Source organism: Carassius carassius, chromosome 32, assembly GCF_963082965.1.
Source record: "Carassius carassius chromosome 32, fCarCar2.1, whole genome shotgun sequence".
NCBI lineage: Eukaryota > Metazoa > Chordata > Actinopteri > Cypriniformes > Cyprinidae > Carassius > Carassius carassius.
The window spans coordinates 19,693,490-19,837,668 of record NC_081786.1 but is presented as its reverse complement, the minus strand read 5'-3'; the positions used below and the strand labels follow the sequence as shown (position 1 = coordinate 19,837,668).

The window sequence follows — 144,179 nt, the reverse complement described above, 5'->3', positions numbered from 1 at the left end:
TTTTAATAAAATGAAAACTAAAAGACTTTCAAATCACATGAGCCAATATTTTATTCACAATAGAACATAGATAACATAGCAAATGTTTAAACTGAGAAAGTTTACAATTTTATGCACAAAATGAGCTCATTTCAATTTTGATTTCTGCTACAGGTCTCAAAATAGTTGGGACGGGGCATGTTTACCATGGTGTAGCATCTCCTTTTCTTTTCAAAACAGTTTGAAGACGTCTGGGCATTGAGGCTATGAGTTGCTGGAGTTTTGCTGTTGGAATTTGGTCCCATTCTTGCCTTATATAGATTTCCAGCTGCTGAAGAGTTCGTGGTCGTCTTTGACGTATTTTTCGTTTAATGATGCGCCAAATGTTCTCTATAGGTGAAAGATCTGGACTGCAGGCAGGCCAGGTTAGCACCCGGACTCTTCTACGACGAAGCCATGCTGTTGTTATAGCTGCAGTCTGTGGTTTTGCATTGTCCTGCTGAAATAAACAAGGCCTTCCCTGAAATAGACGTTGTTTGGAGGGAAGCATATGTTGCTCTAAAACCTTTATATACCTTTCAGCATTCACAGAGCCTTCCAAAACATGCAAGCTGCCCATACCGTATGCACTTATGCACCCCATACCATCAGAGATGCTGGCTTTTGAACTGAACGCTGATAACATGCTGGAAGGTCTCCCTCCTCTTTAGCCCGGAGGACACGGCGTCAGTGATTTCCAACAAGAATGTCAAATTTGGACTCGTCTGACCATAAAACACTATTCCACTTTGAAATAGTCCATTTTAAATGAGCCTTGGCCCACAGGACACGACGGCGCTTCTGGACCATGTTCACATATGGCTTCCTTTTTGCATGATAGAGCTTTAGTTGGCATCTGCTGATGGCACGGCGGATTGTGTTTACCGACAGTGGTTTCTGAAAGTATTCCTGGGCCCATTTAGTAATGTCATTGACACAATCATGCCGATGAGTGATGCAGTGTCGTCTGAGAGCCCGAAGACCACGGGCATCCAATAAAGGTCTCCGGCCTTGTCCCTTACGCACAGAGATTTCTCCAGTTTCTCTGAATCTTTTGATGATGTTATGCACTGTAGATGATGAGATTTGCAAAGCCTTTGCAATTTGACGTTGAGGAACATTGTTTTTAAAGTTTTCCACAATTTTTTTACGCAGTCTTTCACAGATTGGAGAGCCTCTGCCCATCTTTACTTCTGAGAGACTCTGCTTCTCTAAGACAAAGCTTTTATAGCTAATCATGTTACAGACCTGATATCAATTAACTTAATTAATCACTAGATGTTCTCCCAGCTGAATCTTTTCAAAACTGCTTGCTTTTTTTGCCATTTGTTGCCCCCGTGCCAACTTTTTTGAGACCTGTAGCAGGCATTAAATTTTAAATGAGCTAATTAAGTGGATAAAAGTGTAAAATTTCTCAGTTTAAACATTTGCTATGTTATCTATGTTCTATTGTGAATAAAATATTGGCTCATGTGATTTGAAATTCCTTTAGTTTTCATTTTATTAAAATTTAAAAAACGTCCCAACTTTTCCGGAATTCGGGTTGTAAAGAGACACTATCAAGAAACAATTTACAGGCCATCAAACTATTTAGGCAGTTTTGTTAGCATGTTTATGTGTGGCTACCTCATGGTTAAAGCTAATGCTAACATCCCTATTAATATTCCTGCTGTTAGCGTGTTACTATTTGTTAAGATGTTCTGTGTGGTTACTTACTGGCCCAAGTCAAAAGAGCATAACGTTTTTGTCTTTAAATATGTCGGTCTAGATCAATATGTCAATCATTTTGTCTCTCTTTTTCCATCTGACATGCTGTTACATTTGCAAGTGACACAATTTTCAATGCTTACATTTTCCCTTGAGGTTAACACGCAAAAAGTAGCAATGCTCTTAAAAGTACTCATAAAAATCTCACCTGGCAGTAATTTGAAATTGATCCTGGTTCTAATGACTAAAGAGTGGGAGATGGCATTTAACAGAGTAAATTAGAGGGATTAACAGGAGAAGAAAGTGCACCGCCCCTGACAGAGTCAGTGTGTCTTTCAGGAAGCATCCTGCTTTGACCCTGTGATCCCAGCTACACATTACTCACAGGTCACCAGCACAAAACAGGCGATTTAACGGCTAACTTGGCATCGGAGAACAGAGAATTTCCCAGAACAAACTTTTTTTTTTTTTTTTTTTTTTTTTTTTACATCAAACCTCCTGCTGTGTTGCAGTGTGGCCTCAGAGCCGCTCAGCCTCATTACTATGCATTTTCTCTGCCTGTTTACAAAGCCCATATACATACTGTACAACAATAAAACACACACAGAAATATTTAATCCCAGACAACTCGGGAAGGCGCATCTTGCTAATAAGAATGCTAAACTTTTAAACAACAGCTAAATAGTGTTAAGGATTTTTTTGAAGTTCTATAAAAAAATATCCTAAACTGGATTGAAGATCTTTGAAGGATTGAAGGTCTAACTGATCTCCGAGCCGGCTCAAGCTGGTTTCCCAGCCCAACATAAGATCTAAACATGTTTAAAACCAACAAACAGGCCAGCTTGACCAGGCAGGAAGACCAGCTAGGACCAGTACGCTAGGCTGGTTTAAGCTATGTTCCTATAAGAAAACTCTGTTGTTGTGGTTTACTTGAGTTGCAGTATGGGAAATAAAAGGAGCTTCACTTAAGTCAAGGTAGCAATGCTAGTGCTGTGTATTGACTTCCAGGGAACACAATGTATAGGCCTACCTTAACTGCACTGTAAGTCACTTTATCTGCCTCATGCATAAATATGGATTTAAATATGATGCCTCAGATTATGCAATATTTTAAAATATTTATAATGTTAAAGATTATATGAACATGTTAATCAAATTCTCATTTACATTGATAAAAGAAAGAAAGAAAAACATACAAACTCTTTAGAGAATGTAAAGTATGCTGATTGTGTTGTTTCGGTCTATTTGCATTCGACACTGGAGGAATCAAAGTGTGAAAGTCTAAAATGACACAAATCAACACAGGGCAAACCAAGGCACACTTTTATGAAAAGCCAACACACATTTACAAGAACACACCCACTCATACGGACAAGAGAATCTTATAATGTGTCAGAAAAAAAATTACAATTCTGTTTAGGAGGAAAAGAACATACATGAACATGTTTTAATTAGATTTTAATGAAGAATCATGACATTGTGTGTGTGTATATATATATATATATATATATATATATATATATATATATATATATATATATATATATATATATATATATATATATATATATATATACAGGTTGTTTGCAAAGCCATATGGAGGGGAACATATATATATTGTTTTTCTATATCATCTTTACACCTCTTACAATTTTAAATAACATTTGACATTTTCTATTTTAATATATTTTAAAATGTAATTTACTCCTGTGTTGCAAAGCTGAATTTTCAGCAGACTTTTTCAGTTTTATTTTTTTTCAGGATTCTACACATCATTTATTGGAAATTAATTGGACCTCAGACCTTTGGATGGTAGTATACATAATTAGTTTTTTTCTCATGTTTTTCTCTTTGGAGCCTGTGGTGTGGGAGGATGTATAGGATTGTACTTGCTTGATCAATAACACTATTAAAGCCTAATTAATTCAATGGGAGGCAAACTCAATTTAATACAGCAGCTCTGTTAGGAAGCAGGAAGCAGCAGCACATCAAAGACAGGCTTTGTGAAGAAAATCAGCAAATAGGTCCACTGACGCAGAGAGGGAGGGTCACACACACACACACATATCCCTAATGGCCTTTCCCCCTCTTCAGTGTTGTCGCTTTGGAGGGCATTTCACTCTAATATCTCCTCTCTCTCTCTCTCTCTGACATGCACATAACTATACAAGACCACCATGACAAGCTCAAGATAAACCCCAGAGGAGGAAATAAAAGGGTGTCATTCATCATAATTACAATAAATTATAGAATAACTGCGTTCTTCATTTCTAAATAGGATTAAGATGACTTACAAGGATCTTTATGGAAATAAGGCCAAAGAAAAAAGCACAAAGATGGCAGCAACAATGCTTCATGATGGAACATTACTCTAATCTTATTTTCTCTAAAAAAAAAAAAGAATTATGTGCATTATTTAGGTAAATTGCCACAATGTATTTAAAAGCTAAAGCATGTGTCTTTATATATAAAAAACAGTATAATGTTTAGCCTATGCCTTGTGAGCACTTTATTTAACAATAAAATATTAATCTTCACAAAACATTGATGCAGAAGACCTGGGTGTTTTGTCTATTACTTAAAAAAAAAAAAATTCCTATGGGATGCCACAGTCTCCACAATCCAAACCTTTTGTCCCCAATAGCTCTTTTACACGAATTTGCATACACTCCCCTCTAACTTAACAATGCTCTGTTTCCTAATAAACTTTTGCGGTGTTTGGAATCTATTAGAAGCAATATTCCGCTTTACAAAAAATCCTGTCACACCAGTGAGAGAGCGAGAGGATGACTCTAGCCAAAATTTAGGTGATTCTCATACACACCAATGGCTGTTTTATGGCTTTTAGACAATATCTGTTAGATTTGAGTCTATGAACTTTTAGTTTACTTTTGAAATTTGACTAAATATTATCAGTTTTAAGGCAGCAACACAACAAGTCGACATAAAATAAATAGCAGCGATGAAGCAGACTGTGATATCACCTCTCGTTGCCTGCATCCAAAAGGTTGGAATAAGATGACTAAGCGAGCTGAGTGAAGCGCGCTGCGTCAGAAGGTGGGCGGGGTTAGGATTTCCCAAGATTTTCCAAGATGGCGCAGCCCATACCCCCCATAAACGGCTTCAAACCCGTTCTTCAGAAAGTCTATGGGTGACGTCACAGACGCTTTGTCCATATTTTTTACAGTCTATGCTTAGCACATACATTCTGCACCTGAGAGGAAATAACTCTCCAAACCAGAAGGTGTCAGTAGTATGCATTCATCATTTTATTTATTTGCAAATATTTGCAAATTGGAATTTTCAGTTAAGATGGAGATGTAAAATTAGAAAAGCCTTTTGTAGTGTTTTCTCTTAACTTTAATGTTTGCTTGCTTTCATTACTTTAATTTTTCTGTTCACTAAGCTGATCAGCCAGTAAGAGTGATCTTACTACACAACAGCTCTGGCCATGATCTAACATGCTCGGTCGGCCAAAAAGCCACAGCGGTGGTCTGACCAGTGCAGATAAAGCAGAAAACACCACAAAAACTAGGCCGACAGACGCTCAATGATGTTTAAAATATACTCTGCATACTCCCTTCCAAAGAAAAAAAAATATTGATGACTCAACCTGCACTCAAGGGCGTGTACACACTTTTTGTCCAATCAAATTCTGTCTATAATAAGAATCTCACTCATTCTAATACCACCTGACATCATTTAAACACTTTTCCACTCTGTTGTCACTTTTTATAGTTACTTCATAAGATTTATCATCAGCACTAACCAAAAAATGGGCCAAAGGAAGCGTATGGGTAAACAGACTTAGTCACTGGGTATTTTGTAGGATGTGCAGACCGTGTCTCAGTTTGTACTAACCCTAAATCAGCGTCATGTCTGACTTGTAGTGATGTGTAGGACTCAAAATCACCTGATCATTCTTGTCAAGTGAGATATGGACTGTCTGCACAGAACCACCAGAGTTTAAAGACAAATAGCTGGAAGGCTGCCAACACAGCGTGATTAAGCGGTGAGCTGGAGTACAACTGCTTAAGGAAGAAAACAACAGAGCACTTTCAACAATGTCACTTCCCGCCAAAGAACACCAACAATGCCTCTTCCTTTCTGCATGCCCCCTTGCATGCGCCCTCACTTCCTGCTTCAGAGCAGAGCCGGTGCTCAGACATGTGCCTGACGCACTAAAAACCTCTCACCCTGTCACAGCACATGCACTTACAATATGCATTAGTCTATAGCAATATCGTTATTGTTAACTAGATCTATAAAAAATCTACTTATATATACACTTGACTGCACTGGATTGTTGAGTAGTGAATATGTTTTTTGCACTGACATACCACATCCAAAAATGGCGCACCTATTTAGTGAATCCTCTGCCACAACTTTCACAGTAACAGCTCAGTCGACATGAATCTTTAATGTAATTGCAAGTCGTCTTACTGTTCAAAAACAAAGTGTGCACCATTGTTATTTTTAGTGTTGTCCAATATTCTGAGTTCAGGGTGAGGCATCAAAACAATAAGAATGTTCCACCAAGGCTAAGTCATCCATAAGTGTACTATTGTACTACAGAGTCTTCCTCTAAGGATCCCTCCCATCTCTGGGATTTGAGAGCAACGCGCTTTGATGAGGGAAGGGTTTCTGCAGCTAATAAAGAGAAAAGAGAAAAGAAGAGCACCAGGGCTTGAGGGTAATTATGGCACAGGCGAGAGCGTTGGAGGGCCAGATGTGTGAGGAATGTTCTGGCTGGATCCGTCGACGGGGGAGGGGGTTAAGAATAGTCGACTCACGTCTGCAAATTGTTACAGGGCTGTCGAGCCTCCAGCGCTCTACTGTGCGCTTTATAACGTTAACCTGAATGTCACCACCACAACCATAATAAAGATCCAGAACAACTGTGAGTTATTTGCAACAATGGCCACGTTAAAAATGAATCGCAGAGATTTGACACTGAAGTATGTATTCGAAATGCGTTTTAGCATGAAAAGGATAAACCGACAACTAACAAAAATAAGCAACTGGCTAATTGTTTTATCTCATCAGAAGAACAACATTAAAAATGGAGTAAAGCAAATCAATCTTAAGTTTTATTTTATCTGTAAACAGTACCTTAGACACAAACCCCCACTGCTCATTCGCTCAGTGAGCCCATTAGCTATGTGCTGCTATGGTTGAGCAGTGCTCCAGAACAGCCTCTGTTTGTTCAGCTGTTTCAGGCCGGCCGCAGAAACCCTGGGAGGCTGTAGAGAATTCACAACCCTAACTCATTAAAGGAAAGACGAGATGGTGGAGGGAGAGAGGAAGAATGAGAGAGATGAAGAGGAAGGATGACTGCAGTGGAGCTCAAAGATAAGATGATGATGATAATGTATTCTTTTAATCACAGACCCAGAACAGCTACTTGCCTGTGATCTGAGAAAAATAAAATATAGGGCCATTCCCTATGGAGCAGATTCTGGCACGTGTTGGATGTATTGCAAATTCATAATTTATACTTCAACCCCAAGGCCCTTTTAACATATTAGTGCTGGCTTCCGCAAAATGCAATTAAGCCAGTTCCTCTAAGTTGTTTGCAGTACTGCATGAAACTTTAAATGCAATGAAAATTGAATTAATGTGTCCACTGGGTTTTAGCAAGTCCTCTTTATAGCTGCAAACAGCCTAATGGTTTATAAATGTTAAAAAAGCATTTGCTGTTAAATTCAAACATAAACATAGAGGGTTCAAAATTAAAAGGATAGTTCACCCAAAAACTAACTTTTCGTCATCATTTCATGCTGTTCCAAACAAGCTTATTTCTTCTGTTGGACATGAATATAGATATTTTGAAGAATGTGGATAACTAAACTGTGGAAGTCAATGGGAAAAACTGTTTGATTACACATGCTCTTCAAAGTACCTTCTTTTATGTTGTTGAATAAATGGGAGTAATATTTTGGGTAAACTATCTTAAAAAACCTTTAATGTTTTTGATATACCTGCCAGTGGCATGTGAATATTGGTTATATTCATCGTAAATGACTGCAACATTTTTTTATAGGCGATGAAACTGCAATATTTGATTTAAAGTAAGTAAATGTGATTATTTAGCTGTTTTCCCATATTTCATGTTCATGCCAAACTTCACTCTCTTGTCACAAAAATTTATTTTTATTTTTGTGGTTTGATGACAGGAATATTATTTCACGTCACCATAATATATAAAATGAATAATTAAAAAAAATCTACATCTACAATAAAAAAAATTTTGCACCACTTATTCTTCATAAGCTGATATTGAAAGATCAAACTTTTTTTTTTTTTCATCAGAGACTGTTTATGTAACCCAGATAAGCTCATCTATATTTTTGTCTTTTAGCCTGAATTTATTTCACATGGTCTTCATCCAACTGTCTGCTTATTAAATATGGGCATGTCTTTTGTAAATCTGTTTACAGTTTGACATCATGTTGAGTTTTGTCCTACAGTATATGCATTTATTAACTTTGATTAGTTGCCTGATAGAGTCAAAGCCAGCTATAAGAAAGAGCTCTCTGTTTGACTGATGAATATGAGCTGAATTTCTGTTCTTGCTAAGAGATACATATGTTTTTGTAAGTACTAAATAGGCAATCTAGGTCCATAACGCGCAGTAAAGAATGAGTCAGTGTGTCCAGTTGGTGTTGGCATTTATATGTTCTTCCCAAAGCGTTGAACATTTCCCCAGTCATCACCAAGGCTGGTGCACAGCCTTTACTCCATCCTGTTGTGTTCTGTACTAAAGAGAGTGTGGCCTTACTTAAATGTCATGTCAGCAGCCCATACTTCCCCAAAAGATTTCCTTGTACAAACATACTGGAACGACTGACCCCAGATCAGGTGAAAACACCTGAAGTTTGATGATATTCCATTCCACATGAGTGGCATATGGTGCTATCTAAAATGCTATAATATGCAGTTTTAAGTTGAATATTGTTAGATATTCATCCTATGTTGCATAAAGGCAGCTTTGTGGGTTTCCTTGCATAATGGCTTGATTGAAAAAAAAAAAAAAAGAACAAGAACAAGAAAATGGCGGGAAACTCACACTACACAGTTGTTTTGAGAGCCAAATCATTTATTGCCCTCGATTTGCAACGGATTGAAATTTCAGCCTTGCTAAGCGGGGAAACTCGAACCAACGGTCCAGCTGTCCACAGGCTGCCGTCCCACAGTGCCTACCACCACACACGGTTCCCTCCCCTTTCTTATTCCATTCATCCCCTCTGTCCCACAGAAGCAGGTGATCGATTAAAGAACAGACCCAAACAAAACATGGTCCTGAGAGTTGAGCAGTTGCCCAGATCTCTGTTTCCCAAAACAAATCTGTCATCGTGCAGAACAGCCATGTTGTTGACTTCTTATCCATCTCTCTTATCTTCCGGGTGGCTGCTTATAAGGCATTTAGAACTGAATTGAGAATGACTTTTAAATTCCTATTCCGTTTCCAAGTTCTAATTGAAGCAGCAAACAGGTTACAGAATTGCAAAGAACAGTGAATTTGATTGTAAAATCAAAGAAATTATAATAGAGCCAATTTTAACATTTCTGAACTTTGCAAAAACCTAAATCTCTGATATTCTGGATCCTAGATATGGCTATTGTCCACAAATAAAAATAATAATAAAAAAAGCTCAGATTACATAAAGTAATAGTAGCTCTCTCTAACAAGTTTTCTTAGTAAACTCCACTTATAATTCAGTATCAATATCAAATACAGATCATTAAAGTGAAGCAATAATGAACAACCTTTAGCCATGATCACTACGATTGCATGTCTCAAAGCTAGTTAATTCTTTGCTCAAAACATATGACTTAAGCGCTTACCACAGTGGAACAAGTTGACGTTGACCTGTGATGTGATCCATGATGGAACCAAGGCACTACAGTTCACTAACAACAAAAAGGGAAAGAGGTCAAGTTAAAACTGCCTGCAGATTTGTCACTTGCACAAGATTTTAACAGAATTTGAATCCGAGATTCTTGTTTGGACCGACTCACATCTAAAGTCACCAGTCACACTGTGTTATTACATCAATGGAAAGTGCCAGCTCAGATGAAATACAATGACAACAGATGACAACAATGATCCTAGTAAACTCCACGTACTCAGGGCTAAAGGATGGAAGACTAAATAAACTTGAAAAGGACAGTCAAGGCAAAGTAAATATGCAAAATGTGTAGTGTTGGTGTAGCTCCAGAAACGTGGCTGGGAATCACTACGTTATAGCATAATGCATTTCTCAACAAATAAATTGCTTTTCAACTCGGCTACAAACTAAGAAATCCAACCAAGTGTGAAAACAGCCTTGTTTTAGCCGGTGAAACAAATTTAGCCAAACACTAGTGACTGTTTGTCATCTGCTGAAGCTGTCATGATGAGTTTTGTATGCACATCTGTGCTTCAGCATCCGTTTCCTCTCTTGTGCAGCGCTGCATATTTGTCCTGTGGTAAATGTGCCATCAGACAATTGCTCCAATATGGTTACCATACAACTGATATCAATCTCACTTATTAAAGTTCTTCTAAATATAGCACTCATTTTGCATTGTCTCTTTCTATTCTTTTGCTGTTGCACAGGAATCAATAGTAGGATATTACATTAAACAGCACATGCAGAAGTTTCCCTCCCTTTCTTTGTCATAAAAACATGTCTTTCTTTTGCTCTCTTTAGCTTTAGTACTTGCCTCTTTTCCTCACAAAGGACTTGAGGCAGAGTAAGGCAGACAGTAGCTGCATTATCGGGTGGATGAGTGGACGGCAACAGCGCCCTTCCCTCTGTCACACATAGTGAATTAGAGACCTCGGGTGGGACAATAAGGGATTGTCCTCTTTAAGTTCATAATCGTTCACGTCTCCATTGGAAGGCAGAGAGGCCAAAAGAGTTCAAAAATAGTGTTAACAGAGTATCTTTTGTGTTTCTAGTGTTACTGTCGTGAACATGCATTGAAGACTGAAACGCAAGAGAAGAAATTGTTAAATAAAGTCATTAATTTTGTTTTCTTTGTGCATAAAAAGTATTTTCGTAGCTTGGTTCAACCACTGATGCCACATGGACTATTTTAACAATGTCCTTGCTACCTTTCTGGGTCTTAATTGTGTCACTTGCGTTGCTGTCTATGCAGGGTCAGAAAGCTCTGGGACTTTCTTTAATAATATCTTAAATCATGTTCTGAAGATGAAAGAAGGTCTTACGGGTTTGGAATGACATTAGGGTGAGTAATTAATGACAGAACTAACCCTTTAAGCCCTTGTAGTCCACTTTTTTGAGGTTATGCCACTTTGACTATCAGGTAGAAGTTTGCTGTGAAGCTCACAGAATGATGACGGAATTATAATTTTTGGGACAACTACATCTATCAATCTGGGTGAAGTAAGCAAGCAACCAGTTTAGATGGTCTATGCTGTTTCTCTGGTAGAAAATGCTACATATTAAATACATTGTTCTTAGTACTGTACTTCATTCTGCTACAAAACTTTCTTATAGTGAGTGTGGGAACATAACTGACCTGTACTGGCCAGGCTGTTGGGAGTACAGGCTGGCAAGGTTTCTAATTGTACATGGTGCAGGGCAGGAACTGAAGAATAGAAGAGGAAATCGGCAGAGGAGGATGGGGGCCAGCAGATGTTTCAGCTTTGGGTTTTGGCTGGAAAGGGCAATTATGAAATACTCTTAATGACGCTGGCAGCCACCCTATAAACCCGGTTCAGTGGAAGAACTGCTCATTAGGGTGACCCACCAAAAAACACTGCAACCTGTACAAACTCTTCTATGTTCCACCAAGTCAACCAAACATACCAATGTCACTGCTATGGGAAGTGCAGCTGCAAGAGTTGGGAACTGTACAGGTCCCATGGACCCAAAAAAAATATATATATATATGCAGACGACTTTGTTTGAGCCTGTAGATCTAAGGTAGCAGTAAAGCGCTCTAGATGGCAAGCGAGCAAGCGTGGTAATGATGTAGGTTTTCCATTATGCAGGTTTGTGCGCAAGCTGCTGAACCAGACTACAGAGAAAATGATAAACGGAGAAAAGGGAGAGGTGGCTTTGGGGGGTGTGGGGGAAATGGGCACATTAAAAACTGCATTAAGAGCCCAATATAAGACACCCTGTAATTTACACAACTGATTTTCCCACTCGTTCTTACATATTAACTTCACTGGGTGCTATAAATCTCTTTAACGACCACAAGGCTCAGCACCGACATGGCTACCTCTACAAGGGGCTCCGGTCTCAGTGACGGCAGGCAGACTGCGACATGTTCCCTGGCGCAGGGGTTTACGAGAGACCTCCCCCATTCTCGTGCACCTTGGCATGGCTAGACCTCAGACCTGTCTTTCTAGGCGAAACCACTGGCACACGAGAGCACTTGGCACAGACCCTGCTATTGAGTTTTCATGAAAGTAGGTCACTGCAAAGCTCTCGTTGAAGCTTCAGAGATGAGGAAAAGAAAATAAATGAGGAGATGAATGAGAAAAGGGTAAAAAGAAGATACCACCCAATTCCTGTCCAGAAGAATGGGAGGACACATGTCTCGTTTCGGTCTGTCACACATTTTTGTCATCCTCCGATTTCCCACAATTCCCTTGTGTTGTCTCAGGTACCATATGGAATGGCATTGATGGATGACATTTTAACCAGCCAAACTGGATGGGATTGAACAGTGATTTTGAGGTGGTGGGGGGGGGGGGGGGTGCTGAATTCTGTGAAATAGATAGAGAGTCGGACTTGTAACCCAAGGTCGCAGGTTCAAGTCTCAGGTCCGGCAGGGATTGTAGGTGGGGGAAGTGAATAACCAGTGCTCTCTAAACCTTCAATATCATGACTGAGGTAAGACCCTTGAGCAAGGCACCGAAACCCCAACTGCTCCCTGGACACCGCAACATTGGCTGTCCACTGCTACAGGTGTGTGCTCACGGTGTGTGTTTGTTCACTACTCACTGTGTGTGTGTGTGTGCACTTGACTGGATTAAATGCAGAGCACAAATTCCAAGTATGGGGCACCATACTTGGCCATACGTCATGTCCTTTCCTTTCCTTTCCTTAAATTATTAGCGTTAAAGGATTAGTTTACTTCCAGAATAAAAATTTTCTGATAATTTACTCACCAACATGTCATCCAGCTCCAACCAATGTCATCCAACTCTTTAATCCAATTAAGCCTTCAAACCCAAAGGTAATACAAATGTAAAAAGAGGGGACATATAGGCACACAATTAAATATACAATATCAAAAGTTAGCAATAATTAAAAAATAGATCTCTAATTAGACCCTATAACCAACATGGTACAGATATGGATATATTTTTCACAAACATAAAATTAGCCAAAGATGATAAATAAACCAACACGCACAACATGGGGCTTATCTGTAGAATCCATATGGGCATTCTAATAAAGCATATATTAATCAAATAATCGAATTACAGTAAAATTAGATTACTGTATCGGATACAGGACATCAGGACGTTGCTCCCCAAGTCTCTTTTCCAATATGCAAAGCCAGATGGGAAAGGAAAAAAACACTGATTTTACATGACAGATTCAAAGTCTTGGATTTCAAAGAACACACACACTAACAGGTGTGTTAGATCATATTGTGGACAGATTCAATTATACGCTGCGTACATATGCACACACAGACACATGTGTGAACATTCAACATACTGGACGTTCTGGCAATATTTTTGCGCATATTTGCATGTACTGTATTTTAAGCGAGGAACATTTTTTGGCAATCAGAATGGAATAAAAACAAGTATCAGTTCAGCTAAAACGCAAAACAAACAAAAACAAATTTCATGCTTGTCCACATGTGAAACTACTCATATCTGTATTCAGACATAAAAATAATCACTTCCTCCTCTGCAACACCCAAACACCCACACATATCAAAACAGAGCCAGGCCACTGTCAACGCGTAGGACGTTAAATCACTCAATATAGAACTCATATCAAAATCCCCTAAAGGTCACGTGAATCAGGTGTGAGTTTTGAATGGTACAAGTAGGTGTTTTTTACAGTATGTCTCATCTGAAAATGTATTAAAGAAGTCGATACCAGATTGGTTTGGATGTGTGGAAGAGAAAAATATTAAGCAACTCTTTTAACCACGATTTGACTAATAAGCTAAATTTAACATAAGCAGTATAAAACATCACCCTCACAGCATTCAAAACACATATTCATCAGCATAGATGAGTATAAAAAGAAGAAGGGAAAGAAGAAGTGGATGGAGGGCTGTGCACTTGATAAAAGGAAGTGAGAGTGTTTTAGTGAAACATCTGCTCCTCCTGTGGCCCGTCGCTCAGCGAGCCGCTCTGTTTGTCTACGGGTCAAAAACGGCCAAAAAATACAAACACCAACAAAGGCACTCACGGACATGTGGACGCATAGAAAGCAGAGTTAATAAGTAAACAGGCAATGCTCCATATCTGATTTGGCATGGACGGAGTCGCTCTCGCTGAGAATAACAAAGGGGAGTGACAAAAATCAATGTTATCTTTTCATTTTCAAGGGAGAAGGCAAGAAGCAACGAGGGCCCATGTCAAGAAAAGAAGCAAGGAAGAGAAAGCCCCCTTCTGACTGCTTCAAACCCACATACATCTCTTCTTCTTAGCTCACCCTCCCCTTCTCTTGGCAACTCAAAGTCCTACACAAAGAATTCCAGCGTTCAGCCAAAGGTAAAAAACCCAGTGAAGCTCCGCCTCCCAGTCTGACAGACGTTTGCCCCTGGAAACACAAGCCTGATAGATTCAACCTGTGCTGTGGCTGCGATCTGTTTAAAAAATATCTAAATAAAGTATTGATGCTATTTGTATTATAAACTCAACTGACTAGTTTGAATTAGCACAGTTGTTGGTGACATCGTTTAGACATGTCAAATGTGATTTAGCATAGCTGTGATACTACAAGGGTTTTTTTTTTAACCATGTGGGTGTCCTTATTAGTAGTCCAAAGATGCTCTATGCCTCCTTCACTGCTTTGTTGTTCTACATACATGCTCTCTTTAGCTCTGTTGCAAAACCTAGAGAGATGTGCCTTGCTGTCTACTGTCTGCAGCTGCCTTCTTAGGCAGCAAATTAAATGGAAATGATGTTAGCATGTTGCTGAGCTAACAATCACAATACCCTACAAGCACCCTGTTGAAAAAAACTGCATATGCTGGTATTTTGAAGCATGACTGCTTGTTTGAGCTGGTTAAAGCTGGTCATATGCTGGTCCTGAGGAGCTCAAACGAGCTCATGACCAGCTAAGAACCGGCTTTAACAAGCTCAAACCAGCAGTCATGCTTCAAAACATACATTACCAGCATATGCTGGTTTTGAAACAAAAAGTAATTTATTTCTAACAGAGAGTCACACACGGGCCGAATTAAATTTGAACTCTTGTGTTTAAATTTGTCATCTTGCGAGACTAAACAATATTCCTCCAGACTTCCTCCAGAAGTACAGGCAGCTAACTGTCCCAGATAGCTATTCATTCATAATTCATACATGCCACAATGGTCAATATGTGAAATTTAAATGGTCTTGTTTTCACGCTCCTTGACAGAAATGGTGACTTGAACTGTTCAAAAGCTGTCACAGTGAAAAGATGGCCTAATGAGAATAAAAAAAAAACATAATGTAAACACACATTCGATTAAAAAATAGTATCAATTACATCACCACTGTTTTTATCTATTTTTTTGTTATTATATAAAACAAAGATTGACATTTTACAGACTTTTCAGGTTTTATTAGAGCTTGCACACATACATAGCTGAGTGAACAGAGGTTAACTTAAGCTGATCCATCTGTTTGGAATGCATCAAGAGAACGGACATGCAGACAGGGCCCAAAACGCCCACGCTACATGACACACACACACACACACACACACATACAGTAAGGCAGCACAGTGAAGTGCAATAACTGGACTTCTCGCTGATCACCCGCTTTCATCTTGGTGTTGGCAGAACTGTTCATTTTCAACGAGAGCCCACGTTTGTGTCTGGTCTGGCCACTTCAGAACGACTGATGAATACTCTTTACCGCTCTCTCCACCACTGCGGCTGTGCTGGGCCAAAGCCACAGGCGTGCAGGAGAATCTGATAGTCGTGGAACCCGTGCTGCTCTCGCTCCAGGCTGGAATGCATTTCTGCAGAACTGCACTTTTCACCATATCGGGAACGATTGGAGGTCCCCACCAGAGCAATCAACTTCCATGTTCAGCCAGACAACCAAACCACCAACTCACCACACACACAAACACTACTGGACAAACCTCAGCAGACTGAATACGTGCTCACAACATATGAATCACATGCAGTAAATGACAGTTTTTTGGAGTTCGGGTTTCACTTCCACAAATTCTGATGTTCTAACATTTCAAGAAATCAGTGTCGGAAAACACACTATAGGAAACACACAGACATATTCACACAAACACAGACTAACTGCACCTAACACTTCAGTATACTTGAACATTACTTATAGTCCTTTGGAGTCTTTTCAATGCTCTAGTTTGCTAATCTAGTTCACAAAAGCAGCCTAACTGATTTCTTCAGGGACCAAACTGATTTGGTTCAGATTGATTTGTTCATGAATCATACAGACCTCGATGACAAACTGACTCAATGATCTGGTCGTAGTGGATAACAACTCCCTGGAATGGAAAGATTTACATCTCGGTCTGTTTTTCACATGAGTTCAAAAACCTTGAAGTTGCATGGATCATGTTTAACATACTTCAAATGGGGACCAAATGAGGTTTCAAAAAAAGTTTTCAAAACTTCAAAAAGTAGTCCATTACTGTAGTTACATGGGAAAGAGCAACCAGAAGATTATTCAAAATACTTTCCTTGTGCTTCACCAAAGATATCAGGTGCACTTAGAATCATATGAGGTTCAGTAAATGATTTTGTAAGCTATTTCGTTAAGACAAAAAACGGATTTTGAAGACACATACATTTTGTAATATCAACCTCTCTTCAGAGATTGTAAACTGTGGAAGGGTGAGCAAAGCAAAGGCACAGCTCAGATAGTGAGTGATTGTGAGCACAGATTGTCACTGCGTGAAGAACTGGCCGAAAAAGGAAATTATGATGCTGCATATGTATGAAGCATGTGGTTTACTATAGGAGTCAATTTTTAGTGACATTTACATTTAGAAAATGCATAGGCATGTGGAAAGAGAGTTATAAGACATAAAATCTACAAAATATGATATCATGAACATGAAAATGTTAGACTTGTCATTTATATGGAAAACCAAAAGCTGTATATACTTCACTTTGATGGTCTACAAAGAGAGATATCCCCCCTTATATCTCCTATGGGAACTGTTACATCGCCCCCTACTGGATCAACTGCTACTAGCTTTATTTTCAAGCTCTTTTTTCTTCAGGCAAACTCTTGTCAGTCTCTCAGACATAATAAAAAACACTTTTATATCTCTCACACTGATTGAGCACTCAGCCTTTGTCCTGCAAAGAGTTCCATCACATGATTAAGTATACGGACTCAAAACAGCCCACGACAGTAATTTGTCAGTTATTAAAGCGTTCTCAAAAATATGATGTATGACTTTTTCCACATTTTACAGCTCTTCACACAGGCTATAAAATATCTCAGTGAGATAGACAGAGGACACATTGAGCGTCCAGAACGTTGGATTGCGTTTGGAGAATGGTTTTGTCATTTGCACTGCTTTTCTCAGTATCTAGACATCTCTCTTTTTCCCTGAAGGTGAATGGAGGAATCTAAGAGAACCTGACACCTCAAACGTGCACCACACCCTATTTAACTCCACACATCCTCATTTAGTTTTCCTGAACATAAAGGGGCAATAATCTCAGCTATATTAGAATCGTTGTAAAGATATGCTGTATTTTGCCCTGAATAGACATCAATGCAAAACTTGGAATTGCCCCCAAGCTGTAAAGTTTCAAACCTTTATACACATACATATTTCTTAGTAAGTGTCAAAGAATGTAAAACATGAAATAACATATGTCTATGAATCTATGTCTTCTGGAAAATAACTTGTTTCATCTGAAAATAAACTACACTTATTTAATGTATTAAAGATGCATTCTCTGAAAATAACTCTTATTATCTTAAACATTGGTGCTTCTCAAATAAATGTATATTGTTTCAAGGATTAAGGATCAAGGATTTTCAGCTATTTTAAGTGAAAACAATATTTGTGAAGAGCAGGATTCTTCGCAGTGTATCGCCAAACTTCTGCTTCAGTGTTTGAAAAACAGAAGGCGTATGGGAATTTCTGGCCAATTTTGTTTTTCAAGAGCATGTGGACTTTACGTTTTGGCACTTATTTCATTGACTTCACGAGTTGTCTGATGGCAGGGATTCCCCGGCTCTCCATTGTCATGAGATCGTGTAATCGCTGTGGGAGCTGCATAGCAGTGTAAATTTGAATAATCCTATAAGTAGTTAAAAACATTTTGTCTGCATCCAGCAATATATTTTCTCTCCATTAGAACAAAAATGTATTCAATGCGAAACTGCACTGAGTATTGAATGCTGTATTTAAGACTAGTATGCAGTATGGATTGAATCTAGGCCCTGGCTCTTATTTCAGCTCATAAATCTCTACAGCCAGTTTTGTGCAGCCACTGAAGGTAATCGTATTGTAAAATATTTTAAAGTCCAAAATTACGTTCAGTTAAAGGCAGATCTCACACCAAGTTTTACATGCACTTCAGCATGAAACTGTTGAGTAAAGACCTTGGAACACACAAAGATGCTCAGTCTGTTCCAAACCTTTTTCTCGCTTTTATAAAGAAACATTATCACTGGCAAGCATGGTGGAAAAAAAGCCTTTGTTACAAGCAAACATTCTGGCTAGTTCACTTGTCAATCAGCGAGTCGGTCTGACAAAATAATGGATGAGCCGTAATGAATTGACTGGAGATTCCCCAGCGGTTTTAAGAAGGCATGTGCTTACTGGTTTGATGGCCTGATTGCCAACAGAACAATAGGTAGAAGAGAACACTACCTGATAAGGAAGTAAGAGGCAATGCTCTGATTTGTTTTTCCCAGCATAGTCGGAGTGCGTCCCATTCAGGTATGGTGACTCATCAAGTGCTCAGAACTGAGACAAAGTTTGTGTAAGGCAAACAGCCACAACAAAACACAAAGAGCTGGCAAAAGAAAGCGACAGGGACAAACATTGTGAATCTTCAAACAAACGACCCAGCGTGTACCGGGCTGACATACGGTCTGAAACTTTCGAGTCACTTACCACAAATCCTGCTTAACCACTGAACATCTAACTTCACATTTTACTATACTATGTAATCAGAAAGCCTACGCACAAGCGGGCTACACTTCGGTCATGTTGAAAGGGTGCACCGATGAGATAATGGCTGCAGTCTTATCTGACCAAACACGGGAATGGTTATACCACCCTCATTAAAACTCCTCTGATCTCACACCTGCTCCAGGCATCCATGCATTCTCTCATATACAGCTCAGCTATTTTGCTTTGTGTAAAAGGAAACAGCGTTCTTATGAACGCTAAGTAACAAAACACAGGCCTCCTGGATTCTCTCGGACACTGTTGAGTCACGTTGTGCATGCATGTAACTTTTGAGAGTGTACCAGATGTTTTTTTTATCCATCTGGATGTGATCGTTGGTCCACAATATGAGGAAATAAACTCTGGCTCGAGTCAAAGGTGAGACTACGAAAACATCTCAAAGCACCAAAACTGCTGACATTTGAAGATGTTATCGAAAGTTTTGGCTTCAGAAGGACGCTGTTTGGATTTGCGTGTTACAAACTGATGTGCGCTCTTTATCTTTCATGGTAACATTCCTGCAAACCTTATCAAGAAATCATGATTCATCATTGCAGCAACTTTTGCTACACTATAGACAGACAGAAACATCTCAAATCTGACCCTAAAAACCCCAAACAGGACTGAAAAGGTCTTGATCCCTTTTAATGGAGGCAACAGACCCTTGTTGTCCAGGCCATAGATACTAGATAGGACAGATTCAGTGTCTAGTGTTAGACCGGTCACATATACTTTGAAGACGATGCAGACGGTGCGAACGGGCAGGTTACCGTGAATCCAGATGGGCCTGAGGGTTGGGGGCGAGGGGTCGAGGAAAAGACACGGTAGAGATATACGCAGACCTGAGTGATCTGAAAACCGGGTGGTCTGTTATGTGGCTGAGGAATTTGAGGATCGCAAAAAGAACAGATGCTCAGGAAAACCGAGGAGCCCACATCAAACGTGATGACCAGGAGGGCCTAATGTAGAGGTGACCCGATACAGCCTGTGTGCGTCTGTGTGTATCACCCAGAATATGTCGGTCGCACGCTGCTCAAGCTGCTGTTGGTTGAAACACAGCAGCCATTCTCAGATCTGTTACAGGGTCCCACGGGAAGAAAGAGCCACCCACCCACGGTGCCACTGTCAAGAGCTTCAGCCAGCTATCTTCTTAAGTGCAAACATATGACCACCAATATCTGACCCCAATATGACCCACATGCTTGGAGTTACAGAACTATCAATGAACCAAATAAATGAGCGTTGAAAAGTGTTCCTACAGAAAATCTTCAAAATATTCCTCTAAATGTCTGTGTTATTAGGTAGATGCCCATAACTTAACTTAAGAGCCCATAAGACTCTTTCAAATGTTGCTTTGCCATGATTAAGTTCAAGAAAAAGTTCACCCTTAAATTATTCCAAACCTGTTTCTTATGTTGAACAGAAGATATTTTGAAGGATTTTGAAGAACCAAACAATTGTTGGTCCCCAGTGACTTCCAGAGTAGGGAAAGTAATAGCATGGAAGTCAGTGGGGACCATCAACTGTTTGATTACCAGAATTCTTCAAAATGTCTTCATTTATGTTCAACATAAGAAAGAAATTCATAGAGGTTTGAAACAACATGAGAGTGAGTAAAGCTGACGTAAAAGAAAAGTACTATAAAAGACAATATATGCTAATGTCAACTATAGCGCCTTTTGTGTTCTGACACATGTTCTGACACATTTTTAAAGACAACGACCTGTGAAATTGAGCTTAAGCAACTATCGGCATTCCTGTTCACATACTAGCATAGAGTCAGGCCTAATTCCTAAAGCTAGCTGCTTTAGCATATAGCTTCATTTGTCTAGGACAAATCTGTCCTTATACTCCTGTCATAAAACCACCCGTTGTTTTGTTGTGACTATAGCTCATTGATTTCTTAACTATTTTCAGATGTATTATTTTCCACATCATCTGTGATCACACTAAGAACAAGGTCAGGCAGCATTAAACTGGTAAAAATATTTTGTCTTGGTTTCAGTAAAAACAACTTTAAATCAAGATAAATTGTACGTGTAGATAAGAGTTTTCTGGAAAACTTTTCTCTTTTTTATGTTTTTTTTTTCTTGTTTTGAGTATAAACTTCATTTAATTGTTAGATATGTTTAGAATGGGAAAACTATGATGTTGGGGTGGGGGGGTGTGATTACAAATATTTTAGTTTCTGAAAATTATCTTACACATAAAATTTATCTTGATTTAATTGTTGCTTAGTTTGGAAAATATGACACAATTCTGAGTAAGAAACTGATTTTTCATAGCTCCCTGCCCTCTCTGTCAACTCAGCCAAGTTTCCGTTCATTCTCATCGGGGTGAAAATAAGATGACTGGCATCTCAGAAAAGCAAGAGCAAACATGAATGAGAAGGTGTAGCAAGCTTACTAATAAGATGTCAGTTGATGAAATAAAAGCCCAAAAAAGAGTGACCGTGAGCCATCTGAAAAGAGTTTTCCCACTGTTATTTCATAATATAGTTAGGTTTTGCTCTGTCTGGTGACCAGCTGTCATCCAATCAAATCCCGCTGGAAAGCACCTCATTGGCTGGTAAGCCTTACAGCTATTGTATTGGCAGGCAAATGTAAAGGCATGTTTCAGAGCCTTAGTTACAGAAACAAGATTTCTGTTATTAGTCATAATGATCTACATAGATCAGTTGGCTTACACACAGCTTTCGCTATGGCAATCCATCTTAATGATAAACAGATGAAACTATTACACTTGGGTTAATTGTGTAATTTCAATAAAAATGTTCAGAACCTATTGACAGCTTTGGTTCATTCACATGGAAGAAATCACAACCTCACCAGTCCCATGCGTGCACACACAAAGGACTATAAAAAAGGCCTATATGGTTTTGCACCTAAATATTGGTGTGCATGTTTCAAAACATTTCAGTTTTGTAGTCTTCTTGAGTATTAAGCCAGAGATAGCCATGGACCATTGGCTACACGTCTAATGCATATGGGACACAAAAGTGGAAACACTTCGGGAGTGTTGGAGTCTTCATTGGATTGGTTGAATTCTACAGGATTTACAGGAGATGTGTCGCGTTCTTTACCGTTTTGCTTGGAAACAAAGATGCTATGGTGCCAAATCCCCTCACGAAAGAAGAAAGCAATAATAGTGTCTACAACTGTGATGACTAGCACTTATCAGGATCAACTAAATGCTGGATTCTCAAAAGTATGTGAAATATTTAAAGTTCACGGTTTTAGAATCTTTAAAAGACGTTCGAGAGTTTTCCACACTTCCACGGTCTGTTATTGAGGTGACATTTCCACGCCCTGAAACATGACGCTTTGACATGTTGGTCAAGCGGCCTCATAGGCGGGCCTTGGCCAATGACTACAGTACATATAACTCCAACTGCCAAAGTGTGATTCATCATGCTTTTTTTTTCACCATTAGCGGATGCTGATTACATTTTATTGCATTGTAGAGTATGAGTCAATAGGTGTTATCATCGTACAATCTACACAAGTCGTACCCAAATTTATTAGATCCATGTCGCACAGTGTGATCTGCAGTGATCTTATAGGATTGCTAAAATTGTGCAGTGTGTAGATACCCAAGACAAAACATGTGCGAAAAACTTTAGTCAGCAGTTTAAACGTAAACGAGATGATGCACAACTAGTTGCTCAGAGAAAACAGAGTGACAGCAAGAAAGACCCGGTCTTGAGGGAAAACAGCCAACATTGAACCAAACTCAAACTTGCTTCTGGTCCAAAAACAACATGCCAAATGCAAGCATGGTCTTTTTTACCAAACTAAATCATGCTTTTTACAATCTGAAACTTTTTATAGAAATCCAAATGAGCCTCTCGCTTGAGCTCCTGTGGCTCCAGTGTGTTTTACAGGTCCATGGAGAGTCAATGAGCCCATTGGGACTACTATGTTTAGAGAGGAAAACCACCTAGACCGCAAGAGATTCAGCAAGTTGTACAGCAGCGAATGAAGGCCAACCCCCTATAGGAGAGGCGATTTGTAAATAATAGCTTTATGTTTTATTTTATTGTAGGGACGTACAAAACTACAGATTTTTGAAATCAACTAGTTGGTGGTTTGCCTGAATGACTAGCTGAGTAATCAGTAGTAATGATGCATTCACATCATGTTGGAATTACTGTGATTAAAAGTTTCTGACTTGTAAAAACCCATTTGCGCCTGGGTCAACCTTGTAATTAAAGGTTGCCAACTCAATTTTCAGTCAACTTCGACTATCTGACCGTTGTGATGTCACGTTTTAACAACCAAAATGGTGGCAAAATGAAAACTTTGTATGCTTTTTGTGTCCTTCAATATTTTCTTGGCATTCCGATGTGGCTTGAGGACATGAGACAAAGTGCTCAAATTACAATCCCAATGTAACAGTCACAGGCGTCTATCTGTATGTGTGTGGCTGTACCAACAGTGCTTTAAAGGAATGTGATTGAAGCATTGCTGACCCATCCCTAGTATATTGTGCCTGTTTGGATCAAGAGGTATATGAACTTTCATTAACATTAAGGACAAAGACAGTGTTTATATACAAACACACATGACTTGGAGATTAGATCATAGGTGACCCCACCTTTAGAGTCCATAATACACCTCTGCAGTCAGTCATCATCCAGCAAACATTTCTTAAAATAAACCATGTCTTTTTCTTAGCTAGACGTACTCTGACACATTTTCTCTCTCCACGGCTCTTGTGTGAGGAACGGAAATTTCACTGCTTTCTTTAAAGCCTCAAATGGCCACTTTAACACCAACCAGGCAGTTGAAAAAACAGAGGTAGTGAAACGTCTCACATATTTCATGATCAGATGTAATATGCACACACACCTGCAATAACACGGTTCCCACTGTATCGTACACCCCAGCGGTGTGCTCTTACACTAAACACCCCAGCCAAAACTGCAATACCGTAACTCTGTCCCCAGGCCTCATCGTCGCTCGCCACCTCGCTCTGCATTCCTGGACACAGCTAAAATCTGGATTAAATCAGGATCAGACCACTCTAATGAAATCATACAGAAAAAAGCGCAATGGTTTATACACAGTCACACGCTTTAGTAAATAATCACTTCAGTTAATGCTAGTTTAGGGTTCTTGAAAATCATTTCTCATCAAGGGCTGGTTTGGATGGGAAAAAATGCATAGATCTCACAACTGCCAGCTGTTCGCCTTAATACCTTATTAAAACCACACACACCCATTACGCTTAAAACTTGGTTACTAATCATAAAGTTTGTACAGCCAGCAGCTGCTTTGAAGGAGACGCCCATCCGTAGTTCATTAAGAACATAACCGATACCTTTATCTTTATTATAGTAATATATTTACGCTAATCTAGTTCCACTGAACCGAACAAAAACTAACGACTTCCTGAAGTTCATTCGATAAATGATCTGTGGGTATATGGGAAAAATAAACTGTAAAATGATATTTTCTACATGACCTTTTGACTATCAAAGAAAACATACCGGTACAGCTGTTTAGTACCAACCGTTTGGATAGCCTAGAGCGGAACAAGCAAATCTGTTACCTGCTCTTACATGCACAGTTGCTCAACTTAAAGGGTTAGGATTAATGTCTTGTGGCTTGAATCTGTGATTAGCACAAAAAAAATAATAATGCTGTGTGACGGGAACTTTGAGAGACTTGGAGAAATGTTTCGGAAAATGGAGACGAAAGCAAAGATTAAGCCTATTGAGGCTAGATTTACTTTTGGGTTCTATGACGTCAAGCTGTACCAAATACTCATATTCCCACTTCAAAGGCCAAAGTTGGGGGTGGATTTGTTCTTCAGGAACAAACTGGGTCCTTTGGCAGCCTTATAGAGCTTGTTAGGGATGTTAGGCAGAATGGGGCCAAGGACTCTGTGGTCATCAAGTGCCTGGCAAACCGCCTAACCATGCCATCGTGCTGAGCCAAACCAACTATGGAAAAGTCCAGAGAGAGAGGGTTTGACGTATAATGGGAAGACGCACACAACAGTGATGGAGGTGTAGGTATGAGACGGAAGAAAGTTGAGAGGACTGGCTCTCCACCTCTGCCTGGGGTCTGGACCGCAGGATGAGCGGCAGCTATTCATTTTAATACTACACTTATTTTCTTCCCTGCCAGGAGCCATTACCATAATTCACACTTTCTGCACAGTACCTGGAGAGCTTTAGTGTGGTTTACAAGTTTTGGATTCAAAAAAGTCTGGAAAAGAGAGAAATGAAGAGAGAGGAGAGAAATGAACCCAAAGTGTTACGCCTATTTAGAGTAGCCACACACCAAACAGACAGAGGCAGACTTTAAGTTCAATCAACAACAAAAAAACAATTTAATATAATTTACTCCCGGGTCGGTCCAAATATGTGTAATTTTCTTTCTCGGATTGATTTAGAAGATTTGTAAATGACACGGATTTCCAATCAATTACAATAAACATACACTTTCAGACTACAGAAAGGATGCAGTAGTTTACTGTAGTAAACACAATTCTTAGGATTTATTTCAAGTCCTCTTAAAGATTATAATAGCTTTGGTTCTAAAGTTGAATTGTTTTTTGCAGACTTTTTCTTGTAGCTCTCATTGGCATGTTTATGCAAGTTCATTAGCCTATGTTGAATTTGTGAATTAATTGTTCTTTTGAATCTGTTTTGAGTGGATTTGCTCTTAAATCAGACTGTTCCGGTTTTCAAGGTAAACTCACTGACTTTCACTGACTTGGTTATTCAAAATTTCCCCTTCTGTGTTCCACAGATGAAAGAATGACTTCGGAATGACATGTAAATGGCAGTTCATTCTTAGGAACTATTTCTTTAAATGTGCCATGAACACTGGGGATATTTTCACCAGGCAGTAGCTTTGACAATACTATCTGCAAGATAGCGCATAGAGTCCACCTCCTTTAAATCACACCGTGAAGAGATAAAACAAGGTTTCCATCCATGCTCGTGCAAATTCCTCTTCCCCATCCTCATCTATTCTGTCACAGACAGAATCAGTGGAGCTACATCTCTGTAACAGTCACTCTGAGATGTGACAGCGGTTGACAACCACTTGGCATCTGCTTTAATGTTTACACTGAAGCCTCACCCTCAAGCAGCAAAGCACTAAATTTAACAGAAGATACATAGACCAGAAAGAAAAAACGAGGGGAGAGTTATTACTCTTATCTCAAAATAGAGAAAGAAAACAAAATAGCCTGCTGCTCAAATACCCTGGTAAAAATGCAAAGCAGTGTGGGAAACCTCTGTGTAACGTTATGCAAAGCTGCGTGGGAGATAAGCAATGTCCGTTTACATAACGGCAACAAGCAGCCAGAATGAGAGATACAGCTGTCCGCCGTTTAAAAAAAACTGTCATAAGCACTCTCAAAGTACAGTCTTACAGGTGGCTGTTTGTTTTGGCTTTTGAAAATTAGTTTATAGGCGAACGATATAGATCCCAGGCTTCACATGGAGAAAAAAACGGAAGGCGATAGTAAGAAAATTAATATTACACTATTTAATACTAGAGTCAAACATTAGTCATTTTTTTAAACCCATGGTTAAGGCCACATTTACCCTTTAAGTTAAGCAACACTTAACCCTGGGTTATTAAGCCCAGCTCCAGAACTTAACTGGTAAAGGTAAACAGTAAAATGTGAATTACTAACAAATTTTGTCAAATTGATGGTAAATTTGAATTCATATAATTTATATGTTTGTGTATCTCTATACACCCCACTTATGGCTAGGTTTAGGGGTTGACCGTCATTCTTACATTATTTAGAAAAATATATACATAATTTTCATACAGATCAAATTGTATGAATTCTTATAACTTGAGCAAGTCAGAAGTAAAAAGGCATAAAACAAATTCTCATGAGATCAGGCTGGTATATAAACACATTTAAACATAAGGATTGAAAATTACACTTTTTAAAGTGTATCATGACTAGATTGTCATTTTAGGGTACACTACCCCTTTAACTAACACTGAATATTAACTAATATACTTTGGTTAATATTCATGGGACATGTTTACAGATATCATGATTTATGAGATCACTTTTTATACTTTTCTCAATAACCTTTGTGTGTATAATTAATCTGACTGCCTCGTTTATAACCGTGTGTCATTACAATCACTGTGTAGCATGTGTCAAGATTATAAAAAAAGGTTTAAAAAAGCAGTTCCATTCTGTAAGGCTAAAATAAGAACATCTAGCTGCTCTACTAGACTGCAGTTAAAATGCTTTAAATACAGGGAATAAATAGTTTGAACAAAGCCAGTTTTTCTAGGCACAGCCATTCTGCATCTGTCTGCAACATCCCAACATAAGCGCAGTTGTAAAGCAGGTTTCCCCCCATTGTATGGTTTATAAGTACTCTTTCTTCATTTCTAATCTGCTTTATGAATGGATATGAGCCCTGACACTCAGATCTATTCAACATGGGTTACTCTCGACACACCCCTCAAATGCAGCGTGAAGCCATCGTCTGCTCCACTGCACTCTGACAGCTTTGATGACTGACAGGCTTAAAGAATACTGTAGTGATAGCCCTCCCCACTGACTCAGTTCCCATGCAAGACACTTCATTTAACCAGAGCCCTCCTGGGCTGTTAGTCTTGGAGCTGTTTGGGCTGGAGTCTCCGATTGTGAGCCGCTTTGCTGCTTCATTAAGCTGGAATGAAATCAGACGAACATTACAGAAATCAGACAGAGAGACTCTACAAACACATCGGGAGGAAATAAAGGCTATTTATGCTTCACCTGCTATTTAAAGGGTTAGGACCTTTCCATATTTGGAGTGTTGACAGATGATTGGTTGTGTTGCTGTTGGAGGTGGAGTTTAGGTGCAGTGGCATCATTGCAGGCCACACCCACTACAGTCAGGTGAGCTCATAGAAGTGCTGTCACTCCAATCAATGGCGATGAGAGAAGAGTTGCCAAATCGCAATTGAAGGATTTGTAAAGAGAGACTTGGAGATGTAAAGAGTCTACAAAAAGGGCAGGAAACTGGAGACAAGAAAGAAAGCACATAGGTTGAAAAGCCTTTAAATGATATATGGTGACACAAGGATTAAAATGCATAGTTAGGATTAAGTGACAAAATGCAATCAAATGTACTAACTAAATGAGCGTGTTAATTTTCTGAAGTTCTGAAATAAATATTGTATAAAATATACCTGTTGTAAGTTGTATAATCAGGCCTTAGGCTCTGGCCTATTGATAGAAAGCAAAAACAGCTAAATGGACAAAAAATATCATGTTCATATAATGAACTCTATAGATTCCAACCATTGTAGGACATAAACTGATGGGGATATGAGGTGTGGACCAGTATGACTCAGAAACACGGCTCACATAGCCCAAAGACATCATACTATCTGAAATCTAACAAAACATACCATGTAAACTGATAGATTTGATACAAACTTGATGAAATCTGAGGTGAAGTTTAGCAGAATAGAAATGTATCGTGGTAAACTACATTTACGGTTGCTACTATACAACTGTGATAACTTGGCATTAGCAAATGCTGGAAACTGATAAGCTTAAAGGAAATCCCATAATAATTTATAATGATTTTACAATCGTAACAATGACTGTAGCAACTGTGGTTTTTTAGCATTAAGCAAGTTACCTCCAACACTTGTTGGTAAAGGATCCAAATCCGGGTTCTGCAGTGGTGATAGGACGCCATCTAGTGGTCAAAGGGCAACATCGCATTTATATATTAACCTGCATTTAACCTTTTCAGTGTAAAATAACAGGGTAGATGATGGTTCAGCCGCAATGAATTACGTGCTTGTTTATTATTATTATTAGATTCGATAAGTGTTTGTATGAGAAATGGTTCACATGTTCACTTATTATTTCATAAAAATATGGTGCAGCTCAACAAATGTTAAAATCTGAGAATTAATGACAAATACCTATATGTAAGATTTTGTACTACGAATATCGGGGGAAGAAACGTTCATTTATGCGAAAAAAATGAGAATTTTCAGTGAGAACAGCAGGAATATACATACATATATTTAACTCCAAATTTGGTGTCCGAAGGCCCTACCTTTGAATCGTTTGTCATTGTGCATTTTGGGTTTCTTCTCGTGATGTTCTTAACACCATAATACAGCCTCAATGATCTTTGCAAAAATAAATTATTTTTACAGATTTTGTTTTTATTCATATATAGGACAATGCATTCACCAACTGTGCAATTATCAGAGTATATGTATCCATATTGTATTAATGGGCTGTGAGCTTTTATATCAATTATTGTAAAAAAAAAAAAAACTAATTATTTGCAGTCAAGTGTCTTTTTTCTTCTGAAAGATATGCCAATATATCCAAACTACTACTAGGTGAGTGTTCAGACCAGCAGAAAGAGATAAACACTGCCACACTTTGGTCATCTGCCAGGCCATCTTCTCCCAGTCTCTTAATTGTTGTGATTCTACTTGGATGAGAGAAGGATCATTTTCAAGCCTTTTAACATTTAGAACTATATGTAAAACCTTCAGTGTTTTAATGAACTGAAAAAAAAATCTGTTAAATGAATGTGTGTTAGGGTGTTATTTGCTTAAATCACACATTTAAAATTCAAATGACAACACTTATTGCATTCCTTCCGCACATCACATTATTATTGCCTGAATGCACAGCTGTATAAACAGGTGAACAGACATGGCATTGAAGACTATCTCCATCACCACCGTACATCTGTTGATATGGCCTGATCTGTGTTATGATGTTATAGAGAGCGATTACAATACAAGAACAATGGCAATGTAAAAAAGGGAACAGAAAAGTGCACTTGATAATCATCTAAAATTTATAACTTTGACAATCATCCAGCACTCCAAAGAGACAGTCGTGCCAAACGTTACAATGAACTTCAGAACAATAGCTGAACAGCTACACCGTCAAAGCTATGAACATAACATTTGAAATTTTAATTGCAACTTTTGTATCAAGTTGAGATGAAGACAAAATAAAGACCTTTTCACTTTAAAACAACAATATTGAAGGGAAATTGGACAGAAAATTCGTTCAAAAATGTGTGGGTTTAATACATTTTTTGTTTGGTCAGGAACAACAGAACCAATACAACAAAACTTTCTTGCAAATCCATAACCTGAAATTGTAACCATGCAGGTAATACCAAGGTGTTGTTGGCATTTTAAATAATTTGCCACAATATTTCTCTTAATCTTCATCCGTTACTTCATGACATATGAGAGAAGGAGCTGAAATAATTAACAGTGACATACCTGAGGTCAGTGAACCTATGTACTAGATGCTTTTATTGTGACTATCATCAGATCCCTTAAAAGACTCGATGAAAATCTAGCACCAGTTCATCGACACATTTACAGCACCAACTCCTGCTCTCCTCTGAAAACACAGGAAACTGTGATGTTTTTCTGGTTTCAGTACTGAGCACCAGGCCTCTATATATCTCCATGAGAAAAATAACCACAGAAAAAAAGAAGGATGAAATAAATTGTACACAACATTTAAGATCAGTCTGAATTTGAAAAAATCTCCTGGAAGACAACTTTCATGCATGTTCAAGCACTGGAGTTTTTGAAGAATGTAAAAAAACACCAAATTCAAGTACAAGGCATAGCTTTAGGTCATACAGTATATATACACAATACATTTTTTATATATTATCATGACATTTCTTAACTACATTTTAGATATTAATAAATAATACAACTAGCATTCAAAAGGTAAGCTATCCTAACAGTTATTTGCTTTTGCTACTACATATACATCATACACACGGTTTATAATCTAAAAATACTTTTTTTAGGGGGGGGGGGGGGGGTTATAAATATCTTTTAGACTCTCTACAAGTGATGTGTTTGCGTTCCTGTTTTTTGGGACGAAGGAACACGAGTCATTTTGTTTGTCGGAGTGGATGGACTGGTTTGGGAGGTACAGTATGGTTGCCATCAGCCACCACTCCTACAGACAAACCTTTTACTTAACAGCTACTCGCCCCAAAGCAAGGGCAGTAAACGTAGAGCACTGAGATGGCAAATGAACGTTCCTTCACAAGATCGAAGAACGCCAGTTGAACAATAAATCAGAAAGTTCTTCACAGTTGTGCAACTGTCTCTGCTAGAGCTGCACCAGTTGTGTCCGAGCGACTCTTTCCCTTGAAGCAGGTGGGAGAGAGATTGGGAGATGTGCGGAGAGAGTCATGGGTGACGGGAGCTTTGAGATGGGGATAGGTGTTGACATCATCCTCAATCCACCTTCACGTAGCCGTTTGCGCTGGTGGCCCCTCGTGCTCTTCGTCCTCCGCCTTCTCTTCCTCCTCCTCCTCGGTCTGAACACTCTTGAGGCTGGCTGGGATCGACGGCCTCGTCGAAGCGCAACCGAAGCGTGTTGCGGATCACTAGGCGTTCTACGATAAAGGAGGCGCAGAACCAAGGCACAGCGTACTCTGCCGTGATCAGGCCCATGAAGTTATATTTAAACTCTGAGTAGTCCCATGGACAAGCGTTGAACTGTTGTAGCAGCAAACCCGTGCCGAACTCCCACAGGTATGTCCACAGTGTGTAAATGATGCAGCGGAGCAGCACATTGCAGCGGTCCCGTAGACAAAGGTACATGCGCTCTACGATCAGGATGCAGGTTCCATAGATGAAGAGCGCCCACACGCTCGTCACGCCAGGAAACTTCCAGTTACAGTTCACTACAAACTCCCAGGCGGCCGTGAACATGACTTCACAGAAGTAACCGTGGATGGCATACAAGTACCATCGAGAGAGGGCCGTAAGGGGCTCAGGGGTCATCGTGTTTGCCATGTTGACCATCTTCCTTTTTGATTTTGACGTGTGGAGTTAATAGGCTTCAAGAGGTAAAAAACAACATAAAAATAAAGTGTTACAAGTCAGCATATGCTGCAACAGAGGCAGTGTATACTACCTACTTTTTTTCAAAATAGTATGTAAAACAGCAGTATCTTTGATCGTTGGCACAGTATTTTTTATTTTGACAAACTACCTGAGCAGCAAATCTAGACTAAATGGCCATTCACACCAAGAATGATAACTGTAAGGATAACTGTAAAGATGAAGATATTAGCGTCCACACCAGCGGACGATATCGTCTGTCCATTCTAAGCGCACACTGGTCTGCCGCTTTAAATTCTCAAGTTTGTTATAGCAGGATGGATTCTGATTGGGTGTCAATGTTTTTATTGTATCGTATCATTCGATTCAAACGATATCATTTCTCTGTGCCTTTATCATTATAGCTGAGGTGTGGACTCTGCTATTCTTTAATATTGAGAACGATTTTTAGAATCGTTACCTTTAAAGTTATTGTCCTTGGTGTGAACGGGCCTTAGGTTAAGGAGCTGCAGAGAAATAACATCATGAGATGCTGAAAACTGGCTAGTGACACCACAATAATGCTCAATTAAATGAAAATATAAAAAATATTAACTTTAAATATGTAATTTTTAAAGGGCCCTGCAAAAATGGTCACTGGTAAAATATTTGCTATAGTTAAATGAAACATTTCCCATATTTATTGCTAACATATTTTATTTTGTGAAAAAACATGGACACCTTTGATTGGCCAAAAATGGACAAAGTAAGGGCTAAGGGCTAACGGGTTCATGCTAACCAGCTAACCAGTAATCTTGACCCTAAAATGTAGTGAGTGGCATAGATTTATCACATCGAGAAATGAATTTTTTTTTGTTTTTTTAATCAAATCTTAAGAAATATTTAAAAAATGTGTTAACTTGTGGCTGTGAAAGGTAAAAAAAAAGATATATATATTCTGCTGATATTACTTCCAGTTTAATAATTTTATGAAAATGGAAGGACAAACTGACTGCATTACATTTTTGGATACAGTATTTCACAATAGGATGCTAATAAATACTTTTATTCAGCAGAGAGATATTTTTGTTCAAAAGAGACAGCAAATACATTTATAGTGTTACAAAAGATTTCTGTCAAACAAATACTGTTTTCCATTTTATATACAGAAAAAGCAGCAATTTCCACGAAAATATTAAAAAGCACTACTGTTTTAAACATTCATAATAAGGATAAATGTTTCTTGAGCAGCAAATCAGCATTTTAAAATGATTTCTGAAGGATCTTGTGATACTGAAGACTGCTGAAAACGGGGCTTATCCATCACAGGAATAAATGACTTTTTTATATTTTTAAACATAAAAATAGAAAGCAGTTATTATAAATATTAAATTATTACTATATTTTATCATTTTACTGTTTTTATGCTATTTTCATAATATATATGATCAAATGAGTGCTTTGTGAGCATAAGAGACATTAAAAATAGTACCAACCCTAAACAATTCAACGGTAGTTTATATTGCAGAAAACGAAAAAATAGAGTAGAGTATGCTACACCGAACTTAGCCAACAAAATACAAATGCTGCATGACAACACACAGTAGAAGCATCTACTATACACTATTAATAAATGACAGAATATAATTTCAAGGAGAATATGAGGTGGATTAATGAATGGGGTCACTTGCAGACATAAGTGGAAAAAAAACTGATCCTAGTTACATGAGCCAACAAACACTTTCAGCTGTCCTTTGCTGTCAATCAATGTACATACACACACTGTACACAGCCTAAAATACAGTATCATATGTCAGCGGTCCTCCAAAGATCTTAAAGTCCTAAAACAGCTCATCTGTGTACAACTAACATCACACTGAAACTGTAAAGATGGCTGATCAATTCTTAGGCAATTTTGGCTGTTTTGATATTCAACAGCCGCTGAAGATGTGTGTGAAACTGAATTAGAGGTGAATGTGATCTCATTATGGCCTATCAATTACACTTTGGTTACTTGCCATTTAGCAGACGTTTCTCTCAGCCAAAGCTGCTTACTGTAGGCTAATTGTAGGGACTGTCATTCAGGAGCACATGAAGGTTAAGTGTCTTGTTCCAAAGGCATCATGAGAACTCAAGTGACTCTATAATTCACACCTCCTGAGATCGAATACAAACCTTTACAAAGTGTACCATCACGTTTAAAATAGATCTGCTAGTCTTATTTGGAAAATAAGAACTAATATAGCCTGTACTGTGATTAAACTACACTGAGGATTCAATGGATAGAGAGGGAAACAAACAAGAGTGGGATATTATGAAAAACAGTAATATTTGCAAATTTACCCAACCTTCTGTCTGGCAGTCTCACTGTCCACACTCCACACCGTCTGTCAGGGTCCAAAGAGAGCGCTACTTCTGAGCCTTGCTGCCGATGCCAGTGCTAATGTGGTACTCATGTACTAAAATGGAAAAAATGAAATGTTAACATACAGTGCTGTTAAACTGAGTGAAGTAATTTATTTGTTTTAAAGGAATGTTACATGTGCAAAACAACTTGATGTAATTTATTTTTATACTTTTTTACACATTTTGTAATACACATTAATATTATTCCATTGTATTTTTTTTTATTATATTGTATTATAGAATAATTCTGTTAACCTAACACTAAATATGAGAATTCCAAAGTGTTGTAATTTTAATCTCACAAAATCCATACATATGATAAAAGCCTCACACATCAAAGCTGTCAAAAGTGTAACTGAGATAAATCCAGCCACTGTTTCTAGAATCTAATACTTGCAGCTCTTCTAAAATATATTCACAAAAAGGAAGAGCGTCTGGTGTTACAAGCATCTCCGAATGTTCTGAACTGGGCATGCTTAACATTCTAACCAGCACGGGACAGAAAATATTTAGTGTACTACAAGCAAAGCTCTTAGTTCCTTAACAATAGCAACACACTATGAAGAAATATACAGCCCTATGGCATAGTAATGGATACAGGGGATATAGTCTCAATTATTGGCAATGAAAGAACTGTGACAAAGCACATTATTTTAGAAAGCCGAGTTAAATTTCACTAGCCAAATCTGCCAGATCTGTTGAATCAAGAGATCACTTAAATAGAACCTGACTGACAACGTGAAGCATGCTTAAAGAGCAACACATCATGCAGGGATCTAAAGAAATTCAAGAACAAATGAGAAACAAAATAGTTGACATGTATCAGTCTGGAAAGGGTTATAAAGCCATTTCTAAAGCTTTGGGACTCACAGCGAACCACAGTCAGAGCCATTATCCACAAAAGGAGAAAACTTGGAACAGTGCTGAACGTTCCCAGGATTGGCCGACCTACCAAAATTACTCCAAGAGCTCAACGACAACTCATCCAGGAGGTCATAGAAGAACCAGGAACAACATCTAAAGAACTGAATGCCTCACTTCCCTCAATTAAGATCAGTGTTCATGATTTAACAATAAGAGAGAGACATCCATGGGAATTTCAGTTGTCCTGATTAGGATTTTTGTAGATAGTATGATGCATTTATTTTTCAGGATTCTTTGATGAATATCAAGTTTTAAAGAAAGAATAGCATTTATTTGCAACACGTTTTTGTAACAATGTAAAAGGTATTCAGTGTCACTTTGGAAGAATCCCCCGTTCTTACCGTTTCCATTTCTGATTACATTATTGTTTTTACTTTTGTGACATTAAACAATGCTGTTTTAACAGACATTGTTTTGTCTATTGTTAATTTAAAATTAAAAAGAGAGATAGTGAGAGATGTTACAAATAACACCTGATAAAAATTGCATTTCATACTTGGAAACTCCAAAGGTTTTATCAGCGTAACTCCATGAGAGTGCAGCACACATTGCTAAAAGGCTGATATTCTGCACTCTAATGGAAAGGCCATTATGAAATATTAATATATACTTTGAGATAAGACCGCTCTTGAGTCACAATAGAAGACACAAGTGCTCAGTCATCCAGACAACCTCGCATTAAGAGTTCTGTGGTAGAGCCCAGTGCTTGGTACAGTGTTTACATGTCCCCCATTTACTGGCCTTGCTGTCAGCCAAGCGATTGATTCCCTCCTATCAAACCTCTATTGACCTTCCCAGCAACCTGAACAGACCAGCCACTGCTGACAGCCTGGTCATCACTATACCACACAGACACGCAAGCTCAGCTGCACAGAGCAGCATCAAAGCAGAACGATTGCTTTGTGTGACATTGGATGATAAGAATTGTTTCTGTCTAGTCGTCAGGGAATCACTGTGTTATGTGCAAATAAAAAGGAACTGGTTGAAGAATAATTCTATTAGTAAGGGCAAAGTACATGAAATAGTAGTTCAGATATGTGTGCCAAATAAATGGAATATTTAAAAGTTGTTTTAGCAAATGATGCTCAATCTCAGGCATTCATGGCATTAAGGTTAATTACTTCAAACAGAATTTTCTTTTTTTTCTTTTTAAACTGAAAGGCACTTACACCGTGAGTCACTTACAATTAAATGCAATATTTGGTGGATTCAAATGCAGAAATGTGAAACTGACATTTATTCGTACATATTATGATAAAAGCTTGGCAATAAAGTGATTTTAAAATTAAATATCTCTTTAAAAAGAGAAGGTTAGTGATATCTTTGCGTTAAAATCACTTTTTTTTTTTACATTCATAATGTTTACATCTTGTCGCTACACAATTAAAATATTTACAACATTATTTTAACATATACAGATTGACCCCATTCCCTTCCACTGTAAGTGCCTCATGTAACCCAGATTTTTTTTTAAGAAACTGAGGGACATGTGGAAATGATTTTTTTTTTTTTTTTGGTAATCAACGTCATGCCACAAGTGCTGTTGATTAAGCTTAACTTGTACTGAACCCACAACATTTATTTTAATATTGTTACTGTTAACTCAGTCTATTCAAAAATCATTGAAAGTGGAAGCACTTAAAAAAAATTAAAATACTGAAATAAAATATACAGAAATATATAAAAATCACAAAATTGTGAACTGAAAATAAAAGCTGAAATATTAATAAACACTATAATAGTATATAATACTGATTCGCTTAAGAAGCACACACAGCATGGACTTTTTTATTTATTTTAAATTATGCATTTTTCTGGAGGTTGGTTGTTGCTTCCACCATATGGATGAGCAGCTTGAACATTGCACAAAATGTCTCCTTTTGTGTTTTTTTTTTTTTTTTTTCATTTTATTATTTTTTTTTTAATGCATGGCATAAAAAAATGGTGAACTGTCCCTTTAAGTGCCTATTTGAGTACTACGGGCATTTCAGACACCATAAAGGTTACACTATCCAAGTTGTTGTGGTTTTTTCTTTCTTTCTTTTTTCCCACTCGGTCCTTCTTTTTGTCAATATCAAGCACACACCTGCCAAGAGAACAGACACATCAACGGCAGTGACAATATACTATAACATCCTCCTTTGACGCACTGGAATGACTGGTTCTGATGCATTATTATTACTGCTATTTCTAGAGGTGACTGATGAGAGCTCTGGTCTCTTGCCATGAGTTCACTCCACTCCGCATAAATATAAATGGCAATGGATCAATAGCGCGCACAGCTCAGTTACTGTAGACATCACCTTGGCTCCAGCCCGCACACAGCTTTCATTATCTCATCAGGTACAAGAAGTGCTGATAAGCCTCCTCAGAGTTGTTAAAGGACGATCATGTTTCGTGACAGAGGCAGAACCAGTTTCATTAAATTCTTCAGCATGAGATTGATAATTCATCCAGAGTTTCACTCATCAGCGTTAATGAGGCACAAATTAAAAAACAAAAAGAAAAACAATAGCTGAATGCTGTTAATAATAAGGAGTGGCTAAATAAGTCACAAAATTTTTGGTTAATTGATATGTTTTTGAAAGGCAGAGAGGGAGAGACATACTGTAAGTAAATGTCAACATTAAATGCTTCCAATCAATTTTGAACCTTTATATAATGTGAGTTTTTTTATCTGGATTTACATTTTTATAAATCATTTTTGTCTTAAATAATTTAACATGGAAAAAGTACTGTAGTGCTACCAGTATTTTTATTGTGAACTAAAGCTATTAAATACATTGTTTTTCCAAGTAAAAAAAAAAAACTTTTAAATAAAATATTAAATGGAAAAGGTAAATAAAATAAATAAATAAAAACATTAGAAATGCTGCCTTGGCAACTAATAGAAATATAACAATTTAAGCTTAATTACGTTACTAAAAACTAAAATAAAGGTAAAAAGATTAAACTACATTAAACTAAAACTACTAAAATTAAAACTGAAAATATAAAAATGAATTCAAAAATAATAATAAATACTACAAGTAGGCTATATAAATAATTCTAAAATAACAGGAGGCTACTAATAGGGTAGTTGAATATGGTCTGGATGCTGCTTTAAAATTTGGTTGGCCTTATGACTCTCAGGGTGGGCCAAGCTCATGATTAGGTGGATCAGGACCACCCAGTCCCTCTCTGCAGTCACTTTTTTTTTTTTTTTTTTCAAGTGATTATGAAGCAGCCCAAGAGCTTATCGTTTCAGTTTGTTCCCCCGAAAGGACCTCAAGTATGTCCCAGACCCTCCAGACTGCCAACATATGGGTCAGCAGCACCAAGAGATGAACAACTTCTGAGCCCTAACAGAGAGGCCAAGCCACAGTGATGTTAAAAAAGACTGACCCGGCAAGTCTTCTCTGAAGAATAAAATAACGACAAACCGACATTTACCATAATTGCACGTCTTATTTTGAGAAGCAAGATTGAGATGTGGGCAAGTGAGACTGCGTGGAGGGCAGTGGAGCCGATCTGACACACTAAACACCAAATCCCCAGATTTAATCAAGTAAGCTTTGAGTGTCTTTGATCTCGCGCTGCTGATGTAAGCGGGGCTTCGGCTAAGCGGTCTGAAATATGAGCACAGAGTCAGCGTAGTAAATATCGACCGACCCATCCGAATTATCCCGGAACGACCTCTTAAAGGGCACGTATCGTGTTTCTATAGGCATTGTATACTGGGTGACTGAGACGGAAGAAGTGAGAAACCAGTGCCAAAGGTCTGTTTATAGCGAGTGACCCCAATACGTGTCAAAAATGTGAACTCGGTTTACTCCAAATACTGTCTGTTTATGAAGTGTCGTCAAATATAATGATGTGACTTGATTTGGCACCTGACATGTTCATCATAACACGAAATGATTGTGATATGTGAATCGGAGGGGTTTCCGCGTGATATACCGCAGTCGTGACAGCAGCCGCAGCGCAGGTCTCCATGACGACCGAGCCCTGCAGCGCTGCGCAGACACACTCCACAACCGCAGGACCGACTCTGAACACTTCGCTCTTCTAGTGAAAACCTTACATAACGTTTCCTGTCGTTTTTATATCGGACAACAAAGAAACTGCAAATGGTCAAACTTAAGCAAGTTCCTTCGTAATTAAAGATTTGCGCGCAAATTAACGCGTCTAGGATCAAACGCGCGATGGGGATGACAGCGTTGACTTCCTCGTTCGCATGTTTGGGTGATAACTGCTAACAGTCCGTCAAACAGCGAGCTGGTGGGGCGAGTAAACGTTCAGAAAGGTGCACAGGTTTACTCTGACTCGAAGCTCGTGGGAATCGTGGGGTAGCCCATGCAGGAAACTCGATTGAGTCTAATGAAACATCGTAAAAGCCGGCGAGACTTACCTTATTATTCTTCCGCTCCTGTAGATGTAGAGGAGCCGGGCCTCGTTTTGGTGTTAAACAGAAGAATTAAACAGAAAACCCTTACACCGGTTGCCCCTCGGAGTACATTTGTAGCCGGCTCTCTCTGTCCCCTGGCCGCTGTCCGGTGATAACTGACATGTTTTACTCCACTGCAGCAGTAACAGCACATGCTCAGACACCGGCTGCGTTTCAAAACACAGCCAGCAGCCTGCCTAGTAGTGACGTACGATTCGGCACCGAATGATGCTTTTGAATCGGACCTTTGTGATGAATCGTTTGGTCTTTAAAATATTTGTTCACCGAAAGCCACTATGTTCGCAACTTCCGTCGTTACCGATAGAGTTAAATAGAACTTGCGACCATAGTTAGCTAACGATGCTTTTGGGAAACGCACCCCTGGTCAGACTCTGACCAGACTCTAAACTGAATCTCGAGTCGACTCATTCGAGCATACTTGATTTGATTCTGAGAACGGGGTGATCGAAGAATGTAACTGTAAAATGGCAATAGCGAAACTTTTATGGCAATTCAAAACATTGGAAACTGACATTTTTATTAGCAGTTTATTAAAACGTGCGAAATCTTTTTAGTCAATTATGTAAGAGAATTATAGTATTGTAATGTAATAGGCTACACAATTTACATTGTAGGCTAAAATGTAAAAAATATTTTTCTAGATCATATTTTTATGAGCTAAATATCATAAGTATGACCCCCTTTACATATTGATAACATTGTTAGGGTGTTAATATGGTAAAAATGTACCACAGTCATAATTGAAATATTGAGTACTGTGGTATAAGATTGGAACACAGCCAGTGGGGCCAGTGCTCCAGGTCGGCTACTGTTGGGTCCGAGTCAACCTTGTCGAGCCTAGGTCCCTAACCAAATGATGTTTCCTTTAATTATATGCGGTTTGTACGCATTAATTTTAATTCATATAAATGAATATCAGAATATAAGATTCGGTGTCAGATTCGAGTCCAAGTACCTCTAGCTCAAAGGCTGCAGGCTGAAAAGCTCATGCAACCAAACATGAGGCACAGCAAATTCAAACTTATAGACAGTGCTAGATTATGTGGCAGGAATACATTAAAACAAATGATCAATTAAAAAAATCACAGGTGCATATTAATATCACAATTAAGTTTAATTAACACATTTAAGTATTGGGTGTCTTCTGTTAAAATCCTGGACTTTACAGCTCTAAACATAAAACCCTGTGGCTGCAGGACCATTATCTATCTTTTCTAGAAAATATAACCTCACTTAACGGGACAGCTAACCCAAAAATCTAAGTTAATTAGCTACGTCATACCAAACCCACATGACTTGATTATTTCAGTGAAACACAAAAGAGGATAAGCTTTTAAAGAATGGTGATAAACAAATGTTTGGTACTATTGACTTGCATTGTATGGACAAAAAACACTGAACTGTTTCTTAAAATATCTTTTATATTCCACAGAAAAAAATACAGGTTATACAGGTTTGGAACAACATGCGGGTGAGTAAATGATAGCTTTTTATTTTTGGATTATATGTCCCTTTAATAACAAATGAAATCATTAAAATATAGTTTGCCTGTTATCAGTTTGATGCAAATTGAAGCTTGTTTTGTAAGGAATGAAATGAGCCTATATTCTACCTATTCTATTTTAGATATTATGGCAGTTCATGAAAACGTGACTATAAAAATATCATTCCCCAAAAATAACATCCTTTAAACTGCTTATCTCTGTATCTTTGGTTGCAAATGTCAAATTACAAATAACTTTTTGAGATTTTCAACTACAGTCTGTTGTGTGTGTGTATATATATATATATATATATATATATATATATATATATATATATTATACACACACACACACATCCATGTCATTGAAATTTGTTTTGTTTGTTTTAAAGGAAAATGTGTGATGAGTGTGCGAAACTGCGTCGGTCTAAAGATATCAATATTTGATAAGCCAACTGCAGAGTAAACTGGGTTGTATCACATATCCCTGGCCTGAAGCAACACAGTTTTTTGCTGCATGCATATAAATGAAGAAATACCAAAAACACCACTGCCATACAAGCTCATTTTTAAGAAGGTGTATCATTGTATTAATAGGGTAGTACCTTTTCAGAGATCCCTTGCATCACCTCTCCGTGTATGCATGAGAGAGCTGGGGAGATTTCCTTACAAAAAGACATTTCAAAGAATGCGCTGTGTGCATGGCAAATCCATTACAACAAGCTTTGATAACCACCAATGGCCCAAAATGCACCACTGTACAATAATGCCTCCCTCCTCTTTTCATTTACATATTCACAAAAGAGAAATTACATATAGGAGCAGTCGCAATACTCGTGAAAAAGGTAGAAAAAGAACGTTCTGTTGTCGTTCTGAATAATTTAAACCACTGTGGCAGGACGGTCTTACAGAACCGGAGAATACAAGCATCCAAACGAAGAGAAACGTCATATAGTCCTTCACGTCGGCGTGGAGCTGTCATGTTACAAAACAACGCAAGAGACAAAAATGACAGTTCATTCCACCTTTACATTATGGTTTGAGAGCCATAGAAACGTTCAAGTTTCTTACATTTTCTCAAGTCATTAAAAAGAAAATGGTTATACTTGATAAAAAAAGAACAGTGATAATTGTAATAATTATAATAATTATAATTACAATGACAGAAGTAACAGCGAATGGTAAATAATAATAATCAGTCCTGTACAATCAGATCAGTCCTGCAATTGGCCACAGGCTGTTTTAACCCATGGAGACGTCAGGGCTTTGCAGTCATTTTAATGGCTTCAGCTGTAAAAATGGGCCGCCTGGACATGGCTTTCTGACCGCAGATCCTTTCTTACGTCCATCCGTCACTGAGAGCTGAAAAAAATCTCTCGAGTTACCTGAGCATTAAAGAGATGCTGTCAGAGTTTGTAGTACAACACAAGACACCAATTGTTGCTTTAATATATTGGATTTAGAGTATTAAAAACAATATAAATCACATTTTATTAAAATTCATTTATTTGCAGAATTGAAAGTTGTAAACAAAATTGATACATTAAAAATGTAATTAATTAACAGCCCTAGTTTGAAGGGTTACATTATTTAAAAAATATATATATGGGCAAGAATTAAGAAAATTTAGGAATTTTTTTTTATGTTATTATATAGTAATGATCATTACTAATGTAAAAAACGCTGTGCTGCTTATAACGTTTGTGGAAACCATGAACCATTTATTTTTTTCAAGATTCTGAACAGCATTTATTTGAAACAAATCTTATGTAACTTTATAAATGCCCTTACTGTCAGTTTTGAACAGTAAACATATTTTATACATACATCTGATGGAAGTTTTTTTTTTTTTTTTTTTAAAGATCAAATTTATTAGAATAGCTACTAAATGTACCGGTTGAGAATATATGCGTTTGAAATGGTCATGAGCTTTACCTGCTCATCTGGTCAGAGTGTAGCAGTCAGATGTCAAAGCAGAGGTCAGTCCAGCTCATGAACCTCATCCTGCAGGCCAGAGGAAGTTCGGCTTGGTTCAGACACCCTTTTGGCCATTATTTCCCACTGAGGAGCCAGAACTTTGGGCTTGGACCCTGACACACATATAGAGAGAAAGAAAGGAAATAAATCCATCTATACATTTTGGTAAAATGCATCTACACCTAACAATTTACATATCCATACACAAAAACCATGCATTAAGAGCCGGGGAGGGGGTGAAAACATTTTGCATTTGAAGTTCAGGGTAAATTTAACTTGTTTTTTTGTCTACCGGGAAACATGTAACTAGCTAGCCTCTGAAGGGCAGTACTAAATGTAAAAAATATGATATTAGGCAAAATAAGAAAAATGTACACATCTCCATTCTGTTCAAAGGTTTTCAACCCCCAGCTCTTAATGCATGTTTTTTCCTTCTGGAGCACCAGTGAGTGTTTGAACCTTCTGTAATAGTTGCATATGATTCCCTCAGTTGTCCTCAGTGTGAAAAGATGGATCTCAAAATCATACAGTCATTGTTGGAAAGGGTTCAAATATGCAAAAATGCTAGAAAACCAAAGAATTAGTTGGGCCTGAAGAACACAGTATTAATAATTCAAGAATATATCTAGAATAGAGAGATAGAGGTTCAAATAATGATGGAAGAGATGTGTATTTAGCCGATTCTTAAAGATGAATAAGGACTCAGCAACTCAGACTGAATTGGGCAGGTCATTCCACCAGGAGGGAATATACTTATGTATATTGATTAAAAAAAAAAAAAGTATTTGCAACTAATTGTCAAAATAATTATTTACATAAAATGTAAATAATTGGTTTAATATGAACATACATTTGTGTTGTGTATTGTATATAGAATATTTGGTATTTGTAAATATTAATTGTGATAGAGGATAACATAATGAAGGTGAATCTCTAGTGTGCTTAAATAGAGAGCTTTTTGTGTGGTACATGGAGCTGCTACCTATGATGGAGCACACAAAAAAAAATCTCCTATGATATTCCATTTCCGTTAGGATGCTACCTTAGAAGACAGCTGCCCATGCGGCAGGAAGTACATATCAGAGCAGCTTACCAGGTTTTGAAAAAAAAGCTACCGTCACTGAGACTCCAGAGACTGCTCCATTCTACAGTTTCACGTGTCTCCTACTGGTTCTAAGAGGTACTACATGCACTCTTCTGCTAACCCCATCCTTTACATTATAAATGAGGCTCACACCACCAAAGAACAAGTGCATTAACACCCCAAATGTAAAAGCAATTTGAAAAAGCAGCTTGGGGGGGGTGGGGGGGTGGGGGGGATTTGCTGCTTTGGACAGAATGGTGCCAAGCTCATCAGGATTTTATATAACCGGTGAACATTGGTTTCCCTCCAAAGCCTTCACAGAGACTAGAGGGTAATGAAGCACAATGTGACAGGGGAGCATACATAAGTGTTCCTAACATCTGCGCCATGTGCTCTGGAAGCCCTCCTTTTGAATCGACGGTTACGGTGCCTTTAGTCTGTGTTTTGGGATCTGACCTCCCGCAGAACTAATGATCCATGTGAGTCACTGCTGGTCTGTTACCATGACAACCATGAAAGCCATTCAGAGATTAAAGTAGTGTATGTGTGTTTTCCTGTATGAGGGCTGGTGAAGATACGAGAGGGTGAGTTTAAGACAAGTGAATAAGACATTGCAAGAAGAGTAGGAAGAGAGTGTGTTGTGTGGGCAGCTCAGAAACCCGACGATGGCTTACCATCCAAACCGTTGTGCTGCTCGTAGCTGCGTTTGCCCAGGATGGTTGGGGAGCCGTTGTTGAGGATGGGTGTGGATTTAATGGGCGTCAGGCTGCCCATGGAAATGGTGGGTCCTCGTGGAGGATCTGATCTGGGTGGGAGGGGGTGGGCCTCTAGAACACGGTTTGAAAAGACACGATTAAAATGAGTTTGCTTGAAAACCTGAAAAAAAGCCTTTGGAAGGAAAGGCAGCTTTACTCACCCAGATATCTAACCACTGACTCTAAAGGCTTCCTTACAGTCTGCTTTAGAGATGGAGGCTTCTTGGACATATCTGGCAACCTAACCGCACCTGAAATATGTAAAAAAGAAATGCTATTAAAAGAATGTATTCTACTTAGGTTTAAATTGCTGTGGTAATTCAGTACAGGGTCAATGACACAACAGTCGTTTAATAAAAAAAAAAATGCAGATTGACTATTGTATGAACATGTTTTCCATTATATGTTCATTTTTGTGTGTTCGTCAGGGGGTAAGAAAAAAAATATTTTTATTCACATATACAAAATTGTTTTTTTAGAATTTCGGTAACACTTTACAACGAGGTTCCATTTGTTAACTATATTTAATGCATTAATTAACACTAAGCAATACATTTGTTACAGTATTATTTTTAATTAAAGTACAACTGTTCATTGTTAGTCCATGTTAGCTCTGGTCCATTACATTTGTTTACCAAATCAGTCCTGTGGTATAACCACTATAAAGAAACATGAAGGAAAAAAATAATAATAAGACTTATTATATTATATTAGGATCCCTGTATATTCTCGAGACTGTGACAGAATTAAAAAGTATCTAAAAATATCAAATATTAATAAACATTAAATGAAAAATTTGATCTTTTTGAGACATGTTAAGGATGTAAAAAATAAAATAAAATTCAGGTTATGAAAATGTCAAATGGCACAACCTCCCAACTTAGTTAATTAGATGAAAAAAAAGATTTGCCTTCTAATCTAAATATTAAAATTTTCTTTTTTTTGTTGTTTTACTTGTTCATCACATTTTTGAGCCTTTAAGTATAAACTTTTATTTAAATAGTTATTAAATGTGGTATTAATCTTAAAATACCACATTCATATCTCACAGCAGATACTCACACTCTGCTTTGATAGCTGCAGTGTTGACAGGAGTGTAAGGGTGTCTGGCCAAATATCTGGATCTCAGCAGGTCCTGGCAGACGCGTCGAGCAGCTTTCGTCAGCTGAGACGTCTGAAGGTAGAAAGCCTGTCTGGTCTTCACAGCAAACTTTGGGCTTCCGCTGTGTCTCATGGGCAGACCGTGAGGACTCTGAACACAGACAGAGAGATGAAAGTCAAGTCTTGGGTGACAGCGAAATCTAAATATTGCATTTTAATTCTGCTAAAGTCCATGAATTTCACTTTTAAACATAAATGAAAGAAAGTTTCGCTCATTCAAGGCATTCATTTAACAGTCACAAAAAGGCATAATAAAACAGAATTGCACAGCACAAGAAAAACACACTAAATAAAACAACTCAATTTCATGTGAAGAATTGACTCGGAGCCCAGTGGAGCATGTTCGGAGAGAATTCACTTTACACCCACCATGTTGCGGTTGGGTCCGGGCCTCTCTCCATCCAGTCTGGTTGGCATCTTCAGACCTCCATACTTTTTCCAGTAAGTCCAGCAGGAGGCACACAGTCGGCACTGCATGTTGGGGGGCCCCCATGAGTACCACTGATACGAGCTAGTGGCTACACACAAACAAAACACATCAAGCTCCTTCCAATTCCACTCTGCTCTACTCGCTGTAGTTTAAAGGGATAGTTCACCCAGTAAGTTTCATGAGCTTATTTTTATTCCATCTTCTATCCTGAAAAGTCTGTCTTGCAGTACTGACTAATAATTAGCTCCTAAAACTTACTGCCAGATTCTGGAAGATAAATTCTTCAAACAGTGGTACAGAGGATGTGATGCTGGGCCCCAATAGTCAATCAAAACTTTTCTGTCCATAAAGCCTATAATATATTAGTCAAATGTATTTCATCATAATTCAGCATGTAATTGGTATTAAGTTAGGGTCATTTTTTAGGATTTTTTACCCAAGCAAAGTCTCTGTGAACCTGACACATTGCACTTCTGGAGACTCCAGGAAGGTTGCGGTTCCGAAAAATGGTGATGCTGGAGACTAAATGTTTCCTAATTTCCTAATTCTGTGCACCTGAATATAAGCAGTTTTCCACTTCCAGTCTTCATGGATTATTATATATTACTTATAAATGATAAAATACAAAATCATAGTACTTATGATTGATGTGATTTGGAATTAGTGAAATGTGATTGAAAAAAAAAAAATCATCAGAATATCAACGTGCATCTGATATACACGAATGTATGTGTGTGTGTGTGTGTGTGTGTGTGTGTGTGTGTGTGTGTGTGTGTGTGTGTGTGTGTATATATATATATATATATATATATATATATATATATGTGTGTATATATATATATTAGGGATGCACCGAATATTCGGCCACCGAAAATTTTCGGCCGAAAATGGCCAAAAAGTGCATTTTCGGTTTTCGGCCGAAACACTTTTATTACCGAAACAACACGGCCGAAATGTTATGATGACGCAAACAGAAACCGCGACCTGCACGTGCACCTGCATAGCGCAGACCACGAGCTCCCCGCGTCATTCACTTCACACCAGTGGGTCTTAATAGAGAACATTCTCTCTATTCTTATTCCTTTATTCGCAGCACTAAAGCGTCTCCTAACAAAGAGATTGAGACGGACCACGAAGTGAAAACAAAGAAAAGTACAGTCTTATAGAGTCTGTTAGCACACGTCTCACTGAGATCTTTTCGGATCCTCCTCACTTCATCGCGAATGTGCTTGATCCGCGTTATAAAGACCATTACTTGGACGCGGAAATATGGCAGAGCACACGAGAAATGCTCCAGGCCGCGCTGGATGCGGAGAACCCGCGTGGAGACGGAGAAGCGCCAAGCGCAGGAGACTGAGAACAGAGCGCAAAAAAAAAAAAGACTCGTCTCTGCATATATAATACACACACATATACATATACATGCATAATATCAGATTGTAGCCATATTTCTGCTAGATTCTTTGCTAGATTTCTGCTTTAATTTGATAAAAATGTTTATTTATGCCCTGGCCCTATTTAAATGCACTCTCTCAAATATTTCTCAAATGTCAGGCAGATGACAAGCTCAACTGCTCAACAGCTAGATGGTTATCTGTCTGAAGTCCCCATCCCCAGAAGTGATAACAGTCTTGCCTACTGGAGAAGTAATGCACTTCCTAGTCCTACAGAGAACAATTTCAAATGCACTTGACCTAAATGCACTTTGTTCTTATGAGAGACCAGTTCATTTTAAAACCTTTCTGCAGGCCAGTAGGCCTGTACATTATTATTTAATATACAGATGAGTGGGATTAAATTTTAGTTTGAATTTTATTTTATACTGTGCATTGTTGCAATGTGCTTAATAAATATTTGCATAATTTGTAATTATGCATTTTTATGTTTTTTTTTATAATTTATGTAATTGTAATTATCTTTGAAACTTTAATATTCATTTATGCAATTGCAATGTTTTAATTTTAGTAAAGTTAGTACACGGTCATAGCAATAAATGCAATGGTACTAATAATTGGGATAATTTCTTTCGGTGTTTCGGTTTTCGGCCTTGGTTTTCTCTTTTTCGGTTTCGGCCAAGAATTTTCATTTCGGTGCATCCCTAATATATATATATATATATATATATATATATATATATATATAATTTATTTTTCATATTTAAGCTTTAATAAACTTATGGAACACATTGTAACAGTTTTAGTTTGAGGGGACGTTTAAACAACAGTTTTCAAAATGAAAAACATTTAATGAATTTTAGCTGTTCACTTGCATGACAAAGGCATTTTCTATGAAATGATATTCCGGACATTATTCAAAAGGCATTGCAAATTGTATTTGCAATTGCGTTTTCAATTTGTGGACGCAAAAAAAGTGACATAATCCAAACGCAAATGCAAATCGCGCATTACCGTTTTCATTTTCGATTAAGTGAATGCACAGTGTCTGCCAAATTTAAAATGGAAATACAAAGTCCGTTTGCAATTATGTTTCCCATATCTTACGAGCTATGAGCCTGTAATATTTAAATAGCAATATTAATTACCACATTTGCCTTTTCATTCTCTCTGCACTGTGCATGTAAACTGCCAAAACTCAAATGGAATCGCAATACCTTTTGCATTTGAATTTCCAACGTCTACACGGAAACCTGTCAATCAAGTGACAGGGGTGGGGCCATTTTATTGGGCGTGTTTGCATTGGGAAGTGACACCCCCCCGCCCCCCAAATATAAAAACATATTTACCAACTGTATTGAAGGCTTCTACAAACTATTTTTGTCATTAAACAAACCACTGCATTTTTTTTCTTCCAATTATAAAATATTAGACAGAAACTTAGAAATCATATAAGTGATTTATATGAGCACTAGAAAAAAAAAAAAGAATAATTTGAGTAAGAAAAATAAATTAATAAAATAAAAAAGATTTAACTTTGTATACCAATTACAGAACATCCTGAGATTGCTAGAAATGCAGCATTTACAATGAATTACATTGCAAATAAGTGCTGATGGCCAGTTATAGAGATGGTAATAATACAAATAAGCCATAAAGTCAATCCACTTTCATCTATAGCCATGAGAGCTGTGAATACGCAGTAATAGCGAGCTGATTTGCACTCAAACAGATGGTAATCATGCAGATACATTCACATTCAACATAAAACACACTCACACACATATGAAAACTGTTGAAAAATAAAACAAAGAAAAGGGCGATCGCTATAAGTTCCGCCTCCATCAGCTGACAGGTGCGTCACGAGCAGTCACGAGGGAGCGCCAAAATTTAAATATACTATCTTCCACTTTTTTCTTTGTGCATCGTCAGTGACACTGTACGCCGCAAAGCCATGCCATTTTTTTACTACCAAGATGCAGTTTCTTAGCGTGACTCATTTCATAATGGAGACAAACAGTTCAGTCGCTGAAGAACTGAAACGTGAAAAAAAACATTATGATCCATATTACAACGTTATTGCTTCGTTGGACTAAACGTGCTTCATGAGATGTCGTTCAGTGGACCCTTACCTTTCTAACTAAACCAGGATTTACAGCTGTGGATGTATTTATGACTCGTTATTACGACGGATCTGGTACGTACAGCGTTTTCATTCTTCATGTATTAATGTGTACTGCTTACACAAATGTAGCAAATACAGTCTTTATAAGCTTTCCATTGAAAAACAGCGATCTGTCGTTGATGTTTGAGGCTTAGATCTTTATAATGATATATAGTTTGTCAAGATTAAATTTGTCCCGTTTCATTTAATCTATTCATAAACACTGACACGTGCGAGTTGAGGGGAGTTGAGGACACAGGCGTTCTGGTGCAGGCTAACAGGTTAAGAGTGTTGAACCTTTTTCTCCTGTGTTCTACTGTACAGATGAAAATGTACTTATAGGTTTATTCATGTTTTGGTGTGAAAGGGCTGGTACTGTCGACTGACACTGAAAAGAAGAAATTGTTGAATAATGTCATTAATTTTGTTTTCTTTGCACACAAAAATATTCTCGTAGCTTCATAAAACTGCAGTTGAACAAACTAACAATGTCCTTGCTACCTTTCTGGGCCTTGAACATATCCGTTGTGTTGCGGTCTATGCAGGGTCATAAAGCTCTTGGATTTGAACAAAAATACCGTAATCTGTGTAAACAAGATGAATGAAGGTCTCATGGGTTTGGAACGACATGAGAGTGAGTAATAAATGACAGAATCTTCATTTTTGGGTGAACTATCCCTTTTATATCTATGTCAGAGAAAACTACATGATGACCGTTTTTGATGGGAGAAATCTTGACTAACATTATCAGGGGATAAAAATAAAACTCGTCCTTTCAGTTTAAAATCTCCTTTAACATCTTAAGTCCTTGAGAGTGTTTCAAATACTCACTGTAACAGCTCTCGCATGCTCTGCCCAATCCGACAGGCTGGCCTGGTGCTCCTGGAAGTGCCCCTGCTCCATTCACGAGGCCTGGCTTCACGCTGTTCATGCTCAACTGGTTAGGGTTGGGCTTGTTACTGTACGAAAAAAGGCCATGACAGTTACTGGATTTCATCTGGTCAAAGTACAATCACTCAAAGCTTATGGAGAACTGCAAAATCCAGGGTTGAACTTCAACCTTTTGAAATACTCACTAGTTTGGGATATAAACCTGCTTTAACTTGCTCTCAGCCTCGGCTGCTTTTAATCGTTTCTGTATGAAACAAGATCCAGTTAGTCTCAATGTGAAAGCCACTAGGTTTTCTACCTGTGCACAGAGACTTGAGACAGCAGTGTTGGATTACCTGCTGAACGTATCTGTCTGTGGTCTTCCACATGTAGTAATACTCAATGATGCTGGTCAGAGACTTCCAAGGAAGCTGGAACAGGAAAATAAAAGATCATTTAGAATGAATACTTCACTAAAATCATTAACAAATTGCTGTTTATTATATTTTACCCCGTATTTACAATGGGTAGGTTACCAGGTCATGATAATTTAGTTATCCTCATGTCTTTTCAAACTCATAGGACATCCACACAAACCAAAACTGACTGCATCCGAAAACTTGGCAGGTGACTTGCTGCCTAATCAGGCAATGACTTTGCAGGCAGCGTTTTTGCCCGAAGGCACCTCATGAAACAGATTTCGGACAGGCTTCTGAGGCGGAGTAATGGTTAATGATCTACAGCAAAATATAGAGAGCTTTGGTCAGAACTAAGATTTCTCGCTAGAAATTACATAAAAAGTGTTGTTCAGAAACATACATTTACACACAAACTGACCACCGACCGCAACTTTCAGACGCCATCTTTATTTTTTGGCTTTACTGTCACAGAATGGAACGCACAGGATTGTGGGATATCAAAGGCAGGATACATCTATGCTGCCTTCAAAAACCGGCCAGATGAAGGCATCTCAGGAGACAGGAAATGAAGCTGACATTGATTTCGGACGTGCCTTGATGCCTTCCTAGCTTGGAATGCGACCTCCGAAGGCAGCATTTTTCAGTTTTCGGATGCAGCCAATGTCTTTTTAATGTGCTAAAGTTTTGGTTACATCTTTTGACTTTCAATAAATGGAGAATATTAAAAAAAAGTATCTTCATTTATGTTTGGAATATGAACAAAAATCTATGTTTGGAATGCCATTTTAAAACCTTTTAACTCAGAACCGCTGTGACTAGATCACAGAGTCAGATCATTAAGTTGAACTTGAGAACGGATCAGTGAACGAGTCTCATTAAAATTGTTCAAATCACTGAATGATGGAGCTCGAGTTGCAGCAGCTCTTGAGTTGGTGTGGATTATAAATGAATAATAATTAAAATTTTGGTCTGTTTCATACATAGTTTTTTTATATGGTTTACAAAGATTTGAAATGAGTCATATAGACTCTTATGGAGCTTTTTCTGTTTTTGTCACTTTTTGACATGCTTTTTTATGAAAATTCTTAACCATTAGAAGGAAATCGTATGGATTTAAAAAGCAACATCAAAAAAACTGAGTAAATGTGACAGTTTTTCTTTTTGGTGAAGCTTTTTAAAGCAAATCCGCTCATGATGGCAAACAGAATTCCAGCTCCATTTCCCATCCTTTGTGTCCCTGAATGATCTGGTTGACTTCTTTAGGGTGTGCCCATTTTCCATGGCTGGCTCCTCCTTGTTTCTCTAAGTAGAGATTTCTGACTGAACCCCAGAGCTGAAACACTCAATGCAGCACATACACCCATCGACCAGCAGATGGCAGAGTTAAACGCACACTCGCTGTCCCCTGAACAAAGGCAGTTTATCAGTCATTACTGCCACAATTATCTAAGCATATGCTGTTCAAATCTTTTCAAAGCCACGCTATGCTGTAGTACAAACTGAAGAAAACACCCTTCTGCTTGTGCAAACACAAACTTACAAAGTCTTGCTGGATGTCAGTGAAGTCCTTGCCGTATTTCTCGAGCGCTTCCTCGAACAGGTTGGCTTCGGAGGCGCTCCATTCCTCCATTTCATCCCGGCAGAGCACCGGCCCACCCTGGGGTACCAGCGCCGCGATGGCCCGCGTCATGTCGTAGCCGTTCTTATGCAACGTATCCATGGCGTGAAACTGAGAAGAAATAAAAACACATCAGAAATGATGGCTCAAATCCAAAATTCATCACCAAACAGTCCATTGTTTTCAGCTGGAAATCTGAATTGCTCAATCCTGGGAACAACACAATACTGAAACTAGATGAATTGCGTGGGCAGCATGAGAGTGTGTATGTTTATGCGTGGGGATGTTGCCCTCTGGCATCTTTCCTTCATCTTTTGTACACAAAGGGCAGAGCAGGGTGGCTGGAGAGTGAAAACCGTGCTCTGATGTTCTTCTCAAACTGCCTATAGGCTAAAACTGAACATTGAGCTGGCAATAAGCCTGGCGCAATTATTACATAATCGCCTGGTGGAGATTACTTGATCTGTGATTATTTGAGATGATAGTGATCACTGCGCACATTAAATTCTAATAACATGTTGCCACTCAAATGATGAGTTTGGGCATCCTGACGAAACAATGACTTAACCAATGGCTTGAGTTTGACTGACCAATGGCATTCGTGAAAGCTATGTGTAACAGTTCTTATTATCATTATTGTTGATGAACTTTGGTACGCTTTACCTTTACGCTGAGACTGACGCCAAAGCCAAAAAATGGCAATTTTAAAGTAGGCTTGAAATAACTATACATTTAAATTAATAAAACTATCCATTCTAATGTATTTCTATTATTCATAACACGTTTTGTCCTTGAATTTGTGTCAATGAAGTAACATTTAGACTGAACTTCAAAACAGTAAAATTAGTCATGTATAATTATTCAGTCGGGGTTGTTAATATGATTTCGACTTTAAATAAACGATTAAAAACCCGAGTAGATGTTTTTGTTGACCATTATGACAATAGTATCAACAATCTGTAAATCTTAAAATTGACTTTTGACTGATATAAACACATCTGTTCTTACACAACAAAAGACAAAAAGATTTATTCTTCAGTTCTAAAAGAAAGGAACATGAGAGCTGGTTCCTTTTTTTAATGCAGCGCAATTTGTTGGTTTAAATGGCCTTTCACTCTCTGCACTAGTTCATGGATACAAACCGAATTTATAATTGCATATGAATTTTGACTGCAATATGCTTCACTGTAATCTCTTTTCAGTCAATCTATCATCCTAAAACGGTCATCATTTACACAAACTGTGACATTAACAATAAAACTGGATTTCTTTTTCATACACCCCTGCTTCATCAAATACTGTTATTGGATATCCATTTTCTCTTTTAGACAAAACAAACAAACAAGAGTTTCCAGTGTCTGATATTCTAAGTTATCTGTCCAGGTTATCAAACAAAAGCAAAATAACATGCACCAACAAAGATAAGATGAGATTTGAATAGAGCAGCATACCAAAAAATAAAGAAAGAAATATTATCATGATGAAAAAGCATCATTGGGACATTTGGTATGTTGTATTGTGTTAGCTAAACTGCGAAATAAGATGAGAAAAGACATTAGTTGTGCCTCTTTTATGACAGGCTTAATATATAATATAATAATTCATATTACCTTTGGCTACAATACAACATTTGATGTTTAATTCACATATACACATATATAAAAAAGATGCTCAGGACAGTTGACGGGCCACTGCTGCGAATCGTCACGAAAGCTTATCTTTTTCAAGTGTTTTTAAGCCTAACCGCTTGTCAATTTAAACATTAAAGCATCCAAAAACAAGACGCGGAAAAGCTGAACAGAGTGGTTACTCGCGCGCTGTGTTCGGTTCGCACGAGAGAGAGAGAGCCGCGTATCACGGATAGCGACACTGAACCGAGCAAGTTCTCCTCGAAGTCACTCCTGCACCTGAACGAACAAATACAAATCGCAGTTTGATCAAACAAAAAGATGTGAAAGAGCCCAATTCCATACTCGCGGTGTTCTGGTGTTCAGGGCTCACACAGAAAAAGGCGTCTCAAAACACTTGAACACCGAATTTGCTTATTTTTGTTCTTGTGCCGACAAATACATACAAAATATGTCAAAATATCCACCTTGGAAATTATGCTCGAAAAAACTGTCAGTTATTTCTTAAGTGAAAGTAAACAGTTGAGGAAAAAAATGGGATGTGTATTATATTGGATGAGTTCATTGTCTCTTAAAGTGACCGCGCCTAATTTAGCTACTGGCTGCTGTAATGTTAATCCAAGAAAATGAAAGAAAATCACTCTCTGCTCTTGACTGAATTACTTTGAAGTTTTAACAGTCAAACCAAAAATTATTCAGACACCAGATATAATTTTTGATATATATATATATAGCAAAACTGTAATAATGTGAGAAATGTTGAAGGTGTCTGAATAAATATATATGTATATCTATATATCTATATCTATCTATCTATATCTATCTATCTATATCTATATATCTATATCTATATATCTATATCTATATCTATATAAAAGTGTTGTAGAGTTTTTATGTCTTGGCCAAATATTGTCCTATCCTAACAAACCATACATCAATGGAAAGCTTTTTATTATATTATTATATATATATATATATATATATATATATATATATATATATATATATATATATATATATATATATATATATATATATATATATATATATATATATATATATATATATATACTGTAAAATTAGCATTTACAACCAGTTTTAGAATTGGACAAATGATCCAAAAAGGTACAAGTTTTCTTTTTTTTTTCTGTAAATGTCTGCCATTAACTAGTATGAACCTGCTGAACACTCCAGCGTGTGGAGTGTGCGAGAGTGTGAGAAAGTGAGATGTGCCGCACCAGTGTGATGTCTCTGGAGGCTGCCGCAGCGCTCATGTGCAGACTGGGCTGCCGAACTGAACTGCTGCAGTCTAGAGCCCGCGCAAACGTACCCACAGACCTGCAGGGGAGGGGCGTGGGGGAAGTTTGAGAAAGAGAGGGAAAAAATGTGAAAGAGAATGAGTGAGTGAGAGCAAGCAAAATATGCAGTTTGAAATAACAGGGTATAGAGCGGTTAAAAAAAATTGCTATTATTTGGGAGGCATCATCAGAGTTTTTGTTGTTTATTGTCTTTAAACCGCAATGTTCTGTTCACTACAAAACAGCAAATGTGTTCACGCTGTGGAATCTCACCGAGCCACGACGAGGAACTGGTCGATCTGTTTCTCGGTGAGGGGGCTGCTGGGATCCCACACTTTCTCCTCCAGTTTCTCCAGCTCCCGACCATCATCCTCTCCTGACAAACCAACACCCACAAATCACATTCACTACAGGACACCGCTTTGAAATGAGATTTCGGTTTCACTTTCTTCATCTAATGAGGGCTGTGACGTCATTATGACGTCACACACTCTATAACAAGCATGATACAAACTACTGTATACAAGTCTAACAAAGGTAATAGTTGCAAATTGTTTTATTTATTTAGACTATAAGTCTAGTCTATGGTAATTTACAAATGACCTCAAAACCCATACACAGTGATTCATTTAGATTGGCAGGTTTGAGTGCAAGAAAATACAGCGTATTCTGCATTCAGAAAATTTATTTTCTGTTGGGCGATGGACCTTGTTGGGAAACCAAATACTACATCGCCGATCTGGAGACATCTCCATTCACCCATCCGCGTTTTTACAAGTGTCTTCAATTTTCGGTGATTGCAAACGCCTGGTTGGTCAGGTTTGGTAAGGCTTTCTCCAAACTGGCCAAATACAAACGGGATAAACTGAAGTTGTTAACAAGAAATGTGGCAACGATTCCCATTTCAAAAAGAGCGCATACAGACGTGGAGTTTATGCGATACAGTGAACCGTGTTTACACCGGACACAACAGCACTGTGTTGCAACAAGTAGAGTCTGTCTTGTGTCAACAGGAGATTTGAACTATGTCTCAGTACCTCATTAATAGAACGAGGCAGTTTACTGTATGGGATTTGTCGAGTCGTGCCGCATCCATTTTAGCATCACTGATGAGTTCTATAGCTTAGTATTTTGTTGTGTCGCGCCACATTTCTCGCGTCCTGTAGACAGGGTGTATTTAACCTTTTTATTCAGGCTACTTTCTTTTTTGTAACTGTTATTTCTTTGATATTTATTTTAGTGTTTTATGATGGAAATAACAGATGGAGAACTACAGTTCTATGGATGTTCTGACCTCCGAGTCTTCAAGCCGCTCACGTGACTGAAAGCTATGAATTGGGTTTTTATCTGGCATTTTGAGATGATTCTAATTGGGCATTGAGGTCGACATTAAATTGCAACTTGTGATAATCTTTTTTTCTGTATTATGACATACAGTACTATATCCCAGTGAAGAAGGAAAAAAAAAAACAGTCAAGGACGGGACTTGATTTTGTCCATCATTTAGCTTTGAAATCACTGTAATAAATGATATGTTAAAATATATTCAGATAGAAATAAGTTATTTTAAACAATAATATTTCACAATATTACTGTTTTGCTGTAATAAAATTCCAGGCTTTGTGAGCAGAAGAGACATCTTTAAAAACATTACAAATCTTACTGATCAAAACCTTTTGACTGGTATTGTATTAAAACACATTTTCTAAAGTGCCTACATGTCAAAATTAGTACAATATATTTGTTGAAAAATTCTAAAACGGAACACACAATTGAATTATTAGGCTGTGACTAATTAGTTAATTATGAATTGATGGATATTAAAAATATCATTTTTGTCTGCTCTAGCTCCCTCCCTCGCTGTAGAATAAATCCATGTGAATATCTACCTCTGCTACATTTTATGTAACTTTACAATGGATATTGATGTCCTTTAGCACAGCATTCTGAATAATGATCATAATAATGGGATGCTTATAGCCTAACAGATACTAACAGTTTAATACTCAACTGCGTTTATAAACATAAAGCTCTTTATTGTACTTTCCGGATGAACCTGAACAGAGTCCCCAATGGCCAGTCCGGGCCTGGTTGTTGGTCCCCATCAACTTCCAAAGCAGGAAAGAAATACTATTACATCAGTGACGACCATCAACTGTTTGATTATCAGCATTCTTCAAAATATCTTTTTATGTTCAACATAAGAAACAATTTTTATCTATCTGTAATTGATTGTGGTGACTCATGATCAAACTGTTGCTATCTGTTGGATCTTTTCAGTGGATCAGTTGATTCAGTTCTCACAAACTGCTCTGAATGATTTGTGAACAAATTAAACCGATCTGAGCGGAGTTTTCTACAAAGCAATGGGTGGCAATGGTTTCTATTATCTATTTATTTTTATGATGCTTTTGGGAAAAGCAAGCTTGGTTTCCCAATGGTCTGAATAATTTGTAAAATGGAAAGCTCCAGTTCCTATTCAATGTAATTGAACAGTAATCAGCAACCAGTATATTAAAAAAAGTAAATGTCTGTGTCCCATGAAATAATGTTTTTGTATTATTTTAAACAAATCCTTAAAAACCACTAGTACACTTGTGTGTATTGAGAATTCCAGTAATGTTTGCTATGAAATACACATTACCAAAAGTATCGAATAATCAAGCTTTTTCTAAAAGATGTCTCTTATCCTCAACAATTTGACTAAAATAAAGTAATATTGTAGTAACAAAAATTTGTTTCTACTTATATATATTTCAAAACGTAATAAATTTCTGTGATGTCAAAGCTTAATTTTCAGCATCTATTACTTCAGTCTTCAATGTCACATGATCCTTCAGAAATCATTTTAATATGCACATTTGCTACTCAAGAAACGATGTGTGTTATTTTCAAATGTGAACACACTTGACAAGTGATACAAGAGAGAAATACAAGATGAGAAAACAGCTGCTGAATATGTGGTGTGTTAATGGTCTCATCTGAAGAGCTCAGAGCTTTGACCATGTCTAACTCAATAAGGCGAAGAGACATCTTACCCTCTTTGAGGAGGTCAGTGATGTCAGCCTGGTATTTATTTCCCACTCTGATCTCTCCTTTATCAGCCAGCAGAGTCTTCTGCTGAGGGTCGTATACCAGAGAGTAGAAAAAGGCATCCTGCAAAGAGACACTTGATTATGGCCAAAACATTGCACTGCATTAAAGTACAGTAACAAATGCTAAGCTTAACTTTGTGCATTGTTGCATCAAAGACAAGAACGCACACCAAGTACAGCACGCTAGTAATGTGGTGAACAAGCTTGTGAATAACGTATGTTCCTGGCCTTTAATATAAACAGACAAATGAACCGGCGAAGGCCAGTGTTGGAGATTTTAGAGGACCGGCTTGACTCTTTGTAGAGTCTCCAGTCTCCTCATTACTAAATATGAGGAGGAACATACTGGGTCAACACACTGAATTATTCATTTGGATCGGGACTCAAACTAGCTCTCATACATGCACGCGCACACACACGTCAGATAAACATTTCCCTCTTGCAGACATGCTGTGAATGGAGATACAGAGAGTGAAAAGCAAATTCATGCAAACAAAAGCATTTGCACATGCACAGAAACACATCGGCATGCTTTGACACTCACCTCTCTGTCCAGATAGGACGTGAGGGCTTCCGTTTCATTCAGAAGTGTAACGCAGCATTTCCCTCTAAAAAAACAACATAACACACAGTTTCAGTGGTGGACTGAATCACATATGCCATTAAATAGATCTGAATTGCTTCACAGTACTGACAGAATTTTGCTGTTTGGCTCAGGTTAAGAAATTACCGTATTATAGTACATATTACATTTAAAAACATATCACACAATTTAGAATGTTAAAACTTGTTTCATGGACTCTCATTCAACATTTGAATTGAAATATCAGAAACAGACCATTCCTCCTAGCTGGTTGTAGTTAAACAGATATATTAATTAACAGCAGCTCGTTTAACTGTCGCCAACTGTAAGCAATGATTATTTTGATTATTTGATTTTTTTTTTATTATGGTGAAATATCATAGACAATGTTTTGTCTTCAATCAAAACGATGGTGTTTTCTTTTTTTAAAGTACACCTCTCAAAGGTCATATGTATAAAGTTTGAAAAAGTATAAATAAATAAAAAAAACCTGTTCCCCAAGATGTTAGATTTAAGAACTGATGTTTAGAATTTCTTAGAAGTCAATTGTTAAACTTTTTTTTTTTTTGTACTTAAGTTTGCATGAATTAGTACCAGAGCTAAAACCGAGCTAGAAAACATCAAACCAACAAAGTTACACAGGACATTAGAGCTGGTGTATATATGGAAATTTTACATCCTGGCCTCTTACCAGTATATCAATCGTGGCAAAATGGCCAAAAATATTACTTTAAAAATATTACACTGCAAAAATCCTTACTAATTATCCTTACAACAAGATCAATTTACAACATCAGAAAAATGACAGAAGCTGTTTCTTAGGGAAAGCAGAGAAAATTAGTTTTTCCTTTTGACTTAAATACATTTTTCTAACAACCAGATTTAATATAATCTGTATCTTGTTTCAAGTATAATTCGATATTTTCTCAAAAACAAAACAAAAAATGCTGAATAAGAAATGTTTTTTTGGCAGTGTATCCAAAGCCCTCGCATGAGATCTGAGTAAATCCTGAATTTGAACTTATTCTGTTGTTGTGTTTAATGCCAGTTACATTTTAAAAACATTTAAGAACTATTAGCTCTATTCTGAAATAAAGAGGCTTCCAAACATAATCCTTTTCCGTGTTTTGGGGTCACTGCAAATGAGTAAAACAGAAGGAAAATTCGAATCACTTGATGAATCGCTTCAACCCCTGAGAGAGTCGATGCTGACCGCCCACCGTCCATCACCAAACAGTGAAGAACCTGTTCATCCAGAAAGGTCAAGCTCGCTCCACCCTTAAGTCCGACTTTCTCCACAAACTCAAAAGAAGATTTACATAAGTCAGACGTGACCTGGCCAGCACCTAGGTTTGTAAGTAGGACATGAGCGAATGTGGTGGTTTAAAGGGCAGCCTTATGCTGAATGGGCGCTTTCCTGAGAACATCGATTTCATAGCAACTTCCAAAATAAATGTGGGCATGATCCTCATTAAATGGTTCTATTCACATGTATAGATGACTTGACGAAAAATACAAGCCCTTGAGCAAAAACGAGATCGACTCAAACTTCACTTGCTCGCTGCTGAATTCGTAGCGATGAGAATGAACGAAGGGTTGATACTCTCCTGTGCTGGGGATTCCATTAGGCCAGAACATGAAAGAGACTGAAGGGAGCCAGTATGTGCGTGAGATGTGTGACTCACGCAGACGCTAATAAGAGTGAGGCCGGTCGGCTGCTAGAGAGAACACCGCAGAATGAAGCACATCCACAATATCGACAAAGCTTTTTGTAGGTTACCTGATGTGTGTCGCGGGCAGAGACTCCAGCTGTCTGGAGAGGAAGAGCTCTCGGTGTCTCAGCTGATGCTTCTGTTTCTCTGGGAGATCCACCATTTCGGGGTTCTCCATCTCCTCTTCTATTTCTCCTAAAAATGTAAACAACCATCATTTGTCCACCCTTATTGATAATATATTACATATGTGCAAGCTAATTGCCAAAATGGTTTTTAGTAGTAAAATAGTAAGCGTTTTTAGTTTTGGCCATTCATTGGTTATTGGCCATAACATTAAAAAATTATAAATGACATCGAAGCCTGAGTTCTCTTGACTCCCTTCTACTGGAACATTATCGTTTTTAGATTTCAAAATGAACTCAAACTATTTACTCAGAATTATTTACCCCTCATACAATTTAAAGGTGCAGTGTGTAATATCGACAGCTAATGGATGAAATTAGTACTATGGTTCAAATCCAAAATATTGAAAAGAGCGATTTCTAATGCTTCCACACCTGGGTTGCCAGATTGGGGACATGCAACAGGAATGAGCAAATGTGGCAATGGAAGATGAAAGTGATTTGATTTAGCCATGTTCTAATATGCTTCTGGTCATGGAGCTTTTTAGATGGATGCCAAGGTTCTTTAGGTCGGTAGAATCTGTGATGGCCATGTTTTTCACCAACCGGCAATCCAGGTGTCGAAACATAGTAGTCAACATTTGAAGTGGATCAAAAAGAAGTCCATCAAAGTTGTCCTAAGACAAGAACACATTTTGGTTTTAGATTTTACATGACTTTGAGGTCTAAAAATCTGTGGAAAGACTGTGGAGTCCCTGGTTCTTTAAAAGAAAAGAAAACAATTAAGCAGTGAATAAAATATGAAATATCTTTGCTGAGGCCCCCTAGTGGATTCTGACCCCCAAATTGATAACCAATGATCTGGGACCTCAATACAGCACATGCCTTTGTAAAGTCTATAAATAAACCCCTCACAGCATCATTCCGATCCACTTAATTCAAATTCAATGTGGTGTCTTTTGATTAGCATACTGGCACCTACCTATCCTTTTCTATTCACAGCAACTTACAACAAACAAGTGAAACTTGGGCATTTAACCATATAGAGCATAATGTATCAGATTTGACAAGTAAAGTTCTCTAAATTAACAACATTCAAGATTTTTTACATGTCACATACATGGTTATATGGAGAGCATATGACCAGCAGTGAAATGTAAGTAACATGATTAAACCGTTGATGAAAAATCTGTTGTACACAACCCACTACATGCATTTGGTCAAATAAATCATACTGTATCATACTATATGGGCCACAAAAGCCCTGTGAATTTAAAGAGGTCATATGATGCGATTTCAAGTTTTTCTTTCTCTTTGAAGCATTACAAGCTGTTCGTGAACAGATAAGATCCCTGAAGTTGCAAAGACTAAAGTCTCAAACCAAAAGAGATATTCTTTATAAAAGTTTAGACTTGTTCTCGCCCCCTAAAACACCTTGTTTAAACACGCCCTCACATGTCTACATCATTATGTGGGAAGATTTGCATAACACCGCCCACGTTCACACAAAGAAACGAGGCATAACTTTGAGTCTCGCTTTTGTGAAAGCGAAACTACTTACTTTAGCCTTACAAAAGACAACACGACTAAAATTCAGTGGTTAAAAGGGTTAGTTCAGCTAAAAATGAAAATTATGTCATTAATGACTTATTTTTGGACCAAAATTTATTTTCGATGCTTCTACAAATTCTAACTGACCCTCTTATGTCACATGGACTACTTTGATGATGTTTTTATTTCCTTTCTGGACATGGACAGTATATCGTACACACAGTTTCAATGGAGGGACTGAGAGCTCTCGGACTAAATCTAAAATATCTTAAACTGTGTCCCGAAGATTAACGGAGGTCTTACGGGTTTGGAACGACATGAGGGTAAGTTATTAATTATATAATTTTACTTTTTTTGGGTGAACTAACGCTTTAAGTTGTATTTACAAAACTGTTCCAGAACAGTTCAACCCAAATATTCAGATGTGTGCAGCGCATTTTACGTAATTTTTTTCGTCTTGTCTTTAGTATGTTCAGGGGCGTAACATTTCTGTCACACACTTGAGGTATTTGGCCAATCACAACGCACTGGATAGCTGGCCAATCAGAGTACACCTCACTTTTAAGAACAATGAGCTTTTTATATATATATATATATATATATATATATATATATATATATATATATATAAAACACAGGTTTCAGGAAGGCAGGGCATAGAGGAGAAACAATAATGTACAGTATGTGGAAAATAATGTGTTTTTTGAACCTTAAACCGCATAAACAACTTTCATTACAATAATAAAATATATAATTTCTAATATATAAAATAAGTTATTTTATAAAATAAATAAATATATTCTGATCATTTAATGTCTGGCTACACAGGGTTAAACCTTCATTTCCACAAGCACTACAAAGACCCAAATCAGGAAATCACACCATCTTTACAGGACAGAAGAGTTCAAAGTGGGGTGCGGATAAGTTTGTGATGGCCATTCATCCAACTTAAATCAACATCTTCAAACAGAGACTAATCAAACACTGTGTGCAAACGTGAAAATGACTGCAAACAACCAAAAGAGAGCAAGATGACACAGGCGCCTTTTCTTAATTGGGTTTTTTGCAAACACATTATCACCCTTCTCTTAAAAAGATTACTGGGGATGTACAGAGAAAAAAGATGTCTCTCTTGACAAACCCCACATATATGTGCTGTATGGAGGCAGAGTGCAGCGGAGAATGATAAGTGAGAGAGAGTTGGGAGGGAGGGAGGGAAACCAGCGAGCGTGCTCCAATTCATTTGGAGTTTCATTAGCAAAAAAGAGAGAGAGACAGATGGAGAAACATGAAGATGGCAGAACAAATAGAATCAAGGGATTTCAAATGAAAAAAAAGAAAGACGATTGTGTGAAATCAATAAGTATTCCCTCCTCTTCCTCAACCGCTACTACATTCAGCATACATGTATGCCTTAGCTTTCTACCTGTCACAAGCTATCTGGTTTTATCTTGCTATGAAGAAATCTGAAACTCTGGTGGTCTCTTTACAAGAGCTGCACATCAGTAACCGTTCTATTACAGCTGTGCGTGGAGTATCGACAACCCCTGCTGAGAGATGAGGTAGAGATGGAGCCTGAAACAAAGAGAGTGAATGGAATAAGAGAGCAAGCGAGAGAGGAACAGCCCTGTGGCTACGAGCAGCCTGCCGTGTTCTTGAGAGCCGTCGAGAAGAGAGGAGCTGAACTCAGTAAACTCCGCTTGTAGTTCTGAGAAAGAGAGAGAAAAAAGCCAATCATTTGGCCCTGCACCCTTGCCTATACTCAAATTACCTCTCCATTTCACCTGTCTTAACCAATTATCAATTATTGATGAATGAATCGCCTTACCAGGTGGAGGAGAAGAAAAGAAAAGGAGGTCGAACTGAGAATCCATTTTTACTCACAACGCTTATGTTTTCAAAAGGCGTTTGGATCAGTTAACTGTAATCGAACTATGGAAGCTTAAATGAGACTAAATTTGTTGGGTTCGAATTAGAGCTTAAAGAGCACTAAAATGGTAATGCTTGTCCATGCAAAACTAGGGTGTTGTGGGTGGTTCTTGACTGTAGCTTTCTGGTCCAAGTCGAAGGAGTCTACCCTCATATGTCTATGATATTCTGGTCTCTAGATACGATTCTCTGTAAATCTATGAGATTTTTTTTTAATTAATTTATTATGTGCCAGATTAATTCTTTGTTGTATATCCAAAAAGTAATAGCACATCTCTCTTAAAATAAAGGAGCTTGAAAAGCTCTTCACGGCGATGCCACAGAAGAACCATTTTTGGTTCTACAAAGAACCATTCAGTCAAAGGTTCTTTAAAGAACCATCTCTTTCTTATCTTTTTATAATCTGAAGAACCTTCTTTCACCACGAAGAAACTTTTGTGAAACAGCAAGGTTCTTCAGACGTTAAAGGTTCTTTATGGAACCATCTAGACAAAAAAAGGTTTTTCTATGGCACCGTGAAGCTTTAATTTTAAGAGTGACCAAACCAAACGATTTATGTCCATAGCAGGGCAGGGAAAAAAATAAACAGTTAAAACTGAGGTAGGTTTGGCAATCTAGAATTCCCGTTCAGCTTCATTTACAAAAAAAATACTGGATTTTCTGGACATTGGATTCTGTTAATTGTTCTTCAACGTTTGGATTCTTGCCCTAATGTAGACAGAACGCTGTACTAAACCACTCTGACAGTGTTTTCTGCACCACTACTCAGCGGTGGCACAGCAGCACTACTTAATCTACCACCACAGCAAAAGAAAATTTAACAAGAGCTGTGAATTTGCAGTCTGAAGTGAATCCGATGAAAGATGAAATGGAGGAAATTCTAAAGTTATCGATGCTGGGGGCACAGAAACACAAACTACTCTAAAAACCTTTATTTGGGGTCGACCAAAAAAAATCATGCAACAGTTTGGATCAATCTTTTTGAGTTATGACATCCTCTAGTTAAATTATGTTCAACCAAAAAACTGCACTGAGTTAGAGTAACTTAATTTGCAGATAAACACAAACTAAGTAGATTATCCAAAAAGGTTGTTACTAATTTACAAGATAATTGAGTTGTGGCTCTGGAAGCAATTAATTTTATCTATTTGAAAATGAAATGAGCAGTTAGCACAGCACATGGTCAATGTAACTTATTTAGCATGCAAATTTAATGAACAAGTAAAATATTAGTTGTCAATGGCATTAGCAGTCATTGCTCATATGGTCAATGTAGTGTATTCTCTCATGGAGCCACTCACAACCTAACCACAAGTTATTAAATATAACAGCTTAGAACATAAAATGCATTTCCTTTTACTAAAAACACATAATATCAACATTTATTCTCACTATACAGTCCTATAAAAAGCATGTGGGAACTAGAAATTCACTGCCATATTTTCAAAGTTGTCAACCCCCCCCCCCCCCCAAAAAAAGTTACTGCGACTTACAAAATCAAAAAGTCAATACTTTTGCAATGTCCAAAATGACATGGCATGTGAATCCTGAATCAGTATAACGTAATTAACAGATACACTTTCACAATTTATTAAAATAAAATAAAAAATGTAGCCTTGCCAAAATATTTGTTTATACACTTAGACACAGACAGTATATATACTTTTCTTCCAAATAAATAATGTTGTTTTGATCTTTCTATTCTATCCTGAAATAAAAGTTGAACAGTTTCTTCAAAATAAAAAATATTAGGTAGCATACTGGTTATCAACTGATAATAATATGAAAAGGTTTTTTTAGCAGCGAATTAGAATAATTTCTGAACAATCATGTGACACTGGAGTGGAGACTGCTTAAAATTCAGCTTTGCTATCACATCAATAAAAACTTGAAACTATATTAAAACAGAAAACACTTCAATCATAATATCAATTAAATCATAATATTTCAAAATGTTATTGTTCTACTGTATTCTTGATCAAATAAATAAAGTCAAGTTGAGCATTAGACTTATTTCAAAAACACTTAAATCATACAAAAACGTTAATTAATGGCATCGCATCCTTAAAAAGTTTAAGGACATATAGATCCGTCATATCTGGAGATCCAGAGACGATTTTCATTCAACTCTCAAATGCACACGCACTAAATACAATAGGTACAGCCTCCATCACCACACTCTATAACCTCCATCCAAAAAGCTGTGGCCACAGATACACACATTTTCGCTTTGTATGTCACATAAACCCACACCACGCGCATTTCTGTTGATAAGGACATGAGATGATACGGAGATGAATTCCGGTGCCTTTTTCCGACCGCTGTTTGTTTATTTTGCCCTTCCAATTCAGGAAGAAATGTAAAACACACAAACACAGCTCACTCTGACAGCCGTGACTCAAAGCTGTTGCGCTCGGCACCGATAGGTCGAGCAGAAAGCTCAAACAAGTGGAGCGGCTGAGGCAGACGAGTGAGGTGCTTCCAGTCAGTAGTTCACAGCCGGGCCAGGTCTCTCTCGGAGCACACATGGCGCCTCGCTGCCTCATGCTCTCAGGGCCCAGCGAGGTGGAGCCAGCATCACAGAGAGCTAAATATTTCATCTGTGAGTCACAGCACCCAAAGCTGCTGACTCCTTCAACACACAAGTCAAGTTTACACACCACAAGCTCTGCTGGGTTACATCAAGGGTCAAAGAGCACTAGAAAGTAGACTTCTACAATTTCGGGAGAAAGCTAGAGTTTCACTTGCCCATGCAGAACTCAGAAAATAAATAAATAATAAAGAAAGAAATAAGAAAATGTATGAAAATATTAAAGAAAAAGCAAAAAAAAGAGAAAAGAAATAAGAAAAATAAATAAAAAATACAGAAATTCAAATAAAAAGATAACTAAAATGAAGCTAACATAATAAATAGAAGAAACTATTTACCAAAAAAAGAAATAAAGATAAGAGAAAAAAATTTATAAATGCATGGATAAAAAAAAGAAAGGATGAATTAATGAAAGAGAACAGAAGTAAAATAAAATACAGAAAAATAACTAGAAAAATAAATAAATACAGATAAAAAGAAAAAAATGAAGAAAAGGGAAGCTAAGAGAGAGAGCGAGAGAGAGAGAGAGAGAGAGAGAGAGAGAGAGAAAGAAATTACAAAAAACAAAAGAAAGGACAAAAGAAAAAAGGAAATCATTTGGGACAAAAGTAAAGAGACAAATAACAAAGAGAACAAATAACTTGCCAAAACATACATGCATACATAAGGAAGAAAGGAAAAACAATGCATGAAGGTAGGAAGGAAGGAAAAGAAGAAAATAAAGAGAATACATTACAAAATAAAATCATAAAAAATATAAAAAGGAAAGAAAAATAATTAAAAGAACAAATAATGAATGAATTAGAAGAATTTTAATTAGTAAAAGAAAATAACTTGATAAGAAAATAAAATGGAGAATAATAATGTATTAAAAAAAAATTATTTAAAAAAAATGAATGCATAAAAGTATGAATTAATTGAATTTTACTGGAGGGAAATAATACCGATTTAAATTTTGGGTCAACTATTCCTTTAATACATATAATTAGGCATTTGAACAAAACCCTAACCCTAAATATGTGCAACAGCAAAAGTGATGATTGCAAGCAACACTAGTAATGCACGATGGGCTGAGGCATGAAGGCACACGAGACCACCACTGAACTTGTGTCCTCCCTCTTCTCACTGGTTAGTCTTCTTCCTCATCCTCCCTCCAATTGGTGACTTTCTTTTTCCTTGCACTCTTCCACTCATTCTTCCACTCTCTTTCCCTTTTCCAAAGGCAGAGACAGGATGTAGCACACACCCATGTGGTGAACAACCATTCCTGCCATGCATTTCTCACATATTGCAAATGTCTGAAGGTCCACGGAGAGACTGCTGGCATTAAGGAGAGGTCCATAATACACACACACACATAGAGAGAGTTCCTCTTGACTGCATCTGTGTGGTCCACATGAACAAATAGGCTTCACAGTCTCAGAATCAGACTTGTGTGTTGCGGACCAAAGCAGAAATCTCTTTTATACGCAGAAGCAACTGTCTAACCCATGAACTTACAAACCTCTCAGATACCTCTCTGCTGATAAATCTCTACAGCAGCCATTTTGGAGGAAGGTTCTGCTCACAGCAGGAACAGATTCTCTTTTAAAAGACTCACAACTACAGTTCATTCAAGAGAGGAGGGTGTTTTAAGGGCTGTCACTCATCTGAACATGACATAATGGATGACACTAATATCTTTTTGCCTGAATCTCTAACAAGATTTAAAGAATTAGTTCACTCAGATCATTTGCTCATCCTAATGTCTTTCCAAACCCACTTCCTTCCATCGAACAAAAAAGGAGGTATTCTGAAGAATGTCTAGGCTGCTCTTTTCCTTATATAGAAAGTCAAGGAGAGCTCAGGGTGAAGAGCTACAAAAAACAGGTTTGATGCCAACGACAATAAACAAAGAAAAACATACTAGTGTAGTTTCATCTTCGGAACACAAATTAAGTTATTTCAGATGACATAGAAATGGAGCTTTCTGACCCTCCATATTTATTTATCAAAAATATCTTCATTTGTGTTCCAAAGAAGAAAGAAGGTCTTACAGGCTTGGAATGACATGAGGGTGAGTTAACTAATGACAGAATTTTCATTTGTGGGTGAACTATCCCTTTCAACAAAAGACACCGAGCCAGAAACAAAAGGGGAACTATTATGAAAAATATTATTACGAATAAAACTATTATGAAGTCTGTAGGTCACAGTGTGTGAAAACAACCAGTCTATAATAGGGGTGCTCCGATCAGGATTTTTGAGGCCGATCACAGAATGCAGTATCTGCCGATACTGATCACAGATAGCGAATTTGTTTTCATTTATAACCATTTAAAGTGATATTCCAATCAGGACTTTTAGACGTTTATTCAGGGCCTGAATTTAATTTTTGAAATTGGGGGGAATTCCCCTCTTAGGTGAATCTTGAGAGAGAGAAAGCAGCACAGACTGTGCTTTCACACAGGAGTCCGCTACTGATCCGTGGCTGTTTACCACAAACACAACATTTATCCAATATTTTGATTTCAAATGCAAACATTGTCACTGAAAATGCTTTTTCAGCATTGCAATTCATTTTACAGTACAGTAATAAATTCTTTCACAGACATGTTTAAACAATAAATATAAGCAACACATTATTCAATGCCTTTAACTTTTGCATTTACTTCTAGATTTATATATTAAGTTGCTCAAGCAAGTAGAAAAACATTTAAAATAACGGTCAGCTCTACTGCTTTTTTTTTTTGCATTGAATTCTTTATTACAAGCAATCCTGTGGTTCATAAAGAACTTTGTTTTCCTACCTCCACAAGTGCCATCCATCATTGCCTTATCTAAAAGTGCTCTTTCCCTTTAAACCTAGCCAAAATGTGTTGACTGTGAAACACAGTATACTTTAATAATATGCATTTCTGGTGTAATTACAACATTTTCCAGTAAATCCATGTTCATATTTACTGCAAACATCATGTTGTTACTTTAAGCGCTTACAGCACAGCAATAGACTCGGTGTGGAAATAGTGATATGCCGGTATAAAATTTTCCTGTTGCGATTAATTGCCAATGCTTTTATTACGGTATATTGCATTATCACGGTACTGAAATTTAGTTTTAAAAAGTGATCATAATACAGTAGGTATTAGGTTAAATAACTTTTCTTAAAACAAAAAAAACTGAACATTTAAATATAATAAAGCAATAAAGAAAATATATAAAGTTAAAAGTTTTACACTGATAAAAGTGCATAATAACTATAAGACCAAGAGGTATCACTTTAAAAGAAGAACTCATTAGTTAACCATTAACATTCACAATGAGCAATAGCTACATTTGCTACAGAAGTTATTCATCTGTCAAAAAATACAAGACTTAGTTCTTGATAGCTCATTAAATAACAAATAAATGTGTTATTAAATATTGGAATACCTAAGATTAATGTGTTCAGAAGAATTTTTCATTGGCAGTTTATGTTAACTAATTAACTAATGTTAACTAATGAAGCCCTAATGTAGAGTGTGAAAATTATTCTTAAAATGCATTCCAAATTCTGAATAATTTGTAATATATAATTATTCAAGGTATTTAGAAGTGCCCACGATAACAATATAGTGCATATTCATTACTGTGATATAGCGCATTACCGAAAACCAGCACGTGTCTATGCGGAAACGATCGCTGCACTACAGCAGACGCAACGCTCCTGAACACACTGCCGGACAGCAACTATGTTCAGTGTGCACACTTTATTAATCTGTTACATGAAAATGGAAAAAAATATCCACTGCAAACAGATTAATGTGAATTCACAGCCCTGAGTAAGAGGCAGCAGTCCGCCATTACTGTTTTCTCGCTGTAGCTGCTTGTCAGCACTAAACAGGAATAACAAGTGTTGCATTTTTGGATGCACAAACGAACATAGGAGTCTCCATAGACTCCCTTCATCTATTCTGCTAAAGACTAGTGGTCGACCGATTTTATTGTTTTGTTTGAGTTGATGCCGATATCTTGGAAAGCAGGGTGGCCGATGACTGATATAAAGCCGATATCATTTTATTTAATATTTAAGAAATTTTAAATCATTTGAAAATGGATTAAAAAAATAAATGTATAAATAAACAGAAAACACGCTATAGTGCAGGATACAAATGCACACAAGTTTGCAAGGTTTTTGAAATTAGATTTTCATTAGTCATTCAAAGATTTGTTTAAATATAACTATGGAATGATATTGCGGACTTTATTCAAAAGGCATTGCAAATTGTATTTGCAATTGCGTTTTCAATTTGTGGACGCATAAAATGTGACAATCCAAACGCAAATGCAAATCGCGCATTACCGTTTTCATTTTCGATTAAGTGAATGCACAGTGTCTGCCAAATTTAAAATGGAAATGCAAAGTCCGTTTGCAATTGTGTTTCCCATATCTTAGGAGCTATGAGCCTGTCATATTTAAATAGCAATATTAATTACCACATTTGCCTTTTCACTCTCTCTGCACTGTGCATGTAAACTGCCAAAACTCAAATGGAATCGTAATACCTTTTGCATTTGAATTTCCAACGTCTACACGGAAACCTGTCAATCAAGTGACAGGGGTGGGGCCATTTTATTGGGCGTGTTTGCATTGGGAAGTGACGATCGTACTAAAATGTAATATGTTTTTACTAGGGTAAATATGAGTTAACGACAGTGTTTATAATTAAGCCACAGTAGCCACAAATGTACAGTTGTCTTAGACGAATTCTCCTTGATTCAGCAGCTGCACGATGTACAGCAGAGAGTCCTGTCTTGAATCTAGAGATCTGGTGTGACTTCAGTGTAGCTTGGTAGCTCAGTGGTTAGTGACTGTCATCTCTCACGGCACACAGTCTTTTAGCGCGTGTTCGAAACCCGGGCCGACACAGACGTTCTTTATTTTTTTGTTTATCCTACTAACTTCAGCCGCCAAACGGGCGATCATACAGTGAGGAAAATTGCAGTAGTCAAGGCGAGCTGACATGTTATCAAGTACGCTGCTGTTTGCAGAATTACCGGACCTGCGTCCTCGCAGACATCACACTCCCGAGTCGAATGCACAAAGTCTGAACTACTGAGGATGCAAGTCCGAAATCAGCGGCTGAAGTTAGTAGGATCACTAACCACTGAGCTACCAAGCTACACTGAAGTAGCACCAGATCTCTAGATTCAAGACAGGACTCTCTGCTGTACATCGTGCAGCTGCTGAATCAAGGAGAATTCGTCTAAGACAACTGTACATTTGTGGCTACTGTGGCTTAATTATAAACACTGTCGTTAACTCATATTTACCCTAGTAAAAACATATTACATTTTAGTACGATCGTCACTTCCCAATGCAAACACGCCCAATAAAACGGCCCCACCCCTGTCACTTGATTGACAGGTTTCCGTGTAGACGTTGGAAATTCAAATGCAAAAGGTATTGCAATTCCATTTGAGTTTTGGCAGTTTACATGCACAGTGAAGAGAGAGTGAAAAGGCAAATGTGGTAATTAATATTGCTATTTAAATATGACAGGCTCATAGCTCCTAAGATATGGGAAACACAATTGCAAACGGACTTTGCATTTCCATTTTAAATTTGGCAGACACTGTGCGTTCACTTAATCGAAAATGAAAACGGTAATGCGCGATTTGCATTTGCGTTTGGATTATGTCACATTTTATGCGTCCACAAATTGAAAACGCAATTGCAAATACAATTTGCAATGCCTTTTGAATAAAGTCCGCAATATCATTCCATATATAACTGCGTATTTGCTGAATGCTGAAGTCAAACCAGAAAGTACAATAATTTTTGCCTTTCTATTACTAACAATATAAAAGCAATCGTTATAATTATTTTTTGTATACATTTTAATTCCTTTGTTTAACAGTTTTATCTGATTATTAGACAGACTTCTGTCTGTGGACATAATTGTTAACGATAAACTGTGTGCTCTGGCGCTGCTGTTCTCAGCACCATCAAAATAAACGAATGCATCGGCAAACAGAAAAACTTATTGGCCGATGCAGATATTTGAAAAAGGTCAAATATCAGCCTTGGCGATATATCGGTCGACCATCACTAAGGTTACTGTGGTTAATCTTAATTTTTAAAGAAAATATCCTGATTATAAAAGAGGGATCAATACCGATACTTTGTGCATAAACATTAGATCCAGACAAAGCAAGCACACTTTGTTTTTCAAAGCCTTTCTGAAAGAGACTCTTGGCAGTCTGCAAGGCTAATGTTGCTAAAGCTACCATTGTCTCTGTCTGTTTTCATGTGCTATCAGAATGACTGTAAATAGGAATGTGGTAGTTTAAAATTGTACATAAAAGTAATGTAATGATGACTGCGAGTTTGAATTTTCAAAGCATGATATTTGTTTTGTTTTTGCCAGTCAACCCTCTACATTGCGAGTAAATCACTCACATGCGCGACTACATCTTCACTCTGGGCGACTAAATGGTGTCTAATATTAGCCAATGGCTAATTAATTCTCAGATTTTACTCATCAGTGTGTGAGTTGGATAGGGCCGTGACGGTGGCTGATGTTTACCACCGCGGTAGTCATGGACCAACAACCGCCGGTGGCGCGGTGTTTGAAAGAAAAAAAAAATATATATATATATATAAATGTATAAATATATTGGTGTCAAAATTTGCTCGTTAACGAAGGCGATAATTTTTTTCCAGTTTAACGTATTCAAATCATTTTACGTAGGGGCGGGGATGGCCACCCACTCACAACTGCTGCTTCTGTCACTTTTTCTCAAGACAAGAAGTAAATTTATTCAGTCACAGAATGACTAAACAGGAGACGTTTCAGACACGCGCTCCACTTCACTTTATTATCAGGGGCAAGTTAAGCGAGCGTTGACGGTCCTGTGCTCAAAGGCGGCGCATAAACTATCTGTAAGCAGTGTCGTGGTCAGTTAATTCATGGAATTACCAAAAAAGGTGATTAAAGCTGACTTAAACTGTGCATGCATGTAATATATTTTATATATATTATATACAGGATATATTTATATGTATGCACGTCTAGAAATCAGCCCATCTCACTCATCTAACACATCCTATTTAACTCGTCAGTTAGTGTTTATTTGAGCACTTCTGTCAGTGAACGCCGCCTGCAAAACACTAAAATAAATATCAAAGAAATAATTCAGTTAAGTAGCCTAAATAAGAAAAGTTAAATACCCCCTATCTAACGGACGCGAGCGACGCAGCGCGACAAAATACTCATTATAATCAGTGATGCTCCACTGGATGCAGCACAACACGATATGATAAATCCCCGTCCGGTCTGTGATGTAGGCTACTGACACAGAGTTCATATGTCCTGTATAGACACTAGACAGACTAAACCTGTCGCAACGCGGTTGTGTTGCGTCCGGTTTACTTTTCCACCACCCAGCAAGCTCAATAACTTAGGCCGGCGACACACTGGATGCGTGGCGTGTCCGTTTTTAATTGGGCTCCCATGTTAACAGGTTAGAGCTTGCAGACTGCCTGCGTGAGACGCGCGCGGAAAACGTGTGCATGCTAGAAATAGAACCGACGCCTATCTTTCACGGGACACGCGTGCGTGTTGGAAGCGTTTCCAGGCAAAATATAATAGGAAAATATGTTTATATGTCATTTTGTACACAAATACATATTAATTCATGACATTTTGATGTTTGAAAGTCTATAGGTTGACATAAATTCAGATATAAATGTAATTAAAAAAATAAATAATTATCGATTTTCAAATATTGCACCTGACAAACATAGTATATTTTGCCGTCAAAACTGTTGACGGTGTCCTTTATCAGTAGGCATAGTTGTAGGTGTGTAAAAAAAAAGTTGATATTGTTGTCATGAAGACAAGATCCTGGTCTGTCGGCGGCCTCCCTCTATGTCACCTACAGCAGCAGCAGCGCGCCGCGTCAGGCACGCTTCTGGTGTGTAAAGACACAGACAACGCCACGCTCCTGGGACGCAACAGACATGCCACGCTCACGCCACGCAGCCAGTGTGTCACCGGCCTAACTCTTCATCTGAACAAGCTCTCTTTGAAATAGGAATCGTTGCCATATTTCTTGTTACCATCGTTTATTCATCGCTGTCTCATTTGTATTTGGCCAGTTTGGAGAAAGCCTCACCAAACCTGACCAGCCAGCGTTTGCGATCACGAGAACTTGTGCAAACGCCGATGGGTGACACGAATGCAGATGACTCCAGATCGGTGATGCGGTATTTGCTTTCCCAACAAGATCCATCGCCCAACACTAAATTAATTTGCTGAATGCATAAACTGTATTTTCCTGTGCTCAAATCTGCATATCTAAAGGAATGTTTGAGGTAATTTGTTAATTACCATAGACATAGAATTTGCAACTATTACAGTTATTACACTTATATACAAAACTTTGTATTATGCTTGCTATAGAGTTTGTGACGTAGCGTGCACTACCGCCGGTGGCAGTAGACAACCACGGTAGCAACCGACCACCGCGGTGACGCGGTTGTTACGGCAACCATCACAGCCCTAGAGTTGGAGGCTAGTATAAGTTTAGCACAGATACATTTCACTCGCCGAACACTCTGACTGAGCGCTTCAGAGATTTACTCTCCTTCAGGCAATCTGTGATATTTTTCAGTTCATCTTGATGGATGCGCAAGGCACCTGTATTTGACATACTGTAATCTCTAGTGCGAAGACGCACGAGAGAGAGAGAGAGTTGACGGTAGTAAGCGGAACTAATGCACAAATGTCATTGGCTGGGGTTCACCTATTTTTGTTCCTGTTTTGATTTCAGCAAATCAATTCGAGTGAATACACACACACTGATTAATAATCATGAATCCAGTAGCTCATTAATCCTTAGTGTTTTTTATATTGCTCTTATTAATAGAATTCGTATCATCATCTTATCAGTATTTAAAAAAAAATTTTAAACACTGAATGACCAAAAAAAGCACCACCACCAACTGGACTCAATGACTAATGCATTCTAACATGGTTATCAAGTTTTAATTCAAATGACTATAGTTCTATTAAATAATACTTGATTATCATATTATAATGCTTGACAGACTGATGTTAAGAGTGTACTTTCAGTTATTTAAAAAACTGAATTAAAAAAATTGTGCACCGTCAGCACATTAGTGGTGTTCTGATAATGAGCAAATGTAGAGAAGCAAACATGAATGTCATTAAAATCAGCCTGCTATCAAAACAACTTAACCCATAACCACACATTCATACACACACAGGCTTCCCAAATTGTGCATGGTAATTTGCATATAAAGACTTAGAATTAAGACTATATAAAGACTATTTTGTAGGGTCATCTGGTTGATGTCATTGTGAAAATAACACCACTGGTCTTATTTGTCATGTCAATTTCTAACCCCAAAAAAATAACATTATTATTCTCATTTAAGCTGACAAAGGATGAGAAAAAAACAATCTACCTAAATTATTATAGCCTAATACGTTTTATCCAATAAAATCTAAATGGATAAAATTAAACCCCACCTTTCACTTTCAAATGAATTTTTTTTTCACCTAGAAATATGTACAGGTTATCCAAAATTTCTGTGTGTGTGAATGGTGATCCATGTTTTCAAAGAAGAAAATTCACTACAAGGTGCCTTAAACTTGAGATGCATTCTAGAAAAAAAACTGAAACAGAACTAAGATCACTTGAGAGATACAGACTTCATTGTAGCTCCGTATGATAACAGACAATGGGCGGACTGTTTGTGGAAGAGAACAGAAAGGCTCCAAAAAGTAAGCAGCAAAATTATGCTGCATAATAAGGTGATAAAATATCTTTTATCAAAAATCACATTTGATGTTAAGAGCTTCCATTTCAGTTAGGATGCATCTGTAGAAGGTAGCTGTTTATGTAGGTAGTACACAAGGCACAAACACATTTTTCATTTTTGAGTTAACTTTTCAGTTAAAGGTTCATGTTGGCATGATATTAAAATTCATTATTTATTTTGTAAATGTACTTTATGGATCATATTGTGAAGAATTCATCCATTAAAATGACAGATTTCTCTTTGGTGATGTATCCCAGAGTTCTCCCAGTTATTTAGTCCACTTAACCCCCAAACCACCACAATCAACTGCAAGCTCACATTCATCTTAGAAACTCAGAATCCAACTAACAGCCAATGAAGAGAACTCACTGTAGGGCTGTACGATATGGTCATCACAATATTTTTTCCTTATCATACAATATCAATATTTATCACAATATTCATTTCAATGATGGGGAAGAAAATGCTTACCATTTGGATGTTAGACAATGAGAATGAATGTACATTAAACACAACTGGCTTGTTCACAATTAAACTCCACAAAGTAAGCTACTTTTAAACTTATGTTTTATTTTATTTCTAAATTCTGTTACAATTTAATACATCCACAGTCATTTTATCTAAAGCGACTTACAAATGAGGACAATGCAAGCAATCAAAATCAACAAAAGAGTAGTACACGTAGCAAGGTTTTTTTTTATTCTATAACAAATGAAAACACATAGAATAGGAAAATAAGAGTAAACTAGTGTTAAATGCCTTTTTTGCTTTTGTTAATTGTATAGTAAATAAAAAGATACCATACAAAAAGATTAGAAAAGCTAGTGTTAGTTTTTTATACAAATTGATCATCAAAAATTTTGTCTAACGAAATTAATAAAATAATTTAAAAAAAAAAATTTTAAAATATCAAATAAAAATAAATAATTTACAACAAAACTGCATTTTTGTTTTTTAAATAAGATGCTGCACAAAATAACTGTATAAATTAAAACATGGATGAAAAAATATCTTGGGTGAATGATATTTCTTAAAATTATTATTATTACATTGAGAAGTATACATTAGTATACAATAGTTATATATTTCTTTCATAACTTTTTCCATGTAAAACCAAACATTTATTTTGATCTTTCGGTTTTAGTTTGCGTTTGTCAGTGGTTTTCCTCTAATTAAATGGTGAAAAGCTGATGAAGTTATTCTCAGAACAGCTCATGTGAAGTCACATAATTAAACGAGAAGATGCTAAAAAAAAATTAACACTGCAAACGCATGCGTGTTTGAGTTTATGGTAGGCGAGATGCACTGACTGGCTGCTGTCACCTTTATTTCTGCTGTGTGATAGGCTGTCACTTTAATCCATATCGAGTAAACTATCCAGAGTTTATCATCTTTATCAACGCAAATTTCATTGTGATCTCGATATGATATCTGCCCCATCTAGCCCTACATTTCAGCTCAAAATGACAGCTCAAAGCATTGTGGGTAATGTAGTCTCTGACAGCTACTCACGTGCATGTTTATCAGCGAGGGAGATGAGTGTTGTAGAGATGTCTCTGCGTCGGTAGAAACACACCACTTTGGCCTCCACATTCCCATTCGCTGTCTGCAAAATGGAACAGAGTTGTCACAGCAACAGCTTATAGACCAATCAGCTCCTGGGGAAGCCTCAGTATGCAAATTGAGGATCAAATCAAAACCATGACCTAAACACCTCTGCACTTCCTGGGTGATTTGAGAGGGTTTCGTGATGCAGAGAAGACGAGGAGGGCAGACAGGGTGGTGCAGTGTGATGTTAAAGGATGTTAAAGGCTTACAAGTGTGAACACGGAACAAAAAAAAAAAGATAGAAAGCTGAAGCTTTGAGATTTGTAAGTCAATTAGTTATGGGTTTTTGCCAAGTGCTCACTACTAAACTGAAGCTTGTCACCCTTTGCATACTTAAAAGGATCACTCACCTTGGGACACGAAAGGTGAAATTTTAAATAACGTTCTGGCCACTATTTTCAATAAAATAAAAGTGAATAAGGACTGGGGCTTGTCAAGTTTCAAAAAAGCACCATAAAAGAATAATAAAAATGAGCAAGTTGAACTAGCAAACTGAATTAGCTGAATTGGGGAACGAATTAATCAGACCAAGGGTTTAGAGTTAGGCCCATGATTTAGTCTGGTTTAAAAGGTCTTGGGTTGTCTAAAGAATGTTCCTGCTACTTCTCTCACAAATAAACCAAGAGCAGCTACTTTTATTTATATACTATTGTGTTTATTTACATTTTAGAAGTAGCTTTTATTTTTACAAAAGTTTTCAATTTAATTTAAGTTTAAACGTTATTATCCAAAATGAGTCTAACATCCGTGCACTGAACAGTAAAGTTGAAGTTTATTCATCTTTAATTCAATTCAATTCGCAGGGCACTTACGTTCGATTAAAGACAACGCTTGAATGCTGCTGTCTGAACAAGAGACCTCCTTACTGAAGTGAAAGTGTTGACTGGTGTCACTATCTTGTGAACGCACTGGTGGATCGCCACCAAATTCAGGCATCCCTTCAGCTCAAGGAGCCCTCTTGAACAGCACTTCTACCTCTGCACAGTAATATAATCACCACTGAGAACTCCCCCAAACTACTACCAATAGTGCAGGCGTGCAGGGAGATGGGGAGGGGGAGTTTTCAGGAGTGATGATATTACTGCGCCGAGGTCGAAGTGCTGCGAAGTGCTCTTCCGCCATACATTATAGTTATAATCTTTTATCTTCGTAGAAAATCGCCACGTTTTATTTTGGTTCACCATACTTATGTAACTACTCATGTAAGCGTCTTTAAACAGGGAAAACATGGAAGTGTTTTCCAGCCACTTTCTTTTTTTTAACCGACAATGTGTAACTGCATGTGAAAATTAATACTTCAATATCTACAATACTTAAGCAGTTTATTTAATCTCAAGTCTCAATGAAATACTGACATTTTCTCTTTCAGTGATGCTCAAAAATGCTGCCTATCTAGGCAGGTTACTAGGTTTTGAAACAGCCGACTCTTGCTGAAGAAGCTCATTCTCTCAACTCCGTAGCCCAACCGGATGATACAGTGTTTTTAATACATCGTTTTTACGCGTTTTTAAGCCAGAGCTGTCAAACATGTGTAGAGATACAATGTTGTTTCTAATGTACATAACAACTTACAACCCTCTACAGACACCTTGGCAATTGAATCGCCATTGGCTAGTATTTATTTTAGTTTACTTGGCAGTCAGTCAAGCTTTATAATAATCAAGTAGAATTTAAGAATAGAACTTTAGGAATTAGAAGTAAACTTGATAACCATGTTTGAATCCTTATTAGTCATTTTAACTGAACATTTTAACTGGACTGGTGGTGGTGCTTTTTTGGTCATTCAGTGTTTCTGTAAAAAAAAAAAAAAAATACAAAATAAAAATAAAATTGGGGAAAAAAAACCTTACAATTCTCCTGATAAGATAATAATAATACGATTCCTACTAATAAAAAATATAAAACACCCTAAGGATTACTAAGGATTAATGAGCTGCTGGATTCATGAATATTAATTAGGTTTTGTGTGTTCGCTCGAACTGATTTGCTGAAATCAAAACATGGACAATAATAGGTGAGCGCCAGCCAGTTCTTAAAAGCTGAATTCTTCCATAGGAATGCTGTTATTTTGACAGGAAAATACAACAAATAATATTATTTAAATGTAGCACGTCAATCCCCTCTCTCTCTCTCTTTCTCTATGTGAGAAACCGACGGCGATTTGTGCTCCTTAACACTAGAGTTTACGGTACATTATACAGGTGCGTTGCGGATCCATTGAGGAAAAAAAAGCACAGATCGTCTGACGGAGAGTCAGATAGTGTTTGCGAGTGAAAATATCTGTGCTAGCCTCCAACTAACACACTGGCGAGTAAAATCAGAGAATTTATTAGCCATTGGCTAATATTAGACATCATTTAATAGCCAGAAGGAAGATTAAGTTGCATATGAGAGTGATTTACTCGCAATGTAGAGGGTTGACTTCCTAGCCACCGAGCTATAACTTCTGAAAAAGTACTTGAAGACTGGAAATAAAATGCATCTCCCGGACCGCATTAGACACGCGACCGATAATACTGTCGGTGAGTTAGTTAAAAACAATAAGATAAACACAAACTGTCCATATAATCAAAAACGTTGCAGAATGCGGGAGGAAAATGAACTTACCGGGGTTTGACAGAGACGTGACAGTATGCGGAAACTTGTGCACGATAACGAATTCAACTTCACGCGATCTTGTATTTCATGAGCGCGTGCTATAAAACAAACTGTAAATAACCAACAAATATATCACTCCGCCAGCAGCAATAACTTCAGCTGCAAACACTGTACTGGAAACAACGCCACCGTTTTGGGCCCGGTTTACACCGCCTTTCTCTACAGAGCTGCTTCGGATGATATTACACTTTATTGCGTGTTGTTCACACACCAGGGATAAAAATTAACTTTTTTTTTGTCCACCGGTCGGGTGAAACAGTATGCTATTGTTATTTACCCGCCACGGTGGCTGGTAGGTGAAGCGAGTTTACCCGCCACAACACAAAATCACCCGCAATTGGTTGGTGGCGGGTGCTAATTTCCATCCCTGCCACGCACTACAGTGATTAAGTCCACGCACTGAGATGGGAGAGGTATGTATCAACTCAACTCCAAGTTAAAGGAAGAACATAGTGAAATATGGAAAAACTGTAGCGTTTACTGTTAAAGCGTTTCATCCAGGTCGCCAGTATCAAACAATGGAGCATGCTCTGCTGGAAAAACTAAGTAATTACACCATTTCCAGCATTTTATCTGCATTATATGTAAAAAAAAAAAAAAAAAAAAAAAAAAAAAAAAAAAAAAAAAAAAAGGTTACCGATAACGATACCAATATATCGGCCAAAGGCTCATATCGTCCGATAATTCCAGCAAAACTATATATCGGTAGGGCACTATTTAGCATTTAAACTTTTTATATCTGTCAGTAGTCAAAACAACATTTTGTTTACATTTTTAAACGCAAGTTCAAGTTATAGTTTAAATATATATAGTTTTAGTTAACAAAAGCATTAGTAATTGCTTCATAGGATTTAGAATATAGCACAAAAGCCGTATGGACTACTTCTATTTATTTATTTAACTCATTTTGGAGCCTTAAAAAAAAACCCAGTCCTTTCATTACATTACAAAGATTTTTCCAATCTCTCGCAATTGCATTGCAATTTGTTCAGACCTGCCACTCACAAGTACACACAAAATGAACACTGCGACTTGGTTACAATCCGGGCTTTTTTTTTCTTCGCAAACTTAAAGCATTAAAGGATGACCAGTTTCAGTCTTATAGTGTTCGATTGGCTTTTAGCAAACACACACAGACTGATCTGTCACTCACCTTGTTGAGTTCCTCTATTCGCCTGATCAGCAGTGGGTTACTGGAGGAGTTTTCGAAATAAACATAATCTGTAAGGAGAGAAAGAAACAACCATTATTGTTCACACACCTACAGGCGACAGGCAGCGACAGGCAGCATCTCCTGTCACGCTCCCACACCTGCTGAGGCTTACCGGACTGTTTCAGAGACTAAACAGAGCATTCTCCGCCGGGATACATGACAGAAGCGCCGCCGCCTTTTGGCGAGCTCCCCAACAACAACACTTAAAAACAAATGTGTTGACACTGTGAAAAGCTATGGTGTTTGTAACTCCACCTCAATGATAACCTTCAGCGGCCACTTTTGCCTGGCACCAAACGACAAGCCAGTATCAGGACTATCAGAGAGAAAACAGACCATTAAACCCAAACAAGACCTATTTTTTTTTTTTTATATAAATTAAGAATACAATTCAAATACACAATCTGAATAAATCTCTTCTATCATGAGCAAGTACTTAGCGTTTGAATTAAATTCATTTTGAATTTTAAAATTAAAATCAAATAATTTACAACGCCAAAAATGTCAAATACAATCATCCTGATAATGTAATAATGAAAGAAACAAATGAAGATCTTGAAAAGAATGCCTTCAGTATTGCTTGAAAAACACTGTCTACCAAATCAAGGTCATGTGTTGCGACCAATAAAGTCATGTGGTGCCATCAACTAGCAGAGAAACATAAAAAAACAAAACATAAAACAGGAAATTGCCACTGAGACAACCCCTGCAGAACATCATGACTGTTTTTCAAGGTCAAAAAGCCTCTTAAAATGTCAGATAATTTGACTTATGACGAGACAAGGTTAGTTCCGGTACTTTAACATCATGTGCTGCAACAATATTTATTAATCAAGTTCAAATGTGTGTAAAAAAGAAAATTAAATTGAATGTACACACACGCACGCAAATATATATGTACACACTTAAAAAAAAATCTAAAAACATGGCATATGGGTTTTAAAAATGTTTTTTAAAAGATTATTTTATCATAGCCCCACTTTTGCCATTGACCCTTCTACCAATTCTCTCAGTTCCTTCTTTCTTATGTCAACCCTCCTTTTCCCGATGTATTTGTGTGTGTCTGTCTTTTGTGCGTGTGCTGTTGGCCTTGCTCCAGGGTGTGTGGGCTCTGTGCAGGCTTACAGCTCTGTGGGACGTCCCCCGCAGGCCTCAGGCTTGGTGGGGTGCCTGGTCTTAACCCTGTGCGTGCCAGGACCTCTGGCAGATTACAGACGGCATACACACACACACACACGCACAGTAATTCCATGGTTTGGTGGCGGGGGGCGGGGAGACAGAACATCAAGTCTGGCAAAAACACGTTTGCAAACTCAGTGTTTGGTAACACAGCCATGTGAGCCTACAGTTCCCGTTTCAGAGAGATGTCTGTTTACTAATACATCAAAAAGGATGATTTTCCTGAGAATCTAAAGGGCAAAAAAAACAAGTGGGACTAAACTTTCAGGACAGACGGCTGAGAATTATAAACATTGGTTTTAGTTTTGAAATACAGCACTATCAAACCCTTTTTTTATTTTAGAATTTTTGCCACTGAGAATAAAAAGATGAGAAAAGATGAGAATAAAGAGATGGCATGAGAATAATGGCATGATACACGAGGCAAGTCAAACTGGACTTACAGATGACTTCTGTCATCATTTACTCACCCTCATGTCGTTCCAAAGATATTATGAAAAATGTTGATAACCAAACAGTTTCAGCTCCCATTTACTTCCATATTTTTTGTCTATACAATGGAAGTCAATGGAAAGCAAAACTGTTTAGTTACCAATATTTTTCAATATTACAAGTGTTCATCTGAAGAAAGAACAGGTTTGTAACAACATGAGGATGAGTAAATGATTACAGACCTGGCATTTTGGGGTGAACTATTCCATTCCCAAAATACAAATGTGATATGCTCCATATGAAAAGAGATTACAATATCAAAGTAAAACTGCAACATAATACGACTTCAAGGTAATATAATCGGTCAATTAATACAATCCAGTTAGAATATATTTGACGTTTAATGTTGAGCAGAATTTTCAGACCAATGATATTTCATGCTGGGTGGGCTCCGTGCTGCCCAGCTCAATATCACAGAAAAAGAAACACTCCTCATATCCACAGCTGATTAGGGCAAAATGTTGATTTACATGTAACAGATAGCTTTTATCACCTGTCACATTATACCATCAGGCCTAGAGCGGACACACTGCTGGCCATAAACATGTCCTGTTCAAAAAAAAAGCTCAGTGATCATTTCTATGCTTGTTTTCAGATTTTGAATGCATATTTTTCTATAATATAGAATTATTAAACTACCACTGAAAGTGCTGAAAGAGAATAATTATTTTATTTAGCAATGTTGCACTCAACTGATCAAAAGTGACATCAATGATACTATTTATCAGTATCATTACTTTTACCATATTTTTAGTAAAAAAAAAAATTAAAATTTATTTTTAAAAAGCAGACTTGTATAAGACTTTTTTTTTTACATGAAAAAATCTTATCAACTCAACGTTAACATGGTAGTAGTGTATACATTTATATATATAAAAAAAATATATATATATATATAAAAAAACATACCTTTATAAAAACAACAGTAGCATGAGCACAAAAGCAAACTGGTAAATGTATAGCATCGCTAGTCAAGTGCCCTAAAAATGCAGCAACTTGAGCAATCTGATCTTGTCTGCACTATGACCAAATACAGATCTAAATTTCCTGTAACGGGTTTTCTGTCTGCGAGATCCAGTGAACAGATAAATTCGGTGATGTAACTGGGGTGTTGAGATTTCAAGAACTTTGGGACCTATAAAAAAAAAGTGGTCAACGACCACAAAAGTTCGGGAACCTCTGACATTCACAGTCCTGAATCGTCCACTCCATCTGAGATTCATTCAGCCATGTGCGCCTGACTATATCTATTGGAGTGTATGCGTAAGACTAGGACCACACCTCTTTGCTGCTTTTTTAATGAGTACAAGTTCTACCAGAGGCCTCACGGTCCGGGGCAAAACCCGACATGGAGTCAGAACCTCACACAGAACCTGGAAGAAAAGCTTGCAGAAGACCTGGAGGCATCACCACAGCTGTCTCTCACAGCTTCTGCCAACCCTCCTGCCATCTCAGCCTGCCTGTGCCCACAGCGATCGCTGTGCCCCCATCCCCCCACCAATCAGCATGCGACAAGCCTGTGACATCACAGTGCAGTCAAATATCCTGCGATCCAATCCGTGCATGTTGCAGAGCCTTACTCAGACTGAGGGTGAAAGAAAGACAGACAGAAAGAGAATGAGAGAGAGATTTAAGTGCACGGAGTCTAACCAGGCCAGAGGAAGTTGAGTGAAGAGAGACAGACAAAGAACGAGAGATACAACAAACAAGCCAAAAAATATTCAAATAATAGTAATATATTTTCATTTTTTTTTTAAATTTCACATAAACATGTAGATGTCATTGAATCAAAGAAATTGCACAAGCACATATGCAATCAAGCTGGACTTCAGGAAGTGTGTGCTGCCCAGAGTTGGACTCAGAGGAACAGGTCTCCATGGCCCAGCCTGCACAGGTCCTCGGAGTGCACAGAGGCCATTCAATCCCCGTCTTAGGACAATCAGACCGGGACCCACGAGACATCCGTTACTATGGCAATACCAGTTAATTCAAGCTTATGCACCAAACACATACACAGAGCATTAGTGCAGCTCTTAGGTTATTCTTGCTCTCTGCCTCCAGCTCAGGGATTCAGGTTATACAACACCTTCTCCAACAATACAGAACCACTGCTCGTCTTTCCACTTAGGAACAAAACGGCAATGGGCCGGGACACACAGGACGCCTAAACCTGCTGGTATTAAACTATGATAAAATATGATTGGGGTGGGCGAAATGGAATAAATATCATAGCAAGATTTAAATCATGATTCTTTGTTACGTTGCTTTGACTATTTATCAAGTTGTCTGAGCAACTAATTTCCCTGTTATAAAGACAAAGCCTTTCAATGTAACAAAATTAAAATAAAAAACAAGAATGGCAGATATTTAGGTCAAAGTGGGCAATGATAACAATTGTTTTCATTTTATCTGTTATAAAAAAAAACAAGAACAAAAAACACATTGCAACTATACATAATATACAAACAATATATTTATATTTTCAGATATAAAGTTCTTCATTCAAGAATAATGATGTTTGTTGTTGTTGTTTTATGTTAAAGGAATAGTAATAGTAAAGGAACCCTAAAATAAAAATGCTGTCATCTGTCTGTCAATTCTGTCATAGTTTTATTTTTATACCATTCACTCACTCAAAAGTGGTTTTAAACCTGAATGAGTTTCTTTCTTCTGCCAAACATAAGTGCTATTTTGAGGAACGTGGAAAACCCAAAAATTGTTGATCCACAGGAAATTCCATAGTATTTTTTGCTGCTATCAAATTCAATGTGGACCAGCAACTGTTTGGTTACCACATTCTTCAAAATATCTTGTGCGTTCAGCAAAAAAAAAAAGAAATGAATACAGGTTTGGGACAACATTTGAGAGAGTAAATAAAGACAAATTAAATTTTAGGGTGGACTATCCCTTTTAATGACAGTTGGCTGCTTGTTTAATACGGTCTCTTTAAGACATACAGGTACATATCCTTTTTTCCCATAACCAGCTGAGTCTATATGTAAACCTTGTGTGTTTTGACCATACTAGCGCAAAAGATACCTTAGTTCAGAAACCATGTTCCTTCTGGTGTCACTTTTGCCCCAAGCCCATTAATTTCTGACTCTCATATGCACTGATCTATCTGCAATGTAGTCGACAGAAATCCACCATAGTGACAGAGAAATGTATTATTATTTAATACATCCTTGCTAAATGACAGTATTCATTTCCTAAAGTCTTACTGACCCCAAATATTTGAACTGTATATAAAATTTGCACATTGCTTTTTATTTATTAATTCTAAGATTAAAGATTTAGTTCACTTCCAGACAAAGATTCTGATAATTTACTCCCCCCTCAATGTTATTCAAGATGTTCACGTCTTTCTTTCTCCAATGGTAAAGAAATTAAGGTTTTTGAGGGAAACATTCCAGTATTTTTCTCCATATAGTGGACTTTAATAGGTTGAAGGTCCACACTGCAGTTTCAGTGCAGCTTTAAAGGGCTCTACTTGATCCCAGCCAAGGAATAAGAGTCTTATGTAGCAAAATGATTGCTAATTTTCTTAAAAGAAAAATATACACTTCATATACACATTTTAACCACAAATGGTCATTTTGCACTAAAAAGTATATAAAATGTTTTTTTGAAAATGACCATTTCGCTAGATAAAACTCATAATCCTCAGATGGGATTGTGCAGGGTGCAGTTTGAAGTCCACTATATGGAGAAAAATCCTGGAAGGTTTTCCCCAAAAACCTTCATTTATTTTTGGCTGAAAAAAGAAAAACATCTTGGGAGTTACATGGGGTGAGAAAATTATCAAGATTTATTTATTTTTTATTCTGGAAGTGAATCCTTTAGATCATTTCAGCACTGAAGTTCCATTAAAGCAACAATCAGGCCTATGTGTAAAACATGGTGATCACGTTGTCCAGCATCATTTGAGAATGAAGAAGCATCTTGTGAGTTAAATTGAAAGCTAGGAAAGGACAGACCATCTTTGGTCATTTTTGCCTGTTTTCTTGAGCGTCCCACCCCAAAAGAGGTGTTAATATATTATGTAAAGTAAAAAAAAAATATCCCAACCTTTACAAACTAGGGATGTGCACGGATAGTCGAACATTCGAATATTCGTTCTGTTCTAATTATTCGATAAATAAAAATGATATTCGAATTTCGCAAAAAAAAAAAAAGTTCACAATAAAACCTAATTTGGTCACTTTCTGTGATTCTCCACGGCATATTTGAAGGTGTATGCAAGCAAAAAAATAATTAATGAATGATTAAGGGGCCATTCACATATCGCGCCTAATAAGGCGTGGAAAAGGCTATGCGCTCCGCTTTCTCCTTCTTTCCAAAGCGCTCGGGCAGAAGCGCTCCTGAGGCGACGCGTTCTCTCCATGAAGACGCAGAAATTTCAGCAAACGATAAATGGATTTGCAGCACAAAAAAAATCGCTTTCAGTAGCTCTGCTACTAAATTTATTTCAAAATGGCAATCCATATACAGCTATGATCAGCTGTTCCTTCATCTTGGCTGAGCTTTCAACGTTGTTACAGGAAAGGATGAAGCTGAATGTTTAGTTCTTGTCACATGACCTGCGGTGCACTTGTGGCATTCTGAAAGTTGAGATGTTTTTAACTCGATGCTGTGCGGACGCGCCTGGAAAAAACGGGACGGCGTCGCACCGCGTGCGCATCGCGACCGCGTCGCTTTCATTATGAGCGCGCATACCGCGCGCCTACATTGGAAATAACGAACTTGAGCATGCAAAAGACGCGATATGTGAACGCCCCCTAAAAGAACTGCGGTCTTCTACAGTACTTCAAATATGCTGTGGAGAATCACAGAAAGTGATCCAAGAACATTGTTGCAGCATCTCTCAAGCAACGAATAAACACCGCTAACTTGGAGAATGCAGTGAAAACTCCTCTTCTCGCTTCTGCCCTAGACCCTCGGCACAAACATCTCAGGTTTCTCGATGAAAACATGAGAGAAGTAAGAAAAAAAAAGAACATTTTCCTTGATGCGAATGGTGCGGATGCAGCCGCCACCAATGATGAAGAAGATGCAATGCCCACTCGTCGGAAAAGGCTGAGCCAGTTCTCCAGCGATTACAGAGAGTCCAGCCGAGACGAGTGGAAACAGTTCTTGCTGGAGCCATTTATTCCACCAGATGAGGATCCAATTCAGTGGTGAAACGAAAACACGAAGCGCTTCACAAAACGTATTCGCTTAGCACACCGTTATTTGTGAGTCCCGCCAATGTCTGTGCCGTCAGAGCGCGTTTTCTCCACGGCCGGCCTTATTGTTAACAGACTAAGGAGCCGACTTTCCCCCAATCATGCTTACATGCCCGTATTTCTTAACAAGAACATTTGAAACAATAGAAAAAAAAGCAAAAAAGATTTGCTGACAGTTTAAAAGTTAAGTGTAAGCTACATTCTGTACAATAGCCTAATTGCTGCAGGCTGCTTTACGTTTTTTCTTTGTGCACTTTTTTTTTTTTTTTGCTTTTAATCTGTACTTTTGTTTGTTTGCACGCATTGTTAAAGTTTTTCAGCTACAAAACACGATGTGTAATGTTCAAGCTTATTGTAAGCTTGTTCAAAATGACGAAAACAAATGTTGCTGAAAAATAACGTCTGACTCATTAAACTTAATTTAAATAAACGAATATTCGAATATTCGTTTTTTGTGAGCTCAAATATTCGAATGTGATATTTGTGGAAAACGCCCATCCCTATTACAAACACGTAGGCTATACTAGAATGTTACTAGGTGGGTTTTTTTTGGACTAGTCTTTCAAGTAACCAAGCAACTTTTCTGAAAATACACTTTTGGAACAAATTTGAGAAATGTCCAAATGTTCCCTGGCTGAGCACTGGCTCATGGACCAGTACCAGCAACTTTTCAGTATAAAAGGGATATCAGAATGTTTATTAAAGCACTTAACTAGTCTCCAGACTATAAGAGCTAATAGATTTCTGCAGTGATATTTGTGTTTGTATGTCTCTGTGGTTGTTTAGACCAGACCATTCTAAAGGAAAGAGAACAAGGGTTTTTGCAATAAATTGCAGGGTCTGTAATTGTCCCACCTACATATACTGTAAACGAAGGTCCTGACACAACGTCAACAAAAACAGAGAAGTATTCAGTAGCAACTACAGTAAGTATTCAGAAGCAAAAAATCGAATGCGATTTTCATGCGCATCTCATCAGTAAAGATGCTCCTGTGATTAGAAGTATATCTCCAGCACGTGCTTTCAGATCAGGGTTGCCAGGATTTCACAACAAATCCTAACCAGTTGCTTCTTAAAACTAGTCCAAAACTAGCCCAATCGCGTTTCCAAGGAGGTTCCCCGATAAAAATTGCTTCCCGGGGATAAAATATAAATTTTTTGGAAAGGTTGCCTTGGTAAAATTCGCATATTGGGGGCTAAATATCACGTTATTTGTATTGGGGTTGCTTCAAACCGCTGACATGAAAAACAATCGCAGACTTGGCAACACTGGTTCAGGTGGAGCGGCCGTTACTACACAGAGCCGTAGTCTACCGACAACTAACACAAAATCGTTTTCAAAATCGACAAAGAATCGCCTGCGATTTTAACATCGATTTTGTGTAGATTGTCAGTGAATTACGGCTCGGTGTAGTTAATGCCAACCAGTGTTGCCAAGTCTGTGGTTGTTTTTCATGTCCGCGGGTCGAAGCAACCCCAATACGAATAACATGATATTTAGCCCCTAAAATGTGAATTTTACCAAGGCAACCCTTCCAAAAAAGCTGAATGAAGCGACAAAATTAACAGCTGAAGTCAACCAAGAAGGAAAGTTATTTCTAAAGCACAACAATAATATTTCTTTGAAATAATATGACCAGGATTGTGTAGTAGCAAATAAATGGGATAAATTTTGACTGGCATGATTTGAACCAATTAGATTTTACCATTGGTGGAACATCCCAGTGCAACGTGATAGAAAGATACCTAAAATGTATCATTGGTCATCACAGTCATTAGGACAGAAATTACAAAGCACTGAGCTTCATAAGGTCTTAAAGTAAGACACAGGTGCAAATGCTGTCAGAGCAAAAAAGCATCATGAGCAATGAATGAAAACTCCAGAATTAGTTTGCTAAGAAGGCAGTAACTGCTTGCAGACATTTTTAGTGCTAATGGATCAAAAGTCAAATAATTTTTTTTTAATCTATACAAGGATGTTCATCAGTTAATGGTCCTTACCGACAACCAATGCTCGTTAACAGATTATTAACCGTTAACCGACAAGATTATTTTAGGTTAGAAAGGAAAAGTGTCTGTGACCCGTTAAAATGACTAACATTTGTTTCCCGAGGATTCATTTTACATGTGCAAAAAGCAACAAACAACAGAACATTCGGATTCACATGGTCTTCATATCACATCCCGCACCTGAAGCGCTTCTGTGAGTGGAGAAAAGCATAATAAAGCTAGGCTATATAGCGCGAATAAATAGGTCTATAGGAGAAATATATTTTTAGTAAGAAATATATTTTTACTTTAATAACTTACAAAAAATATTTTTTCTCTCTAGAAAAAAATACAATAAAATGATATGTGTAGCATAGCCTATTTTAACAATGCAGCAAACCTTTATAAATATTTTGATAAATTACTGACTTTTTAAACGTTTAACTGAATTTCTCAAAATTCTTAACGGTCGGTTAATGGTTAACCGGTTAAAATGAACATCCCTAATTTAAACACTTTATCATAAGATAAAGCTACCACAAAAGTAATGGATGTTTGTTTTTTCTTTTTTTCTTTAAATCATATTTCCCCATGTTACAAAAACAGCATTCTTCGATCTAAGAAACCCTGTCAAGCTACGAAACATGTTACCTGTTTCTAGACTGCTAGGTGGTTGTCCTGCATCTTCAATAAACAAGCTGGTAGTCCAAAATGCAGCGGTTAGAGTCTTTCCCAGGTCAAGAAAATAATACCCCAATTTTACAGTCTCTGCACTGGCTAGCAATTAAGTTCCGTATCAGTAACAAAATATTATTACTTACCTTTAAGGCACTTAATGGTTTAGCTCCTGCGTAGATAACTAGCCTTATACCACACTACAATCCATCATACTCTCTAGGGTCTCTAGGATAGCAAAGTCCACTAAAGGAGGTAGAGCTTTTTCACATTTGGCTCCCAAACTCTGGAATAGCCTTCCTGATAACGCTCTGTTTAAATCTAGATTAAAAACACATCTCTTTGGCCAAGCATTCAAATGATGCATCTCATAATCTTGGACTGCAGTTATATCTGATCAAAAGCACATTATTATTCTTTAGCTTGGGTTAAACAAATCAATTTTGCTTGGTAGGAACAGCATTTACACTAATTATGTCTCAATTTGTTTCTGTTTTTGGCACTAGGATTTACACAAGCTTCAGTCTGGATCCAGAACACCTGAGAAGAGATGATGCCAACCCTGAAACAACATACAGAACTAATAAATATTGCTATAAGTTTAATTGCATCATATAATAATTGCTGTAAACAGTGTGCATTGTCTGATTATGTCTTTAATTGATTTTTTCGCACATTTCTGCCATATGTACATTAACTGACATCGTCACCACTGATAAGCTACTACTAAATATTGTAGAAACTTCATTTTCTGTAAAGCTGTTTTGCATCGATTTGTATCGTGAAAAGCGCTATACAAATAAACTTAAATTGTATTTTAGAAACTGGTTAGTTAGCTAATCCTCCGAGCATTTTCTCAGAAACAACACCATTCCACTCATCTCATTAAAAAGTCTCTGCCAGCTAAGAAACTATTGAATAAATGATAATTTTGCTGTTTTAACTGTCAATCACACAACTGTACTAGAGAGATAACTGCTCCTAGGGAGGTGCTTCTCCGCAGTGCTCAGAGCAGCCTGGACTGATGCTTTGCTCTGCAAAGACAACTTGCACTTTCTGTAATGACATTACCTGCATTTAAATATTACAGAACTACAATCCCGGTTGTCCTGTTTTGACTCAGAACACCGAATGAACAAGCCCGGGAAAAATCTGGGAACTTTGTTTCTGTTTCTTGAGCCACAGCGAAATTCTGTGGAACTGATTATCAATACACATTCTCAAATTAACAATTATCAACTGTTGTGAGTAGAACTTTTGAATGATGAACACATATAATTTTTACTAAAATCTTTCAAGCTTTATGGATCAATGATATATATATATATATATATAAAATGATACATAAGCAATATCAAAATGGATTAAAAATGTACTCTTTGAATTCATGTTGGTTTCATTTATTTGATATTACACTTTTTCAAGACAAATGTGTATAATCATTCTAAAAATTTACTAACACCTTGAATACATGTGAAAACACATTTTAATAAAAAAATTAATAAAATAAAAAAGTACTTTTTTTTTACAAATATCATCAATTAAAATGTATTAATTAAAATCAAAATTAATTCCAGTTTTTGGTAGTCAAATCACATCTCTTTTTTTTTATACAATTTTCTAGTATTTTGAATAGATTCATAGAAAATATGCATCATTCCATTGACCCTTTATGAAAGTTCTGCAGGCACAGATTGCTGGCAAGTGATTTACAGAAGCTTCTAGATTTCAAAACTTTAAAGCAACCACACTTTCCCCAAGGTAGATGGGGAACAAATGCATTTTCAAACTACACCTCGTAATAGGCTTCAACTGTTGTACCAGACAGAAAAATCTGAAATCCTCTCGCTTTGTGGCATCATACATCAAGTTCTCCCATGACCAACCACAGGCGAACACCCGCACGGATCAGACACATATTATAGATAGCGAACACCTGGCAAAGCTTCCAAAATACTGTATATCTGCTAACTGCGTCCTGCCCAGTGGCTCACATTTCTCATTCATGTCACCACACTCAAATCTGACCCATCCCTAGTTCAACGCCACCAATCGCAATGTGATTCAGCCCATTTCCATCATCTCTGTGGCCGTTCATGGTGGTCTGTTTTGAATTTTTTTTTTCTCTGATTTTCTTGGCACATTTATTCTACGCTGGAGTCTGGGAGAAGCCTCCCTTTTGGGAGAAGAAGAGAGAGCCAGAGAAAAGCCGTTAGCTCAATGAGAGAGAATTTAGGCCGACTACCTTCTCCAAGTGTGAGGGAGGACAAAGGAGGAAAAGAACGCAAAGGCTTTGCTCTGTTTCAAAATTCAATACCCCAAAATCCACTCAAAGGAAAACGATGATTGTATTGGAGGTATCAGGAGAATTCTGAACGCTTCAACGCGGGAAGGTGTATGGGCTGCTTTAACGAGATCCAAATGATAGTCATGCCGCATTTCAGCAATCAGCTATTACTACGGCTGCGCTAAGTGTAGTGTGCACAGCAGAGTTCTGAACTTGGAGGTGTAAAACTGTGCAAAACTGGCTTTGTTCCAATCCGAGGTTGGTCAATGTGCTTCTTTTGGTCCACGCTGGAGCAATGAAAGAAAAAGAGAAAGGGAGAGAGAGCGCAGGAGATGTCGATATGTATCAGGTGATGCAGTAGCCAGAGGTATGGAGGCCCTTGGAGACTCTGTGCTGGATGGAGCGCCTGGGGTCATTTTCAGCCTCAGCAACCAAAGATGTTGCAAACACAGGGAGGAGCGTTTAACAGAGTAACAGATATTTATGCAATGATTTTAAAGTCCCGAACGAACACTCACAAACATGATTCATCTCTGTACAGGATTTCCAGCCAGAACAGTGGCCTGTTTAGAATATAGTGCACTGCATACTGAGTAGTACAGGCCCAATACTCGATTTATTTTTTGTTTTTTGTATGCGTTATTTAAAACCAACTATTTCATAACATTGTATGATACACTGTTGTCACATGACCATGTTTAATTATGTCTAAATTAAATCCTAAAAAAAAAAAGACAAGAACATTCTTAAGGGATAGGCCTAGTTCACCGTGAAAAAAATTAATAAATAATTTACTCATTCTCGTGTTATTCTGAATGAGGTTAGTTCAAAAATGACTGAGCTGATGTGGTGCATGTATATGCACTGATCAATGTTTTTATATAAACCCTAAATTAAATATATTGATCTTCAGAAGGATGTGATTAAACTTCTTAATTACTTGTTCAATGTTTTTAGGAAATTATTTGATGCAGCAAAATGTTGGTTGCAAAATGGATGGACTTTGAATGGATGGACAAAATTTATGAGAATCATCTTCATCTTCCATAAAATTCTTTGTTCGGAGCAATATGAGGATGAGCAGATAATGAATTTTCATAGATAGTAGATGGTAGATATTATAGTTGGTAGATATTACTCTACTCATTTGAAAGTTCAGTCAAGTGCATTGTATTGCAAGATGGATACTGCATACCAGTATATTGCACTTTCATAAATATAGTAAACAACCACAATACTCTTTAAATACAAAACATTTTAAAACTGTAGTCAGTACACTTCATACTTGAGAAAATGTTTAAAAACAGAAACAATTAATTTAAGAACGCCTGGGCTGTCGAGCAGATCTGTGAAGCAGAATTACTGTAAATTCACTCGCATCGCTCCTGATCAAAGATCAGCTTTTCTTCAGGTTAGACCAAGTTCATCAGCTCCCCTGCCTCAATAGTAAACTTCCCAAGCCAAATACTCTCATTATACCAATAATTACACATTGGACACTGTAAGCACACATTCATTCTAACTGAATCAGCATAGCCGGGATCCTAATGGATAACTGATACCAATAGGGAATCAGTTCCTGAGCCAAATGCAATCACTGCGATCAATCACTGGGATAGATAACCCAAAAATTAAACTTCAGGCATCATTTACTCACCCTCGTGATCTTTCAAACCTGTATGATTTGCTTTCTTCTGCAAAACACAAAAGGATGCAGAACGACAGCCTCAGTCACCATTCACTTTCACTGTATAGTGACTGAATCTGTCATCCTGCCCAAAATCTCCTTTTGTGTTCTGTGCAAGAAAGTCATACAGGTTTGAAACATCAGGGTGAGTAAAATGCAAGGTATTTTTATTTTTTTTATGAACTGTTCCTTTAAATAGCCTAGGTACCTTAGCTTCTGCCATAATAGATAATTCAGGTAATTACAGATAATTGTGAACCCCTTTTTAAATGTGACCCATATTTATAATAAGTGCAGTACATTATTGCATCTTCTTTCTTTATGAAAATAGACCAATTTGAGAATATACAATCCCAGTTAATTTCATTCTTTGCCACAACGCATTCTATATTTATTTATTTATTTTTTATCCATCCATACACTAAAGCTTCTCCATGACCACTGGACTCAATCTAGGTTTGACGTCTATTGCCAAAACTTTCTCCCTCCATCGATTACATCCAATATTTATAAAAAGTAAATTGCAAGACAAAGATTTGACCCCGTACAGTCCTATCCTGTCCAAACAGAATGTTTCCGACCCGTCTGAGTGTCTTAAGTGTGGCGTGCTGCCCAAACTTCAATTTTAAAAGCTCAAACGCGTCTCTTCTGTGTAAATTTCAAGAGTTACCCGCTTGTTACTAACACAATGGCACTCGCACGCGCTGCATCATGCAAAAGGCAATAATTGTTGCACGAGTTAGTACTAAAAACATCCTCGGGGTCCCGCAACGAGATTGTTAATCTTCATCTCGCTGTTCGCTATCACCGTCATCATCCTCACACTGTAGTCATACAGTACTTTAAAAAATAAAAGAGGAAGGGCAGACCTAAAACTGCTAAGGCTTGTTGCGAAAAAGCGTGAACAAGAGCGACACACAAAAAAGGGTACGACATTTTTTTTTTACCAAGCGTGATCTCTTACCTCCGACCCGGTACATGTTGGCTGCCATGACTGCCCCGGTCCTGCCTGGCGTCTCCAGGTAGGGCTTTCTCTCTCCGCCGCCGCCGCTGAGTGCTGCGCGCTGGAAAATGGTGGATTGATCAATACGACGCGGACCAGTGAAGGGATCTTAAAGAGACAGTGCACATATTTTTCTGCGGCCGCGTTCTACGGGGCGGTGTGAGCGATCGCGTTCAGAAGCACCCGCGTGTTTAGGAACACCTTCCTAAGTGAGCGGGATCCAGAGACTCGGGCCACGGGGCTGGAGAGAGCGCCAGAGGGAGGGGAGGGGAGGGGAGGGGAAGGGGAAGGGGAAGGGGTCTGAATGGGCAGCATCACTCCCGTTTCCCCGCCTACTTCAGATGACCGAAACATTGCTGTACTACTTTGGACCCACTAGAGGCGAAATGAAACAAATAAACAACTGTTGCTCTCGGACTGAGTTTGAAACAAAAATAAAGCCTAAACTAGCATAACAGAACAAGGAAAGACATCCTTCTCTATGGAGAAACATTTGTCTAAATAACTAGAAGAAAATGTGAAAAGTGGCTACCACAATGTTGCGTTAGGAGCCCAAAGAGCCCATTCTGTAATATTCTGGTGCGGAGATTATTTTCTGTTTAGATTATTTTTGTAGTTTTTGGTTTAGTTTTTGTGCTCGTGCTTTGCTTTGCATTAATTTGCTTTGCTTTTTCCAAATTAGTTTTTCCCGAGCTCCTCAGTGTACATTCATGACATAGAATTTGACCCTGAACCACAAAACCATAAGGGTTTCTATACATAATCTGAAAGCTGAATAAATAAGATTTTCACATTGATGCATGGTTTGTTTGGACAATATTGGGCAGAGATATTTAAAAAAATATGAAACCTGAGGGTGCAAAAAAATGTAAATAGTGAGAAAATCGCCTTTAAAAGTGTACAAAAGAAGTCATTAGCAATGCATATTACTAATCAAAAATTAAGTTTTGATATATTTACCGTAGGAAATGTACAAAATATCTTAATGGAACATTATATTTACTTAATATCCAAATAATTTTTGGCATAAAAGAACAATTGCTCATTTTGACCCATACAATGTATAATTGGCTATTGCTAGGTCTGAGTTCATGGTACTGTATATACATTTGAAAAAAATAACTGGATGACCAATATTTATACCAAGAAGTGCATATCTAATTCTTTAGTATCCCATGAGGCCAGAAATGTAGTATGAATTACATTCATAGCCCTACATTCATAATATATCACATACTTTTTTTTACAGTCACAAAGTAATTCAGTACTATACCTGTTCAGACAGTATGATTTTGGATCCAGCTATAGGGATTTTTACATCAATGTTGAGAAAATCAGTTGGTTGCCAATTGGTTTTGAATGCTGTTCTCCAGTAGGCCCCTTAACTATTATAACTAGCGAGACGTCTTTGGTCAATCAGCTTCATCAGAAAAGTTTAGCTGGTCAACCAGCTAGACTAACACCAAGCCAGCAATACCCAGAATAAACTAGCTTGGATGAGAGTGGAAATATATGCTGGTCTTCTCATCAGTCTTATTCCACCTGAACTACTCACTTTACAAAAAATATTTATTATCTAACACCATCATTATTAACTAGGCTTTTCTGAGCTTAACTGTGAGTTATATTTTATTAATCCCAGGTTGAGGCCACTTTAACCCTGGATAACATTTCATTAACATTTGTAGCAACAACTTTCAAGGTGTACAATGTGATACATACCTATAGGATTACATTAGCCAAGGCTTAAAGTGACTCTGGGTTAATTTGTTAATAAGTGGGAAAAGCCTAATGGAAAGGTCAAGGTTTTTAATGACTACCTAAAGATTATACAAAAGCTGTCTTTCAGCCTGAAGTGTCTACTGGTACATAATAAAGACATGTGGTAGTTTCTAAGTCTGTTTAAGTTCTGAGCAAGTAGTCTAAACACTGGTTGACAGTCATTAAACCAGATTTTTATAAACTGAAGTTCGAATCCTGTTTTATTTATTTGTTCTCTAGCCTTGAAATACGCTCAAAGTTTGTAAAGCCAGTTTATAATTATACTTTCCCTGCATACACAACTACAAATATTTCGCCTCTTCTAAGTTTGGTCTGAGGGAAATGTGAAACACTGCTTTTCAGAAGTCGTGGGTGGCACGTTCCAGCATTTGTACGCATTGAGTGAGTCAACATGTGAGAAACCTGAGCAATATACACTTAAACCAGCAAGAGACACTAAAATTATGAGACCTCTGTAGCACTACTGATGCACAGAAAAGTACTGTATGAACAATAAACTGGGCTTTATTTAATCTTACGCAAAATAGGAAAATTTGGCCTCCATTCATTTTTATTATTCATAATTATTTTAGTAAAATTTCAGTGTTTTATATATGTATATATATCAAATGTTTGATATTACATATATTACTAATTCTTAAATAAAAAATATACTTAAAAAGATATATATGACTTTGTGCCTAATTGATTAATGCTAAAAAACCAAACAAATTAAAAATAATTATCTATATAATCATCTACAAATCAAATAAGATTACTATTCCTTTCTTTCAGGTTATTTAACCAAATGTTAACATATTCAGTCAGAAACATAGAGGACTGTCAATTAAGATATTTAGGATTGGTTTCCGAAGTACAGTATCACTGAAGTTCATTTTATTTATTGAATTTTTTTAAATCTATAACACTGAAAACTACATCATTGACATAAGTGTTAAGTAATACTACAAAAGGAATCTGTAATTTCCGTAAATTTAAAATGTCATTTGTCCATGTCTGATGTATCAAAAAAAAAACATTTTGTGAACAAAATTTACCCAGATCTCAAATTATTCCGTTCAATTCTTGGGTCAAAAAATATTAACTCATACTGGTACATATGTGATGTTCAAATATAGGTCATGAATCAACAGGACCGTCTTTAGGGGGACAACTGTGATATACTGTATCATATAACCCACTCATCAGGCCCAAAGCAGGGGGACCCATGGATATAAGCATACATGTAAATATATACATGATCATGAATTGATTAGCAACACATATGTGAATATAAACCCTCCTGAAACTGTAGACAAGGCCTAACACGTGACAAGGCATTAATAATGTAATTTTGGTAGAGAAGATTTTGAGGGAGGTGAGTGGGATCTAGTGAGCGCTGGTTTTTGACATGGTAAGGCACCTCATCATGTTTTTTGTGGTTGTTGTTAGTGAAGGCTGAGTGGAATGCTGTGGTGAGCAGCTGATTTACACCATATGAAAACCTTACAAACTGCGCTCTGCCTCGAGCTGTAATCTGCAATCACGTGACCGGCCTCAGCCAATGGCAGGCTTCGACTTACCCTCAGTGGAGACTCACAACAAAGCAAGTCCATACTGCTGATTTGTGTGTGTGCCTACATGTTTATTCATAAATATGTGTGGTTTTGGGGTCCTGACTTCAAACTGAAGCCATTAAATGAATCTCAATTTGCTGAAGCTGTTATTATGTGAGGATGTGAAGTTGTAGCCTATGTTAATTTGCTGCAGTCTGTCTATACACAGGACTAGAAGACTCTAACAAGCAGTAGAAGGTTTCAGGATCCTTGTACTCCATCTCTCGGTCTTCCTCGCTTTCGGCAGAGCCCCAGCTGGCCTTCTCCCAGGGCCCGAGCACAGCAGGCAACTGCTAGAGAAACAGAAGAAATCAATTAAGGCGTGCGGCCTGATTAAGCTCCGTCTTTTCTTGCGTTCTTTATAGTACAGACTTAATTACAGCCGAACACGGTTCACAAATAATATAACCATTGTCCTCACTCCTCGGACGTGACTGTGAACCCAGGTCCATCAGCTCAGAGAGAGGGCTGCTGATCACTTTCACGCAATTTGCTGTATATAGACACGGTCGCCGTGATTTTGCCAAGTAAGACATGTTCCTGGACCAACATTATTGTCCAAAAATATAGATTTAACCCAATCCCTGCCCCTAAACCTAACCCTAGCCATCATTTATTCCCAAAATCAGTGGGATATGATAGCTGATTAACAAGGGTGTAGAAGCACCTAACTCACTGGTTGATATTTTCTGAAAAGTTATATTTCAATTCTGATTGGTTGATTGGAATGTTGTTCCAGGATCAACAAGGATGTTGATCCAGAAACATGTTGTACTTGGTTAAATCACGCTCGCCATATAGACACATGCACTCAAGTACACAGATGAATCTCTGCATGGATCAGGTGTAATAGGACTTTCCGTCAGAAATGCTGCTGAAAGAAACAGAAAGAGACCCAGAAACACTTGTGTAATGGATGCCAAGAATTATTGGTACAGAACATCAAAGCAGACAAACGCATATGCAGATCAAATGAGCAGACATCTGATCGTCTTATAAGTCACGCAGCATATTAAGCAGGAAGTGACAATTACAGTACATTATTGTCTATTTGGTTGCAAGCCATTGCCATAAAGCAGAAGTAACATTCTCTGCTAATCTTTATGTGGCTTGTTGCTGACTATTAAATCTGCTACTTTTTACTTAATAAATATTAGTCTAGTTATTCTTTAATCATTTGGTACCTTCATGCAAATTATATAATACAGCATAAAAGCAAGATTTTTTCGTTTGTTGATAATTAGATTTTCAATTAAATCTTAAAGACTGAATGATGTGTACTGAAATAGTTTATTGCTTTGTGTCTTATCCAATGACTTTTGACATAAAACCATATATGAAATAATTGTATTGTATTTTTTACAAAAAGTAATGGTAACTGGTAGTTTTTTATATTGTAAAATAAATGTATTTAGGTAGAATAAACAGACTGTAGGATCATGGTGCATAAATATAATGCTTCTAACTGAAAACTGCAATGTCAGAAATTTACTTTTGCAAATTTGCCCATTAAAATTGATTATCATTTAATTGTGAGGGAATATGTTTTTATAATTACACATCAAAATAAATTGTGCACTAATTTAATATGCACTAATTTGCATATAAAATATAAAAACACAGGATTTCGGTTAATTTAAAAATGAGTTTGACAGTGAACACATATTTAGTGACTGCAGGTAAATGTAATATCTGTAGAGCCAACAAACCCATAGTGAAAAAATAATTATATAAAAAGTGTATGTGTGTGTATATATATATATATATATATATATATATATATATATATATATAAACATTATTATTATAAAATATGGCAAATCTTAGATGACATTTCAAATGGTATTTACTGTAAGCGCATTTTCCCCCAGATATTTCAGTATATCTAAGCCATTTTTCTCATGTATAAAGATGCTCACAAAATGAATGATCTCCTGTCACATCTGAAAAAAAACTATCTAAAACAAAAACATAAGCCTCAAAATAAAGAGGTTTCACTGTGACTGTCGCCTGATGGGAGCAATATACTTTATATTTTGCAATCAGAAAGCATATCTTGTCTTAAACTACAAAGCAGGAATTATGCAGTTTGCATGTCAGAAATTACTTCAGCTTTCTTATATCACAAAAAGTATTGTTTGCGACTTCTGCGCATCTGCTGTATGTAGATGCACGTTCTGCTGCTGATCAGCAGGGGGCGCGAGGAAACCATCTTTAATCACACGTCTTTGTCCTGAGCTCACGTGATCGCTACAGAACAAAGTGTAGCCTACAATGTGAGTCCTCAGAACATAGCAGCACTGACACCGCTGACAGAGGAAATGACACTCAATTAATTGGCTCATCTCGCCTCTTTCACAACACATCAGGAGATCAGATTTGGGCCTGGTGACATATTTTGTCACAGCAACCTGTGACCTCATCTCATGCATTGTGTGCTACAAAGCTATTCTTCCTGTTCTGTGTGTTGTGGCATATTAGATTAGAAGAGAAAATTGTGTGGTGGAGATGTGATAAGTGTGCACGTGTTTGTGGTTTTCATGTCTGTCTGTGTGCACAATCATAGTGTTCTCTATAGAAGCCATTAACATTACCTAGTGCTCTTAAACTGGGTAGTTGGGACACTTAAAGGGTACATAACATACACAGTTTCACCTAATCTCATGTTAATCTTGAGTACCTATAGAGTAGTACTGCATCCTTCATATATCCAAAAAGTCTTTAGTTTTATTATTATAAAAGAAAAATACAGCTTTCCGATTCTTTCCGGAAAAAGCAGAGCTCCTGGAGGCGTGCCGTGAGCGGAGCTATAATACTGATGTTTCGTGTTGTTTCCATTAACATATATTCACTTATGTGCTGATTTCCAACAAAATACAGAAATCTGATGCAATTGTACTTACATGAATGGGGTCTTTTATCACAGGGACGGCTCCATGTTTTAATAGCAAACGATGTGCAAATCCAGCATCGACTTGGGCCTTGTTTATAAAACATTCGTCACTCAAATGACCAGAACACACAAATGCACTTGCTACACTCCGTTGCTGCCCCAGAAAAACAAACTACATCCACTGTTCGTGTAACGCTGGGTTCTTTGGGAAGCTGAACACTTTAAACTTTCCCTCAAATCCAAAAACGCAGTTATTTGGAGGCATTCTCGAACGAATCCTATGCGGTCATGCTCTCCTCTGGCCAATGTGTGCGCGGGCGCGCTTTTCCGGGAGAAATGCTCATATAAGGACTTCCGTTCTCGTCTACGTCATTAGATCCACGATCTAAAAAAAACAGCCTTGAAACTTGTACCAACCCGGAAGTAAGATTTTCGGCACAGAAATTCTCAGTCATTCTTCTAAATTATATCCATCTCTTTAACACTGTGAACAACTCTGAATACATGAAACACCATTGTACCCCCCCCCCCAAACAGTTCTTGATCCTATGTCTCCACTGTTTCTTGCCGAAATCCCTTAAAGTCCATATAAGTGTTAGATAAAGGCAAACAAAAGAGAGAAAAAAATACTGTAGGCCTACTTCGTTTTAGCTGTATGAATAGCATCATAAAAATATTTGTCATTGAAATTTTTCATCAATTCTGGGAATTCCTTTTTGTTTAGAGAAAAACTCATCTTCTTATCTGAAACCCATTTCCATTACATCTTTAATGATAATGGAAATATCAATATAAATATTTTAGAAATAAACCAAACTTGCCCACTTGCCTGGCTAATACGATAGGAATCAAAACATATTTTCACACTTTTTGCATAATTTGAGAAAGTTACAGCTTGATTAGACATGTCTCAAAAATGGTATTTACTTTGATTTTCCTGTGTTATCTTCACATGTTATAACTCATATTTCAAGCATGTGAAAATGACACCAAAACTGTAAGACAGCTGTCATATTAAACAACAGAATAAATGGAAATCGATTTTCACAAAATAAGAATTAAAATAATTGTATCCTTTGTTTACATTATTATGGTTTTATATAAGCAAGTACTTTATATATTTATACTTTAAGATTGAAAGTTGAGGATCTGGGACAAAGGTCAAATAAAATCTACACATAAAATCTTTACAAGAAATTGATACTTTTATTCAGCAAGGATGCACTACGTATAAAAGCATTTCAAATAAATGCTGTTCTTTTGAACTTTAAGAGAATCCTGAAAATATATATCATGGTTTCCACAAAAATATTAAAAAGCACAACATTGCCAATAATAAGAAATTGTATTTGAGCAGAAAATCATCATATTAGAGTGATTTCTGAAGGATCATGTGACACTGAACACTGCTAAAAATCCCATCCCAGGAATAAATTGTATTTTAAAATATAATATAATAAAAAACAATTATTTAAAATTGCAATAACATTTTGATCAAATAAATGCAGCCTTGGGGAGCTTAAAATTATTATTTTTAGCCCCAGAATTGTAAAAAAGTATGCACTGCATAAGGTTTCCATTACTTTTTTATAGAAATACATTTATTACATTTATCAGACACTTTTATCCAAAGTAGTTACCAGTATGTTTGTTCCCTCTTTGCGCTGCTAATGCAATGCTCTACCACTGAGCCACAGAAATAGACGAAATCTGTTTCAATCTGTTTCAATAAAAAAAATCCAGCTGAAGAAACACTGATAAAAATACATTAAAAAAATGAAATGACTTTCTTTTGTTGATTTGTTTGTTTTTTTCGCCAACCCCTCCATTTCACAATTCAATCAGTTTGCAACTGATAAAATCAGTCTTGGCCTACATTTATCATACAAATAAAATCACACATGAAAGCAAAATGCGAATACCATTTCATGTTGACTTTAAGTGCAGCACAGAATGAAGATAAACCATCTAAAAGCACAGGCCTTAAACTTTACACAATAAGAGAATGCAATAGTAAGTGCAAAAGTAAGTGAATGCAAAAGTAAGTGAAAGAAAGAGATAAAACTAAACTCTTCCCTAGCCAGAAGCGACAGGATTTTTAACCTCTCAGCTGCTGTGGATTGGCATGAACACAGTCTCCATCTGCCCTGCCCTGCTGGAGAATTACACTAAAACCTCAAAGCGCCAGGCATCAAGGGTGTGAGGCCCTACAAGAGGCCAGCTGTCCGTGTTTTAGCCTGCTATCTGTTCTACCAGCCATGGACAGTTGGCAAGAGAACAGTGGAGTCATCCAAATGCCAAAAATCTTGGGCAAAAAGCAGCAGCCGACCCCAGAGACCGCAAGGCTGGGTCACTAGCTCCATTCACACGGATGTACTGTATTGCTTGCAAAAGTGTAACATGTACATACATTTTTTTTAACAAATGCGCATGTGTCAGTGCATTTCCCCGCTTTGCATGATATACAGCAATATCTGAATAAAAGTAGGGCAGTAAATGGCTATGAGTGACACTTTTCCCTATAGGCAAGACTGTCAGCTCAACAGGAATGGACCATTTTATGCATCATTTTTATATGGTACATGCATGAACTCACATGTATGCACATATATACGCATGTACAAATTGTTAATCTTGTCATTTACAATCACTGTAAAAACCAAAGGTGCCTCAGGTATCCTTTTGAGTACTCCAGGAACCTTAAAATGTATTTTAAGTGCCTCAAAGCTCTTTTTCTCATAATATGGTTCTGGAGTCACCCTTTCATTACACGGAGACCTCAAAGTGCTCTGGAGGTTCCTGGAGGAACTCACATTTTAAAGAAGGGTTACTGTAAGCTCTGTTAACATTAAAGTGATTCCTGGAAGATCTCACTTGTAAAAGCCAGCGTCTGGAAGAACCCAGAGATTCATGTGACAAAAATTTTATTTGACTGATTATTATTATTATTAATATTTACTTTTTAGGAATGTGATGGAACAATGACTTTTGTGGTTTTAGGTACATAAAATGTTTTTTAAAGTTCTAAGAAAAATTGAGTCACATTTATTTGTTTTTTCAGTTTGTTGTTTAAAATCATTAAAAATGTCAATAGCAGGACAAATAAACCGGTGGGGGGGGGGGGGGGGGATATTAAAGAACTGAAATTAGAGAAATGGTGCCTTGAAGCACCCCAGGTGGTTCCTGGCCATCCTAATAAAAGGGTTCCTCCAGGAACCATTGAAAGTTCCTCAGAGAACCACCCCCATTTAGAGCGGTGCCTAGAGGCTCTTCAGAGGGTTCCGCCGGTGTGGCGAAGTGAAGAACCCCAAAAGGTGCTGCCAGGAACCTTTAGTTTTTACAGTGTGGTTTGTTATATAATGATGTAAATGACAGCCTTCTTGTTCACATGACTTTTAATCAATCACAGCCTAAAACTGAATTCATTCCTTGAATTCTGCAAAACCTTTCATTCTGCGCCAGGCAAAATTATAAGCGTGTAGATCGTAAACTTCATTTTGAGCACACAAATTATACTGTAGGGAAAATAACTTGCTTTATTTAGTTCACAAACATTTTACAGTTTGAATGAAATAGTTTTATATATCCCAATGTGTACTGCCTATGAAAGAGAATGAATTTCCATGTTGAGAGTAAATCAATTAAATAAATAAAATAAAACTGACTTTAAACGTCACATATTGCTGTGTATAAAGTCTCACAATCATCTTTTTTATACTTTGATATTTTTTCATTTTGTGTATTTTTAGAGCATGAAACTGCTTTTTCACACAGAGCAAAAACTGTTGTGATTTTTTTTATCACTTTTCAAACTAAAACTGGTACTTTTTTCCTTTTACAATGAAGGTCTGTTTGTAAATTTTTTCTTTACTGTACTGAGTTATATACTTCAAAGGCAACATTACAGTGAACTGTGAAGTACTTTTTTGACCCAAACCTAAAGACTTATTATTTTGCACAGGTGAAAGGAATCTGAAATGTACAGTATACACACTTTCAGAAGTGTCCTGTGCCAGGGAGACAAATGAGCCTCTGGTGGCAGTGTGTTTGAGGAATGGATCTGTAATCGCTATGTTTGGTTTGATTATGTCAAGTTTCGCGATTCTTGCTGTTTTGACAAAGTGTGTCTCTGGATAGATTCAGTTTGAAACATTGTGGAAGTGATCTCATATCTATGAGAAGTTGTATCAACTGTAAAAAGCAATATTATTCTTAGTTTTATATGCAGAAAGCTTTTAGACAAAGTTTAACATGGAAAAAGGAAAACTGAGATCTAGTAGTTGCTAAAATGAGTTTCACAAGAACAATTTAAGGCATTTTATTTTGAAAGAACATATGGGGAAAACCTCTACAGTTTTCATAGAGATACAACTTAATGCACTGGATCAAAAAAGTATTTAGACATTTTAACCCTTCAAATTAAGTTAAAAGTCATTGCTAAAAATAAATAAATAAAAAGATAGCACAAGCATACTTTCTTGTTTTACAACAGTGGCAAAAAAAAAATAAAAAATAAAAAAAAATTATATATATATATATATATATATATATATATATATATATATATATAATTTTTTTTTTTTTTTTTTTTTTTTTAAATACTTCATATTATGAAAGTGCAGTGGTTTAAAACAGCCTTTAAGCACAGCACCATTTAGTGGCAGACCAATCATAGGTAAAAAGCTTTGTTATTTTATTTATTTATTTTTAAAAAAAAAGAAATTTAATACAAATAAAATGCATTTTAGTGAAATAAAATACATTAAAAAATTATTATTGTTTTTTTTTTTTTTACTGGGTGTTCCTTTTCACTTCAAGGGGTAATTTATGTATATATGTATATATATATATATACTGTATATGGATATAAAAATAACTGCAGGTATATACACAGTACTATACACAGATGTATTTTTTATGGTCCAAGATGTACTGCTAACTTAGTAACCCGTTTAATGGAGAAATTACTAACCAAGTAGGTGAATTACAAACAGATGAATAGGAACTGCTTATTTCCAGTAATATCCATAACACACATTCAAACCAAACCATTATAACCAAAACAACATCCACAAATTTCCTCCTTATGTAATCAGCAGATTAACAACTTACAGGAAAGTACTTTAGATCATCAAAATAAGCTTTAAATCCACGTGACATTTCCCTCACTCTTCTCCTGTGACTTCTTGTGGTTACATCACCCGTTCAAGTGACAGAAAGCATTCATTTTCCACTTGAACTTAGACAAACAATGATTCAACGAAGACATGAACAATGTGTAAGCAAACCAGCTAAATAAAGTGGCACTGATTAGATAAAACCAAGATACTCCAGAGAGGAGGACCGTCCCAGAGGAGAACTGCTGGAAAGCTGAGTACATCTTCTCATCACTAAAGTCTCAGAGAGTGTGCTGAGTGTGGAGGACGAGGTCATTCACTGTTATCTTAGGCGGAGAATCAAGACATTCCTCTGCGTCCATTTTCCGACTTGAAGTATGACAAAGGACCTCTGAAGCAATGCCATTTATGTAATTGTACCATGTTATGGTCACTTTGAGTTCTTCTCCAGCTCCTGCTTCTGACCTGCAAATGTCTGATAGTAAAGTTTGCTTGAGTTGCTTCGAGACTATTTAGAGATAATATGGAGTCTGCGCCTTGTCTGCCTACCACAGACACCTGCTGTTGATTCCCAGACTGCCGTCTTTAACTGTAGACACCCTTAAGAGGTCTGATACCAACCGCCCTCCTTCAGCAGTTAATAATATCCAGAACCACTTTAATACAATAATAGACCAGTTCTGCTTCAGTACATCTGGATCCTCATTCATATTTGCATATGCAACAATAGCTACATGACTGGGTTCACTTATGCGAAAGGATTCCTGGCATTTCCCTCAGAATATATTTCATTTCTGCTGTTTCAAATAGAATTATTTTATTAGCATTATTTTTAAGGAGACTTGTACCCTGCCGAGCAAAATGATCTTAAACCAGCTTAGGTTGCCCTAAGACCAATAGATTGGATTTTGGCCAATCTGCTGGCTGGATTTAGTCGAGGTGGGGCACTTTTTTTTAGCTTATGTTGCAGAAGAGGAGACCAGCTTAAACCACGTAGGACCAGAAAACAGCTTTTTTAGGTTTAATTGGGATATTTAGCAGATTATAAGGATCAAGAATACTTGGTGGGCTCTTATCAGAATAGCTGCAAAGTAACACCCTGAAACACTGAGAAAGTGTTTAGTATTATTTATAGTTTTTATTAATATTTAGAAAATAGTTTAAATTTATTTCTATTTCGGTAAGTACTGAAACTTCTTATCAAATTAAATGTATTTCAGTTAGTTGCCAAGATATTATTTAAACATATTTATAAACATTCTACTTCAAGGCTGCAAATATGTGATCAAAAACAGTAAAAACAGTGATATTGTAAAATATAAATAGAATTTTAAATGTCTTTTTTTAATTTATTCTAATGTTTTTAAATGTAAACTAGGGTGATGGCAAAGTGAAAATGGCAAAGTGGCCATTTTCCATTGTCACATGATCCTTCAGAAATCATAATATGCTGATTTGGTGCTCAAGAAACATTTCTGAACATTATCAATGTTGAAAACAGTTGTGCTGCTTAATATTTTTTGTGGAAACGTAGCATTTAAAAAAATATATTTTAATATATTAACACTTTTTTTTATGATTTTGTAATGTATTTTTGTCATTGTTATTAGTTTTGGAAAATATTTTAATTTATCATTTCTATTTCAGTACTGAAATTTATTTTCAACTTAAACTTATTTCAGTTAGTTGCCATGATAACATTTAAAATATTTTGTTTATATGTTTTTCATGTTATATATATATTTTTTTCATTTTAATTCAGGTTTATTTTAATTAAAAATCAAATGTTTTAGTTAACAGCAACCGCATAGCAACTATTAACAACTGTAGTATCATGTAGTATAATAATTCTATTTTTTTATTATTAATAATATTTTGAAAGGAAAACATACTGATCTCCTAATTAAGAGTCTAAATACTTCACCACACCTAGATTATGTCTTGAAAATCTGCTGCTATTATTTTTAACAAGTCTTTATTAATGCCGACGTTCCCACATGAATCACGACAGCACGTGTGTGAAGAGTCGGGCTGGTTTTGGGTGTGTTTGAAGGGTGGTGTGGGTGTTTGGGTGGAGTGTGGACTGAAGGTTACACACTTGCTTTGGAGAAACATGCCTCTGAATTCATCCCACGGGAAATGGGTATGAATGGAAGAATGGGTATTTATGGAGGCAAAGAGCCTTAGGCAACTGTTCACCACTTGTCCCGATGGATTTGCACAGGCTTGAGGTGAAAGGAATCTGAAATGTATACACACTTTCAAAAGGTTGGGGTCAATAATATTTTAAAATATTTTTCACCAAGGCTGCAACTGTGAGATCAAAAATACAGTAAAAACACAACTATTGTAAAGTATTAATACAATTTAAAATTTAAAAAAATTATATTTGAAAATGTACATTTCTCTGATTGCAAAGCTGAATTTTCAGCAGATATTACTCTACTAATTACTGTTTTACTATTTACTATTTTTCAGTGTCACATGATCCAATAGTGATTTTGTCCTGAATTTTTTGTTTGTTTTTAGATTTTTTTTTGTTTTATTTTGTTTCTTTGCTTTTGCCTTCATTAAGACAGGACAGAAATTTCAGGCAGGATGCAAAGTGGGAGAGGGAAAGGTCCACGAGTTGGGACTCTAACTTGGTACACCCGAAGCGCAGCGGCGCATGAAGAAACATTTCTGATTACTGTCAATGTTGAAAGCAGTTGTGCTGCTTATTATTTTTGTGGAAATGTGACATTTATTTCAGGCTTAATTGACAAAATAGAATGTTTTACATTTATTTGAATTTAAATTTATTTGCATTCATTTGAAATAGATATTCCAAACAGTGTGTGGGAGGAGGCCGGGGCTAGTTGTCACACTATTAACTTTAGGGAATAATTCTAATAATACAATAGCTTTTAACCATAATAACTAACTATATTTGGAAACAGGTAAAATGTGTAATAATTTAGCTGCAGACCAAAACATATTCAATCAACAGTTTGGTACATTCTGAGAAAAAAAACAATGCACTTGTGGGCTCAGGAACATAAAGGGCATGTATTGCGACAAAGGACAACAGTGATGGATGATGAAAGGATCCTCTTCATGGTAAAGAAAAAACATCTCACAAGGTGCAAACAAGGCCAGATTAGACTTTACCAAAAAACATCTAAAAAAGCCAAACCACTTCTGGAAAACCATTTCTTTGGATGGCAGAAATTAAGATCAACCTGTAACAGAATGACGAGAATAAAAAAAAAATATGGAGAAGGCTTGGAACAGCTCATGATCTAAAGCATACAGCATCATCTGTGAAAAACGTGGAGCAGTGTGATGGCATGAGCATGGCTTCCAGTGGGTTACTGGTGTTTAGTGGAGACGTGACAGAAGACAGAAGCAGCCGGATGAATTCTGAAGTGTAGGGATATATTCTCTGCCCAGATTTAGTCAAATACAGCCAAGTTGATTGGACAGGACTTCATTGTACAAAAACATAGAGCAAAAACGACCCAGGAGTTTTTGAAGATAAAAAAGTGGAATATTCTGCAATGGCCAAGTCAATCTCCTGATCTCACCCTGATTGAGCATGCATTTCACTTGCTGAAGACAATATTAAAGGCAGAAAGACCCACAAACAAACAACAACTGAAGTTAGCTGCAGTAAAAGTCTGGAAAAGCATCACAAAGGAGGAAACCCATCCTCTGGTGATGTCCTAAGATCCAGACTTATGGCAGTCATTGCCTCCAAAGGTTTTCTTTGAGAGGTTTTGAGCAAAATTGCTCAAAAAAGTATTTAAAAAATTACATTTTATATGGGTATACAAGTGCCACAGCATTAGAGTTTTAAAATGCTAGAATTATTTTAATTTCCCACCTTTTAGTCATTTGAAAACATTAATTGACAACAAGCATTAAGGTTTCGTCCTGCCAAGCCAACACAGCAAATCCCTGCACTGCAGCTGTGCAAATGTGCTAATACAGCAAACTTACTGACACTGTAACACTGACACACTAATGAACCTGAATAAACTCTTCCTCTCACTGAAATCAGCTATAGGCAGAGCGAGAGTCAATATTCACTTAGGTATCAAGAGGCACTTATTTACAACAGTACTAGTCAGGCTTCTGTTTGACTAGTCGACTAAGCAATTTGGAGATTTATTGGAGACAACAGGACTTGGTTGCGTGTAACTGTCAAAGGAGTGTAGAGTCAGGAAAAGGTGGACATTTGCTCTGCTGACTGATCAGTTTGAGAGAGAAATGACGTGGACACATGGTCAAGGCAAAAGCCTGTAAGAGATGGCAAAGACCAGAGTCTAAAAAAAAGACATGGAGTGACCGTTACAATAATGTAAGGGACAAAATTGTCAAAAACGTAAATTATTCCATACAGTGACCTCAACCCCAAACAAAAAGAGAAGTGTTGTGAGCATGACTGGGACTTGCCAATATCTTCTCCCTCTGATTTCCATTAGTAACGGCCTGGCAAGTGCTGGAGAATCTCTATTCATGAGAAGTGAAAGAAACCCTTGTTGGAAGCATTTCACATTCCCGCTGAAGGATGTAAAAAGGAAGAGCCAGTAGCAGGCAGAAGCCCCCGCCCACTTGATGACTGACCGTTAAACCTGACCAATGAGAGAAGCGAAAAGCGTAGCGCTCAAACAGACCTGTAGAGAGGGCGGGGCTATGCAAATGCAGAGCGGCGCTTTCAGTGGACGCTCCCGCGCTCCAGCCATTGGTCGACTCGCGCGCGTGGAAGACAAACCTGACGCTGAGTGAGAGGATCCTCTTCAAGAGACCATGGCTTCAAAGTGCCCTAAATGCGAAAAGACTGTTTATTTTGGTAAGTTTGTGTTTACTTTTTTTTTTTTTTTAATTCTGAACTTCTATTAAAAATGCATTCACCGTTATATTTTGATATGATAAATGACTTCCACGATGTATAATCGTGGAAAGGGATGGTTTGTTTACACAGGTGTTTATAAAGCGGATTTAAACATCTGAGATTCTTAAATTTGTCCGAGGATAATCACTCACTTCACCGCTTTCAGTAATTCACTTATACTTTCTAGTACACTCACCTCTTTCAAAACTCCCAAAAAATATTTCGAAAAGATGAGGTGCATTCCATGAATACGGGATTTCCGTGACTTTTGGAGTGCTTAGAGGGACAATTTTTTATTTATTTGTATTTTTAGAACTTTATTAGACATGTTTATAAATGATTGTGTCATATAACTAACTCTATATGAAAAGTAACTAGTTGTAAACAAATCATATGTTTATAGCCCCCCCCCCCCCCCAAATTGGTCATTTTTGGTCTGTTCCTCTTAGCTCTGGATCTTCCTCACTGTACCCAACAATTAAAACCATAAGTCTGATATCAGTTCGTTGTCCCAAGGCTATGTTTAATTTTCATCTTATATTTTATTTGTTTTTATTTATTAATATTACAAATTCTGTTTTATATATTCAACTATTGAAAATATTATTTATCCATTATATTTATTTATGAAATATTTAATTTATAAGTACTGTAGATTTAATTTTGACATCTATGTTTGATGTAAATTATTTTTTCTTTGTGTAAAATGTAGCAAAATCTCACAAATCATGGTTTTTACACATGTGATGATGATGCATATAAAATGTTGTCCCTGACCATTTAAGAAAGAGGGAGAAAAGCCTTTTTTGTCCTATTTTGTACTGTATTTGTGGAAAGTATCATAGATGGAAAGAAATATGCAACTTTTTACTTTTAGACTGCTAAGTGCAATGACAGCCAGTTTGTATTCAGACAATTTTATTGCCCACTTCTGTAACATTAATAACGAACAGTTGTGTCTAAGTCCTGTCTACATCTTACAGTCACCTTTCTCTTCTTTTTTTAACATGACCAGATGAGGGGCTATTTTTATAAACACTAAAATGAAAGCTTGAAAGTTACTTTACTTTGCTTTTAGATGTTTTCTTAAAAAATACAGCATGTGGCTCTTGATGTGGATGTTTTGGGAGCTGAAAGATCATAGTGAATGAAGGACCTCTTGTTTTTATTTATATCCATTTTCAGGCCAGCAGCATTGATGTCTGCTCAATATATACACCTCTCAATCCATTAAACGGTTGAATAGCCTCACTGCCACTTGACCTTATCATCCCTGCTCTCATATTTATAAGGTTATTCATCAGTGCATCAGAGCTTTTGTGGTGGAAACTGAGATGATTATTTAGCTCTTATTTATGTTGTATTAATCTGTGTGTCAACCGAACAGCCATAACACACAACCAATAAAGCTGTCGGGTGGTTTTAAATCGATGTAGTGAGAGAGGTGCTGTTATATAAACGCAAGTGCAGCTCTTTTCATGGCTATGTGTCTAGTGGGTGGGCAGAAAGTTCTCTAGCTTGACTGTTTTTCAGCAGGTTATGCTTCAGGATCCAGATTTCACATAGGACAACCAATTTTTCCATTTAGTTCACAAGCTTAATAATATGCAAAATCATTCATATAACATCAAAAATAGTAATTTTGCTTTAAACATACAAACGTTTTGACGTCTTAATAAGACATGATGGCTAGTTTTGATGGAGACCAACAAAATGGTTGCTGCATTTTGATTGTATAGGACATTTCTGATTTCTGACATCCCAGACAGTCTTATGGTCCATGATGCCGTAGGGCAGAAGAAAGGACAATTCAGGGTTTCACCCAAGTCCTCGGTTTATGTCATGAGGGAGTTGGTCGAGATGGATGCGGGTGACTGTGCTTTTATTAGACTCACGTTGAAGCCAAGACGCATTCCACACAGCTTTGGAAGAGCAGCGGTGCGGTTCTCCTCTTTTGGTCCTCGAAGTGTGTTTCCTTTGAATATGGAAATGTCACCAAGTGGAATATTTGAGGTTGACTGTGAATGCTGCATCCAGATCCACAGTCTAGACGTGAATGAGCAGAAACCAGCAATAAGCTTAAAGTTTTCCGGCATTGTGCCGGATTTCCGGCATTCAGTGTATGGCTGCGGAAAAAAACAAATCTTGTTGATATCACTTTCGAGTCCATGAGTTTGCCTACCAATGGTACGAGAGGAGCAGCTTTCACTCTCAACCAAACTAACATTACTAGCCAGTAAGAATGTTTTGCTCTTATAAACATGAGACGCGCATAATAGTATCCATGTGGAGAGTTGCAGCCCTGATGAATGGAGAAGTGAGGCAAAAATCTGTGAGGCGCAATGATCAAAGATGTCCATCTAGCGCATATTTACATAGAAAAGCGAATTATAAAGCAGTGGAGCTTTGTAAACAGCTCAGAGTAATCGTGTCATCTCCATAAGAACGATATGATCGCCATTACAAAAAACAAATTCACCTGGATTTTTGAAAAGATCCTGTTCACACATGATCTATTAATGGTAACTTACCGGTAATTTACCAGTGAAGACTGTATGTGTGAAAGGTGCTAAACTTTTTGTAATTAAAAGACAAATAATTTGTCTTTGAAAATTTCTTAAAAATAGTATTAAAATATTGTCTTGCTGTAGTGAACCAAGCATGTGTATTTTTTTTTTTCATCTCGTGAGATAAGTGTATTGTCACAGCTCACGTGTCGATAAGAAGTGACATGGTTCATAATTTTCCAAGTGTATGATACAGCTTTCATTCTTCAGGAAGAAGAATTCTTCTTTTCATGAAAAAGAAAATCAGTTTGAATAAAGCAAGCAATAACTTTGCCATAGTATTAAATGTTAAAGTTTTTGATTTATTTATAAATATTCATTTACATCCCTAGTTTATATTCAACATTAAATGTAACATATTCAATAAAAACAAATTGGTTTGGTTGCAGACCCAGCTGTTCCAGATGGTATTTCCAAACTGAGTTTGTGGGAGTTATTGCATGTGTTCCTGTAAATTCCTTTCCTGTTTCAAGTGGTAAGCCACTGTATTGAGCGGAAACTTTTCAAACTTTCGGTTGAACCTTTTAATCATTTATTGAACAGCTGTTAGCAAATGCTGTGGCTTTCTTACACAAGAGCAAGTGTAATAGCTTAATTTATCACATTCAGAGGTTACACACTGAATCAGTACTTTACCATTTTTCATACTTCAATTCAAAATGGGTGGGCTATCCAAATTTGAGAGTCTATATACTCTGAAAAATATTATCGGCATTTTGTCCACTTTCACATTTGAACACAACCATACAAGCAATTCATGTATGCCTAAAAACAAAGGCAGCATTGTAAGTAAACAAATGTAAAAAATGTATGTGATAGAAATCCTGTCCCTGTTAATGGCAGACCGAGCTCACTTGCAAAACAAAGAATCTGCTTCTTTCACTTTCCTTCATCTATTCTTTTTCACTGCTCTCCCTTCAAGGCCTATGTTCATTCTTGAAAAGAATTTAGCAATGCTTTCTTAGATGCCAGTCACATCGAAATATGAGAGGGCATGTCTATTATGTTATCCTTTGGTTTCAGATACAGGCAGACAGACCATTGGTTTAATGGGGAGTTGTCCATACCACTTTTCCTTTTTCTCTCTCTGTCCCCATCTCTCACTCTTTCGGATTTACTTTTACTGCATATACCCATTAAAACCCTGTGTTTTCCACATGGCTGCCTCACAAGCTGTTTTATTTGTGCAGAATAGGTTATATAATGCAACTTCTTGTATTTTTGTCAACTGTTTAGGGACGTTGCTGGGAGCCAGATTTGGGGGCCGTTCGCCTTGTTTGTCAGGATTCCTGGCAGGCATGAACCTCGACCATAGTTACAAGATGGTTTTTTTTTTTTTTTTTAGCTTGTTGCAAGGTTAGCAAGAAAAAAGATCTAAGCCATCATGTAATTACTTGTGTTTTATGGGACTAGGCTTTAAACTGAAATTATTCTAATTGGACCTACCCGAAGGCCTGCAGACATGCATAATTTGTCTCCATAAATTTGCTCTACCTGGAGACGTATCAAGGAGAATTTAATGCTGTGTGTATTTGTTCCTCTCAAGAATGTTCATAAATCACCCCATGAATGTATCAGAATCTATTTAAATAAAAATTCTGAATTTTAACTGGTTGAATTACACAAAATGTATAGTTTAAAAATAAACTTACATAAATTATAGATTTATTATATATTTGACATAAATGCTAGGTTTTATGGTACAGTTATGAATATTTTAAGGCATTACTGTAATTAGAGTTGGAAAAGAAAATGTGCTTAATTGTCAGGAATGTGTTGCAATGCAAAACAGCTTACATTAAAGTAGCAATTTCTTACTTTTGATTTTGTAATGCAATGTGATCCAGCCTGTTCATAATAGATTTCATGATATTCACCCAACCGCTGAAATGTGAGGAGCAGTACAGTTTCATATTGGCTGCAGGGAAGCTGATCGAGGCCGAGCTCCACGAAGCTGCATTGATTTGTACGGACAGCCATGGGCACTGCAATAGCACACAGGCACATGTAGCTCTCATTCGAGCCAGACAACTGAAAATCACGAGGTTGCCTAATTTATATCAAGAGGAAACTGCGAAGAGACAGACATCTTAGCGTGTCTTGCGTTAGCGGGGCCACATCTTTGCAGCGAGGGCCCAAAGCATACCCAGCCTTTCCGCACTACTGTAAGGAAATTCACAAGCTGCTGCAAATTGGAAAACCAAGCTTGCCATTTGAGATTTGTTTTGAGAAGGAACTGCCACTCAGGAGTTGATGGCTATGGGCAGGGTCTGAAAGAAAGGCTCTGTTTGCCATCACAGAAGAGTAGGGTCCTTAAACAGAGCTACAGAAAATGATTTGAGAACAGACCATGTGTGCTATTTATAGCTGAAAAAGCTGAGGATCATGGGAACTAACCACAGCTATCATCTCCCTACTTACTGGAGCCAGGAAGGGCATGTAATGATTTTGTGTACATTTGAGCTACAGTTTACCTCGTTTTATCTCTGTGTGTGATCGTACATGTTTGGCTAAGGCCTGAAGGCCCTCAGGTGCAAGGATAGCGGGTCAGACTGTAATCAGTGACTCGAAGCGAAGCACCATGTTGGACCCAGATGGCATGCATGTTGCTTTTACAGTTCAAGGGGACACGGTCAGGATAGAGTACAGTATAATAGTAGTGCTCTGAACAGATGGGTCCACATAAATGGCTGCTGAAGTGGAAGCAAATCTGTCCCTGCCTTTCAAATTGATTTCCATGTGTGCGACCACATTGAGTGGACAGATATATAACACATGTCATTTTGCCCATCTTTTGAGTCCTGATCTGTTAAGGTCTTGCATGGCCGGATCTTCAAACCATGTACAGAGTTAACGTCAAGCCATTGCAAGTACTTGTTTGTTTATTTTTTTTCATTTTTGAGTTATCAGTTTTATAAAAACCCATTTTAACACACTGAAAGTCTCTGCTTAGGATGATGGAGTAGGTTTTAGAGTGCATGCCTGCTGTGGTGCCTGTAGGGTGTTCAGCTGTGTAAATGTTGTTAAGGCCTAGCACTGTTTATTTGTGATAACATCTGAGTCAGGGTCAGCTTATAACAGAACTTCCTTCTCAATTTCTTTTTCTCGTTAGAGCAGTACTAAGCATCAGATATACCGTTTCATGAAAAATGGCCCTATTTACTTTCTAAATACACATTCCTGGTCTTATATATTATGCAAACAAGGTTGGTCTACACAGTCTTTCATGTTGCACAACTTTCTTTCTTCTGAAATGAAACCAAAAGCCAGCCAATAATGTTAATCAATAGCCAGATGGCTATTTAGATGTTGTTTAGGCTACCAGGTGATTTGGCCTTGATAGTTGAAGGGTTGCAAATTGTTTCATGTCAACTTTTAGGGACCACACATTTGTAGAGCCTCCATATCCACTTAATTTTTTAATGCTGTTGTAAGGTATTTCCTGTGAATGTGTGAGCCTTCTGATTCATTAGCCATTATAGGTAAATAACTAAAAAGAATAACAATGTACAGTAAACTGTTTTTTGTGCAGCTAAAATAACTGGTTAAGGTTGACACTAGAAGCCTTGCACATTTAAATTAAAAATGGCCATGCACACCTTGTTGGAAAATCCAGCATATGCTGCTTAGGTATGTTTTGAAGCATGATTGCTGGTTTGAGCTGGTTTAAGCTGGTCCTTAGCTGGTCATGAGCTTCAAAACATACCTATCCAGTATATGCTGTTTTTTTTTTCAACAAAGCAATCTTACTTTTAAAGATAAAGTGGATAAATCTTCCACTTTTGAAAACAGCCTTTGTACTGACCTCGTTTAAACCCACCTTACTGACCCTTCACTAAGTCCCAAATTTAAAAAAAAAAACGTTATTTACTGAAGACAATAGCTTTTTGGGCAGTGCTCCAACATATCGCACAATAGCACTTTGGCCACTCTTGTTCAAGTCCCTGCATTCTTTTCCCATTTCCGTTCCCCTCTGCTCTCCTATCACTTCCTGTGAACTTCCATATTAAAAACAAAGGGTAAACTATAACTGTTACCTAAAACACACATATGAAGCTTTGGGAAGCCCGGGGAGCAGTTGAGGTTATGTGCCTTACTTTAACTGCACTGTTCATTCATTCCCCAACCTAAATTTCCTGCCAGTACTGAGAATCAAACCCAGGACCTTCAGGTTACAGGTCCGACTTTCTAACCATTATGCCACAACTGGCCTTTTAATAGTGACATAATGTAGCCAGAGAGGATATATTATTACAGTTCATCTTACAGCTTTCTTCCATTAGGGATGTTCCATAAAGCTTGTCTAAATTTGCAATAGAAACCAAGAGGGTGAAGCTTCCCAAGGAAGGGAAGGGTCAATTTTACAATGGTATCAAAAATAAAAATCCTCGCTGTCTAAAGAAAAACATTTAAACAAATAGAAATACAGTGTCCCCATGTTGCAGAGAGATAGATGCATCTGTTGTGCCTAGACAAACTTAATAAGAATGATTAAACCGAGATGGATGTTGATGCGTCTCTCTCACGGCTTGATTTTTTTTTTCTTCCTTCCAGAGTCAGAGTAATACTCTTTAAAGAGCCTATTCTGTTCTGGAACAACCCCAGGATATTGAGCATGACATGTTTACAGAGAGACGTATTTACATGATATCATGTTGATAAATCTTGGTAATGTTGACTTCATTAAATCACATACGACTCTTGTTTGGTTGAGAGAGTTGTGACAGATTTGCTTTCGAAATGAGTTCTCAGTGCAGCTCCATTAGCCCACATCCAAACCTGCATTTATTCTGCTGAGATGGCATAAGCTCATTCGTGTAAAGGTGCTGAGGCTTTCGTTTACGCTCCCTTTGCACTCCAGCCAAAACACATTAAACAACAAACCTCTGTGTTGTTCATGGATCAGTTGACCTGGTGTTTGATGTGTTTTATGTCTAATTTAATTGTGGGGTAAACTGAGGGAAAACACAAGATCTAATGGCTGACGGGAGACGTTACCTCTACAGACAGTACCAGCAGGACTAAAGAGATTACCTCTGCAGCTCAAAACAAAGCACTAAGAAGCTTATCAGCGATCAGGTGTACATATTGCACTGCGTGTGCTCTTTAGAGCCGGACATTGGGAGGTACTGCAACCTCTCGTATAGTCTTACACAGCTGCCCATTACGGCTGTCATGCATCTACGCCTCGCATCCAAGGTAACCTGACTCTTTAATGAAGCCCTCTCTGGCCTCCCGTGTCTTCCCTCGCCAGTCGAATGGATTCCCTTAGGGATGAAAGAGATGACAGTGCTGTTAGGATATCGCTATAGTCGCACCGTTTCTGTTGGAAAGCAGAAACCAGGCTTACAGTTTTGTCTGCAGACAAAGCTTCTTGTAAATATACCACACAAGACACTGATTTCCTTTGGCTGTAGTAAAAGAATGTGTGTTAGAGTTTGACTAGAGGTCGTCCAGGGGTCTATTCAGCTTGATGAGCGATTAGCTATTTCCTCCGCCCACGCAAAACTACACCAATAACTTAAACGGCTCCCCCAGCAACCTCTTGTACAACAACAGAAGCCCTTTTAATGGCAACTCTGTTCATCTGCACTTCGTCAACCACCACACACATACACAAACACTTACGTTGTATAGTAGTCATTGGCATTGGCATCTTCCCTGCAGAGACACACTCTCTCTCTTTATACCCAGTTGGGCCATTGACTGTGAAATCTCACTTATCTTGGATTAGCCTCCTGCTGGAAAACAGTGATTTATACTGTCTGGATCTCTATGTCTCTCCAGTGTGAGCCTAGAATTAATTTGGATATGATGCCTGTGTTAGTGATAGGGTTACATTTATAGTACATACTGTAACTATTTCTCTTTTTCATCTTTAAAGGGGAGGTCTAAAGCTATTTCATGCATTGTGACTTATTTACACTGCTAAAGATTTGGATTCTCATGCTAAACATGAAATTAGTTGGACGTTTGTTGGAGTATTTATGGGCCACATACACTCCTTCAGGGTTCGTATAAAGGTTTTGGAAAGTTTTTTTTTTTGAGTATGGTCCTTCATGATGTCATAAAGGGAGGAATTCCTTATATGGACAATTCCTGATCTAATGAATTCCTTGTATCAGACGGAGCAAGAGCACGCCCATCTATGTGCTTCATTTGGGTTATGAAAGTTGTCTGCAGCGCTGCACAGACTTTTTAGAACACAAAATCAAGAATGTCAACAGAGAAGTGTGTTAACAAATTAAATAAAATTTAGTTCAATAAAGTTTCTTGTTCACATTTTATGTTGATGTCACAGCTTGCAGACGATCACTACACAAATCTTTTTTCGTGCTCGTGTTTCTTTAGCTTTACCCACAACATGCCTCCAAGAGCTTGTTTTCTAGGAGATGCCTAAAGCTGTCTGTCTTCTATAAATTTGCTAAAGCTAAAGTCTCTTCAGTGATATGAAGGATGAAATACTACTCTATAGTTCTCAAGATTAACATGAGATTGGCAGAAACTGTTTGTATTATGTCCCCTTATTGTTTAACTGTTGTACTTCCATATGAAACTGTGTTGCAGGTATTATCAGTGTGCTATGCATAAATGATTCCCCAAATCATGCATCTGACCTGGGTTCGAGTTCGAGTCCGGGCTCGCAGAACTTTGCCCAATAAAAGCCAATAATAACTTCCAAAAAAACGTTTAAGGAGAGTTGTGCACTTTTCTAGGCAAATTAAAGATGTTTATCTGATGTTAAATAAGTTGTGAAAAAATCCCTCTGATTCAAGGAAGGACCTAAAACTTACAGAGACCAGAGACTTGTGCCAGTAAACAACCATTTAGAACACCCCAGTAACCACTTTGCAATGCACTTCAAACTAGACTGCCCTGCAACGCCTGACATCCACTAACAGCACCCTTGCAGTAGGGCGGCAAGTATTGCAAAGGCAAGTGTAACTCTCATTTTCTTTAGAAAAATGTAAAGATACCAACTGTTTCAACATTTGTCCCAGACATTATAATACTTTTTAAACATTCATGCCCACACATTTTAAATTGTTGCTACGCCTCTGTGTTTGAGTATACTTGTGTATCTCAGTCTTTGCTTCACTTTAGCAGTATAAAATCTCCTTCTCTGATGGTGAAACTGATCTCTTCTGTACTGACCTAGACCCCCTGAGAGACAGAGGGATGCAAAACTGACAGAACGAAAACAATACTGTACTTCTCCAGGCGGAAAAGCTAGGAAGTAGGGGAGAGCAGAAGGAAATGCATCATTCTTTCTAGCTGATTGTGCCATTTTGATAAGCGAAGGTGTTTCCTCTGAAGTGAGAGAGCTGTCCCAGCAGTCCTGCCTTATGTATTGTCTTGAGAGTGAGCTCTATAAATGGAAAGAGTAATATTAGGTCTGGGGAAGTCTCCCAGGACCCTCTTGAAGAAATGGGACAGGAGGGGAAATGGAGCAGTGGGTCTCTGTACTGTGTGGATGTCGCCACTTAGCTGCCCAGTCCTAAGTAGCCCCTCCACTGCATTTCCTTGTGTTTCATGTCAACACATCTCAGCTATGGAATGAACCACTGTGACCACTCACAATGAGGCCAGTGCTTTTCATTGTTTTTATGTAATATGATGTCACATTGATTATCAGAATGAAAATGCCATGTCCAGACCAGCACACATCCCCAAAACATGAAGCTTGATGGATCTTAAAATTATGCAGATCCAACATTAATAATGCTGTGTGGAGACTCTCCATAACTGTGTCATATGCTGTCATTGTTTTGTGAGCTAGCAGCAAGTTTTTTTCGCTGCCAGTTCTCTTCTTTGCCCTCATGAGATAGTAAATTGTCTATTGGATGCTAACTTCAGAATTTCATTTGAAAGTAGTAGGTCACCTGGGTACTCTTTGCCTGCTGTTTTATGAATACTGGGAATATTATATATTATAATTTGTTGTGTAACCGGTGGTTATTTTTCTGCTATCCTGGGTTAAGTTAACTTTTTTGACAGGTTTAATCCTGTCTGGCGCCCGAAGGTTTTTTTCTTTAAAATAGTTATTTAAGTTAGGGCGGCTACCATCGTTATAAGTATTAGGGCAGAAGGATTTTTCATGTATGGACTTACATATTTTTAATGAAAAAGTGTAAAAATCTGTCTTTCTCTCTCTCTCTTTCTCATCTCCCAGCTGAAAAAGTGTCATCACTGGGGAAGGATTGGCACAAGTTCTGTTTGAAGTGTGAGCGCTGCAGTAAGACCCTCACCGCGGGTGGCCATGCTGAGGTGAGTAATGCCGCGTTTCCACCGCAGGAACTTTACCCAGGAACTAGGGACTTTGGCCTGGTACCCGGTGTGTTTTCACCGCAGGAACCAGGAACTAAATAAAGTTCCGGGTAAAAAAATGCCCCTCAGAAAGTCCCTGCTGGCGAGGTGTAATTTTTCAAAGTTCTGGAACTTTCGGGGGCGGGACTTGGGCGCTAAACATCCTGATTGGTTGAGTTCACACAGCATTGGTTGAGTTCAACCACCATTTATTCGGATAAAAATTTTCTAAATATTACTGTTATTGTGTCATGAAATGTAATTTTAAAAGTATTTCAGGCGAGAATGTAGTTGTTTAAAACTCAAATCTGTGGTTTATTTATAAAGACAGCGCCTATTTAAAAATGTGTTTCGCCGATCTCAGAGACGGTCAGCTCCACGCGACCAGCGGGAGCTCAGTGATCATCTATCCGCCGAGAAGCAGCCTCTCCTCGGCTAGACCTTCTGATGTGTGCCGCTGGCTCTGATGTATCTTTAGTGGTTAAACATAAAATATAATTCGTTTTGGGTAAATCTAACAGGTTATCTTTGGTCTGTATTAAATTTATCTATATGTTAAAATGATAATAAAAAAGGCAAATCTATATAATATTTCATTTCATTGTAATGGCTGTATATATACACATATCCCTGAACTAAGTACATTTCTGCAGCTGTTATTATGCTTAAATGAAAACGAAAGGAGGCAGTGGTATTTGATATCCTATTTCATTTTATTGTAAATATACAGAGAGGAAAATAGCAGTAGCCATGGTCAGCTGACTGAAGTTATCAAGTACGCTGCTGTTTGCAGATTTACTGGACTTGCGTCGTCATCACACTCCCGAGTCGAATGCACAAAGTCTGAACTACCGAGATTGCACGTCCAAAATCAGCATATTTGTATTGAGAAACGCGCGCAGACCTACGTCACCAGTCTATTTGCCTAATCTTCCCGGTACTTTACACCGCGGTGGAAACGCAGAAAGCAACAGGTCTGGGGGGAAAAAAGTTCCTGGGAGAAAAAGTTCCTGGTACAAATTTTCTGGGTAATTTCGGTGGAAACGCGGCATAAGTCAGAGATCACACACTACCTCTCTGCAGTCTAGCTAGGGAAACTCAAACTCCTACAGCTGAGTATTGATTTTGTGACACTGTGCGTTTCCATCAGAGGACCAGTGGTCTATTTGAAGAGTCCAGAAGCAGGACTGAAGCCGGCGAGCGACGGTCGGTCTAGTTTGTTTGGTGTGTTCCACTCGTCGGCTCTCTTCGGGTCGTGGCCGTCGGCGAGAGTGAGAGCTCTGATTGGATGTTCAGTTTATCGAACGAGTTCGCTAAGCACTGCTTTGTTTACATTTCGTATATATGCGTTTATCTCGTTTATCTGTGTTTCGGTTTCCCCTTTTGAATGAAGAATATATATTATTAATAGCTGCTGATATGTGTGGTGTGTTCCAACTCGAGGCCACAACACCATCAGATTTCGTTGCTGCTAGTTCTTTGAAGTCAGCTTGGTGTGTCCCGGCCTTTATGTGTGTGGGGAGCTAGCATGACATAAACACAATTTAAGGGGTAAAAATGATGCAAACATGAAAATTCAAAAACAAACTGAATGTCTCAACCTACAGGATGTTGCAACAAGCATTTTGCCTCCTCATCTCTTTTGGATTGCTGTGTGTAATCGTATCTCATGATGCTCGTCTTCAGTGATTTGTTGAGAGCTAGCTGGCCAGTTTTGTACATCCCGAATGTTCCTGTGTGCATGACCGCAAGCCAAATGAAATTCACCATGACCTTTCCAGCATCCTGTTACATCACACAGTGATGTGTTATCTAGATCGGAATAGCAGTAGAGGGCAAAGGACAGGGCAGAGATGTTTTAGAGCCAGAGGAATCGTCATCATCAGTCATCATGTTGCCTTGGGCCTGTATTCCACAAGGATAAGAGTAGGAAACACAGAGTGTTGCATTTACTCTATGAAGAGAGTCACAAATAGAAGGAATTCTCTCTGTAATCTCTTTGTAAGCATATTAACATCTTCACTGCTCACATCAGCCTAAATCTGGATGTAGGTCAGGTTGCTAGGTCTTACACGGTACAGGAACAAGGATGGGGTAAAGTGAAGATGGGTAATACATGTGTGTAACTTTCTCTTTGACCATTGATCGAACAAGAACTCGCCCTGTGGATAAGATGAGAATCCCTTAGTGTCCTCCGTGGATTCTGGCAGGGTAAAGTGAGAGGGTTTATGGGAATAGCCATGTTAAGTAGAGGCAGAATAGAGAGAGTTTGGATTCAATTACCAGAATATGTGAGAGGCTCTGGGAAAGGTGTGGGCTGGTGCGCTGCTCTATATGACCGGTGAGAGATGACCAGTGAGACCTGTTATGGGAGCTGATGGATTGAGCTTCGTATCTGGCTTAGACATCACACCCACAGATTTTCTCCACTGTCTGTCTGATGCATATCACACAATATGTCTAGAGATTTATCAAAAAACAAGATCTAATTTTAATTGCCAATTTTTAGACTAACTTTTTGAAAACTTAGTAGTCTCAGTTTTTTTCTTTAAGACAGGTCATAACGTTTTTTAATTCAGTCGTGAATATGGTTAATGGTAAATGGACTGCATTTATATAGCGCTTTCAACAGACCACATGGCCATCCAAAGCGCTTTACAATTTGCCTCACATTCACCCATTCACACACAGACTGCTGTGTCAGCCATTCAAGGCGCCATCCAGCTCATCGGGAGCAGCTTAGGTTAGATGTCTTGCTCAAGGACACCTCGACACTTGGTCAGGTGGAGCCAGGGATTAAACCACCAACCTTCCGGTTTGTAGACATCCTACAGGAACCACTGAGCCACTGCCGCCCTATGTAGATTGGTCTTATTTGTATTGGAATAGTAGGACCGATTTCCCCTTGGCAACTGCTAGTTGGTCAAACTAGATCTTAAGACACAGTCTTAAATTGGTGGCTAAGTTTATGCAACTGACCCCTGAAGTGACATGAACCTCAGAGAGCACTGAAAACCACATGCCAATGTCGATGTGGTCATTAAGTGCATATAGTTAAGCTTGTGTGATCTGTTGCCCAATACAGTTTGAGATTGCAGCTCATTTGGTTTTGGATGCACTGTTCATTCAGTGTCATCGAAATCATGTTTCATAGTATCGCATCTTGTCATTACATTCTGTTTTCAGTTCGTTTAGAAATTTGGTCCATGTTGCGTTCATATTTTTGGTTTGGAATTAGCTTTTCACCGAGCCCCGCCCCCCTTAGTTACTGTTGCTACTTCCGACAAACAAATGGTCAAACACGACCAGCGCGACAGATTGCCATGACGGGAAGAGGTATACCCGTGCGTGTCAGTGACCTTTTTTGGAGTAATACCTCCGCGATATCCTCCTGATCGAGGCAAAAGGGTCTACAGTATGCCGTGGAGGGAAAAAAAGCGAAATCTGAGAAACACCATGACCTGTACCTCAAATGCAACCAGCACAGCCTTGTGTACCAGTCATGCTCTTGCACTGCTGGGAAAGTTCTCTTTCATATGTTATGGTCTATTGTTGTCTATTGCAAGTAGCTATTTTTATTATTATCTTGGTGAGTAAAGGTTTTAAAAATGATAACTAAATACTAATTGAGTCTTAAATGCATAATGTAGACATATAGGCTAGCCTATATAGGCTAATGTTGGCATTATTCTTTTATTAAATTTCAGCTGCTATGGCGAAGCAAATAAGGCAGAGTCTTTATCTTAATTAATTTCGTTATTGCCAAATACCCATCTTAATTTAGAATTTATCTAAATTAAAATTTTTAAGAAAGACTCGTTTTTATTAAATGAGTCTATACCTAGGGCTATTTAGAGTTCTGAGATGTTACGATGTCACAGAGGACTTATTTTATTTCTTTGTTCAAACTTCCAAGTGGCCTATTACGTTAGTCATGTATAAATTGTTAAAACATGTATAAATGACCCATTCTTGACAAAAGGCAAAAGAGCTGTGTGCGTGTGTACATTTGAATAATGTCGGGCTGTAAACGGGTTCGGGCTTTTAAAAAGCTGTCAATCAAAATGTACTTGTCTGGCTCGGGCTGAAATCTGTCGGGCTCGGGTCCTGTCGGGCCTAACTTTTAAGGCCCGATTACAGCTCTATTCTAGTGTCCAATTTACAAACGCCGTGGGCGCACCGCTTCACCATCTTGCTTGGAGTCAAAGTTTGTCGGAACTGCCTCACATAGTAACGGTTGCTATGATGTGTGATTAGACAATGGCCGTTTTGGGGGAGGGGCCGGCGAAAGGCTAATTGGACCAAGACCCATGTTTTTAGCGGTCTTGGTCCGTTTGTTTGGTGCGCAGTTCGTTTTAATCAAACCAAACATGAAAAGTGTGAACAAACTTAATCTTTGAGAAACTTTATAGCATAGTAATAAGATTTCCTTGACCACACATTTCAGATTCCTCTATAGGATCTTGACTATAAAAAGCTGTAAAGTTGACCAGACTTCATGTCAACATCTTGATATGTGAGACTTCATTTACATTTATACATCTGGCAGATGCTTTTATACAAAGCAACTTGCAACTTTCATTGCACTTAAGGTGCTCATTTACATTTGATCAGCGCATGCTTTCCTTAAGAATTGGATCCATGACTTTGATGTTGCTAACACCTTGCTCCATTATTTGAGCTACAGGAAAGCTTAGGAGTGTTGATGAAGTCCTCTAATTCCCTCCCTAGTGGTCTAATTGGGCTAACACTTTAGGATCCAGATTGAATCACACCAGAACCACTACACCTCTGTATTCAACGAGTGTAGCTTTTTTGCCTTTTTTAGAAGTATTGACATCTTACAACATCAAGTTTTCCGGTCATTGCAATTGAGACAGGAAGGTGTCTGCTAGCCTTTGTTGGAATGTGGGGCTCATTACACAGATTTTCCCCTTGCATACTTTTGTCCTGGCATGAGGCCACTGTTCTCTGCCCCTTCCGTTCCTTTATCCTGTCCCGCGCAGCGGTAACGGTCACACAGCTGTCGTCTGACGGTTCCCATGGCAACCTTTTCCCGCCATGGCCCTGACCAGGGCTCTGGGAGCAACTGCCATTGAAATCTGTTTCATCTTCCATGCAGTCACACTCAAGGCACTCTATGGGTGTCCTTTTCCATCAACATAGACCGTGTCCTGGTAACTGCTGTGAGTGTTATCAGGGAGTGGATGCCAAGATAACCACAGTCTGTGCCATTTAGACATTTAGGATGGTCTACCAAGCTGCAGATTACATTGCAAACTTACACCAGCTAATGCACACTCATTCACTTGTAGAGATCTAATTGATGAAAAATAAGCCTAGAATGACCATGTTTTTCTTCTGTTTTACATCCTCACAGCATGATGGGAAACCATACTGCCACAAGCCATGCTATGCTGCCCTCTTTGGGCCAAAAGGTGAGAGGAGATGAAACGCATAGGATTTCAGATTGAAGTCAAGTAACACGGAACTCTTCTAACCTCTGTCCATTTACCATATATACAACACACAGGGTTATGGAATGACTGACATGACTTAAGCGAATTTGAACTCTTGTGTATATATAGTAAGAATAAATAGTTAAATCATTGTTGTCATGAAATTAAATAGTGCCCTCTGTTGGGCATTAGGAACATTCTCTGACACTTCTTCGCAGTAAGGTTTAGTGTTATTAATGTACAGTAGGTTGTTTTATCATGTATATACTATTGTTAATTTGTTTTTATGTACATGGTTAAAATGTATTGGTATCTGCAGAGATTAACATGAAATTTGATGGATAAATGTGGTAAAAGTATTGCCAGTTCATGATACCAAATGCATTAACTAATTTTAATGAATGAACAAATGGTATTAGTCATATCCAACATTTCTTAATATGAATGTTGTATGATGGAGAGATATTTTCATGAAACCTTGTTTATTATGTAGGTGTGAACATTGGGGGTGCTGGCTCATATGTGTATGAGGCTCCAGCCAATCCCTCCCCACCTGCATCCACCGTAGACTCTGCACCCAATCCTCAGGAGAAATGGGTCCCGGCATCTTCAAGGCCACCATCTAAAGGTACAAACAGCAGCAACTGACTTATTCTGATCTTAACAGGCCGAGTGTACAATTGAGGCCACAATATAAAGGTTGTAGGTTGTGTGCATCTCCCTTTAGCTACAAATCATTGCATTCTAAATGTTTTGCAATAAGACATAATAACAAATTGCGCAGTGTTTATTTGGATCATGGAGTGCATGCATCTCTCATTTCAGCTGGAAGCATCACCACCTTCTCTGGGGAAGCCAACTTGTGTCCCAGATGCAACAAGAAGGTCTATTTTGGTATGCTTCTCTCGGTCCTAACAGCATTTCATACTGTGACTTGGATTTTAACGGTGGCGGTAGCATAATGACATGCCCTATTACTTATGGCAGCTGAGAAGGTGACGTCACTGGGGAAGGACTGGCATCGTCCGTGCCTGCGTTGTGAGAGATGCAGTAAGACCCTGGCAGCTGGCAGCCACGCAGAGGTGAGAGGAAAATGAAGTTGCTAATAGTAGAAGCACAAAGATGGCTTCCATGATTCTTTCATGAATTCCGTCCATGTTAAAGAAATGAATCATAATATTAATCACAATTAATTCATTTCTTGAATAAACCGCAGGGCATCTATGGGTCATTAAATTTTTTTAATAGGTAATAAATCAATTAATTCTTAAATTGTGATTCATAGGTTCCTTTGGGAGTAAGTACAGTTAATCAAAATAAAACTGAAATCTCAGGATGACTTAATGTGAGAATTAATTTGCAGAAAAAGAACATTATCACCGTAGAAGCCTTGGCACACTGTATATGTATGAATGCAATATTTTTCAGTTGAAAGTGCTGATACATAAACATTTCTATTTCTAAATGCATGAATTTATCTTAAAATGTGTTTTTGTGTGTTGCAGCATGATGGTCAGCCCTACTGCCATAAACCATGTTATGCTGTCCTCTTCGGTCCAAAAGGTACTATGAGAGTTTTCAACTCTAGATGGAGCCATTGCTTAAATGTCAGAAAATAATCTGAAATCATTTCAAATGAGCAGTTCTTCATTTGCAGTGGAGACACTTAACTTTTCTAGCAATTTTAGATCTTTAATATACTTTTCTGCTTTCTTGAAATCATAATGAATCCTGAAAACCTGATATGTCCAAGTGAAATTAGTTATTAACCCAGTCTGATCCACTCTCCTGGACTTCTAGGTGTAAACACTGGTGGTGTCGGCAGCTACATCTATGACAAGGAGCCCACCACGGAGGCCCAGCCTTGATTTTCAATCCCGGGAAGCCCAACTTCACTATAATAACAGGCACTACCAGTACCTCACACACTTTCACATATGCCCCACTTTTTGCCTTATCACAGATAACCTGTGCCAGCTTGAACGTTTCTGCAGAAAAGTGACGCCACATATAATCATGCCTTGAGCTCCAGCCGCACCACTGACAGTCCCTTGGCCTCTTCTTTTTGATCTACCCCAATTACAATGAACCCCAATAAGAGGAAAATTTGAACTGGTTAATCATTTTTTATTTGTCCTATGATTCATTTAAAGGTCATTTATTTGTGTATACAGTATCTTTGTTTGTATTATCATTAAAGCACTGTATTGTAGCTCCTCTATAAAGGAAAAAGTAAGATCCCTACTTCCACAATACTGCATGTACAGTAGGATGCTTGTGTAATGAGTGTTCTAGTAGCAGATAAAACAACAGAAGTTCACTGAGGGAGTTTTGTTACATGAAGAGGAGCCGAGCTGTTTGAAATGCCTGCTCGCCTTAGAGTCTCCATGCAGGTGCATTCGGGAGCACATCATCATAAATCTGAAAAATATTCCCAAACCCAGATTTACCTTTTTGGCCATATGGCAACATTCTTTAGTTGCAACTTTTTAAGAGAAGATCTGCAGCATATATGCAGACAGTAAAGTGAAACGGCCAAGCTCTTATTTTTAAGGGGAGGACAGATCCTGCTCCCAGAGGGCCACTGTCCTGAAGAGTTTAGCTCCAGATCTAAGTACACCTGAACCAGCCAATCAAGGTCTTCCAGATCACTAGAAACTTCCAGGCTGGTGTCGTGGGACAGGATGGAGCTCAAATCTGCAGGCCCTCCAGGAGCAGGTCTGGATACCCCTTGATTTATGGGATAGCTAGTTGAAGTCCACAGGGACTGATGGGAACAGGGGTGTATGTGATTGGTGCTTGGTGACCAAGTAGCTGCAGCTAATATTTCTGATGCCAATCTAGTACCGTTACATGATGCATGAAACATATTAAGGAAAAGGTATGGATAAGCTTTTGTATTATTTGTGATCTGAATATTTTAAACGAACCCCAGTTTCTCAAAGTGTTGAAACTGAAGTATTATGTTTTCCATTAGTTCTTTAGTTTGTAGTGAATTCGACTGCAGTCTTTCTGAAGGTGTATTTGTACTCTGACTGTTATATATTTTTGCTGTATCAGGCCTTTTGTTCTTTGGAGAACTCTCTTATGCAGAGTCTGCATGTCAAGTCCTGCTGCTTCTGTTTGTTTAATCCCATATTAAAGTTTACATAAAGCTTTTCCCTTGTCTTGGATTTTTATTTAATTGCACCTCGATATGACTCCTGTACTGAAACATGCTATAACAAGATGGGAACAACAAGGGAGTTAAAGTAAATAGATACAGATGGCCTTGAATGCACTGCCATTGTTACTATTTTCCAGTAATAATTTGATTATGTCATGATCTTCATGTTATGCACTTATCCACAGCAACATCTCTGAACATTCACTGGAATTATTTTTCTGACAGTCTATTTGTGTGCTTTGATCACAAAATGCTTTTGTGTAGTAATTGGTTTTTCTCCATTTTACAATTAAAGGTTGTCTTGGGAATATACTCCAGTGATGTGAGTTCTCAAAGCATTGGTGAAAACATCTCTTGATCTCCAGTTAAGGTTATATTCAGTCATATTAGGTCTGCTTAGATTTGTCTGTGCTTTGAGCTCCTAGCAAAATCAATAGAACAAGATATTCATTGTAAAGATATCCTTTTTTTAATCATACGTTTACCACTCTGTACAAAAACAGAATAAAATGTGACTAGACTATTGCTGCTAGAGTTAATCACGATTAATCACATCCAAAATAAACGTTTTGGTTTGCATAATATGTGTTGTATTGTGTGTATGTCTGTGTGTGTGTACTGTGTACATTTATTATGCATTTATAAATACACTAAAAATTATGTATATATTTAAGAATTTTTTTTATATATAAAATAAATTATATTAATATAAATATATACATGTAAATATTTTTTTTTTATGTATATGTATATATAGGATGCAATTAATTGTTGCCCAGCACTTAAAGGTACAGGTTGTAGGACCTGCCACTAGAAGGCGCACTACCAAAACAATAACAATCGCGTGGTTTGATGACGCTTAAGGAGGAGCGTGGAATGATGGGATTTGTTGTCTCCTACCCAACCGCTGACGGCCATCAATCAGACGGAAAGATAAATCATGGGTTTAACGGATGAGGTAAAGTTTTGTAAATGTTGTGTTTGATGTCATAATTTTCAAACGCGAGTTCAACGATTTGCTCGAGTAGATTACGTACAAAGTCAATGCAAAGATGCGATCAGACTATGGATCAAACTCTCCTCGCACAGGTCTAGAGACGCGATGCCCTGCGTTTGGCGTGTATGACCCATAATGCTAATCTTGTTGATCGTTATAGCATACGTTTTCTGTAAAGATACGAATCAAAACAACTCTTGTCAAGTAAAACACAAGTGAGAGCGGTATCTCTTTCTAGTTGAAGTTTGTCGCGAAGCTCTCTCCATCTAGAAAATGCAACACCGATATTAATATTCGCTCTTTGTCTCCTCTTGTCCCAAACTCTTCTTTGGTCGTTTGGTTGGCCCGTACACTTACGTTTACGGGAGCTGTCCTTGTCGACATTTTTAAATTTTGTTCTTTGTGTTTAAGGTGCAGTCAAATTAGCAAGATTTTACAGGTCTATTCTCAATAGTGTAGCAATGTATGTAGTCACTTTCTTTTTATAACTGTGTTTCCATTCAAAGATGCGAATTAAACTTTTTTTTTTTTCCCCATCCAGCAAGACAAAGAAAACTAAATTGTCACTTTCTGATAAACTGGCGCCAAATATCACTAAAAGGTAATTTGCAGTAGGAGAAGCCACTGTGGGTTTTTTATTGTATATGATAAATTACTTGCACCTTAGAGCATGCAAATGAAATGCAATAAATGTGGCAATGTTTTATTTTGCTTTCGGAGACAGATACCAGCTGTTTGGGAGTGCAGTCGTGTTTATTTCTGGGAGGTAATCATACTGAACCACTCTGATGACAGACAATGGCTCAGGCATTTCAGAATGACCAAAACAGATTCTGTGCAGCGAGTTTGGTCCAGTCACACTGTCCCATCGCACAAAATCACATTATCTTTTTGATGCACATTGAGGAATTTATTTTGTAAATCAGTTATCATCATCAGACACAGTTGAGTACATTTTTAGAATTTATGCGCATTGTCACATTTTTTTTTTTATGCAATATCCCAAAATGCACTTAAAAATAGGTGGATGGAAGCATAGCTAGTGTGGTGAATTGCTCCTGAAGGGCTGTTGTTCTGCAGAGTTTAGCTTCAGCCTTATTTGAACACACCTGAACTAGCTAATCATGATCTTCTAGGCTAAGAGAGTTAGAGCTGGTTGGTCCTTCAGGAGCAGGACTGGACACCCCTGATATATATATATATATATATATATCAACAGCTCAAATGTGAAACACCTGCTGTGTATATCAATGCAGCAATACATATGTTGCAGTGTTACAGTATTGGCAGGTATTACCTGTATGAATTGTAGCATATGGTGTATTAAAACATCTTCAGAGAAACCAGTTTTTCTAAAGTGTCCCCAAACACCCCAAACTATGACCTCACGCTCATACCATAGGTCTAAACATTTCCCATCTGACGGGAAGAAGAGCTTTACTGGATTTTTCGTCAGATGCTTACAATAGAGCTAGCTCAAAACAGCTGGAAATGTGTCCTGTGATGTGTTAGCAATGGGACAGGGTGGGCCGTCTGCTTCCAACACCCACAGTTCAGACTGACCGATGTGTGATAGGCCCGACAGCAAATCTAAGGAGTGTATTTTCATGTGCTTACATGACATTCTCTTTGTAAATACAATTTAGAGCACATTTTCTTTTCTAAGCATTTTCGGAGACAAAAGGAGTGTGGCTGCGCGAGCCCAATGCATACAGATGAGCGGATATCCTCCGCAAACAAATCAAAGATGTAGAATAGAAGATTAATGATGTTGTGATAACTCTATATTCATATTCAGTGTATTTACAGCTATGAATGTCAAACTCACACTCTTTTAAATCTTCTCACTGACTGAACCCGTGGCATGTTTATCTTACACCACCTTCATCATTCAACGCCATAAAAGAATCACCTTTTAATGCTAATGGCTTACCAATCAAAGTGCAACACAATTCACGTAAATGCCTTTTATACAGTATCACTGAAGGCTGTCATCTAGCTGAAATACTGTAGGCTTGTTAAATTTTGTTATGAAATATATATTCAAATGTCAGGCAGTGACAAACCTGGATAAAAAAGGAAATAAATATAATAATGAAGGTTGTTCTGGTAACATTCTCTCAAACATACATCTACTAAAAATATGACCATTTAAGTTATGGTTCAGAAAAGTGAATTTAGTACAACAACTACAAACAATGTTTGTTTGCAGATGCTACTTAATATTCTACCGCTTTGCCAATTTTGTTATCAAATGCAATCCAGTACATACATTTTAAGTGTGTCCAGATACTTTTTGGGGCCACTGTAAATAACCACAGGAAGTGTAATAATTGTATACACATGGTTTCTGAATGAGAGTTCTGACTGTGAAGTTTCATCCTGACATCATTGTGAAATATAAACGAAGTGAAGCAGCCAGTTCAGTTTTCTGCCAACACCCAGAGAACAGGTAATGCTGCATTGCATCCATCATGTAAAGGTGGTAAAAAACACCCTAAGGCTGAGGTCTATCGCCCCACTGTGCTAATCAAAAACACTGTTGTAAATTCCTTTAAACATTTTTTTACTGTCTAAACTTCTTTCGTACAATGCAAACAGTTGACCCTTTCTACTGATTATGTAATACTGTTTAGAGCATTCCTATTTATTTCCTTCATCTTCCAAATTTGGTAATATCCTACTGCTAACATCTAACTCGACTGGACAGTGGCTCCTGACGTACACAAGGGAGCAATTAGGTTACTTGGATACACTTCCGGTCCATTCCCAAACGCTTTAAACTCACTCAACTCTATGACTGGAAACAAACAAAAAAAACTGCCTCTGTGAAGTAAAAAATAAAAACAGCCAATGTGCCAACACAGTCTGGTTAGATAGAGCATGATTTAAACGTATCTTTTAAAAGTACTACTCACTAGAGTTAAACTGAAGTACTTTTAACTGTAAAAAATACAGTGCTGTCTTCAATTAACATTTAAATAAACTTTTGCTTAACATTCTTTAAATCAAGAATGCTGCGGTTTCCTCCTAGTTTTGTGGAAAAAGTAGAAGTCATGCACCAGATGGCTAATATCTGCTGCGCTTTTTATTTCTCCAATTGGAACAGTTTGGCTGTTGTCAGGTAGGTTTACATAGTTTATCATCACATTGCCCTGCAATAAGGGCCAGACGCATACATGGGCAGCATTGGGTGGAATGGGTGGGAAAAAAAGAAACAAAAATTTGCACATCATTTTCCTAATCTTAATATTGTCTTTCATCAGACAATCTCACTCTGAAGTAGTGTTTGCTTAGTCTTATTTCTGTAACAGGGATTTTCCTATACAGCCCATAGATTTATCCACCAGATGGCTTTCACCTAAATAAAGGGACAGTGATATGTGGAGTCTGATTAGGTCACTAAATTACATCTAGGACCAAAATTGGTATTAAAAGTAACTATTATGTCATCTTGGGGTTTAGTGAGGTCGTCTCCATTGAACTGAATTATTTCACAGATTCCTGCTTAAGCATTTAGTGGAGCCACAGACTGAACAGAATGATAAGATATGATTCCTACTACACAAGTGTTTTACTGTAACTCTCTGAGAGGCTTCATTCAGGTTCTCCACAGAAAGATTTATTAACAATTCTTTTGTAGCAGTAATATACAGTATAAATCTTCTAAAGAGAAATGGACCAATCAGACAAGGTGCTTTTACCACGAAACACGAACTGCTGTCAACCCACTCCCACAAAGCATCTGTATTTTTATTATATATTTTTAAAGAAAAAAAACTGTATTTATACTTATCAATGAATAAAGTTATACTTAAATGCAAACTAATAAAAATCGATGTAGAAACAATCTTCACTCGGAAATAGTACATTTACAATGCTATCTCACAACCAATTTGTACGAATTTGTACAGCCTCACTCGTATGATTTTGTATGATTTGTCTACACCCCAGTGATGTGTAGTGATCACATCAGTGATTTAGGGGCGGGGTTAGGTGTAGATCATTTGTACAAATTCATACGAATTGTACAACTGGTAAAATACGTACGATTTAGCCACCTCTTAAAAATGTACGAATTGCTGTGAGATCAGGCTGTACATTTCACAAATAACTAAATATAACACATTGAATTAAACAAAATGTTTACCTAAGCGAAAGGAAAACTTTAATAGAAATGTAAATTTTTTTTAATCAAATTAATAAATATTGTATCACCTTGACATTTTTAATATGCACCCCAAAAAAAAATCTAAATGAGTTTTAGCCTTTATGACAGTCCTGGAGTTTTTAAACCACACACAGCCAAACGGATGTTCCCTATCCTGAATGAAATCATCGTTTGGCTCCTGTAAATCTGCACATTAACTAACTGCATGTGTTTACCCCAGATAATTTAACTGTTAAATGTCAAGACTAGCACAGGCTGGATGCAATGTCTGCTTTTAATAAAACATAGCCGGCTCCCTACGAAGTAGCCGAGTTTCATTTAACACTTTACATGACAGAAAAACTCTCCAGCATCTGAACAAACTACTGAAATTCAACAAATAAAGCATTCACCGACTCTCTGCAAAATCAATGGAGTGTCAATATCTCTATCCATCACTGTCAAACACTACAAAGCCTTCAGCATTGACCTGCCTAAACAATCTTTTATTGTATCCTACTGAAAAATCCAAAGTCTATTTCACTGCTCGATATTTTTCCTTTTCTTTCCGCCTGTAATGATACACAGATGTGCATCCACATTGGCCTGAAAACACTTCTTCTTTATAAGTCCAATTTCTTTCTTAATTTGCAAGCACAGCCTAGATGCCACATGTTAATAGGATTTGAAAGCTTGGCGCATCATGGGAAATCCCCTTCTTTCTGTATTCGTCATATAAGCCTGTAAGGAAAAACACATTACTGATGTTTAGCACTGCAAGCCCTGATTTCCATAATGTCAGCATGATGAAAGAAAGCTGAATGCAAGTCAAACAGCCCTGATACCTTAAGTGCCTAGACAGCATTACCTAAACACTGAACCCCTATCTCACGTTTCCGCCGTCATCGTCTAACAATTGTGATCGAGCTGCAGATGTTTCAGGCTGATGAATATAAAGGGGAGATCTGAGATGTGGTGCCCTGCCACAAGAAGGGCTAAAGGCCAGAGGGTTTGCGTGTTTGTGAGTTTGACTCATTGTTGTCTTTGTTCAGGGCTGTGTAAGAGTAACTGAATCACCACTTTGTGCCACAGCTTCCTGATCATCTTTTCAGGGTTTAAGGGTAGCAAAAATGACTAGCTAACTTATCCTTCCAACCTTCCACCTTTAAACCAATGATGGTGGGCGATATGACCAAAATCTTATTTCACGATATGGGTCATTTTATTTCACGACAGTGATAAATAGCAGAAGTCTTCACCGATAGCCTCAGGTTAGAGCATCGATTGAATATTGCGCAATAGTTAACAGTTAACGTTAGCATGTTTTGCTCAATCTTCTGCCATGATGTTGAACCCCATGACCCCCAATGTTGAAACCAGAACTACACCCGTGTGCACCTCGGACCTGATTATAGCACTTAAAACCTGGAAATGGCAAATTTTTATGATATGTCACCTTTAAGGTTTTAACGCTGGTAGAGGACTACGATTGAAACAGCAACTCTCTACCTCAATTCACTCATAAAAACCCTTTTTCATTCATTGAACAAGCAAAATATTCTTGTTCCAATTCACAACGAGGCAAAAAGTCATTGTCTAATACCTTTGCCTTCTCTGCTCCTCACTGGTGAAATGCCAACATCCGCCCAAACTGATGAGAACATCATATCAGTCAAGAAGCAGCTAACAGACACACCTCTTCCACAAGCACTTAACCAGCCCACACCTTTAAAGCAATGCACTTACACAAACACACAAAAATATATTTATTCTCTGCATTTCCCCACTTCTTCAGCTAGTTAGTTGTCTAAAACACCTGTGATTCTTTCAAAAATTGCTTTTGTTTCATTTTGAAAGTTGCTTTGGATAAAACTGTCTCCTAAATGTATAAATATGAATGAAATGTACATGTAGAATATTTCCAAGTAGGCTACTCCCTGAGGTACATATATCCCTAGTTGGGAATAAATTATCTAATGGATGTGTCTCACACAGACACGGCCACACTGAGAGATCTGAGAGGAATGCTGAACTGTTTTTTGCAGTAAAGACAGACATAAGACTCCTCCATATGCTGATCTCTTTGTCCTTGTATTTCTCAAGCGGGAACTGTTTGGGTATTGTCAAGCTTAGGAAGTTAAACTTAAAAAACAATGGAAAAACTACATCCACAAAGGATAACAGGTGGGAAAAAGGAAACATGGGAACACACAATAATAAAACAAAAAAGTGGATTTTCTCTTCTTTTGGTCTGACTTATTTCATCACAGTTTGTAGGAATGTCACTGTACATCCTTTGTGAGGGCAGAAAATCTGTAAAATGGTTGCATGCAAAATACAGGACACTGCTAAATATTTCTGAGAATTCAAATGAGTTCATAATTAAAAATAACTTTGCTACATTTAATTGAATGTCAAAAATGTGTCAAAATAACACACTCCAGCTTTAGAGGACCTTCTCTACAATATCTAACAATCAAAGCTTACCAAGGCCCATTGTTTTTTGAGTTTTTGAATATATACATATATAAATATATTCTCTAATGCTAATGGGACATCAAAGTGTACCGTATTCATGGCATGTGCTATGCAGAATCAATTATATGTCCTGCATTATGAAATAAACATTTCCTGAAGGCACACAAAGATGCTGACACTTTGACTGGCCTTCACGGTCCAGTGAAGCATACTCAACTAAGCCTACAACAACTGAACTTTCTGACACCATTTGAATAACTTTGCAAGACTGGTAGTAGATGGTTGGACAAGCTAAAGACAAAACAACATTGGGTGACATTCTGAAGTGTTGAAAAAGCAAGCACATCAAAGACTATGAAGGCAACTTAATCATTGTAAAGATAGACAGCTCTACCAGGATTTTAAATTAAAACAATCCAGGTGAAGACAACCAGCATGTCGTAACTTCCTCCTTTCACTGAAGAAATGAGGAAAAGCTGTTAAACTGATTGTGTGTCAGGTCAGGACTCCCTCAATATTTCCTTTCTTTTTTCACTGAACTTCCTGTTATGTGTTTGTTCCAAACATCCCAGCATCTAAACTGGGCTGCATTCCCACCATTAATCCAACCCAGACTCTTTTCCATTCCTGTAGTCTTATAGTTTGATGTTCTTCATCTGTTCCTTTCAGTTACGTAATGAAATGGTCGACACACTGATTAAGACACACTAATACAGTGACAAACGGGAGTTCATGGGCATTTTTCTTTTTAAGACATCTATATATTTTTTGTAGGATAACCTCAAAATCATGGGAAGACATAATCTATGCCAAACCAGCACTCTTCATCAAGGCCAAAACCAATAAATGTACAGCGGCCAAAAAGGCTACACCCAACGCTTACCCTACAGTCCCATTGACCGAATCACAGCACCCAAAAACACCCAAACACTTTTTGTATTCATGTTTATGTCATATGATTTTGATTTGGTGTAAATATATTGCATTTGGCTGATTATCAAAAGGATATTACTCTTAAGCAACATTAATGATGTTATATTATATTTAAGCAAGGTCGCGCTCACAATCATGCAGATGTTATGAAAATCACAGAGCAATACCAAAACTGCAAGTGCTTAATGCAACAGTTTAATAAATGAAAATTTCATATTTACATTTATACACAGTTGCTCCTCCAGAGAAAACAGCCACAAAGCCATGGTGGAATTAAACACTAGTAGAGTTAATGATTCTGTAGCTCACTCATATATGTGTTTTGTTCCTCAGTGAATCGGTTGAATGATTTAGCAAGTCATAACTTACATGTTTGTTCTCTGAATAAAGTGGCATTTTTTTTTATGAATGTTTTTAATAGTCGCCACCTACTGACACAGCTATGGAAGCAAACACTTTATGTCATGTTTATTTAATATGATTTTGATTCTGTGTAAATAATAATAATGATAATAATTTGAAACTTGTGTTTCTGTGGCTCAGCAGAGCATTGCATTAGCAGCGCAAAAGGTTGTGGGTTCGATTCCCAGGGAACACATGTTTGGTAAAAAACGTATAGCCTGAATGCACTGTAAGTCGCTTTGGATAAAAGTGTCTGCTAAATGCATAAATTTAATTTATATAGCTGGAAAAAGTATTTAATATAAGTATCATTAAGTTTTGGGTGAGTCATACCATTTAACAACCTAAACTGACCTTGTCTTGCCATGAGTAATGTTAAGTAATATTAACTAATGTCAGTCTTTAATATACTCTCTCTCTCACTCTCTCTCTCTCTCTCTCTCTCTCTCACTCTCTCTCTCTCTCTCTCTCTCTCTCTCTCTCTCTCTCTCTCTCTCTCTCTCTGTCCAGTTCAGTAGAAGCAATAAATAGGCTAGGGCTACACACAAAAAAAAACAAGAAAAAATGATAATTTAGTTGATGGCCAGACTGTGATGTCCTGCGATAGATAGAGCAGCTGCTCTGCTATTCTTTGACTTGGCTGATTCCATCAGTGGTCTGAAAGAGCTCCCACATGAACCCACCAGAGGAACCCTTTGGTCCAACTCTTTCCTTTGGGAAAAAATTTCTTTTCTTTTCAGGTCTGGAGAGCAAATCAGCATTTGTTTGTGTTAAGCAACGGTTTCCATAGAGACAGAAGGTTCTCAGACGTTCAACATTCCAGAATATTTCTTCTAATATATTTGTTTTCTTTGATGAAACAGGCATGTTAACTAAAATCCCCCTTAATTCATTTTGGAGATAGATTAGACTAATAATATCTAGAGACCACTAAAAAATTGAGGTGTCTTAACATAGACTCTAATTTTAAAAGACATATGGGACCTCAAAATGTTGACCTCGGAAAAGCTCTCTTGATCCGTTAGTAGGCTAACATGTGATTAGCGCTTGATTAACAACAAAAAACAGCAGCCAACAAAGAACCAGATCAGAAGATGCCCAAACATGTGGACCATAATTTGAGCCACACTTGATTGACTCAAGCCAAGCAGCGGGAACGGCGCCCAATCAGGGCTCAGTCAGTCCATTCAGCGCTCCAATGAGTCAGAGATGCTGGTTGTAGAAAGTAATCCGCCCTGTGGTAACAGTGTTTTTCAACTTGTCAAATGCTAGCTTTTTTCAAAAAGTGCCTTCATCACATTTACAATGCAAAAAGGATACTATTAATACTTTTACTGTAAGCCAGGCACTGTGTTGTTTTATTTCTATATTACATTTTTGCAATATTAATAATGTTACATTTAATCAATGTCACACTTGCATGCTGATATTCAGATCAACAGTTAAATGGCAAGTGTTACTGCTTCATTAAACTAAAAGTTATTTACATTAGATTTTTTTTTACAGTTGCTCCTCCTGGGAAAATAGTTACAAAGCCACAGCAGAATTACGTTTTCTGTCTCAGAGTAACAAGGTGGTGTTTGCTTCTTGAATTAATCAGTGTATTTAAGCCAATCAGTTGAGTAAACGATTCTATGATTCACTCATATATGCTTGAGTTGGCTGAGTGAATGATTCAGTAGGTCATTATACTTCATTAAGAAAGTCACTTGTCGCCACCTACTGGTGCAACTATGTAACATGTGGAAAAAGTCATTGAAAATGCCAAAAAAACGCTGGTTTGTTTAAATAATCAGAGTCACTGCAGAGGACTTTAACAGGGCATAATGACAGGGAAAGAAGAGATTCAGCAAGATTTTAAGAGTCCAAAATCGAATGTGTTTCTCATTCCTGTTCCCCATAGAGTCCTTTATTTCACGACGTAGATTTACAAGCCGTTTCCACAGTAATGTCATATTTAATGGGCCAGTTTTATAAGAACAACAATATTCACAAACAAGCGACCACAAGATCCCCAGCCTAATATTTAATGATTACTTAACCACTATAATATTACGATCCGTTATACACATGCCACAATCTTT

The 144,179-nt window shown here is 37.6% G+C and overlaps 3 protein-coding genes and 1 long non-coding RNA gene across 6 annotated transcripts; 1 reads left to right on the top strand and 3 right to left on the bottom strand.

Annotated features, from left to right (window-relative positions):
* Positions 1-31,037: 31,037 nt before the first annotated feature.
* Positions 31,038-40,033, bottom strand: LOC132112938 (transmembrane protein 229b-like). 3 transcript variants are annotated; one of them, XM_059520699.1, is made up of 3 exons: positions 39,624-39,910; positions 34,252-34,362; positions 31,038-31,920 (listed from the first exon to the last, which is right to left on the bottom strand). In XM_059520699.1, the coding sequence occupies exon 3, from the start codon at positions 31,883-31,885 to the stop codon at positions 31,313-31,315; it is 573 nt and encodes a 190-aa protein (XP_059376682.1). In that variant the 5' UTR covers positions 31,886-31,920; positions 34,252-34,362; positions 39,624-39,910; the 3' UTR covers positions 31,038-31,312. The 3 variants fall into 3 exon arrangements, with proteins under 3 accessions (XP_059376682.1, XP_059376683.1, XP_059376684.1); XM_059520700.1 differs by lacking the exon at positions 39,624-39,910 and adding an exon at positions 35,262-36,375; XM_059520701.1 differs by lacking the exon at positions 34,252-34,362 and having other exon boundaries at positions 39,624-40,033.
* A 1,696-nt stretch (positions 40,034-41,729) lies between these two features.
* LOC132112937 (metastasis-associated protein MTA1-like) lies at positions 41,730-97,627 on the bottom strand. Its single transcript, XM_059520698.1, has 18 exons — positions 97,335-97,627; positions 82,777-82,844; positions 78,870-78,963; positions 61,420-61,546; positions 59,601-59,664; positions 59,000-59,117; positions 56,235-56,337; positions 55,902-56,001; positions 52,958-53,146; positions 51,355-51,429; positions 51,205-51,263; positions 50,960-51,087; positions 46,510-46,658; positions 46,042-46,231; positions 45,141-45,230; positions 44,899-45,051; positions 43,099-43,253; positions 41,730-42,548 (listed from the first exon to the last, which is right to left on the bottom strand). Exons 1-17 carry the CDS (start codon positions 97,360-97,362, stop codon positions 43,144-43,146), a joined length of 1,845 nt encoding a protein of 614 aa, XP_059376681.1. The 5' UTR covers positions 97,363-97,627; the 3' UTR covers positions 41,730-42,548; positions 43,099-43,143.
* Positions 97,628-100,014: 2,387 nt separating this feature from the next.
* On the bottom strand, positions 100,015-113,367 carry LOC132112936 (uncharacterized). The gene is made up of 2 exons (XR_009425058.1): positions 113,194-113,367; positions 100,015-101,040 (listed from the first exon to the last, which is right to left on the bottom strand). It is a non-coding gene; the product is annotated as an uncharacterized LOC132112936 (long non-coding RNA).
* Positions 113,368-113,448: 81 nt separating this feature from the next.
* Positions 113,449-133,127, top strand: crip2 (cysteine-rich protein 2). The gene is made up of 8 exons (XM_059520697.1): positions 113,449-113,594; positions 124,377-124,471; positions 129,891-129,948; positions 130,463-130,597; positions 130,795-130,863; positions 130,957-131,051; positions 131,475-131,532; positions 131,770-133,127. The coding sequence occupies exons 1-8, from the start codon at positions 113,552-113,554 to the stop codon at positions 131,835-131,837; spliced, it is 621 nt and encodes a 206-aa protein (XP_059376680.1). The 5' UTR covers positions 113,449-113,551; the 3' UTR covers positions 131,838-133,127.
* The last annotated feature ends 11,052 nt before the right edge of the window (positions 133,128-144,179 follow it).

Bases quoted from the DNA above. Each gene is read 5' to 3' on its own strand.
- LOC132112938 (XM_059520701.1), bottom strand. From the start codon at position 31,885: ATGGTCAACATGGCAAACACGATGACCCCTGAGCCCCTTACGGCCCTC.
- crip2 (XM_059520697.1), top strand. From the start codon at position 113,552: ATGGCTTCAAAGTGCCCTAAATGCGAAAAGACTGTTTATTTTG. The intron at 113,595-124,376 runs GTAAGTTTGTGT...CTCATCTCCCAG, and splicing joins CGAAAAGACTGTTTATTTTG to CTGAAAAAGTGTCATCACTG. The intron at 131,052-131,474 runs GTGAGAGGAAAA...TGTGTGTTGCAG, and splicing joins CAGCTGGCAGCCACGCAGAG to CATGATGGTCAGCCCTACTG.
- LOC132112937 (XM_059520698.1), bottom strand. From the start codon at position 97,362: ATGGCAGCCAACATGTACCGGGTCGGAG. The intron at 82,845-97,334 runs GTAAGAGATCAC...CTCTCCTTACAG, and splicing joins CAACATGTACCGGGTCGGAG to ATTATGTTTATTTCGAAAAC. The intron at 51,430-52,957 runs GTAAGTTTGTGT...TTCCTGTTCCAG, and splicing joins CTGACATCCAGCAAGACTTT to CTTCCTTGGAAGTCTCTGAC.